At 37.3% G+C, this 142,552-nt stretch overlaps 11 protein-coding genes, 1 long non-coding RNA gene and 5 pseudogenes across 19 annotated transcripts in view; 6 read left to right on the forward strand and 11 right to left on the reverse strand.

The window, feature by feature from the left end:
- Positions 1 to 12,743: 12,743 nt before the first annotated feature.
- Positions 12,744 to 13,381, reverse strand: LOC147483115 (uncharacterized). The gene is made up of 2 exons (XM_086575674.1): positions 13,122 to 13,381; positions 12,744 to 13,030 (listed from the first exon to the last, which is right to left on the reverse strand). Exons 1-2 carry the CDS (start codon positions 13,377 to 13,379, stop codon positions 12,797 to 12,799), a joined length of 492 nt encoding a protein of 163 aa, XP_086431800.1. The 5' UTR covers positions 13,380 to 13,381; the 3' UTR covers positions 12,744 to 12,796.
- Positions 13,382 to 16,204: 2,823 nt separating this feature from the next.
- LOC147483116 (5-formyltetrahydrofolate cyclo-ligase-like protein COG0212 pseudogene) lies at positions 16,205 to 17,530 on the forward strand (annotated as a pseudogene). The gene is made up of 3 exons (XR_015205508.1): positions 16,205 to 16,383; positions 16,470 to 16,560; positions 17,229 to 17,530. The product of XR_015205508.1 is annotated as a 5-formyltetrahydrofolate cyclo-ligase-like protein COG0212 pseudogene (transcript).
- A 4,414-nt stretch (positions 17,531 to 21,944) lies between these two features.
- On the reverse strand, positions 21,945 to 31,566 carry LOC147483117 (methylmalonate-semialdehyde dehydrogenase [acylating], mitochondrial-like). Of its 2 annotated transcripts, none has more exons than XM_086576808.1 (19): positions 31,493 to 31,566; positions 30,913 to 30,995; positions 30,107 to 30,181; positions 29,850 to 30,011; positions 29,691 to 29,769; positions 29,422 to 29,576; positions 29,229 to 29,292; positions 28,854 to 28,933; positions 28,666 to 28,731; positions 28,016 to 28,066; positions 27,753 to 27,904; positions 27,215 to 27,305; positions 26,969 to 27,049; positions 23,136 to 23,213; positions 22,977 to 23,012; positions 22,841 to 22,884; positions 22,666 to 22,744; positions 22,447 to 22,537; positions 21,945 to 22,227 (listed from the first exon to the last, which is right to left on the reverse strand). In XM_086576808.1, the coding sequence occupies exons 4-19, from the start codon at positions 29,883 to 29,885 to the stop codon at positions 22,118 to 22,120; spliced, it is 1,293 nt and encodes a 430-aa protein (XP_086432934.1). In that variant the 5' UTR covers positions 29,886 to 30,011; positions 30,107 to 30,181; positions 30,913 to 30,995; positions 31,493 to 31,566; the 3' UTR covers positions 21,945 to 22,117. The 2 variants fall into 2 exon arrangements, with proteins under 2 accessions (XP_086432934.1, XP_086432933.1); XM_086576807.1 differs by lacking the exon at positions 31,493 to 31,566 and adding an exon at positions 31,062 to 31,466.
- LOC147483118 (uncharacterized) lies at positions 24,672 to 25,743 on the forward strand. Its single transcript, XR_015204230.1, has 2 exons — positions 24,672 to 25,355; positions 25,483 to 25,743. It is a non-coding gene; the product is annotated as an uncharacterized LOC147483118 (long non-coding RNA).
- Positions 31,567 to 42,097: 10,531 nt separating the features above from the next.
- On the forward strand, positions 42,098 to 44,555 carry LOC147483119 (shaggy-related protein kinase gamma-like; annotated as a pseudogene). Its single transcript, XR_015205509.1, has 7 exons — positions 42,098 to 42,151; positions 42,275 to 42,381; positions 42,493 to 42,543; positions 42,668 to 42,763; positions 42,866 to 42,897; positions 43,941 to 43,992; positions 44,124 to 44,555. The product of XR_015205509.1 is annotated as a shaggy-related protein kinase gamma-like (transcript).
- Positions 44,556 to 45,633: 1,078 nt separating this feature from the next.
- On the reverse strand, positions 45,634 to 50,432 carry LOC147483120 (uncharacterized). Its single transcript, XM_086579491.1, has 6 exons — positions 49,952 to 50,432; positions 48,445 to 49,472; positions 47,194 to 47,445; positions 46,802 to 47,150; positions 46,431 to 46,671; positions 45,634 to 45,676 (listed from the first exon to the last, which is right to left on the reverse strand). Exons 1-6 carry the CDS (start codon positions 50,430 to 50,432, stop codon positions 45,634 to 45,636), a joined length of 2,394 nt encoding a protein of 797 aa, XP_086435617.1.
- A 4,146-nt stretch (positions 50,433 to 54,578) lies between these two features.
- Positions 54,579 to 54,893, reverse strand: LOC147483121 (phytochrome E pseudogene; annotated as a pseudogene).
- Positions 54,894 to 55,867: 974 nt separating this feature from the next.
- LOC147483122 (large ribosomal subunit protein eL8y-like) lies at positions 55,868 to 57,388 on the reverse strand (annotated as a pseudogene). The gene is made up of 4 exons (XR_015205510.1): positions 57,353 to 57,388; positions 56,582 to 56,644; positions 56,250 to 56,451; positions 55,868 to 56,145 (listed from the first exon to the last, which is right to left on the reverse strand). The product of XR_015205510.1 is annotated as a large ribosomal subunit protein eL8y-like (transcript).
- A 1,116-nt stretch (positions 57,389 to 58,504) lies between these two features.
- LOC147483123 (WEB family protein At2g38370-like) lies at positions 58,505 to 63,682 on the reverse strand. Its single transcript, XM_086576150.1, has 3 exons — positions 63,307 to 63,682; positions 59,747 to 61,266; positions 58,505 to 58,809 (listed from the first exon to the last, which is right to left on the reverse strand). The coding sequence occupies exons 1-3, from the start codon at positions 63,547 to 63,549 to the stop codon at positions 58,782 to 58,784; spliced, it is 1,791 nt and encodes a 596-aa protein (XP_086432276.1). The 5' UTR covers positions 63,550 to 63,682; the 3' UTR covers positions 58,505 to 58,781.
- A 2,743-nt stretch (positions 63,683 to 66,425) lies between these two features.
- LOC147483124 (peroxidase P7-like) lies at positions 66,426 to 68,785 on the reverse strand. The gene is made up of 4 exons (XM_086576151.1): positions 68,534 to 68,785; positions 67,436 to 67,627; positions 67,130 to 67,295; positions 66,426 to 67,050 (listed from the first exon to the last, which is right to left on the reverse strand). The coding sequence occupies exons 1-4, from the start codon at positions 68,741 to 68,743 to the stop codon at positions 66,659 to 66,661; spliced, it is 960 nt and encodes a 319-aa protein (XP_086432277.1). The 5' UTR covers positions 68,744 to 68,785; the 3' UTR covers positions 66,426 to 66,658.
- A 3,406-nt stretch (positions 68,786 to 72,191) lies between these two features.
- LOC147483125 (non-structural maintenance of chromosomes element 4 homolog A-like) lies at positions 72,192 to 74,695 on the reverse strand. Its single transcript, XM_086577413.1, is given in 8 exon segments — positions 72,192 to 72,743; positions 72,818 to 72,909; positions 73,001 to 73,147; positions 73,150 to 73,213; positions 73,594 to 73,684; positions 73,784 to 74,015; positions 74,291 to 74,371; positions 74,454 to 74,695. Coding segments are annotated over 8 exon segments (1,029 nt in total). The 5' UTR covers positions 74,551 to 74,695; the 3' UTR covers positions 72,192 to 72,518.
- A 2,010-nt stretch (positions 74,696 to 76,705) lies between these two features.
- LOC147483126 (mitochondrial import inner membrane translocase subunit TIM23-1 pseudogene) lies at positions 76,706 to 77,565 on the forward strand (annotated as a pseudogene). Its single transcript, XR_015205743.1, has one exon. The product of XR_015205743.1 is annotated as a mitochondrial import inner membrane translocase subunit TIM23-1 pseudogene (transcript).
- Positions 77,566 to 78,475: 910 nt separating this feature from the next.
- TIC110 (translocon at the inner envelope membrane of chloroplasts 110) lies at positions 78,476 to 89,410 on the reverse strand. 2 transcript variants are annotated; one of them, XM_086576353.1, is made up of 15 exons: positions 88,782 to 89,410; positions 88,366 to 88,425; positions 87,671 to 87,794; positions 86,932 to 87,000; positions 86,724 to 86,822; positions 84,861 to 84,927; positions 84,471 to 84,535; positions 84,281 to 84,375; positions 83,275 to 83,399; positions 83,043 to 83,143; positions 81,206 to 81,422; positions 80,821 to 80,975; positions 80,314 to 80,439; positions 79,025 to 80,008; positions 78,476 to 78,895 (listed from the first exon to the last, which is right to left on the reverse strand). In XM_086576353.1, exons 1-15 carry the CDS (start codon positions 89,297 to 89,299, stop codon positions 78,656 to 78,658), a joined length of 3,045 nt encoding a protein of 1,014 aa, XP_086432479.1. In that variant the 5' UTR covers positions 89,300 to 89,410; the 3' UTR covers positions 78,476 to 78,655. The 2 variants fall into 2 exon arrangements, with proteins under 2 accessions (XP_086432479.1, XP_086432478.1); XM_086576352.1 differs by having other exon boundaries at positions 83,275 to 83,402; positions 88,782 to 89,353.
- A 4,233-nt stretch (positions 89,411 to 93,643) lies between these two features.
- On the forward strand, positions 93,644 to 116,638 carry LOC147483128 (protein transport protein SEC24 C-like). The gene is made up of 25 exons (XM_086581149.1): positions 93,644 to 93,888; positions 94,717 to 95,568; positions 96,507 to 96,740; positions 96,934 to 97,008; positions 97,105 to 97,203; positions 97,659 to 97,770; positions 98,368 to 98,495; positions 100,989 to 101,108; positions 102,856 to 102,936; positions 103,639 to 103,716; positions 103,828 to 103,920; positions 104,084 to 104,138; positions 104,959 to 105,035; positions 106,185 to 106,256; positions 106,401 to 106,484; positions 107,920 to 108,039; positions 108,995 to 109,063; positions 110,539 to 110,616; positions 112,810 to 112,948; positions 113,580 to 113,744; positions 114,388 to 114,533; positions 114,640 to 114,819; positions 115,541 to 115,629; positions 115,732 to 115,763; positions 116,110 to 116,638. Exons 2-25 carry the CDS (start codon positions 94,780 to 94,782, stop codon positions 116,214 to 116,216), a joined length of 3,222 nt encoding a protein of 1,073 aa, XP_086437275.1. The 5' UTR covers positions 93,644 to 93,888; positions 94,717 to 94,779; the 3' UTR covers positions 116,217 to 116,638.
- A 2,378-nt stretch (positions 116,639 to 119,016) lies between these two features.
- Positions 119,017 to 119,913, forward strand: LOC147483129 (uncharacterized). Its single transcript, XM_086579493.1, has one exon. The coding sequence runs from the start codon at positions 119,017 to 119,019 to the stop codon at positions 119,911 to 119,913; it is 897 nt and encodes a 298-aa protein (XP_086435619.1).
- A 10,128-nt stretch (positions 119,914 to 130,041) lies between these two features.
- LOC147483130 (uncharacterized) lies at positions 130,042 to 137,037 on the reverse strand. 2 transcript variants are annotated; one of them, XR_015205705.1, is made up of 9 exons: positions 136,532 to 137,037; positions 136,112 to 136,237; positions 135,867 to 135,992; positions 135,196 to 135,320; positions 134,732 to 134,876; positions 133,041 to 133,253; positions 132,835 to 132,925; positions 132,578 to 132,704; positions 130,042 to 130,434 (listed from the first exon to the last, which is right to left on the reverse strand). XR_015205705.1 is itself a non-coding variant. In XM_086580060.1 (8 exons), the coding sequence occupies exons 5-8, from the start codon at positions 133,229 to 133,231 to the stop codon at positions 130,325 to 130,327; spliced, it is 519 nt and encodes a 172-aa protein (XP_086436186.1). In that variant the 5' UTR covers positions 133,232 to 133,253; positions 134,732 to 135,320; positions 135,867 to 135,992; positions 136,112 to 136,237; positions 136,532 to 137,037; the 3' UTR covers positions 130,042 to 130,324. The 2 variants fall into 2 exon arrangements, 1 of the variants encoding a protein (XP_086436186.1); XM_086580060.1 differs by having other exon boundaries at positions 134,732 to 135,320.
- Positions 137,038 to 141,571: 4,534 nt separating this feature from the next.
- Positions 141,572 to 142,552, reverse strand: part of ER-ANT1 (endoplasmic reticulum-adenine nucleotide transporter 1) — a 3,145-nt gene continuing 2,164 nt past the window's right edge. Inside the window, exon 3 of the mRNA XM_086580618.1 lies at positions 141,572 to 142,355. Coding sequence (XP_086436744.1) covers positions 142,044 to 142,355 — 312 coding nt within the window. The 3' untranslated portion in view covers positions 141,572 to 142,043. The remainder of the gene's footprint in view (positions 142,356 to 142,552) is intronic.

Here is a 142,552-nt window from a genome sequence, read left to right on the forward strand (position 1 = left end):
TTCAGCATGCACACTTGCTAGCTGACTAATGGAAGTCTAATATTGATCTGGGTTGTAATTTGGCTGTTCCAATGACAGTCCAAATCTCTTTCAGTCGAGTCCAGCACTCATTATATGAACTCCTTGCTATAAGCTAATAAATTATGTTTTTGGTCAAAAAAATAAAAAGAAAGAAAATGGGAGAGAGGTCGAGATACCTTTAATACACATTACTTATTTCTTTTATCAATCCTTATTCTTTCGGTTCCAGTAAACATCATTTCCTTCATGAGCTCTGGCAGTCCAATTGACTCCCATAGCCAGTATTACGTTTAGATCACGATGATGACCATGTCTGGAAATAACACTAATAAACACCAGAACAGAGGACGTACCACTACTTTGAAAGTGCTCTATGTTTGGCAATATCTATTAGCCCCACCTTACCATGTTAAAGATCATTTGCACACAAAAAAACAGGTGAGCCCTGAAGTCAGAAGTTTAGGGCCTGTTTGTAATCAAAATTTTAAATGTATGGAAGTTTCGCTCATTTTCGTTCAGGGTCATATTGGATTGAATCGTGGTTTCTAACATATTTCTATGTTTTTAAGAGTTCCAATTCTTGATTTTCCGAAGTTCAACTTGATACAAATAAGCGATATGTTCCAACTCCTTAAATAGACAAATAGGTGAAGCAAAGTTGGAACTGCGAGAAGTTTAAGATTGTTATATGGATGTTGGCAAGCGAGCTTCCAAGGAGTAGAACCTTGGTTTAAAGACCTTTTAAACAATCCTAAATAAAGTCAAAACAGAAAATATCACTGACTGTAATTGGCCGAGTTCATGAGCATGAATACAGACATTCCTTTAGGTATTCTACTAGAAATGTGACTGCTCACTGCACAGTATGTCGGTTAGCTCACTGCGCAGACCTAGACCACATGCATAAACACTATTTTGGAGTGCATAAATAAGGTCCACACATGCACACACCCAACGCAACAGAGAGCTGGTAAAACAAAAGGATTTCAAGCTAGGTGTAGGAGTTGCGTAAAAGTAGAAAATTTAGCTGTAAAGACAATAAGAAACCACAATATTGTGAGCAACCAGTGGCTAGCCTATCAGCTAGTTAGCTTCGAGAACTGTTAAACAAAGTAAATCAAAGTTAGCTATTTAGTTACTATGACTCTATATTACTGTGCTCTGCCTCTCTATCACACATTCACAATTACAATTCAGCTTGTGACAAATACGACAAAATCACAAAGTCATGCAATTTTATCCAATCCAAGTTGAGAATTAAGCAGTAAAACAAATAGCAAATTCATACATATAGACATATAAAGTATGTGTATACTCACAATTTTGATGTCTATCAAAGCTATGTTTAATAAATTTAATAAGACAATATATAAATATAAAATCCATAATTAAAATAAACAGTTGAATGAGAATTTGTTTCTTCAGGTGTGTTGTCACAGCCCGAATTTCTAAACAATTAAAATAAATGAATATTTGAAATATAAATATCTCAAACATCACTTGGTTCAATTGTCTAAAAACCCAGGCTATGACGGGGTGGATACAACACGTGTCAAAACCTAAAACCCACATCATAAAGAATCTTAACAACAAAAGTCTCCAAAATTCCTCAACCATCACTTTATTAAAAGACTTTCTTCCATCCCAATAAAATATCAAACCACTCTAAGAATAACATGTCTTCAACATCGGATTCTCATGTCATATGAAAGGAAAACTACGTTATTACATACTTCCAAAACATCAGACCTAATAAACTAAACTCCCAGACTGCTCCAGACGAGAATCCAAATCACACGCTACGGTTCCACTGCCTTCCACCTGTGTTCCCAAGAACACACCCACGTTGTCAAAACAAAGCGAACATGGGTCAGCAAAATTGAATTTGCTGGTATGAGTAGACTAACCACATATAAACATATCATACTTTAATTATCCAAACAATCACTTTATATTTTCCCATAACTTAATCATTTCTCACTGAAGATGTGTAGTTCCGGTCATTTCAACCGCATAGTTTCTTCCCAAGCAAAACTTCCATTATATTAACTCATTCAAATCACTCGTTTTAATATCTAAATCATTGCATTAAAACTTACCGATATCCACTGCTGTATAAGGGTAGGACCGCGTCCCTGCACAAAAATATTATTAAGTCCTACCCTCCTACAAAAGAAAGTTAGCAATTTTATATAATATGTGTAGATATCCTATAGGTATTCCAATGCAAGCCCAAATATACTCGCATAATCAAATCAATTTCTCTTATCAAATAATCAATTTCTTTTCTTATACACTCACCATTTAGTGCCTATATACCTTAGGTCATTCCCACACATTCAAGGAATACCCAACCCTACATTCCCGTGACACTCAAGGAATACAACTAACTCCAAAGGCTTATACCTTAGTTCCTCTCTAGGGCAGTCAAAGAATCGGGTCATTCATGGCAAATGAATACCCGGGTCATTCATGGCACATTCAATGAATACCCATAGATAACGCTAACGGGCCATTTATGGCACATTCAATAAATGCCCACCTAACCTATGACATCAACAGTCATAAAACTCAATTCCAAATCTTGAGGCGTGGAGAGTTCTAAAAGAGTGCGGTAAATTTGTTTACGCATTGAAATTTATTACATATATTATTTAGAGAACGAAGGAGTATCTTGATTCATGTATTTTTTGGTTACGCGTTATTAATTAGATTGATGTCTAAGTGTCATAACATCGTATATAAAACTGAAATATCACATAGTATTTAATGCACGTACACACGTATATATAAAGGGTCTTAGCCTAAAGCCAAGCATGCTAATAGCCCTAGACCTATCTTAATATCCCAAATCATAATCCGAGTTAAAAGGTCAAATTGAGTCAACTGGTCAAAGTCAACCCTGGTCAACAGTCAACTCTAGTCAAAGTCACACGTCATTGTCAAAGTAAAACTGTCATTTCCATATTCGACAGGTTCAGGGTCATAGCCATGGTTCATGGCTAAGGTCAAAATGCATGGCTCATGGGCTCATGACTAAGGTAGTGGTTCGGACCCAACTGGCCAAGCCCAAACCTTAGAACCCGAAAGTCTGAACATTTAAAGACCCAAAAAGATCTATTTTAAGTCCTAAGGACCGGCCCCAAGCAATATTAGAAACCGCCCAAAAACTAATTGGAGAAGGCCCAAACAAAACTTAATCTAAAAGAGCCCCAAACAAAACACCCCTAAGGCCCAAAGAACCAAACTTTTCGCCCAAGGCCCAATGTAACAATCTAAGTTCCGCCCAAAGACTTAAAAAAAAAAAAATGGACCAAACCAACTAAAATAGAATCCGCCCATCCAAACAAATAAAAGGTTGGCCCAAACAAAACAACCAAGGCTTTGGCCCAAGCCCAAGCCCCAGGCCCAATTCGGTCAACAGTCATCTTCTTCCCTAGCTACTACCACCAACAGCCACCAAATTTTCCGGCCACCACTCTCCTCTCCATCATATCGGTTTTACTCCCCATAAGAAACCCAACAACATTAACAAAGGCAACAACCTTAAATGCTTAAATCTCCACTTCACCAAAACTAGATCTGGGAGAAATTTCGGCCTCCATTAAAGCTTGTTCCAAGCTCCAATCGACAGCCCCCACCCAATCCAACATCAACCCAACTACCACCATTCATCAAACCCCAAACAACAATACCAAATTAAATAGTTCAAACACGAAAATCACAAATCAAAACTAACCCTCAGTATCACAGTAATGGCGTTCGGCGCCATTAAAGCCTTCTCAAGCTCCAACAGCACACTCTAATCTCCATCTCGACGTCCTCACACACTCAAACATAAACCCAATCATCCACAATCAATGCCACAAGAGGAATTTAAAACACCTCAAAAGTATAAACTGTACAGGACGATTTCTGCTTGACGATTTCTGTCTACTGGGCTTGCGCCACTATTAATGCTCCTCGAAGCTTCGTCAGTTTAACTAAAATAGCCACCCCCACAGTATTATAGTTCGACAGTTTAATTACAAATCCGAAATCAACAAAGTTTAATAATACAAATGGCACGAAGTCCAATACAACAGGTGTAGGGGAGTGATATTCTCTATCCAGCACGCGCCTAACATGGTGGAAATAACACATCGACCTATGGATACAGGTCGCATCCATGAGCTAGTAGAACGCTACATACGTAACGCAATATCATGCTTAACTACGTTAGAAGTGACACGCACCCTATCCATAAGCAATCATGACTAAAGAGTACTTGTACATATCTTGACCGTCGGCCCATCGGGTCACGTACCCAGTTACTTGTACGACCGCCACTCCACATCATTACAAAGCAGACCCATGAGAATCGGTTCTCACGCCATCCTAATCTCCACCCCACGCTTAGGACACCCTTTACACGGGGGAGCAAGGATACACTCTCAATCTCTATAAATACCTCTCCTATGAACTACGCCCGGACCAGATTCTACTCTCCCCATACAACCCGGAGTAAGATACGAGAGGCAGCTCGCTTCTCAAGTCGAACTCGTCTCATCCAATAATCTATCCCAGTCCCCGTAGACCGCTTGTAAGGAAAATTATATCACACCTTTACATTGGCGCCGTCTGTGGTCTCGATTACTTGAGTAACCAAACCATTTCCAAACAAATCTGTAGCCAAAACTCTCAAGCCCACGAAGCATGGCAAGCCTCGAAGCTCAACTCCACCTTTTAGCAGGCCAACTAGGGACAGTGAACGAGCAAATAGCCGAGCTCAGGCAAGAAAACATCACACTCCGTGCACAGGTGGACACACAGAACCCACTAGGAGTCACCGCAGAAGATGACGTCATCAACGTCAGTCAACAGATCACCGAGCTAAACCAAAGGCTCGACAAAAACGCGGTCAAGAAAAATTCCACCTTGATAGTGCAAAAGATGTTGAAAACCTACCGCGCATCTCCATTTGCTGCTGAAATACTGCACAAAGTCTCTCCTCCAGACTTTGTCCAACCACGGTTCCCGATGTACGACGGCCGCACATGCCCAGGCCAGCATATAGCACGATATGTTCAGAGTCTTGCCCTCTACAAATACACCGTTTCGACCATCTCCACTACAGACTATTTCCGGCGAGTCTAAAGGATGGCCCACTCGATTGGTTCTTCTCCCTCGAGGCAGACTCCATAAAAGTTTCAAACGGCTTTCACCGACATGTCATAGAAGCCAAGACGTCCCACAACGGCGTAAGAAGGGTGATCTCGCCACTCTTCCATTTCGCTTGGCAAGGAGGAAACCTACTCCTTCCTAAGCCGGTTCAAAACAGAGCTCTTGGACATGGAAAGCGGCCTCAAAGAGTCATTTGCCGCAGTGGCTTTCACAACCGCCACAAGACACGCAATACCGACCTCACCGTGTCGCCCTCGAAAAGACCGTAAACGCCGGGCAGAGTTACGCTTCGAAAGTTAATAAATACATCAAGCTGCAAGAGGGTCTGAAAAAGCAGAACCAAGAAGAAGAAGAAACAGAAAAAGGAGAGGTTTACGAGGTAGCATCATCCTCTAGGAAACGACCCCGACAACAAAGGCAACCCTCCAAACCCAAACCAAGAAATGATCGAGAATTCACCGTGCTCACCAGATCTCCTAGTTACATACTAGAGAAGATCAAGCGAGCTGCCTTTTACCGACCGGAGATAAGGCAGCCGGCAGATCGCCCCGACCAGCCCTACTGCGCGTTCCATCGCGCCAATTGCCATGAAACCGACGTGTGCTGGGGGCTCAAGCATTATTTGCAAGACCTGGTCGAAGCCGGGCACATCAAGCAGTACACCAATATACCTGACGGCGACCTGCGCCACAAACTCATGGCCCGCAGAATACGAAGCAGGTCCCCACCCCGACGGAGCGATCTGAGGTCCCAAAGTCGCCCTCACAGCAGAGGACGTTCCAGAGAACGCGTCCGTCAAGATCGCCGTCAGACATCAAGAGGTCGCGAGCACGACAGAACCATCCACATGATCACACTCCAGGACGATTCCGTCTCGAGTTCGCGGGAAAAAAGAAGGCGCGTCGGTGCCCTCCATGAAGTGTACAACTTTTCTTCACAAGCCGCACCCGCTACCACGTTCAGTATGAGAACAGGGAGACATCACCTTCTCGAGGCCGACCTCAACAAGGTCTGCCTCCCCGCGATAACGACGCTCTCGTGGTCCACGCCAAAATCGACCGGACCGGACCGTCTTTTAGTATTAATCGATCCCGCAACTCTTTGCGATATTTTGTTCTACCACACGATCTAAGAGATGAACTTGCCAAAGTCGGTCTTCATAGACCCCATCGCACCCCTCTTCGGATTCAATGGCTCCAGGGCCGATCCAATAGGAGACATCATACTCCCAGTCTCAGTGGGTTCCCGGGAAGACAAGGCCAGCTTCAACACGCGTTTCAGCGTCCTAGATACCAAGTCGTCCTACAACGCCATTCTAGGATGACGGTGGATACATCGATGCAAAATCGCATCGGCCCACGCCGCACCAAGTGATCCGTTTCCCTGGCCCAAGGGGAATGATGGAGCTTCGAAGCAACCAGCTCGAGGCCCATCATTGTAACCAGATCATCGCAGCAAACAAGATCGCTGAACCTCCCATCACCGTCAACTACGAGCCCACTAGCTATACAATGGCCAAAGATTTAGTGGCTGAGGTGCGAGCCAGCGCACCAAAACAGAACGCCGGGGGCTCCAATAAAAACTTCCTCTCACCAGCCCGGATCCCGACCGCTACCAAGTTAGCTGTCGTACCAGCATCGCAAATCCTTGAGGTCGCCCCAGTGGAAAACGTCGCATGCAAACAAAGTCTCGAGGTCGCACCACCAGCTCTCATCCAACCAAATGAGTCGCAAAAGACACCACCCCAGCCATTGTCACGCGGCAAAGCAGCCACCTCCTCGACCGTTGTCGTAACCACAGAAGACGCCCCAACTCCTACGGCTATTCCAGCCAGTCATCAGACCAGCCCAACATCGGCAAAGCGCAATCCTCCAAATGAGCACTCGAACGCCAAGCAGAAACCAAACACCGACTCGGATAAGCGTTAGTGAATTGAACCAAGACGACCCTAAACTCGTCTATGTCGGGGCTAACCTCGACCCCACACTTAAAGCTCATCTTGTAAATTTTCTGTCCATGAATAAAGACGTGTTCGCTTGGTCGTATATCGACGTGCCTAGCATAGACCCTAACGTGGCATGCCACCGGTTAAACGTCAATCCTGGTGCCAAACCAGTTCGACAACGACCTAGGAGACTGTCATTACGCTTTCAAAAAGCAATCAACGATGAGGTAGATAAGCTCAAACAAGTAGGTTTCATCCGAAGGTCGATACCCCAGAGTGGGTCGCAAAACATAGTAGCAAATTCCAAAAAGAATGGTACAAATTGGCGTAAAAGGCCGACTTCACCAACGTCAACCAAGAAACTCCAAAAGACACTTCCCACTATCAAGAATCGACCAACTAGTCGACCCGGACTTGTGGGCACGAGCTGCTATCATTCATGGATGCATATAGTGGGTACAACCAAATACCACTTGCTCAAGAAGATCGAGAAGACCTCATTCATCACCGAAAGCAAGGAATTTATTGTTACAATGTTCTCCCGTTCGGACTGAAAAATGCAGGGGCGACATATCAACGACTTGTAACCGACATGTTCCAGGACATGTTAGGCGATACCATGGAGGTCTACATCGACGATATGGTTGTCAAAAGCAAGAAAGCAGACGACCACCTCACTCACCTCGAAAGCAAGCGCTTCTCCGCACTACTGACGAACCGGAATGAAGCTGAACCCAGAGAAGTGCCTTTTTGGAGCGTCCTCCGGAAAATTTCTCGGTTATCAGGTCTCGCAACGAGGTATCGAAGCAAATCCATACCAAATTTGGGCGTTCATCGACATGCCCGACCCGCAAACAAAGAAACAGATACAAAAGTTGTCAGGTATGGTCGCTGCACTCAACCGATTCATATCGAGAGCATCAGACAAATGCCGACCGTTCTTACAGATACTAAAGAAAGGCGAGCAGTTTTCATGGAACGATCAATGCCACCAAGCATTCTCCACTCTTAAGGAATACCTGACAACACCCCCCGTCTTAGCTAAACCGATAGACGGAGAAACTCTGAGGCTTTATCTGGTAGTATCGGATTTCGCCATCAGTTCGGTCCTATTCAAAGAGGAACACAACTCAGAAAAGCCGATCTACTTCACAAGTAAGACACTCACTCCAGCAGAGAGGAATTACTCCCACATAGAGAGAGCAGTCCTTGCTTTGTTATACTCGGCAAGAAAATTCAGACCTTACTTTCAAGCCCATCCAATCAAAGTACTTAGCGATCTCCCGTTGAAGAGGATCCTTCACAAAGAAAATAAGACCACTAGGATGGCAATATGGGCAGAAGAATTGGGCGAACACCACATGGACTTCGTTCCACGCACGTCGCAGAAGGGTCAGGTCATCGCAGATTTCCTTACAGATTTTCCAGTCGACGACCCTAATTGGGAAGCAGAAACAGAGGTCGCACCCACAAAAGCGAACATAAAAACAGTCTGGTCCCTCTACGTTGATGGTTCCAACAACCCCGGCGGCAGTGGTATCGGAATCGTTTTAGTATCCCCTGAGGGAACTATGGTAGAGAAAGCAGTCCGCATCGACTTCGCAACTTCCAATAACGGCCGGAGCACGCACTAATAATGGAATGCGCGGCGGCAATCCAAATTTCGGTATAAAGGCGCATCCAAATCTTTAGTGACTCGCAACTAGTCGTTCGCCAGGTCGCAAAAGAGTACACTACCAGCGAAGGTAACCTTTCCAAGTACCTTCAAGTTGTTAATGATATGCTTCCTTCTTTTAGCAGAGCTACGATATTTGATTTTTTTGCGTGACGAGAACCGCCACGCCAGATAGCTTAGCATACCTAGCGACCCAGACACCGAATTGTGCCCCTAGACAACTGACCATTGAAGTGGTCGATCGACCAGCTTACCGAGCGGACCATGTCTTGGCAATCAACGACCTGTGCCCACTCTCTGAAGATCAGGTGAGTCAAACATGGATGCAGCCTATTATACAATACATCCAGCATGGCACACTTCCAGATGAGCCGCATTCAAAGCCGAAAGGTCCCACACCAGGCACGTAGCTATTGTTTGTTGAATGACAGGTTATTCCGCAAGTCCGCAGGAGGACCTCATCTGAGGTGCATCAGTCCAAAGCAAGGTCAGTTAATTTTCGCCGAGATCCATGAAGGCGAGTGTGGCAATCATGCCGGAGGTCGCTCATTGGCCCACAAAGCGATCTCCCAAGGATACTTCTGGCCCCCTATGCAGATCGATGCCAAATCGTATGTCCTCAAGTGTGTCAAATGTCAAACATTTGGTCATTAACATCATACTGACCACCGCCGAATTGATCAACATCGCGAGCCCTTGGCCGTTCCACATGTGGGGCATGGACATTATGGGACCATTCATTAGGGCTGGCAATGGGTTGGATCGGTCAGGATATAGGCAAATCCAAAACCGATCCGCTTTTCAATAATACGCACCTTAACCGAGCCGACCGAATGGATATTTGAGTTAGAGAACCGTAACCGAACCGAAACTTTTTGATTCGATCCGATCCGTTCCGAACCAATAAGCTCAATTTCAACCTGGTGAACCGAGTTTTTAATAATTGGATCCTAATTTTCGTTATATAAATATTAAATAATTTTTTTTTGCTAAACACAAAAACAATATATACAAATAAAAAAGGCATAATGAATGATTTGAAATCCAAATTTGCAATAGAAACCATCTTTTTATTATGTAAAACAATATCGTAATATTACATATGTATTTTGCATATCTTATTTTGGAACTTTAAATATTACAATGTTGTATAAGGTAATAGAAATATATGGTGGAGGAAAATTAGAAAGAATAAGACTAAAAATTTTAATTGGATTAGGCCCATAACAGTTCGGTACATACTTAATCCAGAACCAATCCAATAAAAGTCCGGTTCTGATTTTCAAGACCCAGAACCGGTCCAATATGCTAACTACCTGTCCCAGACCCGCTTTTATTGGTTTGGACCGGATCGGATATCGGTTCTTACCCGACCCATTGCCAGCCCTACCATTCATCCCTCAGAAGAGCACCGGCTTCCGCTTCGTCCTTGTTGCCACAGATTATTTCACTAAGTGGGTCGAAGCAATTCCGTTGGCACACGTCAAAAAATCACATGTCAGGAATTTCATTTGGACTCATATCATCACCCGGTTTGGCTTACCACACACACTGGTGATGGACAATGGCTCCCGCCAAAGGCAAAACACCAAAAAGAGTTTCGCCAAGTGGAAGATCGCTCATGCCTTCTACTCCCCAAGACGCCCAAAAGCAATGGACAAGCGGAGGCCGCCGAACAAAGCCATTCTAGAGAATCTGAAGAAGAAAATTGAAAAGAACAAGAGCCAATGGCCAAATCAGCTCGAGAACATACTATGGGCTCATCGCACTACAGCTCGCTCCAGCACTGGCGAATCACCATTTTCCTTATGCTATGGTACAGAAGCCGTCATCCCCACCGAGCTGACAATCACAACCACCCGATCTGACCTTGTCGAGTCAGGCCTTAATGACTCAGTTTTAGCGAGAGAGGTCGACCTCCTCGAGGAACGGCGCGATCTAGCAGCTATCAGAGTAGCATCCTACCAACAAGTCCTAAGGCGATCCTACAACAAACGCGTGCATCATCAATCTTTTCAACCTGGGGATCTAGTGTTGAAGAAAACTCAAGATGACTCAAAGCTAGCGCCAACGTGGGAAGGCCCTTACATAGTAGAACGCGTCGTTGGCAATGGAGCGTATTGGATTAAAACCCAGGAAGGGAAGTTGCTGCCACGACCTTGGAACACATACTTACTAAAACAGTTTTACCAGTAGCGGCATTATGTATTGTAATTCATGTCCACATGTACTACAAGCTCAAGTGTAAGCTACTGAAGATTGTCAGCATAAACTGCGGTTTTTTTTGTTTACTCAAGTCTCCAAGCTAAGCCAATCGCACCACAAGCATCATACGCACGCTCTCAAGCGAGCAGAACGCTCTCAGGAGCTTACAGGCTTATCGCCTCTCCGAATCTTGCTAAGTTGAGAACCTACACTCCTAGGATCAACTCGCAAAGAATGCTCTCGAGCAAAGACGCCTCGGGGGGCTACGCCAGCTCTCTGTCAAGCGTAACGCCTCGGGAGCTTACAGGCTTATCGCCTCTCCGAATCTTGCTAAGTTGAGAACCTACACTCCTAGGATCAACTCAGTGAGAACTCTCTCGGGGAGCAAAGACGCCTCGGGGATACACGCCAGCTCGGGGAGCTTATAGGCTTATCGCCTCCGAATCTTGCTAAGTTGAGAACCTACACTCCTAGGATCAACTTCAAATGAAACGCCTCAGAGCAAAGACGCCCTCGGGGGCTACACGCACTCTCTGCAAGCGTAACGCCTCGGGGAGCTTACGGGCTTATCGCCTCTCGAATCTTGCTAAGTTGAGAACCTACACTCCTAGGATCAACTTCGGCCGAGAACGCCTCCGAGCGGCAGACGCCCTCGGGGCTACACGCCTCTCAAGCGAAGCGTAACGCCTCGAGGAGCTTACAAGCTTATCGCCTCTCTGAATCTTGCTAAGTTGAGAACCTACACTCCTAGGATCAACTCAAATGAACGCCTTCAAGAGCAAAGACGCCCTCGGGGCTACACGCCAGCTCTCAAGCGAAAGCGTAACGCCTCAGAGCTTACAGGCTTATCGCCTCTCCGAATCTTGCTAAGTTGAGAACCTACACTCCTAGGATCAACTCAGCCGAGAACGCCTCGAGCAAAGACGCCCTCGGGGGCTACACGCTCGTCGGCGTAACGCCTCGGGGAGCTTACAAGCTTATCGCCTCTCAATCTTGCTAAGTTGAGAACCTACACTCCTAGGATCAACTTCAGGCCCGAACGCCTTCTCGAGGGCGACGCGCCTCTCTGAAAGCGTAACGCCTCGGGGAGCTTACAGGCTTATCGCCTCTCCGAATCTTGCTAAGTTGAGAACCTACACTCCTAGGATCAACTTCCAGCCGAGAACGCCAGAGCAAACGCCCTCGGGGGCTACACGCCGCTCGCTCAAGCAGCGTAACGCCTCGGGAGCTTACAGGCTTATCGCCTCTCCGAATCTTGCTAAGTTGAGAACCTACACTCCTAGGATCAACTAAGCGAGAACGCTCTCAGGAGCAGCATGCCCTCAGGGGCTATGCACGCTCTCAAGTGAACAGACGCTCTCAGGGGCTTACAGGCTTATCGCCTCTCTGAGCCTTGCTAGTTGAGGCCCATTACAACCGCATCCACTAAACAAATGTTCTAAACATTTTCACCTAAATCTTCTCCAAGAGTAACATTCAAACCAGAGACGGAGCTGGGATCACCAGAGGACGCTACAACGGCTTTAACACCAACCACAAGGAGATCGCTGGACCCTTGAAGCTGCTCACTCATCAGACTAGCGAGGGAGGGTGACACGACCGGCAGAATGAGCGCCGCCAGTTAGCTTCTGAAGCTCGCCGAAATCATGCGTTCCCGCTCCTCATGCAGGTCGTCCATTTTCCTTTCCAGCTCCTCCACTTTAGCACGGATGGCGAGAATGCGAGATAGGCTTCTTTGGCTTGCAGAGTGGAAGTCTTACATCGCTCAGCATAAGTGTTCGCCGCGGCTAGTGGCCCCTCAACACCTCCATTTCATGCTTCAACTCGATCGACTCGTTCACAGCAGCGGTCTTCTCCAGAGTCAGGGCAGTGAGCTGCGGCCTCAGAGCATCCAGTTCAGCCTTCTCAGCCTCTTGTACCACTCGCAGATTCGACAGCTCGTCCCTTAGTGACTCAACGTCCGCCTTCTCCAATTCAGCAATCTGAGCAGCCGTCTTCAGCTTCTGGTACCCAGCGATCAGCTGTAACAGATCGCACCACATATCACGTTATTATCAAACAACAGCATGGAGCGCAAAAAACACAGTCAAGAAGAGCTCAAAGGTTACTTACCAGGCACATCGCCTTGTCCATCCCTCTCAGGTTCGACTCCAGCTCCTTAGCATCCAAGTCCTTCCTATCACCGTCCAGGGTCATCCCCTCCAACAAGCAAGCAGCTATAGGGGCGGACTTGTAGCTGCAGTCGGACCTTTTCACATAACGTTTCTTCCCAGTTACCTCATCAATGTACATCAGGTTGCACTCCAGCTTGTCCTTCCCAGTACTGGACTGCCCCTTACCAGTCTCTCTTGCGCCAACCTTTCCCTTCATCTTGCCAGAGGGATCTCCAACAACCCCCGGTCGAAATGACCTCCTGGGGCAACCTCGTATGCCCTCACCTAGACGCGAAGTCGGGCATCGGCCTCGCGACTCGGGTTGCGAGCCCCTTCCCCAGTGTCGCACTTCACCACCCGGTCGGGTCTCAAATTTTACCACGAAAGCGACGCCAGTCGATACTGATGTCAAAGAGAGTGTCATCCAGATCGAAAGGAGCGTCCTCTCGCCCCTTCCCCGCTCCAGACCCAGAAGCCCCAGCACTTCCAGAGGGTCGCTTCACCCCAGTACGGCCCCGTTGCCTGTCTTCCCGCGTCACCAGATCGCTCTTACGCTTCTCCATCACAGCTTTCTTCGACGTATTCCCACTCAAGTTACCCCACGCTCGGGCCTTCTGTTCTACTCTTTTTTCCCGGATGGCAGGTCCTCCGCGCTCTTCAAAGAAATGCGCAACTTCTGGTAGCTTAGCCTGTTTTTCGTCTCGCGACAAGCTAGCGAACTTCTCGATCACTTGTCGACTTGACTCCTTTTTCAGGCGGATATCTGCATAGGCAACAAGACAACATTTTCAGTAACAGTTCAACAAAACCAAGTTAACCTAATCAGGCAACGCGCTGCTACCCACCAGTAAAGTTGCATATTTTATGGTTCACACTGAACCCGCTAGCACAGTAGCGTCCTACAAGGAGCAGCGGTCGTTTGTCCCACGACTCATTACTCTTACCATCCGAACGCCGATTAATGTCGCCTTTTTGCTTAAGCTAAAGTTCAGCGACCTAGATCGCTTCACGAGGTAGTGCTCGATCACATCAGCGACCTCGATTCGGTACTCACCACTGGCGTTCAAGAGGTCAAAAACCTTAAATAATCGCCACGTGTTCCCCACAAACTGAACAGGCGCCTTGCCACAACGGTTCAGGAACTCGCAAACCAGCTTGGAGAACGGTATCGTCATGTGCGCCCTCAGCTGTCCCTCACAGATGATTACCCCATGATTTGGTGGGGTGTACCTATCACTAAAAACCAGAGCGTTCCGATCAGGCTCATGGATCTCCAGATCGCTTATGGTTATCCCATATTTCTTTCTCAGATATGGGAACGCCCTCAAAGCATGTTTATCCATTATTTCTAGGGCGGGGCGTCTTGAGACGACGACGAATTTCTCACCGCGATCCGGTGCTAGCTTCAAAGAGCTACGACGCAGATCGAGCCACATCTTCCTCATCGCTAGCCCCTCACCCGCCTTTTTCATTATCACTCTCAACCATCTCACACACAGACTCATCTTTCTCATCACCTTCGTCATCCCAGCCAAGAGAAACTTCGCGAACCTCATTCGATCGAGTATCATCGGAGTCCGACATTTTCTCTTCTAAACCTAACAAATCTAGCTACTAGTATCTAACAGGGTATCCTAACAACTCTAGCACAGAGGTTTAGCACCAAACAAGAAGAAGAGGTTCAAAAATGGCAGAGAACTAATCTGAAGGATGATGCGGTAATGAAGTTCTGTATACCAGATGAAGCAGCCAAATGAAGTATCAGCAGAACAAGTGAAATTTTTGAGCAACCGCCCCTCCAGTTTCCAAGGCATCATGATTACACCCTAGCCCTAGCTGCCCACGACTTCCCACCAACTGTCCTGTCTTTTCACATCCCGAAAAACGGGCGCCACGCTTTTTCTCTGCAGAATCGCCGATCCTCGCCACGCGTCTTTGCACACGCCAAAACGCTCGCGACCCACTAGCTCACATGGTTAACACGAGCCATTCCTCACAGGTCGTTGGAGATTTCCACCTCTCATATACTCCACGCGCGCTACCGATCTCTCTCAAAGAGGTCGTTCTCACAACCCACCGAGAGGGGCGTGGTAGGGAGTGATATTCTCTATCCAAAGACGCCTAACATGGTGGAAATAACACATCGACCTATGGATACGAATTCGCATCCATGAGCCAAGAGAACGCTACATACGATCACAATATCATGCGAACTTCGCTAGGAAGTGACACGCACTCTATCCATAAGCAATCATGACTAAAGAGTATTTGTACATATCTTGACCGTCAGCCACTGGTCACGGCCGCAAGCTACTTGTACAGACTGCCACTCCACATCATTACAGCAGACCTATGAGAACAGTTCTCACGTGCCATCCTAATCTCCACCCCACGTTTAGGACACCCTTTACACGTGGAGAGCAAGGATACACTCTCAATCTCTATAAATACCTCTCCTATGAACTACGCCAGACCTGATTCTACTCTCCCCCATACAACCCAGAGTAAGATACGTAGGCAGTTCGCTCTCAAGTCGAACTCGGTCTCATCCAATAATCTATCCCAATCCCCCAGAGACTGTTTGTAAGGGAAAATCATATCACACCTTTACAACAGGATAATGAGCAGTATATATAAAAACAAAAACCTATACACCGATATACGAAAACTATAACTTTCGGTGAAATAGCAAAAATAGCTACTCACCTTTAGCCATTCCGACTATCACCGACTACCGGAAAAAATCTTCCTTTTCTCGTTGTCGAAGAAAACTTCTCCCTTTTCTCAGAAAACTCTCGGTGTTTTTACCAACCCTATTCTATTTTCTATTCTGTTCAAAACAAAACCCCCGAAATAGGGAAGAAGGTTTATCCCATAAACCCACGTCTCCTATTTCCACTAACACTTATCCTATTTTATTTTATCTATTATCTATTATTATTATCTATTATTATTATTATTATTAGGAAAATAAAAGAATTAAAACACGGGTGTTATATGTGTCCTGCTTTTGCTTTCTCAGCTTGTATTATTGTTTGTTCACTAACTGCTGGTATAGGTTCTTGATCAGGATGAGACACCTAGAAGAAGAAGTTGAGGATAAGGCATGGAAATGGAGAATAAGGAAAAGGGTATGGGATTTAATGGAACGTGAAAAGATAGCACAAAATCCTTGCCCTATTCATCATCGTATTCCTAACTTCGTTGGTGCTGCTCAAAACGTAAGTTCCTCTCCTTGCTGACTCACTTACTGCTGCATTTAGCTTTGTCTGGTGTGCGTTTGTTTGTTGTTGTTGGATGTGGAAAGTTACGTGGATTGGAAGTGTTTAAGGGAGTTAAGTGTGTGAAGGTGAACCCGGATTCACCACAGAAGCAGGTTCGGTTCCTTACACTTTCAGGTTAGTTGTTTTGTTTGCCTTGTTACTTAGTATGATATTGTTCATGGGGAATTCTGTAATAATGTGGGATAGCTATAATATCTCTGTTGATTTTGGTTTTACATTCAATATAATACAAATTTGTTTACATTATAGTTTTACACAATTGTTTATATTTGGGCAGCTCGCAAATGGCTAACCAAACACATAGTGGGCAAACATAGATTATGCCTCATTGCGGCAAAATCTTGTAATTGAGGGTTGTCCAGCATAGCCTTCGCCACCAGCTGGTACCTCTTTTAGGCATTGTATAGTACAACTTAGGCTAATATACTGAATATTTGAATATATAGTTGGAGCTCTGGACATTCCTATGTTTATTTCATTGGAGATGCTTTTGTTCAACTTACAAAATGTCTAACTTAAGTGTGGAGTGTGGTCGTGTCGGGGGTGTTTGGATGGAGAGGGGATGCTTGTTGACATACAAAGGATACTTCATAATCTTTTATGTTAATTATATTGTTTTAGTGGATAGAGTGATCCCAAGAGCTTAAGCTGTAATTCTGATGTATCACTTTTATGTTGCAACATTAGGAATGAGGATTTGTTCATTCGCCAATTGGTCTAATTTCTTATAAGAATACTCTTGAGCATTTTATTACTATATACTTGCGATTATCTGCAATCAGGAGGGAAGCAGTTGTTGACTCCACAACCACGTCTGAGAACGGGGTTTTTCTCGATGTTGGAATCTAATATGTTTACTCCTCCTACCATTAATGAAGCTTGTACATCTGTTGGTGTAGCAAAGTTTGGAAGGCCAATTGGTTTAGATGAGAAAATCAAGGTTGATTTGATAGTAATTGGGTCAGTTGTAGTTGATCCAAAGACTGGTGCGCGACTTGGTAAAGGTGAGGTAATTAAACCTATAATCCATTCTTTACACTATGTTCTGTACTATAACCACATAGACGATATTCTATCTTCTTGACACCAGAAGTAGTGTGTTCTGCATAAAATTAAGTAGACCTTGTCTATAAGTAATCGTAAGTCGTAACAACAATAACAGTAGGTAGCTTTTCTTTTGTATCCTCATTGTTGTGGTTGGCTTCTCCAGGTTCTCATAGTTTACTTTGGGTTTCAGAAGAGAAAGAAATCCATTGAAAGAGCGACGGGGATGAAAGAATGAAACAAAATAAATCCAAATTTTTAGTTACTTTATCCACAACCACGTCTGAGAATGGGGTTTTTCTCGATTCTGGAATCTAATATGTTTACTCCTACCATTAATGAAGCTTGTACATCTGTTGGTGTAGCAAAGTTTGGAAGGCCAATTGGTTTAGATTAGAAAATCAAGGTTGATTTGATAGTGATTGGGTCAGTTGTAGTAAGGTAAGTAAATGTAGGTTGAGGAATAGAATCCACTCTATCATATAGACCAAACAATAAACTACGTTCGACTTGATTCCAGTTCGTCAACGAACTGGATACGTAGTCAGTTCAATCCATCGAACTCAGTCATAATATCATTCTACCCAAATCATCAACACACGTAAGGTTCGTCCAAAAAGAACCTTTACACAAGTCTAGGATGTACTGCACGCTTCGATGTCTTTTCTCCCCACCAGATTACTTGCTGAGGTTCAGAAATTTTAGTATAAGCGTTTGTCACCGAAAATGTAGGGTCCATACTATACGATCAGTTGTCCTCGGATTTAGCTTAGGCATGTCTTGTAACTGTGTAAGGTGATATCAACATGGTTTAATATTGTTTCAACTTCGTTAGGAATCTGCCAAACACCATTGACCGATAACTCTGACAACTTAATTCTGCAATGCTTTAGGTCTTCAAAACTCAATTGCAACCGAAGATAGCTAGCTAAAACACAACAAATTATGTGCGCTATTTTGTAAACCTCGTGGCCAAACACAAGTGTAGTTTAGGGATGCGGGATGCAAACGGATACGTTCGGATTTGGATTTGGATTTGGATTCGGATATCCGAATTGGATATCAAATAATATCCGATCCAAAAATTAATATTAATTAAAATTTATTTGATTTGTGTAATTTATTTTATCACTATAAAATATTGTACACTAGTTAATGCCCGTGCCAGATGGCACTCGCCAGATGGCACTCAAGACACATTGTATTTAAACAACACCCCAAGAGACAATCTTCATGGCAGCAGTGAATCCATGTTATAAGCTTATAAAGATAGAGATATGTAAACTGCACTACTCATTTCCAGCAGTTTTATACTTCATAGCCATGTCATCGAAACACTCAACACTCAAGTGGGTTTATGACAATTTTATGTATTTTATTTCTCACAAACCAACTCATTGCACTTATCCCTTACAACACCTTAATTAAATCAAGGCATATCAGAGTGAGAAACAAATAAGGGGAGAAAGCCTTGAATTAAGAGCATAAACCCAGTAGCCCAAAGCCCCAAACGCTATTGTAGGCAAATATATTGAAGAGAAAATGGAATTCAGCAACTATCAAGAAATATACTCAGGTTTTGAAAGAAGGACCTTTGAAATAAAGTGATACACATATGAATCCAACACATTATCCATGGATGTTTTGTTTATGTTACAGTAAACATTTATTGTAACGCCACCTCAAGATCAAAGAAATATTACACAGCATTAATAAGACTGCTCTCAATTTTATTAATCATAACTATAACTATAAATCATCATCTTTAATTTCTCACTCACCTTTTCTCATTGGTATTATTAATGTCCTGGGCATACGATATTTGTGGTACAATTTTTGCATATATTGTTTTTGAAGAAACACATCTTGACATGGCCACATAGAATTGTCTATGACTAAAATTTGGTGTTCTCAAATCAATGTCTCACTAAATGCCCATTCGATTTACTAATTGTCATGGCATAAGCTAGTCGAATGGGAAATTGTTGCCTTGATATATAGTTTGAAAGACAACTCCAAATGTGAGGGATCCAAATATATTATTTTTGGGATAAATACTGGATTTCTAGCTTTCTCACCAGCAGTCAATAGTTTGGCTTGAAGGACTTTACTCCCACAATGAAACACCATAAGTCGTGTCCATCTTAAAGGTACTCATCGACGCCCCTTTGGCGCGCTTTAGATTGAAAGAAAATGCCATCTTCGAAAATAAAATTGCATGATGGACTAATATATAGATTTTCAACCAATGTAGGGTGAAGACCTTAGTCACCATAACATGAAAAGGGATGGAGAGCGAGAGTGGGAGCGTGAAAGTGTTTACCTTGAAATGCTATGTAATCTAAAGCGCCTTCCAAGCTATGCTATCAATATCGGCCGATTAATCGTATATCGCTTGTAAACCGATAAATTTTTACCGATTGAGTGAGTGATTAATTGGCCGAGATGACCATTTCTCACTAAACCAAAAAATAAATCACTGAAAATATCAGTTCTCCATCCAAAAAATATACGTAAAATTAACAAATTGTTGGATTCTTAAACCGGATTTATAATAAAAAGACATAATTAACAAACAAAGCTAAGAGTTTACTTATTTTATCATCCTTAACGAAAGTTAAATAAACAAATTATTGTATTATCCCAATATATGATCTCTTCTCTCCTCTTATTTATTTAAATATTTAATATAATTGTTGGGTTTGATATCTCTGTAGTACGCTAAGATTGAGTTGGTTAAATGTGATTGGATTGCTAATAACTATTTAGAAATATTTGATATTATTATACTATTATAAATTTTGAAAAGGGCCAAATATATACATTCGGTATATCTGATTAATCGCATATCACCCTCGACCTATTAGCTCCAAAAACCAATTTTAACTGCCTTAGCTTTCAAGCACCTCTTATATAATATATAAAATATATTTAGTTATTTTTGTATTGATGATATAGATTTTTTTCTATTAAATGGCATATTTGCTAAGAAAATTGAAAAAAGGTTCATTAATTCAATAATAACCAAAGTCTAATTTGCCTCATTCAAAATAGTACCACGTGCCAGAAACAAAATAGTTACCAAAAAAAAAAAACCATGAGCCAACTTTTTAACTTTAGTTGGGAACAAAAAGCAAAAGGCTTTACTTGACTTTATTCTCCTCTTTCTTCTATCTTCGTCTCCATCTCAAAAAACCAGTGGCAGAACCAACCGACTGAAAAATCTCAAAGCTTCAAACTTAAAATGAAAACTAAATATACCATAACAGGATTCGAACCCGCGAGCTACCCAGGACGGAACGTCTATTTACCAACCGGTACGCGTATACAAATTTGAATTTCTTTTCAAAAACACGCAAGAAAAATCAGTGCACAATAGCCATTTGAGCCGTCCTTTGTATGTTATTGTCTTTTAGTGGGAAAAAAAAACCCTATCTTATTATATAGATTTATACATTATTTGTTATTTTATTTTATTTTTTTTGTTATTATGATTTTATGTCATTATTTAATGATTTTATATAATAATTTATTCTACAAAAAAAATGAATAAATTAGCAATTTACAATAAATATTAGCTTTTTGGATTAGATCGGATATTATCAAATGCGAATATGGTAGTATCCGAAACCATTTCGGACACAAAAAATTATTTAAATTCGATATCCAAAATTTTCGGATAATTTTCAATTTTTCGTATTTAATTTGGATATCCACTTGCACCCTAGTCCAAACTGCCTTTACTAGCTAGCTATTAGGGCTAGAGGCCCTAGCATCTACGGTCCTAGTGCTATGTAATAACACAAAATTAGGCCCAAACATAGAAATTGACTAGTAATTACGGCTCCAGTACCGGGTGAACAATAATTATGGTTTTAGGATTTTTCCTACTACAGTTTTTTCTTTGAGTGTGTTGTGTGCGGATACAGGCGATTGCTACACAAGAAACAAAACCCACACGTAAACAAAAAGGCGCACCTTTAAGTCATAGAGGCTTTCAGGCCAGATGGTTCCAACATTGACAACCAACCTGTAATTACCAACCAGAAGTGACTTTATATGAGATTGAATTACAACATTATATGTGAGATACAATGATTTTGTTAGTTTTAATGGACTTCTATTGGATTACTTTAAAAAAGATTTGATGCCCTCAAATGCGGTGAGGGGTTGCCGAAAAAGTGGAATTAGCAGGGTGCTATTGCATTCTTGAATCTGTCACTTTTGGTTTCATATATACATTGGCAACATACACAACCAACATCCACTTCGCCTCCTGAGCGTGGACCTGTTCATATATAAGGTTAGTCCATGGCTAAGCAAATGACTAACGACCACTATCTATTGTGTACTGTCGTACTGATGTAGATGTTAAGCATGTCTGTTCATATGGATAATTCAGTCCATCATTTTGAAGTTAATAGACCAAAAAGATGGTGGGTGGAGAATGGAGATTGATTTAAGAAAACACTTCCATTATTCTTTTGAGTAACACCGAGTTCAGACCAATTTACAGGTGAAACAACTAACATAGCGCATAGGATGGAGGTAAGGCAATGGCACTGGACACCAACACTCCTGTGAACCTTTTCGGTTCGTTTATTTGTTAGCCTCCAACAAAGAAACTTTATGTTTTCTGAGATGTGGGCATTGCCAATGATACTCCCTGAACTGGTAGATCCTTCCATTGTTGAGTGACTGTTTTGATTTGGGTGAAAAATTGAACACCTGCTTTGCCTGCAAACCATAGCAAAGAAAAAAAATCAAATAAAGAAAAGAAGGTGATTACAGTTCTATACAAACTATACATGCAAACCCTGTAATAGGTTAAAATGGCTCCTCGGATTTGGATAATCGACCACATCCATATCAATGATTATTAACATTTACCACCTATGAATGATACCTAATCCATCACTCCATGAGCACAAAATATATTTTAAAAGTGCATCTTACCATAGAAATTGAGATCGCCTGCAAATGATGCCTTGGATCCAGTGAACGAGAAAAATGGCAACGGAACTGGAATGGGAACATTAATACCAACCTACGCAACATTAAACCACAAAATAATATGAGCCAAGTTCATATCAGGTATTTATGATCATGGAGGCAATGTCTTGGGTCAAACATTGCCTGGTTTTAATCCCTATTTGATAAAAATGGTTTTCTAACCTGGCCTGCTTCAATTTCATTTTGGAACTTCCTAGCAGCTACACCAGATGAGGTAAATATAGATGCTCCATTACCATACCTACACAAAAAGAAGAAGAAGACAGTTAGAAGAGAAGGCAATCAGGTACAGGGCAATTATTGTAAAGGGAAGGAGAACTGAGAAATAAGGCAATACTCGTTTTTGTTCACAATGTCTATAGCTTCTTCTAGACTGTCAGCCTGTTGTACACGTGAGAGGAAATATGTTAATGGCACTTCATTAACTTATGGAGGACTTGCAAGTGGAATGATATTCACAATGATTAGAATACCTGCATGCAAAGTAGAACAGGGCCAAAGATTTCCTCCTGCAGACCACCATAATGCAGAAAGACAATTTGACTACAATGTGTAAGGCTTAAATCTCGATAGTACAAAAGGAATAATGGCAAAAGGGGAATATGGAAGGATTGGAACAAGATTCAAGGTACCTTGTAACAATCCATGTCACTTGTCACATTGGACAGAATGGTAGGCCCAACAAAGTTTCCATCCTCATAACCCGGAACCTAATATGCGTACAAGAAACTAAGAAATGTGCATATCTTTATAAAGTTAAAATTAGACGGAAGAGTAAATTACTATATATAACCAAAAAAGAATTTGTTTCACTCGGAACAAATTTATATCTGAGTAAGAGTTACTGATCTCATTTAAAAACAGGCTTGCCAATCCAAAAAAAACATCAACTAAGGAATTACACAGATTGAAACAAATTCTTTTTTGGTTGTCTTAAAAGATGAACGGGTCAAAGCCTATGGTGTAATGCACAGATTTTTCTTAGAGACAAGTATGCTAGTAGCAATATATAGCTAATCCAATTAACTAGACCACTGAATGCACAGTTGAACTAAAACGATTCGAATTAGATCAATTCATACAAGACAACCCAATCTAAGACAATAATGGATGCAGCCTGGATACCTAAGCAACCATTTATGGGAAGAAAAACCATACTAAAATTGTCATATCAAAAATGAAAAAGACTAAAGGGGGAAATATATTCAAATAGAGGCAAATAGAACAAAAATATCCATACCAAGTTCAATTGTTCAAGTGAGAAAAGGTTAGGTTAGTTATCTAAAAGAAGAAATGGGTTATAAGTAATTGTTGATCCTACATGAGAATTCGTTTCCACTTGTAATTGGCATGCGGAAATGACAATCAGTCTTCAAAGTTCAACTCCTCATCCTCTAGGACTTATCCCAACATTTAGGTGTAATGGTCCTATTTGTTTTCAAGAGATCTGTATATCATATGTGTTTTCCTACAATATACTTAAAAGACAGGGGAAATGAAACAGGAAGCAAAGTCCCGAGAAATAGTATAGCAATATCTCTCTTATTCAGAACTTAATCTTATACCCAAAAAAAAGCTCTTGAAGCTCTGCAAGATCCAAGGAGTAGTAAGTCCTAATGTCCCTTTGCCAAGGACCCAAGGTCTGAAGATGCTCCTCTAGTAAATAAATTGGGCATCTAACCATTTTACAGAGACTACCTTCTTTTTATTTGCTCGTTCGGTTCATTATCTTGCCTTTCTTGAAAGCTTGTGATTTCCAGTAGGGCTCTACTCCTAATTTACAATAAATACTTTTATATTTATATTATTTGCTAGACGCAGTCTGGAATTTGGATAAAAGAATAATCTCCTGCGTTAAGAAATGATCTAGTTGAGACCCACATGGCACCCCAATGTCTAAATTGACTTGGAGAACACATATTTCAAAGAATAAGAAATCTTTTTTGTCTGTCAAAAGCTTGAGTCACAATTTCAACCTAAAGAACTTTGACAAGTTAAGGAAACTATTCTATGACATACATGTTACGTTGCTTGTCAGTGAAATCTCAAAGATATTAGTGCCAGCCCTATGAATTCTAATTATTCTTTTGTTTTTAAATTTAATCATGATATGACACATAGAATGACCATCAGGATATGCCCGCAAACCCTCACACCCATCAGAACCCACACAAGCAAAAATAGAGGAAATGTTAACAGACAACACCCGGAAAAAAAAAGGAAGAAAAATCCAGGCACACAGAAGTGAAGAAATCAATAAGAGACTATGTACAAGGTTTGGCCAGCACAGCACAATTACACCCCACACCCCCGGTGGATCAGAGACACAGAATGCTCCCTTCTCATCCTCCTGCTCTTCCCATTCATTGTGAAGCTCAGGTCAAGACAATCATCCTCCTCATCTTCATCTATATCCTCAAAGTCTCTACTATTCTTGTTGAACTCCTTTTCCAATTTGACCTTAACATAACCTGGATTTTAGCCTTGATTTTTGCCATCTTAAATCCCCAAAGTTTCCCAAACTTAAGCATCTACTCAGATTCTTTAACGGTATTCAAAGTCTTCATGGCGGCTTTGCCCTTTCTCTTTCTGCGTGTATCACTGCTCTGAACATTCTTTCCTCTCACATCCTATACCAATCTGTCATCTGTTTTCCTCCCCAAGACTCGTCGCACAATCTTTGCTACCACCATATCTTCCCTTCAGGTTCCACCTTGCTCAGTCATCATCTACCACTCTCAAAACCTCTCTCTTTAGGTTGTTATATTCATCTATAGCTTCGAGCATCCAAAAGGAAACACTATGCCATAATCCGTTTCTTGGAGTATAACGTGTGCACAACCCGAAACCAGGTATGCAATATATTTTTAGAGATCCAGGTACTTGGGATCTAGTTATGCTTCCCCAAGGCAAGCAGGTTGTTGGCTGCAAAAGTCTTTTCCTTCTGATCAGCCCATATCTGGGCTTTCTCTGATGCAGGAGCATGATGCCTGCACCTGCTGGAAACAAGAATCTGGAACCTATAATTCTATTATATATTACTTGTTATTATGTTTTAGTAGTTACTAAATTAGGATTAGTAATAGAATCAAGTAGTTTCTTATTAGTTTTAGATCTAGGTTATTTAGTAAGGTTTCTATTTTGGTTTCTAATTAGAATTAAGAATATGGTTTATTATATATAAAGGCAATTTGGCCTTCATTGTTAGATGGTTATTATTGAATATTATTTTTTTCTTCATGTTTGAAGGTTTAAACCCTAGATTTAGGTGTTTCTTTAATTAAACTTAATTGATGTTCATCCATTGTTGAAGCTTCAGCCAACAAGATACATCAATCTCTATCCATCCCTGTCTTGATCCCGTTTGTATTCCACCATGGCATTGCCACTCCCTTTGGCAGCATCCACTAATTCGGAACTTAATTTGAAAGCCATATTTCGACCAAGACGTTTTCAGGATGCCCCTAATAACCAACGAATGGCAAGTGATTTTCCTTGTGTAGATCCTATTTCATATAATTCCACAATTCTTAGACCATGGTCCTTTGAATTAAGAACAAAAAGAATCACATGTAACGTAATCCAGATTACTCTACAAGTTGTACATGTTGGAAATCCAAGCTCTTTGGCTATATCTAATCATTGTAGCATTTCAAGCTGCAATTTATTTTTTATTTTAATTTTTTGATCGGTAAAGTATAGTTATATAAATGGGGAGGGATATACAACACTTTTTATACAACAGTTTATACAATGGCCTATATCTCACTCTACAAATTTACTTACGATTTGATTTTTTGTGGACGTCATCTTTCCATCACGGATGACAACCCTGCAAAAAATGGGCTCATTTGGAAATTTCTAAAGACGCCAAGAGAAGGTTGCAAAATATTAAATCCTGACCATTAAAAATCACATTTTCAAATCAACTTTTGAAAGGGGTAGAGATTTCGAAATGAACTCAAATTTTGTGGATATGATTTTTATGGTGATAATACCATACCCACAAAGTATTAGCTCTTAGTTCAACTTAGAAAAGGGTGTTGTATAAATTGTTGTACAAAAAGTGTTGTATATAGATCCCTCCCCTATATAAATATATGTCTAAACAAGAATACAATATAAGGAAATATTATACATTACAGTAGCAATAAAAGAAAAGGAGAAAACGTAGACAAAAAAAGGCAAGTCCAATCAGCTCAAGTTTTGCATTCATGCTGCAATATATCTATGTTATCTATAAGAAGTCTGTTATCTCATCAGAAAGTCAAAACACTAGTCTTATACATAATTTTTCTTCTTTTTTTATTCTGGTAAACTAAGTGAAAGACATGTCTTTTTTTAAAACTTAGAGAAACCAAAAGAATAATCAAAATGAATAGACCAGTAATGGAAGAAAATCCCCTAATGGAAGAAAATCACACAATCACATTGATAATGGGATATCAGAAGGATAAATCAATACCACTATGTTTCTTCCATCGAGATCAAGGCTAGCACCACTCTCAATACCACTTTGGACCAATCTGCATATTCGATCCTTTGCCTGTCCATAAAGAAGTCATGTGAAACCAACTAAATATTAGGTAGTTTCTAGTTAGAAATATCCACCAATCCGTACATCTAACCTCATGTACAAAATATCAAGTAATTGTAACACTTACGTGACCATAAAGCAATATTCGTGATGTATACTAAGCTATATAAGCACCTGTTTGCTAATAACTGGACCAAGGTCTGCACCAGGCTCACATCCTGCATTTACTTTAAGTGCTTTGGCATGCTCGATCAGTCCATCCACCCTTTCAAAAGGTACAAAGGTAAGCAACAGCTTTAAACATCAAAATAACAATTCCCACCCCAGTTCTTCTTTTTCAAGTCTGAGGGTGTGCTCATGTAATAAGAAAGTTGCAACGTGTCACGTGGCAATAGAGCAGAGACAATTCTTGCTGAAAGCTCTCGAGTCTCCATAGAATTCCAATACCTCATGCATTAACAAGAAATGTACTAGTAACAACCCAAAACAGCAAAAGGTGAGACCAAATTTACACACAAAAAAAGCTCAACATGTAATATATTTGTCCCCACCACACACACACACAAACACAGGGGAGGGGGAGGGGGAGGGGGAGATATGAAACACAATCTAAATGGAAATATCATAAATCAAGGTGAAGACAAAAGAATGAAACCAAAAAAAGAACAGACAAAGAATCTAAAAACCAAACTATGCGCCTAAAACAATATACCATGGTTTCGAGTCTCCAACAAAAACAGCTGTACTGAGTGCCATACACCTTTGCCCAGCAGCACCAAAACCAGCTGCAACTAGGGCATTTAAAGTAGCATCAATGTTTGCATCAGGCACAATAATTGCATGATTTTTTGCTCCCATGTTGGCCTGACGACAAAATTTACAGCTAACTGATTCAAGAGACCTAAATTGATGTGCAGTTTAATAGAAAATGGACTTTCAAAATTAGAAAACTAAAAATTAAACAAACAGTATTACCTGAACACGTTTCCCCTTCGCTGCCGCTCTAGAGTAAATGTGCATACCAGCCTTGAAAACCAGATTAACAAAGTGAAACATAGCATACAAAGGTTTGATGATGTCAGTTATGAAACGAGAAAAAGTCTTACACTTCATATGATGAAAATACAAAACCAGATAAAATTGAAAGAAAGAATTATCATCTTGCACATAAGGAGATTTTCAGGGAGCCATGGAGAATAATCAACTTTCCTACCACACTTGAAGTAGAAGAAAGATTGGCGTATTGCCGTATTGGTTATAACCCTTCTATCATAATCAAAAAATTTGTCAAGTATTGGTCTCTAAGATGAGTAAGGTTTCTGGAAGGTTCCAAGGATGTAGTAATAACCCATATAAGTATACCACCTGAGGTAGATGTCACCAACCACTAGCCTATAACCAAAAAACTATGTCTAACCAATTCTTATTAACGTTGACTGGTTATTTTTTTATTAGGCTCCATACGCATTTCAAGCAATCCTTGTAAAGAAAAAGAAGCACTAGAAAACCATGTTTAATTTTTAAACAAATGTGATATGTGGCATAGACCGTAGTTAAAATGTTAAAAAGCATCAATAGAAACCCTATTTCAAAGAGCAGAAGACACTTGATCAATGCAGACTTACTGTATTGGAACCAACAAAAGATATAGCCCTAATGTCTTTATCGTCACAGATATTATTGACAATTTCCTGCAAGACGTAAAGAGCTATATGAATAAGAAGCCATATTAACCTGAAACCTCTACATCTGCCAAAAGAATACAAAAAGAAATTGCAAATGCAACACCAGAAATAATGAATTCAAAGCTCACATTGATTCCATGAACAATGTTAAGAACACCATTAGGCAAACCAGCCTCCATCGCTAGCTCCGCTAGTATCATAGAAGCCCCTGAGAGAACACCAATATAAGAAATGGCTTTAGTCAAAACACTAATTGACCAAGGAAATAATAAAGAAAAATAAAATACTGATATAGCACAGCTGATGATATAAATGGACCAACGAATTGTAGCTGAGGATGTCACGGTGATGTAGAAACATTTTCTTTAAAAAAAATGTAGCCGACAACCTATAGAATCATCTAATTTCTATGCAACACTACAACAGATAAAGACTTTTATGAAACTGAGCCATAGCTCCTCAGAAAGCAGAAAATCATGTACAACATTGTAGTCTTAAAATACCTGGATCTTTCTCCGAGGGTTTTAAGACAAAAGTATTGCCACATGTGACTGCGATTGGGAACATCTAACCAAAGAAATAAAAAAAAAGACGACGTTAGAATACTATTATATGTATGTTAATGTAAGAAGCAAAAAATAACCTTGAGCACCCTCTGGCGATAAGAAAAAACAATTAGGAAACTAGAAGGTATACCCATAAGGGCATCATTGCAGGAAAGTTGAATGGGCATATTCCAGCACAAACTCCAAGTGGTTCGCGAAGACTATATGTATCAATTCCATGTGACACATTAGAAACAAACTCCCCCATTTGCAAAGTTCCCATCCCACATGCATGCTCCACCACCTCTGCAGTAGAAAATTCAAAACTCCACATATTATAACAATCAAAAACAGACAACTCCAATCAAATCTCAAGCTTTAACGAATTTCCAAATAACACACAACTAGAGACATACTAACCTAAACCGCGAAACACATCACCATGTGCATCCTTCAACGTCTTCCCTTGCTCCGTAATTATATTCAAAGCAAGTTTGTCCTAAAATACACAACACAACTACACAAGTATATAATAAACAACGACAAACACAAATCCAAAAAACAGACACAACTACTTACAATATCTCTCCGAATAAGTTCTTGGAGCTTAAACATAACCCTTTGACGAGTAGTAATGGGCGTGTTTCTCCACGAAGGAAACGCGTGTTTCGCAGAACTCACAGCAGATTTAAATTCCTCCGTAGTAGTTAATGGTATTTGCGAAACCACTTCTTGTGTCGCCTATTATCAAACAAAAACCAATAACTCAAACTAAAATTTTCAAACTCCATAAACTCAAAAACTACTTAAAAGTATAAAAACTTTGATTCTCTTACAGGGTTCAAAACATCGATGGTCTCCTTCGATTCAGATTCCACAAACTCTCCTCCAATTAGATTCCTTAATCTCACCTTTATATACAAACATAATTGAAATTGAATTCAAACACAATAATAACAACAACAGTTTACAAAAAGGGGACAAAACTAAAAAGGACAAAATTCCGAAATAATGAACCAAAAAACCCACCCGCATTTCAAAAACACTCTCAAGAACAATAGTTGACTTTTGTCTGAAAAAGACAATAGTACCCTGGTATGCACAAGTGTCAGTGCATACCACCTTAGTATACTACCTTAGGTATGCATAGACGTCAGTGCATACCAAACATCACAAAGAAAATATTATGCACAAGTGTCAGTGCATACTACCTCTTGGTATGCGAGTGGTATGCGAGGTATGCACAGACATAAATGCATACCAAACATCACAAAGAAAATAGTATGCACAAGTGTCAGTGCATACTACTTCTTTAATTATCGCGAGGGTATGCAATGCACGCCGATGCATACCAAACATCACAAAGAAAATTGACAAGTGTCAGTGCATACCACTTCTTGGTATGCGAAGTATGCACAGACGTCAATGCATACCAAACATAGAAGGGTAAAATTGGAAAGAGTAAAAAATAAAAAAGTCAGGTCTGTCCTTATTAATAATTAAAACGTAAAATCTGGTTTTTCTAGTAGTTATAAGCCAAAAAATGTCCTTATCAATGGTTTCAAAACCCAGCTGTCCTAGACTATGATTAAAATTCAAAATTGGGCCTTTTGACTTATTTCTTGTTACAAAAACTACTTACAGGAGAGGTTGGAGAAGTTGGGGAAACATTAGTAGCAGTTGAGAAATGAGATGTTGTCAGTTTCCATGCATTAAATGATCTACCTGCAATATACCATACACAATCAGATCCTTGATTCAGTGATTAAAACAGAGTAAAAAAATTTATACCTCTTCGAAGAGACAAGTGAAGCATTTTGTTTTTGGACTTGTTGTGGATTTCAGATAGACTCCAACTCAACTGGGAGTTTACTTATATATATATATATATATACTAAATCTACAATTCGCATGGAAGAAAACCTCATATACTAAATCTACAATGCGCATGGAAGAAAACCTCATATATAATATATGTTTATTGAGTTAGTATGTATCAACTTCACACAGTAATTGTTTGCTAACTTAATAAAGATGTCTGTTTATGAAAGAACAACTATATTTATTGTTTGGGTTTTGAATGGGTTCAAAAAGAAAACCTAAAATTAGTTAATGCTATGCGATTCGTTTTTTTTTATTTAGGGCGGCAATGAGTGCCCAATTTACGGGATTGGCACGCCTTTGGTAAAATGGTATGGGAATTAGGAATAAAGGTTATTCACCTATTTCACTTCAACCACCCTTCATCAGTTTTGTGAGTTCCTCCTTTGCACGTCATTGCTACGAGACACTGATTAATTAAGGTTTTTGGCCGATATCTAAATAAGTTTCATTCCGCTCAATATGGTCAGGACGCGGTCAATTAATAAGCCACACACGGGACTCTCGATTAGTGGAGGGGCGCTTTAGCCACAGAATTTATCAAAGGGGGTGCTAAGTGCTAACACCGCCGCCTATTGGCATCTAGTCAGATGCTAATGCTGATCACATTTCCCTCCTTGTTTGCGACCAAATCTTATACGAATTTTCAGTGACAGAATTCTTAAGGCGAAAACGAGTGAGACGTGCTGGCATTTCTCTCGTTTTGGGTTCTGCCTGGCCGTTAAAATTTCCTGTCACCAAAACACAAGAAAACCACCAAAATCATAACCCCTCCTCACCAAACAATGCAAATCCAAAATCCTAACTGACACCAAAATCCATGTGTTGCTTGAACTTGGAACATCCCCACGATATCCTATTCCTCAAAGTATGTTAATGCTCCAACTTTTGTTAAATCCTTAAATCCTACTCTCATTACTCATTTAAGTCAAATGGCAGTGTGACACTGACTTTGAATGTATTTTAGAAGCAATTTCAATTCATACCATCTTGCAACTAATTGGTGTGTGCGTGATTGACGAGAAGAAAATAAATATCACGTTCTTTTTTGGTTTGTTTATGGCTTGCTTGCATTGGCTCGATTATTTTCACGTACATAGACATCAACATTTCGAAAAAATAAAAATAAAAAGGAAAAATATATCACTGTGTTGGGGAATAACGATACCAATCGATCCCCACTACACAGATAGTTTGTAATATTAACACACTACTACTCCAAACAAATTCTAAATATCAACTACAACCAACCTAGCATGCCCAACTCTTTAAACAATTATTAACAACAAATAATAATGTAAAGAAAATATAAAGCATACCACAACACAAAGATGTACCGTGGTTCGGCCAATGATGCTTATTTCTACAAGAGTTAATCCTTTTATAACGTGGGAAGAAAAATTACAATCACTCATCTCAAGTCTCTCCACCTTACCAGATCAATTTTCTCTCTTTACAGGTTTTTCTCTTTGCAAATGTTTTCTCTCAATCTTGATTGCTATCAAAATTGGGTTTCCTTTTCGTGACTTCTTGTGTTGGTGTTTTTTGTGTTAGGTTTTTCAAAACCTTATTTTTTATTTTTATCCCAAAAAACTGATTCGCGGTTACTGTAGATAGAAACTTGCGAAAATAGACATGGCGTGGCGCTTCTTTCAAAGGCCAATTTCGAAAGCCTTTAAGCCCTCTTTCGTTTCCAAGAATACGTTTCCGATAACAAAGCCTTAACTTAGGCTAGACCGATTCACGGCCTTGCAAGGCCAGCTTCAGCGTCTTCGAACCTCTTCACGCCAAACGGCGATTTCTCTCTTCTTCCTCATTCTCATGTGAGAGATAACTCCAACAATCTCCCCCTCCCAAACAGTGGGGGATTACCTTCATGCAATTTCCAAATCAACAGGAGGATGGTGTTACCATTCCGGCGGTACCACAACAAACATCAAACTTACCTTTTGGTAAGACCTTGGTCATCATATCCGACCCGTTCTTGTCAGTATGGATCTTCTCAATGCATAAATACTTGTCTTCGAGTACTTTTCTAATCCAATAATAACGCACATGTATGTGCTTGGATCTAGAATGCTGACTGTCACATAAAACTAAAAACTGTTTCTGCTTTATTTAGCCCTAGTTCATCGAATAACCTCTTCATCCATAGCATCTCTTTGCAACACTCTATGACTGCAATATACTCGGCTTCTATAGTGGAGAGGGCAACACACTTTTGCAACTTAGATTTTCAAGAAACTATTCCCCCTACAAAAGTAAACAGATAACCGGAGGTGGACTTCATCGAGTCAACATCACCTGCCATATCTGCATCAGTGTAGCCTTCAAGTAAGGGCTTACTTCCACTAAAACACAAACACGCTTTGAAAGTGCCCTTGAGATATCTTAATATCTACTTAACACCTTCCCAATGCTCTTTACCTGGATTTGACAGAAATCGGCTTACAACACCAATGACGAAAGCAATATCCGGTCATTGTACACACCATTGCATACATCAAGCTGCCCACTGCGAAAGCATAAGGAATCTTTTCCATCTTACTCTGCTTATGCTAACCCTTTAGACACATCTCTTTGGTCATGCAGAACTGGCCACCAAACGAACAACTGACTGGCTTCGCTTGATCCACGTTGAATCTCTTCAACACCTTCTCAATGTAGCTTTCTTGAGAAAGTCACAACTTCCCACTCTTTCTGTCACGAATGATCCGCATACCAAGTATCTGCTTTGCTTTACCCAAATCTCTCATCTCAAAGGACTTACTCAAGTCTTTCTTCAGTTTGGATCTTGTTGATGTTCGGGCCAACTATCAACATATCATCCATATACAACAATAGCACTATGAAATCCCCGTCTGGAAATTTATGAACAAACACACAATGATCGGAAGCAGACTTCTTGTATTCTTGCTTAACCATAAAAGAATCAAACTTTATGTACCACTGTCTCAGTACGGTGCTTACTTCAACCCATACAAACTCTTTATCAGCTTGCATACTAGGTGCTCCTTATCTTTGACCTCAAACCCCTCTGGCTAGTCCATGTAGACATCTTCTTCAAGGTCTCCATGAAGAAAAGCTGTCTTGACATCTAGTTGCTCAACCTTTAGGTTCATACTTACGGTCAGACCCAATACCACCCTGATAGAAGTCATCTTAACTACAAGAGAAAAAATTTCATCAAAGTCAATACCTTTCCTTTGACCAAAACCCTTCACGTACAACAAGGTGAGCTTTGTGCCTTGGGTGTGGATTATTCTCCTCATGTTTGACTTTGTAGATCCACTTATTCTTGATAACTTTTCTTCCTTTCGGTTTCTCAACTAAGTTATAAGTGTGATTCTTATGCAAAGAATCCATCTCATCATGCATGACCTTCAACCACTTCTCTTTGTATGTACCTTCAAGAGCCTCTTGATAGTACATTGGTTCTTCACCATCAGATAGTAAAATATGCGTATGTGGTGGATACCTGGTTGAAGCTTGTCTCTCTCTGTCAGACCTCCTTACCCCATCTTCTTATGGCTCAGGAGGATGCACTTCTGCTTGCTCAGGTGGTGGTTCATGCACTTCATCTGCAACTTCTATATCAATAGGTTCTATCCCATCATGAGCAATAAGATCATCATCATGAGCTTCAAACTCATGATTCTCTACATTCTCAATGCCTTCTGCATGTTCCACAGTAGGAACTTCTGGTTCTAAATCAACAAGATCATTAGTGAAAGCTTCTAGCTTCTCACCATCCTCAAAGTCTGTTATGGTTTGGTCTTCCAAGAACACAACATCTCGACTTTAGATTACCTTCTTGTTAATTGGATAATAGAGTTTGTAGCCAAACTTCTCATCCCCATAACCCAGAAAAATGCACTGCTTGCCTTTGTCATCAAGCTTGGATCTCTCATCTTTAGGAATATAAACAAATGCCCTGCACCTAAATACCCTCAAGTATCCATAATCAACATCTCTGCCTGACCATACTCTCTCTGGATAATCACTATTCATAGGTTTTGACGGCGATAGGTTGATCACATGTACGGCTGTGCTCATTGCTTCTACCCAGTAACTTAGAGTGAGACAGCATGCATCTCATCCTCTCTACAATGGTACAATTCATCCTCTTGGCTATACCATTTTGTTACGATGTCTTAAGAACGGTCTGCTCATGACGAATCCCATGACTCTTATAATACTCTTTGATAAAAGGGAAAACGATAGTTTTACCTACGAATAAGTAATTAAACTCAAATGTAAGTAAAACTAAAACTATTTTCGTGCTTATGTATCAATGTTATCTACTCTCGTTATCGTTCAATATGTTTGGAGTAGAGAATTCGTTCCACTCCTAGTTCATTTAGATGTGAAGTTTCCTAGTTCGTGTAAGTTAACAAAATCATGAGAGTAATGGAATTGGAATTAACTACGATGGTGAATCAACTAATCAAGATGCGATAAATGAAATGATGGCAATTCAATACTAAATTGACAGTATGAGAATGAATTAGGGGCATTTGATTCCACCTTGATTCGACTTAATAAACTAACGAAAAATTGCCATAATCCGAATTGCAATATTTTTGCATAACAATTGGGTCTTTCTAATCCCTAATTGTTCATGATAATCTCTACCAACTAACAATCAGCATGTGAAACAATCAAACTCATTCTCATGGAGAACTAATTACTTTCTAGAATGGAATAGATTACTACAACCATTTCTACGCTAATACAATCAAGTTTCATCAATGCTTCCTCAAACCTCTCTAATGGAGGTTTTAGCCTTGAATCATTAAACTATCATTTCTAACACAAGAACAACAAGAACAAGTCATTATTGAATAAGTATTAAACTTTATTAATCTAATTGAACAATAGTATAATTATTCAAAATGAATTAAAACTGAATTTAAAACTAAGATTATGAATAACTAATTATCAATTTAAGACAAACTAAATCTATGAATTAAGTATTGAATTAGAAACTAAAACTTGAAATATAAATTAAGTATTTGATTCTAAAAACTAATTCTATGAATATAACTAGATAACTTAAGAGCTAAGCCTTAGTCTCTTTATATAGAAGAGACTAGATCCATAATTTTGTGCATGGGCTTAGGAGCTATGTTTTGGACCGAAAATCGAGCTCAAAACCTCATTACTTCAATCCACAAAGGGGTTTTCAGCTGGAAATAACTTCAACAGCCTTTTTGTCCACTTTCGCTCCTATGATTGGGTCAAGGCTTGGACCATTAGAAAGCTCGTTCCGAGCCGGTCGTTTTGACGTATGGTAGGTCCAATTCCAAGGTCTGAGTCCAAAAATACGGCCTTCGGAAGTTCTGCTGACTTTTGTGCGCTATTTCTGCCTGCGTTGACTTTGACTTTTCAGCTTTAACCGGGCTTTAAAAATGCTTTTTCTTCTTGAATCTTGGCCTTTAATCATAGAACTTCTTAGCAACCAACTTTTGCTTCTTTATCTCGCAAAAGAGATGCATTTATTCACATATTCGACTCCAATGCCTAAAATACATAAGAACACAATAACAGTACTAACTTTTACTTATTAATCACATAATTGGTCAAAAAGCAATATTGTTAAGGGGTTAAAACTACAGTTTTGGGCTGTCACACCCCGAATTTCGACATAATTCGGAAAAACAATATTTGTTCCCGACTCTTCGATTTCCGAGGTGTGACGCACTCTCCACTCCCAAAAACCCATAAACAGTTTAAATATACGGATAATTAAAAACCAATAAAAATTTTAAACTTAAACAAAAGTCCTCTTCCTTACAAAATTTACAAATAAGATTAGGTTACAAATCTCTTTTCAATAACTCTTTATTTAAAATTACAATTGAAAATACAAATGACATTGTCTCAACTGAAAATCTATATCACCTCAAGGGAAAACAAAACCTATCTTGAAATGCGACGATAACACAAATCACAAGCTGCAACCAATCTTCTTCAACACTAAACCTGTCAAGACTTATCAACTATGTTCATTTAATGAACACAGCCGATAAGCAAACATGCAAATCGGGTTAGCATTATAAAAATGCTGGTGTGAGTAGCTCTAAAATACAACATATACTTATGCATCTATATACACAATCCATAAGGCAGTTAGTTCCTCCACCGAGGCGCCTTAACTTCCAACAACTAATACAACATCCTTAAGTACAATAATTAAGGTAGGTAGTTCCTCCACTGAGGCGCCTTAACTTCCCACTAACCACACAACAAACCATACGTATAATAAAAAGGCATTTAGTTTCTCCACGGGGCGCCTTAGGTTCTAACTAAACTATAACCAGCCAAACATATTCTATACTTACCTCATTCCATGCTCAATTACAGAGTGGATCGTCTCTGCACAAGTAAGTAGTTTGACCCACCCTTCTGCAAAACCATATACAATTATCTATCTAAAGATATATCATTAACCAACATATTACCATAATTATATTAATTAAAGCTTTCTTTGCGTGTCCCTAAAATCACGTCATATCTATGTCTTACCTAGTTTCCCTGGCTACCACAATCGCTTCCCAACGCCGAACATGTACATCCACATGCCTCCCCTTACATAATGAACCACTCCGTGCGTAACTACCCTGAGCGGGATGTCGTACACCAGGTAACCCTCATACGAAAGTCATTATGTAAGTACTGCCACTATTTGGCATAAAATATCGCGCGTCTCGTTCTAATATTGCGAACGGAATAATCAAGCCACCATTCGGCTACGCCAGAAGGGCCATTCAGCTTTACTGAAACGCCAGAAGGGTCAATCACATTACTTACGCCAGAAGGGCCATTCAGATTCACTGAAACGCCCGAAGGGCCAAATCACATGAGTTGTGGTAGCTAGGTTCTAGGATTTTCGTTACGTAATTTATTCAAGTGTCATACATTTATGACTCATAATAATTCCACTATATCATGTGCAGGTCAAATACCTTATTTCACTAAGCCACAATATTTAGAAATATCTCAATTATATCTCGTAACCACTTTCATTTTTTCACGTGCCAATGTATTATTGCACTACGCCACACTCCCGTGGGAAATATCCACAAATACTCTACTACCTCCTAGTAGCATATCACAGATAAAATAATGGAGTGTTTATACATTTATTTCTCCAAAACTATTGCATTTAATATATATACCCCAACATATTATATAATGTCACAATTGCTTCAAACGTATCGCATAACATTTTTATAGCGTTTTAGGAATATTATAACTCCTAAAGTTTCTATCTCGTCGCGTGTCAAAATATACACAATATCAACGTCAAATCTTTCTTAGATAATGACAACCAAATTTATACAAGCTTCCACATCATTTTAGCATTTGATTTGTCCATACAATTTACAACATAAAACGTAGCACAATTAAACAGTCCACAATCCACAATCAAATCCCCAAAAATCTAAAATCCATGAATCTAAGTCCGTATATAATAGAATACTCATAAAAACATATATATCTAAGTCTTGTTATCAGAATTCCCCTCTGGTTACGTGTCAATATTTATATGTTTTACGCACTACTTACGTCAAATCGTAATTTGATAATGACAAACAAGGTTATACAATGTTCGACAACATTTTATTATTACAATTGTCCATAAAACCAAATATGTGAAAATGTGGAAAAAGTCAACATTCCACAGTCAACGGTCAAGATCAAGGTCAAAGTCAATACATCATTGTCAAAGTCAAACTGTCGTTTCCATGTTCAACAGGTTCAGGGTCATAGCCATAGTTCATGGCTAAAGTCAAAGGTGCATGGCTCATGGGCTCATGACTAAAGTAATGGTTCGGACCCAACTGACCAAGCCTAAACCTTAGAACCCGGCCCCAAAAGTCTAAAACCAACTTATTTATTCCACCTGACCCAATTGGGGACATAAGGACCAGCCCACATAAATTAGAAACCAGCCCAAAGAAAACAAATAGAACTTGCCCAAAACAAAACAAACTAAAATCGGGCCCAAAAACCAACTAAGGCCCAAGACAAAACCAACTAGTTTTAGCCCAAACAATTTAACCTAAACTGGGCCCAAACTAAACCAAATAAACCGGCCCATCTAATAAAACTAAAGGCTTTGGCCCAAAGCCCAAGCCCAGTCGGTCATCTTCTCCATCAGCCACCACCAGTTCGGCCACCGCCAGTTCCGATCACCCACCCATTTCAACCAACCTATTTTGATCCCCATAACAACCCCTACAACTTTAACAAAGCCAAAAACCTCAAATCCTTAAATCCAAACTTCACCAAACTAGATCTGGAAATAATTCCCGCCGCCATTAACGCTTGTTTCAAGCTTCCAACAGCCCCTATTCGACCGCCCTCACCCACTCAAACACACCCCCCTTCAACCCATCCTAAATCAACCAACACAATCCATCCAAAAACAGTTCGAATTATTTCTTGGGAGGAAGGATCGCCCCGAGGCGTGTGCGCCATTGACGCTCCTCTGCATGAGCTTCAAAGAAGACCACCTCACTACACAACCCAATCAAACATCCAACCAACATAACAACCTAATAAACACAATACAAGTTCAAACGGTGCGAGACGATTTCTCGTTCTCTAGGATGGCCCCCCATTTCCGACCTCTTCCTTGTTCTAACGGTTAAATAAAGACTTTCAATGCTTAACTAAATAACTATACTAACATCTAACCAAATCCAAAAATTCCACGTGACGACGAGAAAAATAACCCGACATAGGAAAAGCAGAAAACTAAGCGCGAACAAAAACTCTGACAGTAAAGCTTTTGTGAAATAGAGTAAAAATATAACTACTCACTTTAACTAACAGCTTGACGAATTCCTCCTAGTCCAAATTAAAGTCAAGGCCCAACGCTTCGAGCAAACAAGCCGCCTCCATTTTTATTATTTTTTTATTCTCTAAAAACCCTATTCTCTATAACAATGTGATTATATACTTGGGTTTGAAACCCAAGCCTAACACAGAATCGGGCCCAGAAACCAGGCCCACATATCCAAATCCAATCCAACGAATTTTTAAATAAATAAATTAATTAATAAATTAATAACTAAATACATATTTTAAATACGGGCGTTACATGGGCTCTTATCAAACCACCCCCAAACAGCATTTTGTTTGTCCTCAAGCAAATATGAGAAATTAGAATAAGTGACCAAAAATGGAGTTCTAACTAATCTCATTTCGCCGAGTGCAATTGCATTGACCATATGCAACAAGGCCTTAAACCACTAGGAATTCCCTAGTAGACGAGTTATAGCCTCGTTAGAGTTTTCCAGTGAAGGTACTCACAAACTTCATCTATACTACAACAACTAAGAAATATAACTACTGTTTCCTTATTTATTCTCAAATATCTATACATCTCACTAGCAATGAATACAGAATAATCAAGTCGAAACCTAAACTAATATATGCATAATAATCAATCATCTACGGATAAACATATATATAATGAACTATGCTATGAAATGCAGTAACAAGTCCATTTCTGAAACTTTGGAATAGTGTCATTAGGTAGGTCTTCACATAAAAGTCAAGACAAAAACACTCTGATTTTTCCGCTCAAATTTCGCTACTCCAATGTGCAGTGGGCACACTTTACCTTACAATCTCAATGACACACAAGGAAGCTGAAGTCGATCAAACACATCTGTCACTTACTATCACACTAACCTATTCCTAATTGAGCTAGAGGTCTTTATTAGGTGTTGCGGGGATTAGGTGATGGTTTAAGAATGAAGGAAATGAATATTCAAAAAGAACCAGTATGAGATAATAGAGTCTTCATATTATGTAACTAGAGAAAACATTGTTCTTTACTTTGCTTCTACACTTTGTTTCCATCCTTAGCCATTTTTTTTCCTTTTTCTTTGGCTTTTGACTCTTTTGATTATGTTTTTAGAGTTCTAACTCTTTATTTATTTATTTATTATTTTTTATTATTTTTTTCTTTGGATGGAACTTAAACAAATAGAATCCTCTAATAGATGTTGTCAAAAGCATTTTCGCAGCACTCGACCCACCAATGATTTATCAAGACTGTGCCAAAGGTACCCAAGGGGACAATTATTTTTTTTTTTTTTTTTTTTATTTTTAAACAGTTGAGTGTTGTTTCTGGAGGGGGTGGCAAGGTTCCCACTTGGGAAACATGGTGCCTCGCCTTCCCCCCTAACAACATAGGCACCAGCTAAGTACTGAAGTCTGAAAAGAACCCCTTCCCATTCAATACGTGAGAATTTAGGCCCTCTTTGGATCGATATAGCTTGAAATTCAAACCTGATGAAATTATTTTCCGCTAGTCCCCCCTCTGAGCCTTTCTTTAGCCTTTCATAAACCGCAAATCCTTTACCCTTTTACAAAACAAAATAAAAATAAAAATCAGTCTACCCATTCTTTGAATGAGTATGAGAATAGAGATGAATAATAGAAAAGAGAAAAACATTTGAAATCAAGAATTTGTTAGTTGCTTCAAAGCCCAATTGAAGAGTGGTATTTAATAGCCAAATTCCAAAATGGGCTTCTTCACATCGAAAAAAATCGATTTGATTTTCTATTACTGACTCGAAGGATAAGGCCACTGCAAGAAATTAGATAGATCCAGAGTGGACTTCTCTTTCTTAACAAAAATCCCATTTTCAATTTTCAAATGGGTGACATTGTGACAATACTTTCTGATATAATCCGCGATAAGAATGAAGGCCCTTGACAACATAGGAAGGATTCTGCGATAAGAATGAATGCCCCTGACAATATAGGAAGGCTTCCTTCAATCTTTGCAGGGACTTGAATGTACATTATTTTGTGTTCAAAACGTGGCCCTGACTTCCCACTCTGAGTCATTTCCTGATCATCTTATTTCAATGTCACTGTTGCTTGTGTTGTATTCTTTTTATATCGGGATGTTAGAAAAGATGCAAGTCTGTAGCACTACATCTGCCTATGCAGTAATGATGTTCAGGGTTGTTGTATGTATTTTTCGCTTCTCATATTTAGTAAGTGCTTTCACTATATATGAATTTCTATATAGATATTTTTTTAGTTCTTTATTTGTAATTGATAAGATGTGTTGCTTTCTCCATCTATGACAGGTCAAAGGTGAACCAAACATATCATACATTTGCTCACGCTATTATCGAGGAACTGAGCTTATTTTTGGTCTGTGGGTTGTGTCCTTGCTGAGCTGCTGCTGGGACAGGTTCTCTCTCACCACTGTCTGATTGCTCTTCTAAATTCTAATTGCTACTTGTAAAATATGGGTCAACACTGATATACCCTTTTTTTTCCCTTCCTTGGTCTCTTAAATTAGCCTCTCTTTCCTAGAGAGAGTGGAGTCGATCAACTTGTGGAAATAATGAAGGTATGATTTGTAGAAGTCACTAAAATGGCGGAAAGAAAGAGAAAACATGTTGTATAGGATTCTTTCTGTTAGTTGTCTTTGAGGTACAAAGTGTGATTAACTACTCATCTTCTTGGTTTTACAGGTACGTGGTACTCCCACACGTGAAGAAATCAAATGTATGATTCCAGATTATACAGAGTTTAAATTTTTACAAATCAAGGCTCACCCCTCGCACAAAGTGAGCACGATTCATTTACATGTGAACTTTATATTATGTCAATCTGATTGTTGGTTTTTAGTGCATATAATTAAACTTTATTTTTTTAAAAATGTTATCCAGATATTCCATAAACGCATGCCACCGTATACGGTGATCCGGGTGTCGAAAGCGATCAAGCGGAGCCGGGGTCCTGGGTACACCACGGCGCACCCTCAAATTTCCTTAACAAAATATATATACTTCACTACAAACTTTTGCTTGGTCGGTGACAAAAAAGAAAGACCAACATCTCTTTTAGTAATGTAAGAGGAAAACATGTTTAAAATAAGAAAAAACTAGAGCTAGTGAATGAGGGAGAGTTGAGTTGGCAGACCTGAACCTGATCGTGCCTCATTTTCTCAATGAGGAAGATGATGACATCATCTTTCTTTTAAATCAAGTCTTAAGTTGGGTAGCCCGCCCATATCTTACGCCCATATATATCAAGTCTTAAGCCTATACAACTGTTAAAAGTTCATGGACCCTACTAGAATGTAATTCCTTTCGGCCCACATAGCATTAAATCATATTCGGGCCTTATTTGATTTTGACCGATCACACTCAAGCATACTAACTATCCAACCCATTTACTAGAATAATAATAAAAAAATAAATAAAAGCCAACAAGGAAAAAAAATAAAAGGAAAAGATCTTCTTTACAATTATTAATTACTCTACTTAAAGATATCTCGTGAACTCATTTTACTATGGAGGAGCATGAAGAGCGTATACGTATTGTATTGAGATATTGCTAGACCAGAAGTTGTACGCTAAGTTCAGCTCACGCTTTAAGATTTGTAGGAATGACGCAGAAATAAAGTAGAATCTATTTGTTGTCGATTTGGATTCTATAAAAAAAAAAAAAATTAGAGCGTGACAGTTACTCCTAGGAAGTACAGTAGATGCGAGTTTTGATATAATACTTCCAAATTTAAAATTTTGTTACCTAAGCTATAATATGATTTTGTAATTGATAACATACACTACAAAAAAATTGTTGTTTGTATAACAGTATTAAAAAAACAAAATAAAACGATAGACTCACAAATGTTAAACTTAAGAGAAAAACAAGAAAAACGCGTATACGTTTTAATTGAATTTGCGCTGAAAAATTTGTAGTGATAATCGGCTCACCCTGGAATAAATTCCTGGCTCCGCCACTGGTGTCGAGACTCCTTCAGTACTCTCCAAAACTTCGGTGTACTCCTGTGCGTCACTATTCTATCTTCATTGTTTCTTTCCAGATATCAAAGTTCATCAAGTTAAATTTTCTACAGTAGGTTGATTCCTTCAATTCATTTCTGATGAAATTAGCTATTTTTAAATATGTTTGATGCAGTTAGATGCCTGTGTCCATCCATTTTTTGATGAACTTCGTGATCCAAACACTCGTCTCCCTAGTGGGCGTCCCTTACCACCTCTGTTCAACTTTAAACCCCAAGGTTCTCTCTGCCTATGATTCCAGAACATGCTAGAAAGCAGTGCCCTTTCCTTACAGCGGTTCTTGATCAGGTTCTTTACAACGGGGTCTTTGGCGAAGGCTTTGGTAATAATGCCACATTAGTAGTGCTTTTCAATGCAATCTAGAATTTAGATCTGACAAACATCAACTACAGCACTATCTTAAAGGTTATTCTGAACTTTTTCTATTTATTTACTGTGAGCACACTGCTGGGAGTATTTGTAAGTCCCTCTCTCTCTCTCTCTCTCTCACCATAGAGAATTAGTGAATTCTACAACTGCAGGAACTTATGATTCTTGCTGTGGTGAACTGAACATGTTTTTCTTAATGCTTTATGCATGTATTTTGAGATAAGATTATGTTTGTTAACGCATGAGTAGCAGTGCCACAGGATCTACATTGTGTAATAAACTACCGCCTTTTGGTTGTTCATGCTAAGGCTTTCATAATAATTGCATATAAAACATATAAAACTGTATGTATGTACTAATAATTTTGTATTTTCTTAATAGACATATTTTACAGTAAGGTAAGTAAATGTAGATTGAGGGAGCCTATCTCATAGGAAGAAAAAAACATAAATACAACAGAGAAAAGTACAAACCACATCCCACACTTAACTTAAACAAATAGAATCCTCTAACATATGTTGTCAAAAACATTTTCGCGGTACTCGAGCCACCAATGATTTATCAAGACTGTGCCAAAGGTACCCAAGGGGACATTTTTTTTTTTTTTTTTTTTATTTTAACAGTTGAATGTTGTTTCCCGAGTGGGTGCCAAGGTTCCCACTTGGGAAGCACAGTGCCTCGCCTTCCCCCTAACAACATAGACACCAGCTAAGTACAGAAGTCTGAAAAGAACCCCTTCCCATTCAATACATAACTTAGCCCAATTGAAGAGTGGTATTTAATTGCCAAATTCCAAAATGGGCTTCTTCACATCGGAAAAAATCGATTTGATTTATATTACTAACTCGAAGGATAAGGCCACTGCAAGAAATTAGATAGATCCAGAGTGGACTTCTCTTTCTTAACAAAAATCCAAGTTTCAATTTTCAAAAATTAAAAACTAATATGTATAGCAATGTAATGACAGTTGGGTTCCTATGACTATGTTTAACTTAGGGTACACTGCGACACAAACCAACATAATTAGACCTGTGTCAGGTCCATTTGACGTGAAATAAACAAATAATGTCTATCAAAGCTATGTTTAATAAATTTAATAAGACAATATATAAATATAAAATCCATAATTAAATTAAACAGTTGAATGAGAATCGGTTTTTTCAGCTATGCATTGTTGTTGCTTTCTCAGCTATGACCTGGTCTGCACAGTCAAATGAGAACCGGTTTTGCTGAGCTATGCTGTGCTATTCCAAAAATCACATACGCAGTCTCTTTGCTTTGTCAGTGCACCATCTTTTCCTATTTAACAATGTTAAAAAAAAAATCAGTGTCTAAAATATCAAAAATATATAAGTCATTAGTTTTAGAAAATACCTTAAGTGTTAAAACCTTCAGAAGGAATTGAACACTTCTTTATAGACAATGTTCTGTGTGTGTCCTTCAGGCTCGTTCTCATTCCTTTTGATCAAAAACTTCAGTCCCTCTCGTGATGTTGTTCTTGAAACTGCAACATATAACTGTCCATGCGTGAAAACTGGTGTTGGTAAATATATTCCAACTTTTTCGAAAGTTTGTCCTTGGCTTTTGTTTATGGTCATAGCAAAACAAACTTTTACAGGGAATTGCTTCCTTCTGAATACAAACGACCATTTCAGACGCTTTTGGTGACAATCTTCGTTCTTGGAATGAAAACTTGATCTCCTACTTTCTTCCCTGTAATAATATTTGCATATATCACTTTCGAAGCCAATTTTGTGACGATCATCCTAGTACCATTGCATAGTCCTTGACTCTGATTAATGTTTCTCATTAACATAATAGGAACACCAACTTTTAAATCCAGTTTGTGGTTTGGTATGCCGGAAAATTCTAGAGTGTTTAAGAATTTTGTCGGGTATAGAACATCTTGTTCAGCATGTTTACCTTCAATTGGACTTAGTGAGTCTGCACTTAAGTATGTCTTCGATTAAATGGGAGTTCTGAAATTATTGTAGAGTTAATTTCATCAACCGTTTCGTTCCTCGGGGCTAGAATGCTTCTTTCTTTGAGATACTGAACATCTTTATATTTGTTGACCAAATCCGAATATATGCATGACACAATATCTTCTACTGGGTCATCACTCTCAGGAATAAGCAAGTCTTCAAGAATTTTGATCCAAGTTGATTCCACTTCATCACTCAATCTAGAAGCAGGCAGATTTCCATCTCCAAGGTCTAAAACCCATTTGCTAAACTCTTCAATAGAGTTTGTTGTAGCCGAGTCTATATTTCCAATCTTGATCCATGTTCTCGCTAAGTGAAAAACTTTGCAATTTTTCCATAATTTTGACTTGTTGATAGAAGCATCAACAACATCGGTTCTTGTGCCCCTGGAATGACCGGCATATCATTGCGAAATCTCCTACCATCGGGAATGTTTTACCACCAAAATCTTTGCCTTGTGGTTTCAAAAGATCCTCAAGTGTACGGTTTACATCCTCAAATCCATGTCTGTGAGTCATTGGTGCTTCATCCCACACTATTAGATCAGCCCGCCTGATAAGGTTGTGTAATAATGTCTCATGAGAGATGTCACAATTGGTGTTTTCACTGGTCGGAATAACAATCTTAAACCTAGAGTGAGATGTCCTTCCACCTGGAAATAGAAGTGCAGCTATCCCAGACGATGCAACAGCAAGAACAATTTTTCCTTCAGACCGAAGTTTAGAAATTATTGTTTTGTAAAGATATGTTTTACCAGTTCCTCCACATCCGTATACAAAAAAAAACACCTCCTGATTGAGACTAAACTGCATCAGTAACAGAGTTGAATACCTCACGCTGCTTAGTATTCATTCCGTTATGAAGAATCTCGTATTCCTTTTGCAACTCATTGCAGTTGTAGTCTAATTCTTCAGCAATCAATCTGTTTTCTGTGGAGATCCTTGAAGACATATCAAATTTTGGGAAATCAGGAATGTTTGTGAGAGATAATTCTTTTTCAGCCATAATTTGTTCAATTTCACAGAGAATCTCATTTCTAATCTGGTCTTCAGTTAGTTGGAGCTTCTCATTATTGTTTTCTTTCTGTATCGAAACAAAATATCATCTCCAAAGTGCTTTTGATGTTTCTCAAAAAGTTTATCAGGATAAGTCACCCCACAAAGCAGTATCAAAGTGACGAACAATTGTCTTAAAGATTTTGGAAGTTGTCAATGGCTTGCTTCCTCCATAGCATCATCCCATTCGCTGTCGTCCTCTAGTAATCCATGCTCCTTGATATAAGAATTTAACAAAATGAAACATTAGAATTTGAATATAAAAAATATAAATTAGTCGGTAATTTCAATTTTTTATTTTGATACAGTGAATATCTTTGATAGTAATTTTTTGGCTAATTATTACCTTGATAAACTTGGTTTTTTATTTTTCAGGTAATCCACCCTATTCATGAGCTGTATTTTTTCTTGGACGAATATGGTAAGTGAATGCCTCTTTATCTTTGCTAGGGCAATCCTATAAAAACTATATATTTGATACTTGATGGTTACTTTTTCCAGTTTTTGCACCTTGAACTTCTCAAACGGCAGGATGTCATCATCAAGTTAGAAATTGTCATGTTTGTATCTATCCCATAAAGTGAACTTTAGCTATCATAAAATCATCTATTTCTAGACTCGATAATAGAAATGAAAGCTTATCTTAGTGTGATATGAATGTAGGCTCTATGCATGACTTTCCTTTAAGTGATTTAACAAATCAAATTTGGATGAACATTGCTAAAAGACTAAAATGACTTCTGTCAGTGCAGTGTAGGAGTAAAAGTCAGTATTAATTTTATTTTAAAAATCTGGAATATCATAAAAGTTTCCCAAGCTGCAGTGAAAGCATGTGGATGAACATTGCTAAAAGACTAAAATTACTACTGTCAGTCCAGTGTAGGAGTAGAAGTCAATATTAGGTCTATTTTAATGCATTTACAACATATTTATCCAGTCCTTATTGTTTTTAACTTATAGATTATGTACAACATATTTATGTTAGAAACCAATATAAACTAAAGATAAAATGTCATTAAAAACATACCTGACATGCACCTTTGAAAGTTGGATAAACTTTTCCATTAACAGTTTGAATATCCTCGTAATTCAAAGGACCTTTGACAATATTCAGCAATAGCCTCAAATAGAATCTCTCTCCTGATGTGGGATGTGCGTAGTACACACGTTCAACTTTCTTCCCTTTTTTCATTGGCTTCCACTTCCTTTCTTTTTTATTCCATACAAATTTAGTAGGAAAATCAACATACGTAAGATTCTTGGCTAATTTTAGATACTCAACATTTGTCGTAAACCACTCCGTGAATTTTGTTTTTGAAGCATTTTCCCGATTTATTACATCTTTTGGATAATCTCTTTCACTATAATAAACCAAATGCTGACCTTCAAGATGGAATGGTAACCTTTCAACGCTTGGATTTCTGTATTGAATATCAAATTTCAATAGTCTCCAAACCGCTTCCGAAGCAGATAAGAAACGATAGTCTAAGAAATTTGCTACTTCATCAACATCCTTTACTATTTGATGATTATTGTCGTTGTCTGTAACCAAGTTTTCAACAATAATTGCAGTAGCTCTGTCTCTTCCCTTGTTAATGTATTTGAAAAGGTACTTGATTGATCTGGCTTTGTTGCAGTGTTCAACATTAATATGAGCTTGGTACTTTACTATCAAATCTACATTGTGTGGAACAACCCATCTGTTATCAACTTCTATTTTCTTTTTCATTGCCTTCCGATTGTTATTTCGCCTCCTGTAAATTGTGAATTCATTGTCATCAATAGTTGTCTCTTCACTAAAAGGTTTTGGATAGAACTTAGTACACTTCTTCTCTTCCATGCAAGGGGAAACTGGGTTTTCATCACCACACGGTCCGTGAATCATGAATTCTACAACTGATTCATATGCAATTTTGTCCTCAATTGGGTCGGGTAACTCAGCAGATATGAGTTTATTGATTTGAGAAGGAGTAGTAGGTTTCGAAGCGTTGTCCAAAAAGAGTAAAATGTGAGCATGTGGCAAACCTCTCTTCTGGAATTCAATAGTGTATAATGCTGCCAAACATTAATAAAATTGTATCCAAGTAAAATGAGTATTATTTTGTTAAGTATAAATTACTTATTAAAAAAAAAATCTAGGATACCTGCCTAAGTTTTTCCAAATCGTTTGCGCTTTTGTAAGTATGTCATCAGTTCATGCAATTTAATCTCAAAAACTCTTGCAACAATATCGGGAAAATCATCGAGTTTATAACCAGGAGCTATCATGTCTATACATCTTTGAATTTCTGGCCATTTGGGGTTGCAAGTAAAAGTAATGAAAAGATCCGTGCACCGGTGGTTCCCATATATTGCAATGGCATCTTGATAGTTTTGTACCATATAACGGGGTCCTCCTGTGAAAGATGAAGGAAGAACTAATCGTTTCCCTACACAACCAGGCTTCACGTCACCAGCAACAACAGCATCTACTAATCCTTGATACAATTATGCACGAATTGTTTGTTGATTATTTCGAACCCATTCCATTCTACTTTGTTCAGTAGCTGTATAAGAATCTACACAAAACTGTTGTCTCAACTTCTTTCCATGAACCACAGTTTGGCCTTCATTGTGTCTCAATTGCAATCTAAAAGCATAAAATTCTCTCATGCTAATATTTTTTCTTTTTCCAACTACTTTATTGTTTCTATATGGAATGTCAATTCTATATCCATCTTCAGCATGGGGGAACAAAAGTGGATATTGCATTGCCATGAAACTTGGAAGTAATTCATTGATTCTCTTCAATCCAAATCCTTTCTTGTCCACAATAACATCTATGTGCTCATTAAATTCATTACCATTACCAACAATTAAACCAGCAACCTTTGTTGATGATGGTAAATTATAAAGTCTTCCATCTTTTTGTCTTCTATTTATCAGTTTTATGCTGATGTCTGCTACATGACATTCTTTAAATCTATCCCTTGCCATTCTGTAAGTCTCAGTGAGTTTGTTGGTAACATTCAACATATCTATCAGTCCTTAAACAATGTTAGGATCTAACTCGTCTCTTGCCCTCTTCTTTACAATTTTCTTACTGAGTGAGTTCAACCTGTGTGAGACTTCATTTTCAGTATCATGTATGTACAACTGTGCAAACCTTGGACGCACTCCTGGTGGAAGCAAAGTTCCTATTTTATGGTGATTTTGTCCTTTTATTTTATAAACAAAGGGCCCCTTTCCATCGTTAATTGAACTATGTACTGCACCACCAGTGGATGTGAACGCAAACATGGAGTTGTAGATGCTGATGTTTTCCATGTAATTTGAAGATTTCTGTCCACCTTTGCAATCCAATAGATTTCTCAAAAATTCAGGAGTTTCTTTTAGAAGAGGCAATTGAACCTTGCCGTTCTGACAACATATTGAGAATTTAGGATTCGTAGGTTTTTTGCTCATATCATTCCTTTCTTCATACCATACAATAGCTCCACAATGAGAACATATTGAAGTTGGACAACCAATATCTAAAGGCTCAAAACAACTTCTTGCAAAACAATTATTAGATTATTTTATTGCATACACTAAAATAGCAATACGGTATAATTTAGTGTCAGAACACTTACTTGTATGTGAAACTTCCAAATCACAAATACGAGGCACTTCTGGATTCAAATCATTGACATCGTCATCTTCAGAATCAGTCCCACTAATCTGTGAGAGGTAATTGTCATCATTTATATCAACATCATCCAGTTGATATGAATGGAACTGATTTGGAGAAATACCAAGTCTCTTATTTCTTAATATTTGACTTCGTTTAAATCGTCGTTCTCTAGCTCTTTCTTTAGTAATAACTATTTAAAAATTTTAATCAGTCACAAATAATAAACTAAAAGGTAAATTATGTGATATTTTGATCATACCTCTGTTTTTTTTGTTTTTTTTTGGATTAATCTTGCCAGATGGATTTATTTTCGTCTTCTTTCCAGCCTTTTCCTTCGTTGCTGTACAAAAATAAATAAATAAAAATAAAAATAAAAATTACTTGATCAAAACAGGAGTCTGCAGTCCAATAAATGCATAAACAATTTGTTTAATCTTCAAAATAGACAGGGATACTAATTTCAGTACATAGACAACATAAGGTAGAGTTTACTTCCAAGTTTTAGAATTCGGTCTATAAAAGCATACATACTTCGCTTGTTTGGTTCTTCTGGGCATGTGACCATATCTTTTTGTTTTCTTTTCAAATTATTTCTCTTGTTTTTTAACCAATTATTTATTTGTTTTTCAGAAATAGGACCATGTTGTATGAGATCATTAGTAATATTTTGTATTCTATCTTTACATGGATTGCAGGTCTCTCCATCAAAGATTTCATTCAAAAATCTTTTTTGAATTGGTTTTGGTGTCCAACACTTCATGATGGACATGGAGGAAGAGAGGGATAAAGATAAATGTGATGAAGATAAACTGCGTGAACTGGAGATGAAGAATATAGAATATGTATTAATTTTTAAGTTTTTAAACTTCTATCGGTGTAAGAGTTTAGGAAAAAGTGGACACTATATAAGTGCAAATTGGGTGTGTTTAAGAAATTGACGTGGCACTCTAGGAAATATTTTTTTCTCGTTTTTTTTATCGCAGTTTGGTTAGGACCAACTCAGTTTTTGTCTTTTGGATTTCGCATCAATCATCCTTTCTTATTTTATAGAATTAAATTGTTTGGCTACAGTTTTAAGAGAGTTTTGCCATTTTTTAGTTGAGACTCCAATTTCTTGTGTACCCCAAGGAATTTGTTTCGATAATCAAATTACCCCAGGGAAGAGTTCTTTACTTGAAGACTTCAATATGATAAATATTTGCAGGAGCTATGAACTGATGGAACAGACGCTCAAAGTATACACCTACTGAGGGAAGGAGCAAGACCCGCTCTTCCACCAAATTTAAAACCAAGGGAATTTATGCTTCTGAGGGATGGTTTATGAAACAAATGGAAGGAAATAGACAATTTTCGGTTAAAGATCCAAGAAAAGCTCACCTCTTCTATATGCCTTTTAGCATAAGAAGGCTAGAGCAATTTTTATATGTACCTAATTGGGTACACTTCTCGTGCCTCCTTCAGACTGACTCCAATTTCATGTATAGTCTCTGATAAATTGTGTATTTCCCAGGCTCCGCATGAAACGGTGCGACATATGAGTAGGTGCATTAGAGCACTCTGTAATGTTGATGTTAATGAAGGCTTTGTAATTGGCAAAGGCGTGTCTCTTCCAGAGACAAATGTGCGTAGAGCAACTAATCCTCTCAGAGATCTTGGTGGAAAACCTCCTTCTAAGAGGTAGATTCTCGGGTTTTTTGCTGGGGGCATGCATGGATATCTCCGTCCTATCCTACTACAGTACTGGGAAAACAAAGACCCTGATATGAAAATATCTAGCCAAATGCATGTGTTCATCCAACTTTGAACAGCCTTTGCGGTTCCATGTATAAAAACGTGAACATAATTTTCAAATTCCTCAAAATTGTATGTTTAACTTACCTTAGCTTGGTAATTAGTGTAGTAGAACTATCTCTATAAAGCAAGAATAGTACTATTAATTGTTTCCAACACTCTTATGTTTATTGTTATTCACATACATTATTGCTGATAATTCTTGTGAACCTTGTTTCTGGACGGATGATATATTTGGTGGATCAAGCTCTTCTAGGTTTGGCTCCTAATTCAACAGATGCTCAAGTTTTCAAGCAATTCGAAACTTGCATAATAAGACCAAAAATCCTGCATGTAGCACAGAGATTAACATCCTAATTCCCAAGTATAAATAATAAACCTCATTCCTGTATCAAATTACAAATCAAACACTTACTCAGAACAACTATCAAGCCATCTCAAGAGTGTTGTGCCGAGTACTTCAAAGCAAAAAAACTCATTTGAAAACGGAGATTTGAACTAAAGGACGCAAAAGAACTTAACCTCAGCATAATTATTGACAAATGAATGAAGAATTGTAATTCCATTTGTGATTCAAATCATACATTGCATATGTTCCAAAAATAATCAGAACAATAGCAATAAAGAACCAAACAAACTATTGACAAATACATGGAGTAGATGTAGTAGATTCCACAGCCCAGAAATGAGAAGGCTCCAACATTCACCTTTCTGTTTTCTCTTTTTATTTTCCTGTACTCTGTTATCCTATTCCTTCTTTACAATATAGAATAAGCTTGGATCACCTCAACGATCGGTGCACGACACAATGGGCATTTCCCTCCACTACGAACCAACTCGTTAGCACATTTTGCACAGGTGCACATATCCACCATCTCCACCAACACCAAATCATCCGCTTTCTGAAAGAGATTGCATCAAAACTGAAAGAGGATTTATAAATTTGACTTGATGTCTTGATCCAGATTCGACTTCGCTGTAATACAATAAGAAAAATAATTCAAGACCAACTTGAAAAGGTTATCAGCAAATCTCAATGGCTTGCAAAAATAAACTTGCTGTCTTAAGAGTCAAGAAAGGGCTAATCATCCTACCGAAAACAATGGAGTATTAATGAAGATCAATTAAATCAAGTCAATATTCAATGAGCAAAAAAGAACACGGAGAGTATTAGACATTAACAATGAACACACATGCTTAATTTCACGACAACTAAGCGGATGCAACAATTGTGGTAAAACCAAACCTGTTGAATCGATTCAACTCTTAAGAAAAAAAACTCATAGACTCCAATATTAATTAGACTGTAGTATGGAAGATCAACCCATGGTACATGGTTATTATTAAAGGCGATAAAATATCTTTATGGTACAAAATTTCCTAAAAACTCATTTATGTAAGTATCTAACTTTGTATCTGTAAGCATTCATGTAGGCAAGAAAATACAAATATTGAAATAAATGAGTCACTAAAAATACTAATATGGAACAAACAAATATTGAAACAGCAAATGCAATCATTGAAGCCACAAAGAGCGCCAGAAGTGTCCAATTTGAAGTTATCTAAGTATGATATAGCTATTCCAATGATGGATTTGACACTTATAAGTAGCAAAAATATACACTTTTTCCACCACCGTATCGCACAACTCACCAATATCTCCCCCAGGGAGTGATTGTAGCCTAGAAATCGCCCTCCACAAATGAAGTTTTTCGCATTTATACAACCCCAACAATTGTAAATGCAGGGTCACCAGAGCGTGCTGGCTCCAAGTCTGCCACAATACCCACGTCAATCCTATGTAATATAGCATAAAATGGTTTTTGGGTATTCCTAGAATGAACCCAAATCGGGTTTACCAGCAAAATCTCCCTTGAAGCAGCCGCCCTCGCTAAGGACGCAGGAGTAAACAGTAACCGGACATTAAGACTAAGTAAAGAGTCACTAAAAACTTGAGTATCAAGATCCAAGAAAGAAATGGTATTCTCACTATAAGCAATAACAGTTAAAGAACGTTCTTGAACAGCAAGCATACAACCAAAAGGTTGAATAGTACCACCCCTTTGTATTCTAGATAGGTAAGCAGTTATTTGTTGTTCAGAAACAAAGTTTTGTGCAGATTTAGTTTTGTGCAGATTTAACTGACTCTGAGTAGTGAAAAGACTTACCTAATTCTCCGATCGTTCAAAAGTTAATTGATAGATAAATAGCGGGGTATCTGCTTTTGGCGCTTTCTTCACCACGCACGATTCTTACGGTTCTCGCCATCCACAAAATTATCGGCTACCATAGACTGCAACCCATAATGTTGAAGCGACACGTGAGCGGCAAACCCAAGATACGACGTGGGAAAATGTTGAAACTTCGAACTGCTTTGATCATGGTTTTGCATAAAGATCCAATATCCAACTCCATTCGCAGAACCGGCATTAACCAAGAAAAAGAAAAATCGGGGACCAGAAAAGACAAAGTAAAGAACATATGCATGGAGTAGGCAGTATTTTTACCTAAAGCAAAGATTTGCCTCCAAAATCTCCATTTCTCCTTGAGCCTTCTCTTTTCTACAACATCAATAAAATTAGAACTTCGGTCTAATTAAACTCCCCAAGTGATGACCTAAACCTCAATATTGAACTTTGAAAAATGCAAAATTGATAGTTGATGGAATGAAAAGGGGAAGAAAGAACTAACCCTCAAATCTATCAAGCAAAAAATCAAGGGAATAGATCAGGTCGTCTGCTGCCTCGAGATCAAATGAGAGACATTATCAACTACCATAGACGCAACCCATAATGTTGTTGAAGCGACCACAGTGAGCAAAGAAGTCAAGATATATATGACGTAGGAAAATGTTGAAACTCAAACTGCCGCTAATCATGGTTTTGCATAAAGCTCAATATCCAACTCCATTCGCGAGAACCGGCATTAACCAGTAAAAAGAAAGTCAGGACCATAAAAGACAAAGTAAATAACATATGCATGGAGTAGGCAGTATTTTAACCTAAAGCAAAGATTTGCCTCCAACTTCTCCATTTCTCCTTGAGCCTTCTCTTTTCTACAACATCAATAAAATTAGAACTCAGTCTAATTAAAATCCCCAAGTGATGACCTAAACCTGTTCAATGAGGTATGTGATGTGGTTAAGACCGTATTTGACAACAATGGGTTTCTTCGATTCAACAGTTTTTCCCTCTGCTTCAGTTTGTGCCCTTTTCAGAAGTCTTTCCTTTTTAGCAGCCTTGTCCTCAGGTTGGTATTTAAGTAGCATCTTAAATAAGTTTGTTGCTGCACCATCAAGACATTTTGAAATTTTAACTTGATAAGTACCCTTACTTTTTTAAGTTCTTTATTTAAGTAAAAGTTGAAAATAATTACTATGACTGCTTTACCAAGATTCTTGTCAAGTGTTTTTGAAAACTGATTCAATACAGGAGGAACCTTCAAACGCTGCTTGAGAATTCTTTGTTGCCTCTAGATACGAACAACCTTTGGCCATTTAACAAACCTGTGCAAATCCTTCTTTGGTGGCAAGGCACCACCAATCCCAAACCGCTTTGCGCGCTTCTCAAACAAAGGATTGGTGACCTTTTCCTGTAACAAATATACATGCTCTTCAATTACAAAATCCTCATTTAATGATTCTTATATGCTGAAGATATACATGACCCAAAACCCATTTGAATGTCTATCAATAATACTCAACAATGAAAGTAAAACTTACAACAGCCTTCTTCTTTGCTGGTGCTGGAGCTTTTGCACCTCTTTTTGGGGCCTGCAAGAAGAGCTGCTCAATTCAAACGAAAAATCAATAATAATAACTTTTCGTTAATAATCAACAATTCCATATGTAATACAACCATATACCATAGTAATCAAAAAATTAGGCTACTCAAAAGTATACCATATCGTGGTCCTTATGTATACTACATCATGACAATCTCGCAATAATCAAAAGTAAGAGATAGTACGTAAAATTTAACCCTGCTAATTGGTACAAATTAATGCAATTATTCCAGTTAATGTGATTACAGATAGCACACATCAAAGCAGTTGAAGTTTTACGTTTCCTCAACTGTAACATACACTTATGCAAAAAAATCACTAAACATGCTTTAAATATATTAACTGTGCACACCAATGCATCGAGGTTTCGATACAAATAAGTTTCATCATATGGCATCATATAAACTTAACTGTATTGGGTACCCAGGTCGACGCACAACCTAAACATAACTTGCTGGTCTTAACGTATCTAAAACTGAGTAGAATTCGAGGACTTTGGTTATCTTCGACTCTTCGCTCCAACAAAATCTCTATAACATTTAAGCTTATAGACCTATTATACATTATACACTCGATTAAACAACAAAATAGATTTCACTAAACTACTATTGCCACCAATCTATCTCTCATACCCAAATTTGAATTGTTGGTAAAAGTAATCAATATTATAAAAAAAAAAAAAAAAAAAAAAAAACAACAACAAACAAACCCAACACCTAGATTTACAGAAAACAGAGAAATCCATTTAAACCAACCAACAAATCGAGTAGTTATACCTATAAAGGGTATTCGTCCTTGTTCCGTTCGCCAAGGGTGGCAATATGGCACAGCGTGCACGGAGTTAACTTTAGAGTTTTAGTTGTGCACCGATGTTTGGGTTTTTTCCGAATTTTTAGTATCTTTTTTTGTTTATTTGGGACGAAGTTGGTTTTTTGGATTAAGGTCTACGTAAACTTATCTTTTGCTCTCCTATTTCTATTTTTTTGTCATACGTTTTCGAAACTTCCGGTTTTTCGCTCCGATTTTTTAGTAATTAGTTGTATGACGTGCACACTCTCTAAAGGCTCAAAAAATAGAGCCTAGAGGGTACAACTATAATACATATCTAAGGATTGAGGGCTGATTTTTGGTGAAAATAGTTTTCTCATAGTGGAGAATTTTCCTACAAAAAATCAGCTCAAACAAAAATATTTAACATTATCAAATTATCAAAAGTTGTTTTGAAATTTGAAAATTTTGAATTCTCGGATAATTTTATAATATTGTAAGCAAATTTTGATACGTCTAGATATCTTCAAATTCGTTGAATTTTTCTAAGTTTGATCTATATTATGGGAAGAACATCTCCACAAAAAATCAGCTTCTAATTCATTATTTTTCATGGTGGAGTTTTTTTGGAGCTTGTATAAGTGTGGAGTTCATATAACGGGCAGGATTTGCAGACGTAAACAAACACACTCAAGTGGGAAAACATGTAGCCGAAATCACAGAAAATCAAAATGCCCACTCCCGACCATAGTACAAAATATCAGGTTTATGGATATATATCGTAGATTGGAAATATTTGATATTGTTTTATATACAAATATCGTGAATATATCTAAAATATGAATAAATATCGTGAATATTATAGACATTTTTTGATATATCATGATATATAATTTATATTTATTTGAAATATAATAATAAATATAAAATAAAATTGTTACTTACACAAAATATTATCGTAATATCACCTCTAAACATATCATAATATCTATGTATCTTTTGTTGAAATCTCAATATTTATCGCAAAATATATATTTTGTACTATGCTCCTGACAAGGTAGATAGATAGCTGAAAGCCTGAGACACGCCAAAATTGAGCACAAGAGACGAATGGAGGAGTTAACAAGTAGTCGAGACTTAATCAGTGTGGTTACATGCTTTCTCTTTCTTTCAAAGCCTATACATGCAAGGAGAACCCAAAAAACATAACTAATAAAAAAATAAAAATCCTAAGGGATCTTGCGGCCGAGGATGAGTTTGTTCAGCAAAGTGAAGATTTTGAAGAAATTGCCACATTGTTTAAATATGCAAAGTTAGGACCACCTTCCCGATGTCAAGCTACCAAGTCAAACTTTTCTCTCTTTAAATTCCTAGACTTCCCCCCTGCACGTACTCCACCTGCACCACAAGGTATCAGTGTATCACAATCATCACACAAGACATGGTTTCAGAGTTATTGATATGGGAAGCATGTTTTTTACATTGATCGGAGCTATTAACATAACACACACCAGTGCACTAGTTTGAGTCTTTGGCTTCAGTTTTCTCGAGGGAATTAGGACACCATAGTGGCATAGCAACATCACATGTATATACAGACAGGAAGCTTAAAGGAAATCAAGATTACTAAATTATCAAAGGCCACCGTAGTATACAAGCCATACTGACCAAGCAAAAAAATATATATACAGACAGGAAGCTTAAAGAAAAAACAAGATTACAGAAACTATACTACTCTCGACTTATCCATTACTTGATAACATAAGAAAGTTCTTGTCTGTTCTCTTTTTTTTTCGTCTTTCATTTTGTTTTCACAAAATTCCCCAACTTCCAAATCCACATCCTGATAAATGGTAAACTTTATTTGCTTACCAGGCACATCAATATAGATGAGTCCATTACTAAATATAATACTAAGATTACCATAACCAAAAATAGGAACAACCATTAATTTGATGATTGTATACTAATCAAATCTGGCGAATTAGAATTAACAAAATCATACCATGATTTAGTGATGCAGCTTCCAAATTCAGCTTCAAATTTCGTTATAACGCCTGATTGTTTTTTCTTTTTTAAGTAAATGGTAAACTCAAAATTGGTGAACACAAAAATAAATGTTTCTTTCACATTTAATTCAGTTATCAATCAATCTACTATAAACTTCTAACCAACTTAAGAATTTGTGTGACGTGTGTGCCGACAAACTTATTAATTTATTATTGATACAGGAAGTTTGGTAGAGACTGAAGCATGGATCTTTTAACCCCAGAAGAAAAAGTAAAAAAGACAAACTAGTGACGATGCAACTAAAGCTTTTGACTAGTTTCATTACCTATTAACAGGGGAAGCTTGCTTCTTCTTCTTCTTACTTTGCTTTGCTAATAGGAGCGAAAAACGGGTAAACCCAAACTTCTTCCTCTTAGCAGAGAACTTCTCGTCACCACTTTCTTCCTTAGAAGGCTTCCAAGGAGGAGACACAACCCCACATTGTTTTCCAAGTATCTGACCCAATGAAACTTTCGATTTTTCGATACTATCTTCTGCTTGCCTTTCCATGTCAAACTCTTCTGGCACAAGAAGCTTCCTGCTCAGTATTTGTCCAATCGATAGGGTAGGCCTAAGTAGAGGCTTTGATCCATCATTAACCAGATTCCACCCATTGACATTAACCAGCCGAGAATCCCTCCGATTCTGCGATGAGCAAACATTCTTAAATTTGGAAGAGTTATAAACTGAGCGTCTCTTCTGGCCATGATCAGATCTCCACTTCCGAAGAGATTCTTCAACAGCGAGCTTCCCCCTGTTTGCAGCCTCCACTCTGTTCAAAGCCGCTTCTAAGGCTTTTTTGCTCATTTTCACTTCTTCTGCTGCGTCTTCTACCTTTCTTAAGATTTGCAATTTAGACGTGTTTGCTTCATCAATTTGAAGCCCCACATCTAGAACCCTCTTCTTTGAGAGCTCCTCAGCTTCACAGGCTTTGCTGGTTAGGGAAGAGTATTCTTCAAAGGAAAGAGTAATCCCCTCAGATTCTTTCAGTAAAACTCCAGAGGAATTTTCACTGTTTGACAGAGCTCTGATCTCTGCCAGAGCAACGGCTTCTGAAGCTCTTGCTGCCTCTGCCATCTTTTTGGCTGCAAACCATCGGATCTCAGCAGTTCTTATGCTTGTTTTGATCTGTTCAATCTCTGATGTTGCTCTCAACACTTCAGACTTTGTAGCTTCTGCCATCTTCTTAAATTGCTCAGCCTCAAAACCCAACTGTTGAAGCTCTCGCGAAATATCCAAGGGATTATCAGAACTACCCTTGATTTCGGCGTCTTTTGCTAGTTGTAGCTTGTGTCGAGTTCGGTTCAACTCCTCCTCCAGAGAAGATATCTTAGCTGAGTTTGAATTTAGCCTCTCACGGGTCTTCTTGAGTGAAATTCTCTCTCTCTCTAACTTTTTATTAAGTGATTCAACAGAAGCTCGGGTACCAGCAAGATCATCTGTCGTCCTGCTTAAATTCACCTTTGCTTGCCTCAATTCCATTAATATCAGACCTGGAGATGCTGTGGGGCACAGGCTCAAACCACTGACTGATTTCTGATCAGTCAATGCAAGATGTCCTGAAGTTTGTTCTGCAATTTGTTCCACAACAGGATTTGGCATTGAGATTGTTGAGGTTAACTCCGAAGGTGCAACGTATTCAGAGGCTTCATTTTGTAATTTCGACTTGAGCTCTTCCACCAACCTTTTTGTTGTTTCCAGTTCTTTCAAGACCTCCAAGGTTTCTCGTTCTTCAGTGAACAGATCTTTTTCTAACAGAGAAGCTTGTTCCTTCACTTTCTCTAGGTCAAGTTCCTCTGGCTTATGCTGTTTACAGAACAAAGCATCATATAAACAAGAAACAGAAAGAATCTGCTCAACTTTTTCAGATTGTAACAAGATAGTGAATGCAGCAAGGAAGTAAAAGACCATGCAAAAAATGGCATTTATCCATGGTGATCCCATATTCTGTGATATTTACGTGCCAGTGCCTCATTATGAGTGCTGAAGACATTTCAGGCTAGTAATTAGGAAAAGGAAGCATAACACCATGCAAAATATGGCATGTAAGCTTGATAACAATGTCCATATTCCATGTATAATGGGTGCTGAATACATTAAGTTTGCTAAACTAAATACATTAAGTTGGTTCATAATAGGATAACTGGTTGTATTATGAGAATAAATTCCCTTTCAAGCAGAACTTTGGTGAAACAAAGAAACAGTTAAAAAAAGATTGCATCAGCAACTTGCGTATGGTTACCAACTTACCATCAACAACTAATAAAACATGCACATGGCAGGCCTTGTGAACCAACTTGTTGTATAGATGTCTAAACCTTCCATTGATAAGTCCTTGAAAATTGGACCATCTAACCAACAGATCAAGTACCAAAACAAGTTCCAAAAATTGAAAATCTAAAGCAGTTGGAATTGCAGCTTTTTCAGATATTTGATCTAATGGCCATGATCACTAAAAGGGAGTTGTAAACATCCGAGGCTAGTGGAAAACGTAATTTCACACACAAACACACATGCTTATATGTGTTTGTATGTGTGTGTATTTTTTAATTGCCTAGAAACTATGTAAATGGACACTGCATATTCTTTAAAAAATCAGTATCAGACACACAGACACATTATGCATAAGATTTTCAAACTAGGGTTTCCTTAAAACCTAAAAGACTAGGAACATAATCTGTTAACATAGTTACAACTCTATGATATGCCACATTCATAGCAAGTTATTTGTAAGGAGGAGCTTTAAGGTCTTCAGCACAAGAATTAGTTGAGTAACTAAGAAAATTAATTGTCTTCTTTTAAACTAGTTGTGTCCCCTTGTCCTACATCATATAGGTCGCTGTGTCGGATTCTGTATCAGTGTCGGTCGTACTAGTGTTAGCGTGACTTGGCGTAGAACAGGTAAGGAATAGGATTAGGCTTATGCAAAATAGTACCGTGTTTATTATGGGTGAAGACACTAGATGATGAAGCCTTAAGCACCGTGTTCCTTTTTCACCATTTCTTCTCTTCTGAATTTTTTCTTTTTCTTTTGCCAAAAAATAAATTAAATAAAATCCCCTATTCTGAAAGTTTTCTGTTTCTTTACTTCCTTTTAGTGGATAGATAAAAGGGTCAAATATCACCTGAGACTCACTATTGTATATGCTCTAAATGATAATGTGTACTAAAATATTATATCAACTTCCACATTTGTAAATATGTAAGGCATATCAAATGCAACTTCTTCATACAAAGTGAACTTAAATGAAATTTGGACTTAGTAACTATCTACCTTTACGTCTTCCTTTAATACAAATCTAGAGTTTTAACTTTTTTGCCAAAAAATAAATATAACAAAAAATCAGCAACGAGGCATTTAATGGCACCCCTAAAACAAAGCGTTAAAAAGATTTGCCTCAACCAAACAGATTATAGTTGCTACAATGCTACCTATTATGCTCTCACATAAATAATGAGAAGAACGAAAACTGGAATAAAAAAAATTCAAAAAAATCGATACACGACCACACGAGACCCAGTTCTGAAGTAAACTAATTTCTGTCACAATTATAAAAGAATCCTCTGAGTCATCTTATTTAATAATTTAAACCTTTTTTTTTTTTTACATATACAATACATTTCACTTTTCACCAACTCTATAATAACTTTCACCAGTTCCACAACACTATTGTACAAGATATGATGGCAGTGCAAACATAGAACAATACAAGCACAACATAAAAAAAAGTAGCAAAGTTTCATATATTTAAAACTTAATGAGCTGTTTAGCTAATAATTTACCCAACAATGACACTAGTCCAAAGTTTAAAACTTTAATTAAAAACAATGAAATAAAAACATTACCTCAGCTTCAAAGCTCTTAATATAAGGTTTCCAAACACCACTTCCACCAAAACGAGTCACAGCTTCTTTAACAGACTCAAAAGGAGCTGAAGTATCAATCTCCACTCTACTAACCATCTTCTTCTCCAAAACTAATAAGGCTTCATCCTCTTCCATGAAGGTCTCGGGTATTTCGATATTTAGTTTCGTATCGGTAAATGGTGTTTGGATATTTCGAGTGGGAGAAGCAAGTTGTTCAGTCATACTGAAACTGGTAGTAGTGAGTGAGAGAGTGACGCTGTTATTAAGTGGTGAAGAGAAAACGGTCGATTTTTTTTCGAAAAATAGTGCACTCGAGTGAAAAAATAGTGGAGGAGTAGAAAAGTATTTGACGGGGTGGGGCACACACTGTGAGAGTCAGAGAGAGAGAGAGGGGAAGTGTTTGAATTTAAGTAGTTGTCTCATTTCCCAACTAAGTCAAACGTTCACAAGTCTTTCACTTTCTACTTTTTCATTTTTATTGAGAGCGTATTTAGGACTAGTGGGCCGGTGGCCCAACTTCTTTGTAAGTAAAGGCCCGTAAAAGCCTTTGGTTGAACTTCCACCTAGCAACCTGCCCGTAAGGCCGTAATAATCAACACCTAGTCAATACATTGAAAGAGCATTCTCAATGGAGATGAATATCAAGGAGATGTGACAATATTCACCTCCAAATAGTCAAAAACTTTTACCCAATACAAAGGTGAATATCAAGGTGACTATTTTCCCAAGTCAAAACCAGAGTGAAACTTTCAACCGAGATAGTAGTTGAGTTGGGAACTCCAGAGGACGGGATGTTTTATTCCGTCTCATGTGTTTTTTTTAAAAAAAATCAGTTTTTTTATCGGACAAAATGTTCTATTCCGTCTCGCGTGTTTTTTCAGTTTTTTTTTTAACTTCAGACGGGATGTTTAATTCTGTCCGACGCGTTTTTTCGATTTTTACATTCAGACGGATTCAAACATCCCGTCCGGGAATAATAGTCACATTTGCATTGGGCAGCCTCACTTTACTTTTCACCAAAACAGTGGAAAAAGGGGAAATAAAGCTGACGTGGAGGTGAATAAGAGTGGTTTGCATTAGGAATGCTCTAAGAGCATAGGTGGAGGTATCACCTACATATTTGTAAGGCTAGTCATCGAGTCGAGCTGTTCGTGAGTAACTCGAGCTCAGCTCGTCGAAGGCTCGACTCAAACTCGTCTACACAAAAGTATGAGTCGAGCTTGAGCTTAATTTAAAGCTCATTCTAGATAGCGAGTAGTTCGAGTTCGAGTAGCTCGCGAGTTACTCGTTTTATAAGCCCATACGTAGTATATGATTTATAATTTATACGTCATTTTATACTTTATACCCAACTATAATTTACAATTTATACTAGTTTTAATGTTTTATATATATTTTTTTTGAGTTCGAGTTCAAACGAGCATAACTGAACTCAAGTTTGAACTTGAGCTCGAGCTCGAAATGTAAAACAAGTCGAGCTCGAGCCATTAGTATAACTAGACGAGTCGAGCTTGAGCTTAAATATTAAGCTCAAATGCAAGTTCGAGTCGAGCTTCTGCATGTGCAAGTCGAGCTCGAGTCCTCGACTCGGGTAACTTCGATGACGATGACCATATTTGCCTCTACATCTCTAATTACTAAAAACTATTTCTAGCGGGGCAAATGTGGAGGAACCACACTTCTCAACCGATCCATCTCTCAATTTTAAGATTTTAGAACCACCTCCTACATTTATTTAAATTATATCTCTCCCTATTTATTAATTATAATTGGCTCCCCGATTTCTATTAAAATTGAACCACCTCCTTTTTGGATTTTTTTAAATAGTTTTTCAATTTAAAAGCTAAAATTTAAATGTATAGGGTTGTTATCTTCCCCATTTTAGAACATTGGGAGTGTTTCTTAGTGAGAGGTCACAAAAATTGTTTCTCTTTAGTTTTTAACAATTTTCATTTTAGTTCTTTACACTTAGAACTGGTCAAAACACATGCTAGTATTTGCTATAGCAAAACTTCCTTTTCAAACATGACCAACCTACATATTTGCCTCCAAATTCAAAACGTGAAAACTATTTCTAGGTGGGTGCAAATGTAAACTTTGCACACAACCGTACTCATGGATGCAAATTTGCGCTTTCGGATCTCTCGAATCAAAGTGTGTGGAGACATTATCGCCATTGTAGATTACTATGTTGATTTTTTTAAACTTTTTCAATTTAGCGCGAAGAAAATGTAAAGTTAAAAATTTAACTCGGCAAAATTGGGAGTGTCGCGGGGTGGTAGGTCCTACTCGAAATTTGGAGCTGTTATTTGCCTCCACTTAGAGTTGGTCAAAATTTGCGGATGCTTCCTCAAATTTCAGCCTCAAGCATGCAGCTGATACTACAAATCAAAACGAAATAGTTTCCAGGCACCAGTGTGATAAACTTTGCACACAAGTTACTACAGTAAAGCTTCAGGAACAAGCGTGTGGAGACATTATCAGAATGGTAGATTACTATGTTGTGACCTCAGAATTTACATAACTGAAGAACAGGTTAAAAATCTTACATCGGCAAAACTCAGCTGGGCTTTCATAAAAGCCACAAACAGAACCTAACACCAAAGCGGCAGCTTCATAACGGAGGCAAATAAATGAAATAATGCTCTTTCTTCACAACCTGATCGAAGTCTTTACAGAAATATTCCTCAGTGGGAATCTCAAAAGATTTTTACTACAAACTAGGCTAGGGGCCTGAAATATCAAATAATGTCGTAGTTTTCAAGGCATTATTGAGATGCAAAAGAAGAAGCTGCACAATTAGACTTTGGCCTCAATCACTTTTTTCAGCATCCATCTCGTTGAAGATTTCTGAAACGTATTGGTTCCAACAACAAGGTGGTTCCTAGAATACGTTTTGATTAGTGCAGGTCTTATCGGGAGGAAGTCACTGGGAATTCGTAAATTTGGTTGTATTGCCTCTGTGAGGAGGCATTAGCTCATGTCCAATTAACTCCCAAATAATCCATCATTAACTGCAAACAGACAATATCAGGCCTTTTGTGAAGTACCAGTGAATCCAAGAATCGAATAGTTTAAGACATTATTGCCATTAGAAATCACCAAAAGTCGGAAAGTTTTATTGATCAAACAAATATCCCAACTGACCGTCGAGTAAGAGAAACATAAGATAAATGATAAGACAATATCATAGTACCTTAGGTAACTCAAAGTGAATTGCAAATAATATCACCTAACACTCATCCCATGCAACACAAATTTTAAGACTGGAAAAAGAACACACATACTGACATACAAACAAATGTTTTGAAAAGGGAAACTAAATTTTCAGTTAATTAGTTCTCCTGCAATTCCTCCTAATCTCTCCATTGGAACCAGTTAGTGGTCTGATGTCTCCCATCTTGATCATGGCTGCAGCAAAATCAGCATTAAATGTGCCAGGATTGTTGCTGTAAAGTCTCACTTGGGAATCAGTCGATCCACCATTGAATAATTGCTGATCAGAGTGAAGTAGACCTCTTTGGCTAATGAGATTCGTGTAGTAGTTGTTATCAAAAGATGTAGGAGTTTGAAGGTCTAGTGGTGCTAGGTTGTTGTCTCCTGTGCCTGAAGTCCTTGGACAATTTCCTTGCCTTGTACTTGCAAAGGTTCCAGCAATGTTGGTTTCATTGTAAATTCTGTTTCTGAAGCTTGTACACCTTGCTTGTCCTATAGTGTGTGAACCTGTTCGGAAAGTGAAACAGCTTTTAGTATTTTTAAGGTGTGTGTCAGTGTGTGTCTGTTTAAGATGTTGCATATATACCTGATAAGGCTACCATTTCCCTAACAGAGAGACCTTGAGCCTGGAAACTCGAGATGAGGTTGGGAAGGTTAAAAGTTGGTCGAGGAATGCTATTGTTAGCGGCACCTTGACTTGCAGTTCTTGCATCCCTTCTCCCAAGCTTTACATTCCAAGTTGGCCCTCCAAGCTGCGTATCATTAAAATTGTCGGGGATTAATTAAACTGTTAGAAGTACAAGTTTAGTAGCAGGGCATGTACGTCACTGAGAAATTAAATGTTGCTTTGATTTATACACATGGTAGACATAAGATTACACTTTGTACTTACAATAACAACAGAATCTCGAGCTGCAATGGCTAAGACATCAGCACAAGACACCATCCCAGGGCAAAACCTCTCGACTGCAGACTTTATATTATCAACCACATCAAATCCCCTAGCCGAGTTACGATTTGGAGCAGCATTCTTCTCTCCAATGAAACTTCCTCTGTCGTCAAGTAGTATCGATCCATCACATCCCTATTAGAGAAGAAAATATGAGCCTTGGAAAGACTAGCTTTTTAGTTATGTATAGATTATTAAAGGCTAACTTGGAGAAAATCATACTTTTGACCATAACAAAATGTCTGCATCAGCAGATCTGTCAAGATGAAAGTGATCGACAAGCTCTAGAAAAGTACGTTGTTAAAACTGACCTATTACTATGGGAACTAAGTCTGATTTAAATGAACACAGAATAAGAATACGTGTGTTACTTGATATATTACTTAATTAGTTTGTGCATACCTTTTTTTTTTTCGATAATCAGTTTGTGCATACCTCATGCTACAATTAAAAGAAAAATTGATCGAGTATTATAATCAGGTGAGGATTTCCATTTTAGAGATAAAGCAAATAGCATGATGCTTTGGAAAGCAAGTTCAGATGACATCGTGTCATGGCAGATCTAAATTAATGGACAGAGTTGAATGCAAGCATCAAGCATGCAGAGCTTTGAGGAGGGCGTACGCCTCAAGGCGAGGCGTACTCAAAACGCCCTAAAGGCGTCGAGTAAGCGTTTAAGCACTGAAAGCGTATGCTTTAGTGTGTGAGGGCGTTCCTGAAGCGTTGAGGCATTCTTGAAGCGTACGCCTCAGTAGTGAGGCCTAAGCCTCCATCCCAAAACCTTTAGACCATAACTTTTTTTTTTTGATTTTTGGTTTTTTTATTAGGAGTGTAAGTAGACATCAACTTTAAACTCCGAATATGTGTATGACTATCGACATCTAGCATTGCATGCTATAACTAGCTTAGCTTCTAACTGAGGATTCATTGCATTGGATGATCTTCATGGCTGATGCCATTGTCGATAATATCATCCAGTGGCATGACCCTCTGCTCACTGTTGCTTATCTGCAATAGTACTGATGTTTTCGTAAACCTTACATTGACGAAGCAGTCATGAAAGTGCAAGCGAAGAAGAGAAGCGCCCATTCGCGGCTCCCTTGCTATAGCAGATTGAACAGCTGACCTCACTGCACTATAAACATGGGGACAAGAGCTAAAGTAAAAATTGGTTGAGAGTTGAGCACAAGATCTTCCAAAAAGAAGTAGAATAAATATTATGAACGTGTTCATGGAGAAAGGAGAAGACATATCTTTCAAGGCAATTGTTATAGTATGGGATTTCTGTGAGAAACAAACACAAGAGGCGGTTCAATTTATATAGAGCCTAGAAAACTGTTTGGCACTGCCACTTCACCTAATCCAAAGACCAGTTGCATGGCTATTAAAAAAAAATCGTTTCACATTTACGTTTAATTTGGAAAATGATGAAATTGATAAAGCCAAATGAAATCATACAATTTAGTTAGCATGTGAGAAAGAGATTGACTCTTAAGACGGTAATAATTAATGTAGTAGGTACAGAAGTTTTCAAATGAAAGGGGCTTTTCAGAACTGAACACTTTGAAACCAAGTGTAGAAGTTGTAATGCGAGAAAAGCCATGACAAAATGGTAGATATTGACTAAAGTTTGTCACTATCTAGCATGGTCAAATAAAATTTTTAGATATCACCTTTAGTATCAATGTGCTTTTCTTGTTATGTATGTTTCTCTTGACAGTAGTCTTCCTCTTTTGTGATTACTTCACTCATGCCAAGAAGGAACATAACTTTCATGTGTACGAAATGTACTTATCAAAGAGAAATTGTTGCTTTAGTAACTAAATCTCTTGCAAATTAATGATTGTGCTTCATAGTTTGAATTTGATTTTTTACCAAAACAAATTATCTAATAATCAATCAAACAGTCTCCTGATTATGATTATGATTATGATTATGGAGCCGTATAAGTCTTCTTCCTATCCAAGTTTTCTAGAATAATACACGATATTAAATAGGGGGTCCATCGTGCTTCATTTTCAATCGTCAATTCAAATTCACAGATATTAAAATGATGTTTAGCTATTCAAAACTTACAAATCAGATTGAACTGTTTTTTCAATGGCTAGCTTGAACTCTTTTACTTTTTCCCATTAGAATATTGCAGCAAGGTCAATGAGGCCTTCAACAGATTGCATTTCACACTGGCAACATATTAAAGCTCCCAGGTTTTACAACAAGATCTACCTACTGGCAATATCATTTTCACTATTCAAATGTGGATGTCTTCTTTGAGAACAAAATGAGAACGGAATCATTCTTGTTGAAATTTTCATTAGAGAACCTTATACCTTTGGACTATTTTAGTATGATGACAAAGTCATATTACATACTGTTTTTGTAGTAACATATCCTTAAATGAAAATGAAGATTCTATATTTTAACATAACAGAAAGAAGTCCAGGGATCATATCTAATGAAACTCGCTTGTAATATAAACTTTATAGTTCGACAAAAGTCTCCCGTTCACATTTACCATTTCCCTGATCGAGGTTTGGGTGAAATGGTGATGGAGTCCACTTGATACAGTAGCTTGGGAAATCTGAGAAAGCTACTTGCCTAAGAGTAGCTTCGCATCCATCTGGTTCTATATTTCTAAAGTTAAAAATGAAATCAACTTAATTGTCTTGCATATATCATTATAGCATCTAAGATTGCATTGTTCTTGTTATTTTTTTAATAATAATGAACTGGTAGAGGTCTGCCTGATCCCCTCCACTGTACTGAAACTGAAAGAGAAAATACAATGCAAAAGATACAGGGACTCCGGCCTGTATTGACAAGCAAGGAATGTAAATATGTAACGTGATTTCCAGCCAAAGAGCAGGATATCACAATCTTCCATGTACAAGCTTGTACTACAAAGTACAAATCTTCGGTCAGCTCAGTCAATGGTAACTACGTAGCGGTTACTATAGACTAACTAACTAAAAGAAATCTAGAACCAATGTCAATTGTGAAAAAGCTATATTCTAATGGTAGTCGTTGTCTCACTGTTTGCCATTGAAAAAGGTGAATCTCTGAGAAAATATCAAGTCTCCTTAACGACTTTAGCTTGAAAAAGAAAGAAACAAATGGTGACATAGAGCGTTGAACATTTCATAGAAATTTCTCCCCCAATGTTTGACATAGAGCACATATCTGCTTAGTAGTTCGCACAAACGTCTCGGTATTGTGGACTTATCTGAGATGACCATATAAAGAATGCTATTAAGCAGTCAATTTCAGATTTATATTGAATTGGTGTCATCCCATGCAAAATTTTAGACCTTCCCAACAGGGCTAATGTCAAATAGTTTGGTGGCAAACTCCAATACTGTTAACTTGTAGTTTCTACTTTCTAGTTATTATAGCCGGGCCTTTCACTGATCAAATTATTATTCCAGAAAATGAAATAGATGCTTGGATTATAGTTTATAGATCCATTGAACGATGGATTGTAGATCAATGATGCAAATTGCTGCAACTGGTAAATGACACCGTCACTTGGGATAATAGTTAACAAAATTTGCAAGTTGACAGCAAACTAAAAGATGCATTAAGTGGGCATAAACATGACCACTTTTTCATCTTTCATGACGACCTTCATTTGTTGCAGAAAAACAGTGAAGGGCGCAAACTGCTTAACAGTTAAACACCAAGATACCGACTACGGCACAACCACTGAACCAAAATACCACTTTTTTTTTTAACCACAGTACAAGACCGCTTATTACCTAGTAGAGATAGTTTTTTCCCTAGTACCTACTATTACAACCCTTCTATGTAGACAAGAAGAGTGAACTGTTGTCCATCTGATCAGGTAGTATTACTAGACTTGTTTGAGACAAAAAATGTTCTCCAGCACTAACCAATTTCTAAATATTTTGAAAAGCGCTAATGAGTATGCTTAAAGAACATAATGGAGGAAAGTGAGCAGTGTACAACTTCTCTCCAACTGTAACACTACAAGAGTCTTCTATACCAGTATGGCCATGTCCACTTCAGCTATTCTCTCCTACAAATCTAACCAATGAATTACTGCTAAGAACCTATCAGGCTGGCCAGCACTGCTAACTCAACGGAATATGTTTCTAATCCTGTGCAAAGAAGAGAAGCAAATAATTGGTTATCAGATCAATGGTTTCCTAGGTTATTTAGCACCATGGGGCTGCTCTTCTCCAGTTCCAAATGACCCAAGAAATCAGCTACTCAGGCATATGGTACAAGGAGACTTCAAAGATGCAAGCACCCTGGACAACCTAAACAAAACAAAATCAGCATTCCGACTTTGACAAACACTTAAAAGTTCAGATGGAACCAAAACAAAGATAGCTAAATTAGTGATACTAGTGAAGAAGCTTGCAGTTAACTCAGCCATACACCATTTAGGTACATGATATAACTATACCAGTGAGATTCAAAGAGTTTACATTGGAAGAATCAAACTTTGGGATCCTATAAACTAAAGTGAAGAAGAAACCACATTTTTTTATCTCTAAAAACAATTAAAATAAATAAAAAATAAAAAAAATAGACATAAAACTTCTTATCCTGATTTCCCAATTTTACTTAGGTTTTGATCTCCATGAAAAATAGTGTGGACAGCACGCTGTATTATCTAACTAAAACAAAACTAGATAAAATCTTTCCAAGCACAAGAGTATAAAGTTCAAGTAGCGAATCAGCAAGGGTAGATCACTATATATGGCCTCCAAATTTACAGAACTGAAGAACATGTTAATAGTCATATACCAAACAAAACTTGGCTAGGCTTTCATTAAGACCCCAAACAGAACCTAACACCAAAACTGCAGCTTGATAACCGCAATGTTCGTTCTTCACAACATGAACTGCTCCTAAATCCTAACTATTACACAGATATATATACATAGTGGGAATCTAAAATTACTTTTACCACAAAATAAGAGGCCTGAACAATCTACCTATATAAATAATACCATAGTTTTCAAAGCAATCATCGGCTGCAAAACAAGAAGCTGCACGCTTAGACTTGGGCCTTACTTTTTTCAGCATCCATCTCATTGACGCTTTTTGAAACCAATTGGTTCCGCACAACAAGGCCACGGTTCCTAGAATATGTTTTAATTGGTCCAGGTCTTATCGAGAGGGAGTCTCGTGGTTCTGAGTCACTGTGAGGATCTGTAGATTTGCTTGCATCTCCCCTATGAGGCATTAGCTCCTCTCCAACTTCAACAGAATCCTTCATTAACTGTAAACAGAAAAATATCAGGTCTTGCATAGTATTAAACAACAATGAAATTATTTACCAGGAAAGAACTGTACCTTCCAATCTTGGAAGTCAAACCTAAAGACAAAATGGTTGTAAGAAACAGTTTTTGAGGTTACTTCATTTGCAGAAGGAGCATTCTTTGGGGCTGAAGAAGGAAAAGAGAAAAAATGAATAATAAGTATACAACCCCAAACAAAAAAACATGCTAAAACCTCAATGTCAATGTTCGAACTTACAAACTAGATGATGCTTCTTGTCATCCACATTTATTTCTACTCGTCCATCTTTTACAAGAAATGAGAGAGCAAAAATGTTCTCAATGGTTTGAGCAAATGAGTTTCGGTTCAGTACTAGGTTTTCCAGCTTCACACTCTTCTTTTTCTCAGTATATCAAACATTGTTGACATATTCTTATCAGTATCACTACTCTTTACATCAGCACTGTCAAGCTGCATCCAAACATGAAAGGAACATATGCAAGACATAGTGAAAAGAGAGGGTCATCCTAGACAAAATTCAGCAAAGTAAGGTTCTACTTGTTGGTATTAAAGTTTCAAGAGAAACAGAGGGTCCTTGTAGCATCACACATTCCTCTCTAATGACTACCCTCCTTTTTTTTTGCAAATAAGCATTCGGTGAATAAAATTTGTCAGTGCATATACCGTATTTATATAAAGCATATGCTAACACAAGCTTCTAGGGAGGAACAACATGTCAACTTCTTATGTATGTCTGCAGCATCACAAATTCCTCATAAATAATGATGCAAACAAGACGATGCAAACAAGACGATGCAACAACAAGGGTGTCTAAAGCAAGGATAGCAAACCTCTTCCGGGCGTGAACTATCACTTAACCTAGTGCGTTTACGCCGAGCCATAACCTTCCTTTCCTTCAATTCTGTATTCATTGGCCCAACCCTTCAAAACCAATAAAACACATACACTTAAAACCACATTGGCCCAAAACAAATGAAAATGCTGCTTAGATTAAAAAAAGAGAATGTCATTGTTATTTACATGGTACAGAATCCCAATGTCTTCTTGAAAACCTTAGGCGCAGAACGACCAATGTCCTTCCACATCATCGAGGAACAAGCATCCCTAGTACTACTAAATTCTCGGAGTAGCAAAGTTACAAAATCCGATGGTTTTATTCCCTCGTTGCATTCCGACTTGACAGAAGTTGCCAACATACTGGTTAAGTCAAGAAATGCCTCAGCATCAGCCACTTGTTCTCTGGGCCTTTGAACTATAAACCAACAACAACAAAAAATCAACATAATAACGGGAAAAAAAAATGACATATGGACGCGATTCAAAGTTATAACTAGCATCCCTATTCTTCCCAAAAAGTTCTGTCTAACTTCTAGTACATCACCATGTTTAGGGTCAAGAACAAATATGATTCAAACATAGAAAAGATAACTTTTTTATACATTAGAACAAAACGGGTATCTAAAAAACAAGTGTTTAACATCTAAATTCTAATTAAAAGTAAAAAAGATTGAATTTTTTTCACATTACCAGTTTGATGAAGGCTTTCAACTTTGTCAAGAATAGATTTAAACTTTTCTGAATCAACACTAGCAATCTCATCTCTTTCATCTGCAAAATAAATAAAAAAACCATGTGTCATAACTCAACAAAAAAAAAAAAAAAAAAAGAAAATTGAAGAAGGAATACAAACCGTTTATGAAGTTTTTGACTTGGAGATACGATGACCTTATTAATCTACGGTCTACTATGGTCTGATTAAGTGAACCCTTCTTATCTACTTCAGCCATTTTTTTAAGTAAGAAATCTAATGACTCTAAAAATTGGATTTTGAGACCTTCTCTCTCTGTCTTTCGTTTTTGAATATAAAGAGGTGGTGTTTGTTTTCGGTTTTACTTTCTTCCCGCGGTTTTCTTTTCCCTCTCTTGAAAATTATTAAGGAGGAGTAACGGCTCAAACTTCAAAAAAGATAATTGTTGAGATTTTGAAATTTCAAAAAGACTGAGGTGGTATGTCTCGTTTCGGTATTTTGTTAAATGTATTTCAGAAATTGAGAAGAGAAAGGGTCATTAATATTGACTAGCCAACATTTTGCTCTCCTTTTGTTTTTGTTGGTGGACTTATTAAAAAGGATGATAAAATTCCACATAATTCAGTGGACTTACTTCTAGCGTTGTGTATACTAGTGATGAATGTTTTTGCAAAATCCTAAAAAGATTATCAAACAAGTGCTTCTATTAGTAAACTAAGAACCATAGTTCCGAATCTCATTCTTTATTGTTGAAATTCTGATAAAGGCTTCAAACACTTCGTATAAAGCTTATTCCGAATTTCCGACCAAATTTTGAAATCAGTGATATTCTAAATTAATTTTAACTTTCCATTTCGTTTTCTTAAAAACCAGCTGAAATATGCAAATGAATCATGTCCATTCACATATACCGGACTGATAATTCACTATAGCTATTTTTCTTCCAAATATAAACACTCACACTAACACTGTGTTTGGTTCACAGATTTTTCTTTCACATGGAAATCACAATATCAGAATCTAAATACCTTAAATCGTTTTTCCTGAATTTTACTTTCTAATTGTTTGATTTGAGACACCTGCAAATCCTGTATCGTTCTAAAACAACATTGAAACCCTTCGACATCTCTTTTTTGCGAAATTGAACGTTAATGGCTGGAAGATTACTTATACATACATCGATTAAAATGGGTTTGAAAATTTGAGATTATCTCGAGGTGAAATTAATCGATTTGTAGATTGTGTCGGTAGTTCTCCATTTTTTTTGGTAAAGTTTATAAACCTTGGTCGAGACAACAGAGGAAGAAAACGAGTTCGTCTTTTTTCAAAATGATATCTAAGATTTTAAATTCCATGAAAACCTTTTCTTTTCTCACATTTTCCATAAACCAAAAGCCTAAGTCACGGATGGAAAGCTTCTAAAGAAACACATAACCACTTTGCATTTGTCTTCAGAATCGGTATTGGTCTTTGATCACCGCCACACTATTCAGCTGATGTTCATAGGTTTTAGATTTCTTTTTTCAAGTAATTAACATGAGCTAAAAAATGTAACTCGAGTATAATCAACCAAAGAAACGAAGCCAATGAACTTTCCTTATCTAAACAACAATAAAAAGATCAATAACCCAAATTAAAAATGAAACTAAACTTTACGGAAATACTACAAATCAACACGCCCAGATTGTGTAAGAGCCCACATGACAAGATGTAGATCATGTGTTATGCATAGGCGAGCTTCACATGCTAAAGTTGTTTTATTTATATACGTTAGAATATGATATTATAGATGTTTTTATCGTCCACTTTCACCAAAATATAATGGAATATAATGGCATATTCTATATAATTAGCTTAGATTGTTCCGATATTTATTTATTTTCTTTTATTATTATTTTTTTTTTTGCTTTACGACTTGGTGAGTTTTATTAATTTGTTTTATTTATAGCCCTTGAATGCTAAAAGTTGACGACTCTGAGATTCTTGAAATATGGCTTTATCCTGGTCTAGATGTATTTCCGCAAATTGTTCCCCGTAGGATTGGTTAGTCAACAGTTCATACTCAGAGGCCTGCAAAATCATAGCAAAACTACAGTTCTCCAGAGACTCATGATGATTGAAGTCATTAAACTTTCAACTGTTTCCTTGTTAAGGGAAAGACAAGTTAACCTGTTGAATCCTTTAAAGTTTAAACTAGTGTGGTGACTGCAATATACAACCTTGCAACTCTAAATTTGTCAAATATTGACAAGAAAAGAGACTTGAATGCACCTTATAAAGTTAGAAGGAGTGTGCTTTTTGAATGGCATGGACTAGATGGTTTATCTGCAATTGACAATTGACATCACCCAGGCAGAATCCGAAAGATTATATTAACCAAAAATCTTCTAATTGTTCCATGAAGTAACATAACCATAGTAATAAACTTAACAAATTTGAACACGAACACCGTTCACGTGTAGGAGGACCAATAGTATATTAAGACCAACCCAGCCAATCATCCAAAAAGGCCCGACATTGTAAGCTAGCGTGACTTGCCTATAAAGCTTTCTTGCCGAATACTACGCTTTAGGAATAAAACCTCTTCACCAAGAAACAATAAGCCCTCTCAAACGCCCCTCGTTCCAAATTTTCTTCTTTAACAAGATTCAATGGAAAACACATATGATCAGAACGACAACTCACACAACCAGTATCATCAACAACAAAAGCAGACCTATTATGATAACATCACCAAAATACTACCGGGAAACCTTCGGTCGTCATCTGAGAAGTTTGATATCCTCTTTGAAGAAGAACGTTTGAAGAATAATAGAAGTTTGACTGAAGACATTACTTATTATGCAGGTACTGGTTACTTAACTGGTGCTATACTTGGTGGTCTAAAAGGAACAATTGAAGGACTAAAATCTGCTGAACTCGGCGATGCTAAAAAGATAAGGATAAATAGGGCGTTGAATGCTGGTGGTTTGAGGGGTAGAAAGTTTGCGAATGTATTAGGTTGTTTGGGTTTGATTTATGCTGGTATGGAAAATGGTGTAGGTGCTTATAGAGGGAGTGATGATTTGGTCACTAGTGTTATTGCTGGTTTAGGGACCGGAGCGATATATAGAATGGCGTCTGGATTGCGGGGTGCTGCTGTTGCTGGTGCTATTGGTGCTGTCCTTGTTGGTGCTGGTCTTTCTGGGAAGCAAGTGCTTAAAAGATATGTTCGCATATAGTGTGTGTTAATGAACTTTAATTGGTTTTGTGTTAAGTCTGATCTATAGGTCAACTTGGCTTTGGTGCTCCTATGCAGCTAATGTGATTTTAGTGATTTCTGTTTACAATTGCTTTATTTGAGTTTGTACTATAGAAATTAATTGTCAAGTCTAGTCTGATTATAGAAATTAATTGTCAAGTCTAGAAGTAATCGTCGAATATTGCCTGTAGATCAATGATGGAGTTGCCTCCCATTAATTGAGGTTGCTTTCAATGGAAAACAGGAAATTTAGAATCTAATTAACATTGCGATCCAGATTTAATCATTTGTCTAGTTAGGTATAGAAGGGAAAAGAATGGTGTAGAATCATTTGTAGTTATTTTGTATAGAATGTCAAGATACCGAGTATCTTGACAGATCTTTTGTAGTTATCTTCTCTTTTTATTGTTGTTTTGTAAAAGCATGATGCGGGTTGCACCCGTTTGGCTATCAGCTTCTGGGTAAATCTAAGGCGGCGGCAAAATTGAATCTAAAGTTCTGAACTGAACTGAATTTCTAAGACATTGTGCCCACAATCCTTGAATACACATTGCTCCTTAAATACACATTGCACCATCGATCTCTCAATACTTCTTCTTGGCAATTCTGTTGGACTTCAGTAGAAAACTTAGCCTGGTGCTGCCTCCAAAACTTCTGTTGTTTACATTACTTTATTGATACAGTTTCTGTAAACACCCTTTTAAACCTCAGGTTAGATTGAAATCATAGCAAAACTCAAAAGAGTTCACCATGAGACTGTCAATCTGTATAAATCCTTAAATAAAAACATATTATGTTCATTTGAGCACCAAAATTACAATTTCAATAATACCTGTCACTACATGATATATGAAACACATTGTCTAATCAAGTTAACCAAGTTGAAATCAGTATTAGCAATGCGGTACAAGCAATCTATTCTACAGGAACAATAATTGCACACTTGTATGGTAAATGATATTCAACTTTCCCTATATGGTTTTTACTCATCCAACAAAAAGAACCTATATCCCCCATCATTACAACTAAGCCAATCTTGGTGGCGGTGTACGCATGAACAAGGGAAAGAGTGATTTGCAATACCTACAAAAGCCAAATATAGCTACTCAAAATTTGGGATCGTTTAAAATACAAACTCTTCCTCTTCAGCTCCAAGTGGTATTCTATCACCCGTCTCTCTTAGAGAACTTGCTGAATCGTCATCAATACCAAGCAAGTACTGAAGACGGGATAGCTTCTCCGGTGCTGGATCGCTCTTCAGGTAGATAACATAAAGATCTGAAAGCTCCTCTGGTACCTCCCACGACAATGGTTCAGCAGGCACAGCCTTGTCACATGTTAACATGTTATTAAGAGAAGAAACCTGCATTAAAGAGTTTTAAATTCTTGGTCAGACAATCAAACTTCCCTTCCTTTCATCTACTAACATATAGGTTGTGTACTCAAAGTTATGACCAATTAAAATCAGATAACTAGCATGCTTTGTCCATACCACTCCTGAGTGGTTCCTTTGGCGTAGGAGTGCCACAGCCTGAATCAGTGAATTAGAAAGCCTGGCCTTGGCAAGCTCGTGAACAACAGTTTTTGCCTTCTCAACATTGATGCTAAGATCTAAAGGAATCTTTGTGTAGACTTCTTCTTCATCAAACTCTCCAGTACCAGAAGAAAATATCTCATCTACAGTTTTTTTAAAAAGATTTTCCCGTAAGCTTTCAGAGATCATCGTATCCAAGTCAACACTCGCTTCTTTAAGTTCTCGGATCTGCTTCATATTAAGTCTTCCTTGACTGACAGCTGTTTCTATTGCAGATGCCATTTTCGATCTTGTTATGGTTTTAATAACCTTTTGGGCATGCTCTGCTGGCAGACCAACCTGCTTTTGCACTTCATTAAGCTGATCAATTCTGGCCTTTGTTAGCTGCCCATCTGCCAGAATAACCTCAGCTTGCTGCCTGAAAGCCTTCTCAGCCAAGCTTCTATGGACTTCAACAATTTCTTTACCAGTCAAACCCAGAAGCACACCAAGCTGATTTAACAGCAAATACTCTGAATTGTCCCTCTTGGTGGCAATTTGTGCCCCAAATGGAATTTTCGTGACCTCCCCTGTAATGCAGTACATCAAGTAGGTCTGGTAAAGTTCAGTCCTATCCCTTAGCGACAGGTCATCCTTGAGATTTATCTCAGTCTGAGATGGTTTCCCTAGCTTGGCTTCAAGCTCCTGGCTAGGTCTTGTTTTTCTTAGTGTCTGGATGGATTCCCACTCCTCTTCTTCCTCAAGTTCCTTTGTTTGTTCCACCGGCTCTTCTTCGGATTTAGTGTCAACGTCAGAGTCAGTAGTCTCCCCTTTAATGTCGGCTACCAATTCAGTTACAACTAGTGTGTTGAATGCAATCATCTTCTTCAGCTCTCTCGCAGACTCAGTGCGACTACCAGCGGCTCGAGATAGTTTGATGTAGTTTACGAACATCTTACGCACCTAATATGAAGGGATACAGTTAACAAATAATTATGTTAGAAGGTACATCAGGCACTGAAAATAGCGCACTTGTGAACAATCACTTTGCTTTTCTTGGCAAGTCTAAGGAACTTGCACAACCCACTTGAACGTATATTGCTTGTATGGTGATGGTGGTGGTGGAGGTGTTCTGTGTATATAAGAACATATTTTTCATCCAAAAAGCAGTCATAGAGAAGATCCACATAATTCATTCCCAACCAAATGAAGAGATTTAGAAACAGCATTTACTTCACATTGCACATGTAGCCCAAACAAATACTTACTGCTTTGCTGGCAATATCCATTGCAGCATCCTTTGTGAGGCGGAGGCCGTGAGCAGCTTTTCTCACAGAGGCTCTGACATCAGCATCATATCCATCAACACCTGATGCAATCGCATCCCGCACAACCTGAAAACAAACTTCAATATGTATTAGTGTCGAACTGAACAGAAATCTGGTTCATGTAAGTATACGATAAGTGAATTCTACATCAATAATCTACAGATTAAGGCACACCGTATGCCTATTTTAACGTAGAAATGCTTTTGAAGGCCACGGAGTGAAACCAACAAGTCCTGATGCTTTATTTACAAAATGATCACGAGCATCACCAGACAACGAAAACCAATGTACGATAGCTATATTACGCATTGTACCATCATTTCTCATACCAAGAATACTGGTGTTGTTGGTCTTTATTTAATGGACTAACAATTTGGGAATATGACTACAAAAGAAAAGGCTTCCGACCCCGCCACATGAAACAATAGAGTGTAATGAATGGATCACCTTTTCGAACAAACTGCCACAAATATCTGAGTGTGCTGTTTCGACGGTTTTCTGAGGAATACAGAGCATAACCCTAAGCCGCAGTAGAGCAGAAACATCCTCCTCACTCAATTCCCCTTTGGCTACCAACTGCTTGAGCTTCTGCTGATAGATATCTGAAAGGAATTATCGTGTCCTGTTTTAATAAGTAAGCAGAAACTATAGAAAAACCTGAACACATTTACTCCAACAAAGGTAATATTCCAAAAACAACTTATTTTAATACCTTGACTAACAGTTATACAAGAGATCATGCATAATACATGGATCACTAATCTAGAAATAAAGAGCAAGATGATGATTAGAGCATATTAGTGACCAAATGATAAGAATAGATGTAAAATACCTTTGTGAATATCACTGGCCATCTGGGGATCAAAGTGCAATTCATCACAAAGGTTTTGAAGGAATGTTGCTTTGCTGTCTGCAGCTTCTAGGTCACCACTGGACACAGCTTGTGAAAGCCGTCTGCGATAAACTTTTGAGGCAACTTCCGACATTATAGCTTCAGCCTCTCTATTGCCTAACCCAAAGATATTTTTCAAATGGTTCAGAGCAACAAGCTACATAAAAGAAAACACAAAGACAAAAAAAGTATTAGTGGTTAAAGTAGTAAAATCTGGAACCAATTATGAACTATGCATCCTTTAACAATTTCAAAAGTATATGCAAACACGACCACGACTGGAACATGAGAAGTGTAATGATATATACCTCCACAGATAATCGGTTAAAATATTTGTGCAATGTGCAAGTGGATTGGGGAAAGAACAACTACCATAATATAAATAGATAAAGAAACAACAAACTGTCTTTCTTTGGGGACAATGAATACCTACTGTGCTACTACAGGTTAAATATATTTAGTTATTTAATTAAACAAATAAATAAAAAGATATACAAAAGTACCACACACACACACACAAAAAAAGAATTGAATTCCATCACCATATTTGGCACCGGTTACACCTCAAATCTAATAAACTTCAGCTTATCAACTTTGCACTTTTTTTCAAATAGATATTGAGGAAGGTGGCAGTCCTACCAGACGTTGGCAAAGTACGGAAGTCCACTCACATCATTCTCTTACAGAAAAAACCTAAGTAACATGGAAAGTTCATTTTCTTTATAAAAAATAACCGCGAGTCGGACACACGGACACCTTGTGCATACGATTTCAAATGGGGTTTCTTCTATACCCTAAAACTCTAAAAGACTAAGAAAATAATCTATTAACATAGTTACACGATATGCCACTTTCATAGTAATTTATTTATATGGAGGCGCTTTGTAAGGTCTTGAGCCCAAAAATTAGTTGTGTAACTAAGGAATAGTACTAGGTTTCTTTTTAATTAGTTGTGCTCATGTGTACTTCATATAAGTCACTCTGTTGGCAGTCCGACACGACACGCATATCTGTGTCAATGTGACTTAGGAAAAAAATCAAAAACCAATGGAGAAATTTGCAACAATATAGGAAAGTTCATCAAAGAAGTCAACTATTAGTACTAAAATTTCTCTTGTCTAAATAAGTAAAACACCTCTCAAGGACTCAATGTGCAACTATTCTTGTTAATGCATGGGGTCAAGAAAGCTCTAATAGAAATCTCTAATAGGTATTCACTAGGACAGTTATGTGGAGTCCACAGTATGAAATTATCCAGAAGAAGCTAGATTAGGAAATATATGACAACTACCTTCTTTATATACCACCTAGTAAACTGGAAGCCTCCTGATCAATTTAGCTTTACAAGCAAAACATTGGCAAATTTGGAAACCATAAAATGCTCTATTATTTTTTCTTCTTTTAAAAAGGAAAGAAGAAAATAAAAAACAGAAGGGTTAAACTTCATCATAGCTATGAATGAAGCACTTTCTAAATGTGAACTAGTGTGCATGGTTCTAAAGGCACAAGTCCAAAGAGTGTACTCAGCTGGGACAAACTTCGTGTTGTGTGAGTTTTGCTGTTGGCTTTCTTTTTACTTCTTTGTTGTTGTTTTTATCTTAGCTTCTTGCTAAGATTGGTTGCTTAGTTGTAGTTTTGTTCTGTTTGAGAAGTGGTTTCCTTTTATAGGAAAATAAAATGATAGAACTTAAGAACGAAGAACCCAAGCAAAATTCCTAAAGAAAACACCAACAACTTCTTAACAAACAAAAAGAATGCAGAGAAAGCTTCCAAACACCTTGTTTTCTTCTATACGACCACTTGAAAAAGATTCGGCCACATACGCTCTATAGAGAAGCTTCAAATCATCCATCTTCCTGTCCCCATCATATTCACCACCTGACAAGCCAAAGAGACAGACAACATTTAACTTAACCATTATGAAAAAGCAAATCATACCATTGTAAATGACTGTGCTACAATGTGTCTGTGTTTGTTGGGGGGGAGTGGTTTCAAGTCAGCTTCTGTACCAAGTAAATTAATAGGCCCTAATCCATGAGCAAACCGGCTCGCTTCAGGATGGTTGCGTAAGTACATCAGCTGATTACTGAATGCAAGAATTTTATCAAGTTCTTCAATAACTTGTGCTGGTCCCCTGCTGGAAGAACTGATTTCGTCAGGAAAGGAAATATGATAATTGAAAGAAGAGCAAATAAAATTCCCTTTTCGTTCCAAAAATGGTTCATAAAATAATGTTTTTGTTCCCCAGCTTGAAAAAAACCAATGGCTAAGAAGATAAGGACAAGGTAAACCTCTGACCCTCGAATATCAACTATTCTAGTAAAGAGCTAAAAGCTCAAAGTTAATTGATAATGTCAAGAAATACTATGTTTTTCCTAACTTGTAGGTCTGCGCTGCAGCTCATCCATAACAAAGGACACATGTTCCTAATGTGAGAGCATTTTCAAACATGTGAAACAGTTTTGTGGTAAACATGTGTCCAATGTGTTGGTCCTTAAGTGGAGCATTCTTTAGGTTCATTGGCCCCATAAACAGCAGATGGACCTTTACATATAAGATACAGGGTAACTTTTGGATCTAGGTGGCCAAGATATTTCTTCAAACAAATGCCTCGTTTCTTTAGTTACAGAAATTGGTATATCGTTTTATACTTGTATGACATTTATCAGTCGTATAAATCATCAGCTAGATTACTCCCGCAGAACCATTTTCTTACAAATTTAGAAGTAGCACAAACAAGTGCATGTCTTGACAATAAGGATAAACTTCTTTAGGAAGTATCCAAAGTTTGTTTAATTGTGTTTCATATAGTACTATAACACCACTACTAATACCAAAAAAGGGCTTTCTGGAGGGGAAAAAGAGGCTTAACTATGAGGGCATTTAGAGAAGATTGAAACTTCTTAGGTGCATAACGTATGTGTCTAGCATTAACTACACAATAAACTCAGTCTCTTTAATATTAGTATTTAAATAATTACCAAGTACCTTAAACAATCAAATAACAGGTCTTACCTTGCTCTAATTCTAGATTTCAAGATATCCAATGCAGTTGAAATATTTTGCTCAACCAGTGTCCGTGTATGCTCCCTAAACATATCTGCAGCAAGCTGGAAAAAATAATAATAATAACACGTCACCTCAGCAAAGCCTTTCTTATAAACCTTACACAGTAGTCAAGAAAATAAAACACATTAAATTCTACCTCATCAGAAAGCTGATATTGAAGTTGTGCCTCTCGCAGGCTAATAAGCTCTCTCTCATCAACATCTAAAAACAAAATCCGTAATATCAGAAGCCAGAAACATTACACTAAAATGGACATGTTACACAGATTGGTACTCCATCTTTGTTCAGGTACGAATAATATTCATTACATATGGTACCGATTAACCAGGAACAGAATCCTTGTGAACCCAGTTGCCAGATAGACCCAATGTCCATCTTAAGAACCCACATAATCAGGTTTAAGTACACTTGAATGCAAGCTTTTAAATTTGCTAATCAAACCAGTTCCAACATACGCTACAACATTTAGCCCCACGTTAATTACCAAAGAAGCGGGTATGGCATATATGCGTAATGTTTATGTTACCTCTTCCAAGTGATTTCAGCCTGGATGAATATAACCTTTGGGCACAGTCTCGAATTGCAACTTCAACCTGGCAGACAGGGGAGTAGTATCATGTGATCCAAACAATAACGACAATATCATAAAACAGCAAAGGAATTCGCATTTGATAAATAAACACCTGAAAATTTTAAACTTGACATAAAAGCATAATTTAGCTATGCAAAATTGAAAATAAGGCTTAGAAGAACACACCTAGGTTTATGCCTCAAGGTGCGCCTCACAGACAAAAAACTCACCGTGGTTTAAGCCTTTTTATTAGTTGAAGAGGGTTATGCCTCATTAGTTCGAGGTGTATGCCTCAACACCTACGCTTCGAGGCTTTCGGCTCTTTTTCTTTAAAAATTTTTTTAAAAAAGGAATAGAAAAGAATAATAGAATAAACCTATCTTATTGATTATTAACTACGAAAATTACATAGGTTATGAAAGTCCTACAATATAAATGGGCGATGTTGCACTAAACCCTTAGTTGCAACTCCATGGATGACCCGAATAGTAACGATGGAGACGTTGAGGATGGATAGTAATATGGGAGATTGACTTTTCTCCATTACTTTGCTTTGGACTTTGCATAGACTAGTAGAGCACTTCTCTTTGTTGTATTCTGGTTACATGGACACGCCATATTTTGAAAAAAAATCCGTGTAAGATACGTATCCATGTGTTCGTGTCGGACATATCAGACACATATTGTATGTAACTAGTATTTGCCCGTGCCGTACAGCACAAATACGCGGGCGCCGAACCCCCGACGCGCCCCCTATTTTTTTTTAAATTAGCCCATACTCATGTTTCCAAAGCCCAATAATCTATAAAAGTTCAACCCAAAAACAGTCCAGGCTTTTTTTGTGTGGGGTGGGTGAGGTGAGAAAAACTTTTAAACTCACCCAAAAAAAACTTGTTAACTCACCCCAAAAAACATTTTAGTGGCTATAGTTAGGGGGTGGCACGACCACGTATCACCTTATGAGGTGGAATTTGTCAACCCACACCACCCTTCTTTGTTATATAGATTTACCTCAAATTTTGATATCTTGTCGGGTCCGACAATTCGTATCCGTGTCCAATCGGACACACCTACCCGAGTAAATGTAACCTAGGTTGTATTTGTTTCCTTTTGAAATTTTGATATTATGGATTTATGCCGTGTTTTGCCAAGTCTTACTTAGATTTTAGAATGGGAAACTTTTGCTGTCTACAATATAGCAATTACTATTGCCTAGTCATTAGTATCTTGATGTTGACATATTATTTAATGGGTCTTGTTCTTTATAATGATATATCTCTTGCTTTTATCAAAAAAAATTCTTATGCAGCTCGTCAATGTCACTAACAAGGTAAAACTTATTGCTGAAGTAAATTTGTTGATATAAAATCAAGTTTTGTCTTTTTCTGATTTTTTTTTAGAATTTTTCGAGAACTTTTGCAAATGAGAATTTGAGGTGACGCCTCGAGGCTTAAAGGCATTTTTTAAACATTGAATGAAATTAAATCTACAGGATTTTGGAATGACAGGTCAAGGGTGAGGACATCCAAAATTTAGAAAATATTCATTACAGCTAAATATTGTTCCTTTGCAATTTTAGAGGCTCTAAACTTTTCATTCTGCGTAAAAACAGACTGCAAATGAGAATAAAACGTCATTACGACCTCAAAAGGTATCAGGTTTGGTAGCCTATGATTTCAACAGGTTTTCAAAGTGTTGATCCATCAAAATGCCAGTATATACACTTGAACTTCTTTTGCCTTGATAACATAAACAAGGGTTTAAACACCAATGAAAGTTAAAGCAGCAAACAGAATCCTGATAGGAGAGTCTACATACCTGAGAATTAGTAATTTTAAAGACACGCTTCCAAGGCAAAAGGAAAGCTGATGCTTCACCAAAGACGAGTGTCGAAACATAAATCAGCTTCTGAAATGCCTGCACTGGAAACTCACTAATAATGCGTTTGTTTCACATCTCTTAACATTTCTTTAGATATTCATCAAATGTAAAGTTATTAAGAAGCAAAGATCAATAAATGACTTACCCGACGTTGCTCTATGTCATCTTCGCGGTCACCAGTTTCTAGCCTTTGCCTGAAGATTCGCCTCCCAATCTAAACAAATTATATCAAAATATTCATTTCATGATCTGATATTCTGATAAACATCATTCAATTGATTATCATGTACTGCAGAAGGACATAGCATGCATCAGCATTTATAAACTATGAAGTTTCTATGAGAATCCAAGTTACATTGACACGGATCGGTCCGTTTCCAACACGGATACAAAGTTGCTGACACGGCAAAATATCAAAAATTGAGTATGCCCGACACTGCCACATGGATACGTATCCAACACAAATTATTTTCAAAATATGGTGTGTCCATGTAACATATCATAAAATGCAAACATGTAGGCATACCAAGACGTCAGAAAGCTCAAACTTAAATGTGAAGTGTTTTTCCTCTTCTTTTTTTTAATAATTAATCTCCACCAATTAAGAAAGCATTAAACAAGAAAAAAAAAATGAAAAACAATATAAGATCCTTTTTACTGGTAAGTCTTCAGTTGTTAGAGGTGAAATTAGGACTTACGACTTTGTCTTGGGTCATGGTGCAATGCTTCTACAAACTCTAATTATGATACATATACAGCAGTGGGAAGATAGTATCTTACCGAACACACATATTCAACTGATGTTGTGTCTGAAAAACATATCTGGCATAACATTTGTCAAAAAAAAAACTTGAAATGCAACCTTCACCCCATTGGATACCTACCTCCATATGTACAGCAGCTGCATCTGGATCATCTATCCCCAGGGCACTTTTGAACTTGATAATTGTTTCAACTTCATTGCCTTTGAGGTTTTCCCCTCCAGGGGGAAGAATAGATGAGACAAACCTAAAGGAAGAGAAGAATACAAAGTAAATGGAAGTATTCACATACCAATACAACATGAATGAATGTATGCAAACAGTAAATCAAATCAGCTAACTGAATATGTAATTCCAATATCTGTGCAAATCATAGAATATGTATGAATGAACCAAGAAGAGCACCATTTCCATCAAGAGCCAAAATACGGAGATCAACACACTCCAGCCAGAATCATAGACCAAGCGGGGCCATTGTATGGTACGATTTGTAATAAAATCATAACATCAACCAGGCGATCAAGGTAATCGATATCTAACTAGCTCCAAGTCAATGTCAGAATAGCCTCATTGCTATAAGTATTCCTTTAGTAGTAAATAGCTACTATTTTACATCTGATAGTCCTGAAATATATATAGCGATAGTTTCCGACAACACAAAATCTCTATACTAACCAAATTATGCGTGGATTTTGTGCAGTGTAAGAAAACAACAGGGAGAACAATTCCTGACAGATTGGTATCTGTGTTCCTAATTAATTTCAAATTACCGGTATTCGTATAAGAAATTGAATTTCCAAGAAGGCCTATAGGCTCACCCGCTATACAACTCACAAAGCTCAGCATTGAAGGCCTCGTCTTGTTTGCTGACACCATATCTGAAAAGAAACATGTAAATAAAATTTTAAGACCCAGCAAAGAAATTGGAATCAATGAAGTGAAGAGGGAATCATATCACTAAAGCAAAAGCAATTAACAATGAAAAGGAAACAAAACCCGTGTTAACATAAAACAGAGCTAATCCTGAATCCTCACTAGTCAAGAAGTCAAGAAACCACTCCCTCGTGTTAACAATCTATACATCAAAGTTAATCAAAATGTATGTACTAAGTGTGCATGTTAAGACATAATCATATAAAGTACCACGACACCAGTCAAAAACCGGATTAAACAGGCTTAACATTATTATACAAAACACTAATACTTCAAAAAAACAAAATTTTAAAACCAGAACCTTTCCGCAATTTTCACAACATCCTGATTATCCAATTCCGTCGGGTCATCAAAACCCGCCACGTAATTATGCAAGTTCACAGCCGCCACATCCGGTACACAACTATTCATACCATAAACAGCTGCACTACTAGCAGCACCAAGAGCAAGAGCACCACCTAACCCAGTATTCCTATTCCCACCAAATTTAAACCCTAGTCCATAACCAGCTGCAATAGCACCAGCTACAATTACAACTGAACTAGCTAATCTTATTGATGGTGATAAACTATCTACTAATATTTGTATTCCAGATAACTCTTTTTTCCCACCAAATACATTTTGATTATTATTATTAGTTGAAATTTGTTGTTGTTGTTGTTGTGGTGTGGAATTTCGGGTAATTGATAAACGATATCGAAAGTTTCGGTTTTTGGGGTTTGAGATTTTGATACGATGGAGAGATGGGTTTATGAAGTGAGGGAAGAGAAGGGGGTGTGGAGTTGAAGTTGGTGATGTGATTTGAAGTGAGAGATTCATGACTAGGGTTTAGGGTTTTCAGGATGGTGAACAAGTGAGGAAGATAAAATGCGGGTTATCTAGAAGAATAAATTATTTTATAAGACTGATATACCCCTTGTGAATAGCTTTGGGATGAACTGAGGAGTAAGGTTGTTTTGGGTGTTTCAAGTGTTTAAGGACGTGCATGGCGAGTGTTTCAAGTGTTAATCGATTTTTTACTTTAGTGTGTAGGCCAGTTCTAATTTGTTTTCAAGGCTCGAGTAATCAAGTAAGAGGGCTTCTAGAGTATCCATGCCGCACTATAGATGTGGTGTTGCCAAATAGGTTAGCGAAAAATTCAAAAAATAAAATAGAAATAAAAAATATGAAAATGTCCACTTTAGCGCTAGTTTCATTTAGTGTTCTTACATTCTCAAATCTCTAATTCTAACCATCGAGTGTTATTGCCACATCAACCCACCGTCTACTCGCAAAAGGTACTCTCTCTCTCTATCTCTTTTTAACCCAAATTTTTCATGAATCAGTTGGTTTTTTTTGTTTTGTGACAATTAGTTAAACTTACTATTTCAGTCGATTTCTTTTATAAACCATGACTTTGATTGGTGATTGTTTGGTTTAAAATTTTATTTTGGTTTAAGCATTAGTTGGTTGTTGGGATTGGGTGGTTTGTTTCTATTGTGTATGCATAATCTATAATCATAGGTCTAATGTCTATCGTCCTCTTTAGTCAGTTGATTCATTTTATGCATTATCTCGTAAGTAGGTCAGTGGTTAGCTATTAAGTAGCTAGTGTTATAAATTGTAGTGTATCTCATCTATTGGGATGAGAGAATAATATTATTGCAGTTTGCACTTGTGTGTGGATTAGGAGGTCAAAGGCTCCTCAATAAACCTTAATGTTATGTGTTTTTTATACAATCACTTATAGATTATATCAGTTTCCAATTGATATTTTGTAGTAAATGTTGGTTTGCGCATTGATATAGAAACCATATATATTTTATTGATTGTTGTCATTTGGTTTTAATAATGACGATTATAGAGTGCGTTGGATGCACCGGTACGCTGGATTCAAGGCTCTTGATTCAAGACTTTGTGAGCAGTACACACGCACCTTTTGCTGATAAGAGCTAGGCTTCCAACATAACTAAATATATCGCGAAACATAAAATCATATTTTAGTTTGCATTATGTAACTGAGTTTTGTTTCGGGTCATACAACAGTAGTTGACCATAATATTTCCTAATTATAATCTCTCCTCTCTTTGTTAGACCTATTGGATGCAAGAATTTAAACGGCACACACATCTCGTTTTGTCCAACTTTAAATAGTTTTGTCTATGAATCGACAACACCATATTCTCCCATAATCCAAATATCAACCTCATTTCCCTGTAATATAAAAAACAAATAAAGTAATCCACCCAAATCTCCAAGACTCACTCTGACCTTACCCTCGATGAGACACATAATTAACATCCAAATTCGGCATTTCCATCTCATAAAAATGCTCGTCCTTGAGATCAAAATAAACAGTAACACCCTTCAATTCAGAACCTAATTTAACAAATATGTCACTCCATTAACAAGTACATAATATGTTAATTCAAAACCCAACACCAAACGTTTTTCTACGTTTCTCCATGTCCCTTCTATTCCTTTGATGTTAACATTTTTTTACGCCCAAATACAAACTTTAAAAGTGAACACGCTTACAACACAAGCTTCAGGACGGATCAATCTTATAATCTTGTACTCATTACTACTTTCACAATGACCAAATGCGAAATTAACGTCCTCAAAAGAATATAGTGTTTTTCAAATAAACTTATTTTTAATAGTAATGTAATATTTTGTAAGAGGATTTAACACATATAAGTTGAACGGATGGTTACCTAAGCAACGACTTAAACATATTAAATTATTGCAAACGCCAACAACCGTTAAAGCGGAAACCGGAATTCTCCCTCGTCTCTATCAACCTTCTCTACTACTATTCCTGGTTTCAACATCTTCAACCACCTAACCGTCTCATTTCCTTTTTATAATCTATGATGTTTTACATTTTTTATTTTTTATTTTTCTAATAACATATTTTATTAGATATCCAAAATAACTCTTACAAATGATTTAAAGATCAAGCCCGATATAATTTTGCGCCACTGAGCCATTTTGAATGATAGAGAGAGAGAGATTTGTTTCAAGTGCTATATATGAGAGAGAGAGAGTTATATTAAAATATATTGTAGTAAATTTATACTTTTTCATTTTTGAATCTAATGATGCCAAACTTGCCCTTTTACTTTTGGTGAGTTTTGAAGTTAATGTTACAAACATACTTTTGACTTTTTGACTAAAAAGTAAGTAGGTATTAACAAATATACTTCTACCTCCCCACATACAATTTAACATGCATTCAAATATTATTGAAATGATTCTTTGACTGAATTGATGTATCATTTATCTCCCTTTAAGATTTAAAATCCCTAACCTGTGGTAAATTACTGGACGTATACAATTGACTATACAATTTACACGAGTACATTTACGGATTTACCAAGGTACCATAGCAACAACATAAATTTGGGGTTTTCATATTGAATGGTCGATTAGAAGGAAGATCTTTATATTTTAAGAATGTATATCGTTTTGATCCAAAATATATATCGCTGATGCATAGTGATCCTTATAAAAAACTTGTTCAATTCACAGTAGGAAATTAATCCATTGTTTCCATATTTGTTATCATCAAATCTCTTTTGTTACTTTTCATTTTCGTTTTCTTAATTGAAATGCTAATTTATCGGGTGCGAATATTTATATGGATGACTTTCACTTTTATCTCGATCATTCTCCAATTATTCTCTTTCATGTTTTCTCTCTCATTTCCCCATTTGTTGTCTCCTTTATTAAGGTAGTTTTTATGGTAGATTTAATGTAAAATACGCTACATTAAATTCATAAAACTATATAAATAGGTCATTATGTTTTTGTATCTTAAGTGTCAGAAAATTATAGCACAATATTACAAATTAAAATAAAATAAAAATTCAAATAGTTCAAACATGGCAAAAGTTTACATTGTCCTTGTTCTCTTAATCTTGGCTTCAAGTTCCGATCTATAAGAGATTTGAGATATGGAACTAAAATACTAACTCTTTTTTAAACTCATTATGTTATTGTTATGAATAATGAGTCCAAAATCTATGTGAACAATTGCACCATATTCTCAATGATTCAACAAATTTCGTTTTGGGTGATATTATTGTCAATACTGTGAGTGAGATACTAAACGAGTATTTGATGTTGATTTTAATGGAAGTGTTAGCCTCATTTTAAATAACAGATGTGATACACCATTTTAGGGATATAAATTTATAAATAGATATTTTTTGAAGTGTGGGTTTGAGTTTATTTTTTGTACAATCTATTTTATTGGATGCGGAGTTTGGTGTTTGTAATTGTGAAGAACAAATATAACTAAAAAAAAAATGTATAATACGGCTACAAGGGTAATTGAAACAAATACCAAAGAGTGGTTGGTCATTAGAATATGATAGTTTTAACCAACGAAATCCCTCCTAAAATTTAGCAAATGTTTTTAACAGAATTTTTAAGTGTTATAAATTGAGTATAGGAGATCACTATAAGATAATAGTTTGTATATACCATGTTTATTACTGTGAGGTTGGGAGAGTAGGGTCCATGTTTTTGGTTTCGACGATTCATTCTTCGGAGGGGGTTGGGTGTTTGGAATCTCATGAATGACAATAAATGAACTTTAATACAAATTCCAATATACAATATGCACTTACGATAAAAAAAATTTAAGACAAGATTATAACGACAATATCATTAGATGGATTTATAGTAAATATGGACTATCTTTGATGATAATAAACAACTAGTTGCTAAAAGAGAATGACTCGGGGAACAAGATGTGCCAATACAAACTTCGGTATAAACAATATCAACACCATTCTCGGGGCGTACACTGTTAGAAGATTATATTTGAGTAATTTGACTGATTTAATCCCACTTAAATTTTTTGAATAGATTATAATCGGGATCTTCAAATGAATTACCAGTATTACTTATCATCATCTTTCCATAATCTCTCATATTCAAAATTTCAATAACTTTGTAAATAACACAGAGACAAACACTATACAATTCGTAGTTGCCATTACAATTGTTATGGTAAGTAACAGTAAAATACAATTAAATCATGGAAACACTAAGAGTCATCTAAAAACCTATTCAAGGAGAAATGAACTACATATGGACTCGTATCCATGGGCCAGAAAATGATCCATTATTCTCTCCTCACATTTTCAATATATACAAAGATACGTTTTAATAAGATTGTACAAGAAAAATCTTTCCTAAAAAACCCCCGTTTAAAAATGGAAAATAATTAGTTAATTACCCCTCAATTTTTGCCTTTCTGACATCAACGAGCCAATAAAACGTGACGAGAGACGAAAACATAAAAACTATAAAAACCAACAAACGTAAAAATATTACTCTCTCTCGCTCCGTTTTTTTTATTTTTCCTTCATCTCAAAATCCCGATTCCCAATTCTCGTCTCAGATCTCACACAAAGGTATAATTTATCCTTCCATTTATCATTTTAATTATCTATATGCAGATCTGCAATTGTAAGTTTCAAATAGATTTCTGATTCAGTTTAGATAAAGTTTCGATATATCAGCTCCAATTCAGTTTAAAATGAATTATTTTCATATTGGATTCATAATTCTAGTGAATTTGATGATCAGAGTATTGATTTTAGTGTGTGAAAATTTAACACACTATGTTTGATCACAGTGTGTAAAGTTACAGTCATTTTGATTAATTTTAACTATTGTAGAGTTTAAAGATTAATTTTTTATGTTGAATTTCCAGTTTGATTGCTGCAAATTTTCGTAATGTTTGTTGTGAGTGCCTCAATTGGTGGGAAATTGGGAGTAAAATAAGACTTAAAAGCGGTTTTTGGTGTTGAGGTTTTGTGATGATGTATAGGATTTGTTTATAGAGGACGAAAACTAGAGTAGCGTGTTTATTGACAATCTTAAAAGAAAGGGCCAATGTTTTGAAGGGTTTGCAACATTTTTCATTTTGAAATTACTACAGTTCTATATGGCAGTGTTCTGGAACAATGAAGTTACTATGAAATGTCGCATGGCCTTTATTTTGTTTGAAGTTATTTTTTTGCACACATTAGTGTTCACTGACTTCACTCTATATGTTTTCACCCTGTTTTTTTTTAACGTTTATTGTGAACGATTGCAAACTCGTTTTTTTTCCGGTTTATGACTATATGTTTAGCGAAAGTAAGGATTTAGTGTTCGTTTGGATCGTTTCCTGTTTCTTTATTCAAACTTCAAAATTTTCATTTACAGCATTTGTTATTACCCTTTTGATTTTGCAGATTAAGTGAAGTCGTGCTGTAACATAAAAATTCACGAGTTGTTTTTTTCTTTCTGGGTCTTCCATGGAACCCCCTATACAACCTGGAGCACCAAGACCGGGTTATTCAAACCCCAATTACAATCCTAATTATCAAAGGCCTCCCAATACTCTTGCTGATAACATGCAGAACTTACACATCAATCGTCCTCCTGGACCCCCATCCTTGGCACCTGGTTCATTGGTTTCCAGGCCTCCTCCATTTGCACCTCCACCATTCATGTCCTCTGCCCCCTCAGCAAACCCTTTGGCTCCAACTTCAGTTCCCCCTCCAGCCCCACCGTCAGTGTCATATCCTGGTTCTTCATCAATTTCTCCCCCGGGTCCACCACCCTCTGGCTTTTCAAATACTCCCCCACCATCATTTGCCCCTCCGCAATTTATCCAGCAACCTAATATGGTATCTGGAAGGCCGTCAGGACCTCCATTTTCTCAACCTCCACCAGTTGGCGCAAGACCATTTCCAGGCGCGTTTTCTTCTCCTCCTTTGACATCGGGGCCCACATCCCCACCATCAAGTGCACAGGGTCCTCTGGCAAATGGACCACCTTCTCTCGCTCGTGGAAACATGCCAGGCGCTCCCCCCTTCTCCATCAGCAATAATCAGCAACCACCTGTTGGACCTCCTGGGCTAGGACCTCGGGGTCCTTATGGCCAACCGATGCGCCCTTTTCCAGGAAGTGCACAATCTGGTGCTCCATTGGGCCCTAACTCGCACCCAGGACCTCCATTTTCAGCTGCAAATCAAGCCATGCTACAATCACCAGTTCCTCCATATGGTTCTCAGATGGGACAGATGCAGCCACTGCCACAGGTAAAATGTTCTGCCCTTCTGATGTACACTTACCTGGTTTTGGTACTTGATTTGTTGACGCCCACTCGAGTACATTCATTCAAGGTCTTGGATTCGTTTCCCACCTTCATCGGGGAAATGGGGATTTTTGTTGGGAATAAAGTTATAACTATTGTTAGGAAAAAAAAAAAATTTTTTAGAGGTGCATAACAATTCCTTCCATAAGCCTTGGACACCACCATCTAACGTAAGAGAAGCTTTGACTAACAAGATAGTGGTGGGTATACTCTCTAGTATGGCAACATGGCTAGCAGATCATATACCGAGGCCTATTATATGTATCATTTGAAAGGAAAGAAACATGAGGGTGTTTGAACATCGAGAAAAGGAGTTCCTGAAAATTGTGGTCGAGTTTAAAGAAGAATTATTTGGTTGGACAATGGCTTGTCCAAGTGTGTTTTTCTCTATTTTTTTGGGGGGGGGGGGGGTGGTGGTGGTGTGTGTGTGTGCTGTTTGATACATTCAATGTAATTGGGATGCACTTATACCACAAGCTAAGTGTATTGTAATAGGAGGGTTGGGTATTGTTATAGGGGTAATAGTTCTCCACTTCTCCCAAGTAGCATCTTACTACACCGGGTGTATGAACTTACTTCCATATTGTAATATTTGTTTGGTTCTAAGTTACATTGACAATGATAGGTGTGTCGAAGTGTTTGACATGGCGAAATCAAAAACTGAGGTATATCACATCCATTATGTGTCCGACATGGAATATTTTTAAAATATGTCGTGTCCATGTAACATAGTCACTTCAGAGTTTTTTGGTAAAATAAAAGTAATTATAAAAACTAAGTTTCGTAAAGGTTGAGTGTTTTAGGTCTTGAAAGCAATCCTGAATTGCATTTACTATTATATCATGTTGAATTAGACTTATTTTCTTTGGTGATTATTTTTAGGGACCTTCACCAATTCAAGGTATGATGCCGCCACCAAATATGTATGGGATGCTGCCACCTCCGCCAGGTCAATCTATGCCTATGGTAACTTCTGGGATGGGCCACATGCCTATATCTGGAGGGCTCCAAGCTGGGCCGTCCAAAATTGATCCCAATCAAATCCCGCGGCCATTTCCTGCTCCTTCTGGCATCATATATGAAACTCGGCAGGGTGGTCAAGCCAGTATTCCACCAGTATGTTTTTTTTATTTTGCTTTAATCACTGTAACTTGAATCTGTTTGTCATTTTTAGATAGTACTCCTTTCAATGAGTTCATCTTAGTTTTCTGTTTTTTTTTATTGAGAAGGTCATTGTTATTGTTATTTTAACTTTCTGTCAAGTAAGTCTTCCTTTTTTTCCTCTTTCCCCCTTCCCAAAATATGAAAGCCTGCTGGTAGTGAGTACATTGTCAAGGACGTCGGGAACTGCAGTCCACGTTACATGCGTTGCACAGTTAATCAGGTGCTTTGAAAATTTGAAGATTGTTACTCTCCTTTGGTGATATGTATAATTATGGCATAACCATCTTTTTCTTACTTATTTATTTTGGTTTGTAAGATTCCATGCACAGGTGACCTTTTATCAACGTCTAGCATGCCGTTCGCCTTACTGGTGCAACCATTTGCCCTTCAGCATCCATCGGAGGAACCAATTCAAGTAATATTTTCTGTTTATACTTCATAAATATTTTTTTTTGTTCTGTTTTGTTCTGTTTTAACTTTTTCTTATTTGAACAGTTAAATTGAATTCAGAAAATTGGTTTTGGAGATTAGTTACTAATGTCACATGGTTTTATCTTTCTCCTTTCTTTCTTGATCTTGTTGTTAGTGAAGAGGGTAAAAACTAATGTATTTTATACAGAAAATAACTATTATCAAATTATTATTAACATAATTAGAGCAGTCAAATAGTGTTTATAGGTCTTTTGATGCCCTTGCTATTAACCCAAACAAATTGACATTCTTGAACTATTATAACGTGAATAAAATTATCTCTGTAGTTTGCAATTAAATATTATCTGTACCATCGACCAATTCTAATATTATTGTTTGCCATATTAACCATTTCTCTTCTTCCTATGTAACCACATTATTTGATTTTGCTTCTGAAAGGTCGTTGATTTTGGAGAAGGTGGCCCTGTTCGCTGCTCTCGTTGTAAAGGCTACATAAATCCATTCATGAAATTCGTAGACCAAGGAAGGCGTTTTGTGTGTAATTTATGTGGTAGGTGTTAGTATAGTTGCTCTCTCTGTCTTACTTTTTAAAAGTTGAACTGCTGAAGTTCAACCATGTTGGTAGTTGCTGTAAGTTTAAAGCTTTCGTCACCCAACAAATTCTCTTCCATGATATTGTTCTTGTGTGCGAGCACTGTTTGGTTATTTTGAAGGTATCCTAGCCATTGGGACTTTGTCTTGAAAGTATCAAAGCATGTTTCATTCAAATGAACCAGAATCAGTCTTTGTTCAAATATTATGTGTATTGGGGTCTATGCTTAAGTCTCTCTCTCTCTCTCTCTCACACACCCACACCCACACACACCCACCCACACCCACACACAAACACACCCACACACACAAATTAATTTTGTTTGAAGACCTAAGTTACATTGACATGGATACGTGTGATACGTGTCTGCATCCGACACGGATACGAAGTGTCTGACTTGGTGAAATATCAATAATTGAGGTATATCACGTACAATGTGTGTCCGTGTGTATCCGGACACGTGGATACGTATCCGACATGAATTATTTTTGAAATATGGTGTGTTTATGTAACATAGTCGAAGACAATTACGTGATATACATTATTTTCTTATAGGTTTTGTCGACGAAACACCTCGTGAATATCACTGCAATCTTGGACCTGATGGTAGGCGTAGAGATGCTGATGAAAGGCCTGAGCTATGTAGAGGAACAGTTGAATTTCTTGCTACAAAAGAGTATATGGTAAGATATATTTTGCATGCATTTGGTTATTTGAATATATATACACACTTAGCATCTGATATAAGAGTTGCTGATAAACATGATCTATATCTCCTCTCTTTTAAACTTTCGTTATAATTTTGACACTCTTATGAATATTGTTGAAGAAAATGTTCAAGTAAAGCCCTTACATGTACATTTTCTCACCATTGAGCTGCCAAACTTGTGTGGGCCACTAACATTTAACAGTCAAGAAATCTCAGAGAGAAGAATAAGTTCATCCTTTCCCTACAAGCCTTAGAAATTGAGGAGAGAAAGTGGGTGATGAATAGGTAGCTTCTCTGCGATTAAGAATCCACCTTTGTTCCATATCTCCAAGTGGAGCTGTATGCAATTAGTTGCAGGACTTTTCCTGCTGCAAATGCTGCTGCTGCTTCTAAGAAGCAGACTTTCCATTGCATTTTTCATGTTTTCTAGTTTCCCTTGCTGTATTATTGCGGGATATCTAATCCTACATTGTTGATAGTATAGTTATATATAAACATACACGTTATCGATAAGGAACTTTTTCTGCTGCAAGTGGATGACAAATAAGTGAAATAACCTATTTATATGTGCACATTAGTGCAAAGTGTTGCAATAACTGCCAATTTGCATCTTACTACTACGAAGCATGATTCTGGGGTAGTTTTCGCAATTAGATGCGATTGGGTCTAAATACCACCAACCACACAAGATGGTCGATGGTGTATTACTTATTGAGGCCTTGGAGCTAACTTTATGTGTAATTGTACTCCTCCCCCTCTCCCCCTCTCCCCCTCTCCCCCTTTCCTCCTTCAGTCTTTTGTTTTCCTTGTTTGGTTCTGACTTTGTAATTGCGTAGCTTGTGTGTACATATAGCACTACTAACTTTTGATTCGTACTTAAATCACTTTGTAATAAATTGTCAGCTATTATGGATAAAAAATAAATAAGGTAGTTAACAAAAATGAAAAATGGTAAAACCATGCAGAACATGTGTGAACATGCACTAGTGTTCCTCAAAATATGAAGGAAAGGAGTTGTGCAAGTTAAAATAAGATACCTATGAAAAGATTCCTAGGAGAAGATGAGGGAAGTACTACCCAGTGTTGATTCTAGTTCCACGTTGAAGAAAAACAGAAGTGAAGATAAGAAAGGTTCTCAGGTTGAAAAGTTGATTCCCATAAAAATCACGACTCCTTAATAAGAAGAAACAGTCTGAAGCTATGTGAGATTTTCCTAAAATCCAAGTCATAACACACAGTGTTTCGCAAGACAGTTTTGAGATGTTTTCATGAGTATAGGGATAGAAATTTACGAGGATAATGTAATGGTAGTACCCTGAGAGTATGATACAAAAGTGTCTCCCCCAAAGGGGTGAAGGTTGTACCAAGGCCTTAGTCTAGCATCGATTAGTTTGTTTAAAACCTTTGATTCTTAAGCAATGCCTATAGTCACAAAATCCATATTTCTTAGGGAGGGTGTTAAGTGTGGACAATATTGCAGGTAGAGTGGAACTGGTCTTCACAAGATGGTAGCACTGCCGAGGGCGGCTCCACTTGAAGGTTGTGTATTTTTTATTTTCTTATTTATTTTCTTTTGGTGGTCGGGTGGGTGTGACCTGTTCCTAACTAAAGTGGTGGAGGTTTCACTAAGTGTGTAGTTCCACGATGTTTAATTTATGTCCAACACCTCGGTTCTTAAATAAAGAGATCTAAATCTACTTGACACTTTTTGGAGGAAAATTCCACCTCTTATTGGGGATTGATAACTTGATAAGTGAGCACTGTGCAATTGTCATAATTTTTAGGTGCACTTAAACCAGTAGCTTATGCTAGTGTCGCCTAGAGGGGTTTTACTTGTGTAACTATTTGGGCCTATAGTGGGGCCTATAGCCTCCACGGCTTGGCTATCTTAGAACTGGTTATGATTCGTTCAATTACCTTTGGTGGTGGTGACTATAGCCTTCGGGCTTTATTGTTAGGCTTTCGGCCAGGGGGGACAGTGACGTGGCTTCTGTGCTGGATAGAGCTGAACCGAGAATTTGTATAGGTGGTTGTTCTTTTCATGATTGGAAGGTGATGGGTCAGGTTTCACTGAACCTCAGTATGTTGAAAGGTTTATAAAAAGACATAATTATCAAGTGTTAAGGCTTTTAACAAAAGTGAAAATCCAAGAAATCAAGTAAAAGATGTGATGTTGAGCCTTATATAAAAGAGAGAGTTTCAATCTAACTATCTCAAAGGTCTTCTATATGAAAAAGTTCTCCGGTTGTTATTTGAATGTTTGATATCCCCAAGGTCTTCATTGGAGTAATTTAGGTGGTCCAGACTCGCTTCTACTTCTTGCTTGTTCCAAATTTTGTATGTCTATTTTCTCTTTGAGCTTTTGACAGTCATGATATCGCACCAATTATTCTTGTTTGTTATAAATTATGGTGTTTGTTTTCTTTTTGAACTTATGAGATATACTGAATCTATCCTTGATTTCCAGGTCCGTGATCCAATGCCTGCTGTATTCTTCTTCCTTGTTGATGTATCTATGAACGCAATACAAACCGGTGCAACTGCAGCCGCATGTAGTGCAATCAACCAAGCTATTGCAGATCTCCCTGTAAGCTTCTTATTTATTCTGTTTCAAGAAGTGTACCACATTGAAATTTCATATGATGTAAATAGTAATCTTACTGATTCTGTTGTAAACTTGGGTTTTCTGAAATTAGCATCTTATTTAAGTAAATGGACATGTTACAAGATTCATTACTGCTCAGTATTAAAACCAACAAGTCTTTTTTTTTTTTTAAAAAAAAAAATTATGTATGGGAGGAAAAGAGCCACATTGTGCATACATCTCTCTCTCTCTCTCTCTCTCTCTCTCTATATATATATATATATATATATATATATATATATATATATATATATATATATATATATATATATATATATATATATATATATATATATATATACACGTTTTCATTTAATTAAACCTCCCTGGTAGTCATTCTTAACTGGTTTCTAGCCACATTTGACACTTCATGGCATTCTTTTAAACTTACACTAGATAAAAAGTGTGAAGAGTTGTTAATCTATCATCTTCTTTTATGGAAAGGTTTGGTTGAGTAAATTGTCATCTAAAAACTGAGTTATTTGTTTTTTCCCCTTTTATTATAAATTCATGGTTTCTTTAGGTACATGCATAAGTGCACTGTCATTGTTTGAATGGACAAAAACATCACAATGTCAAATAATGGCAGCAGTTTTTTTTTTTTTTTTTTTTTTTTTTTTTTTATAAATTGCTTAAATTATCCATAGTATTGGTGAGCAAAAAACTAAGTAAAGAAATCATGAATCGTATACTACTTGTTTCATCCTTGCTAGTGTTGCCCCTTTCCTTACTTGTGCATCTGTATACATGTTTATTTCCTTGCCAATGATACTGATGTTGGTTCTATGACAGTGGTTCCTAGTGTTTTGCATTCTGTTCTGTTTCTGTTTTCAGGCTTTCTTTGGCTACTGTTATATTTCTTTTCTTGCTGCCTTGTTTCAGCCTGGGGTTTTTGGGTGTAATTGGGTACTTTGGGTTTTGGTCTTTGATCATTAGTTGTTGCCAAGGTGGCTCAAGAAACTTTAAGGCCCTAGGCAAAAAACCAAAGGAGGCCTTCTAATTAGTTATGCTTGTATAATATAGTAAAGATGTTTTAAGTCCTTTTTCTCTGTTATTCAAACCATTGTCCATAATTCTGGGTTGGACCAACAGCATATCATTCAATATTTAAGAGTAATACATTTTAACACTTCATTTAAGAGTAATACATTGGAGGACTTAACCACATTTATGAACAATTAGTGAGTAATTTGTAATTGGATAACTAAACATTGAAAACAGATTGAAATCAAGGTTTTTCTGGAATACTGGGCTTAAGTTTGAAAACAAAATAAGAATGAGTATTAGGATTTTAAGTGTGAGCCCCTCTATAGGATGAGACCCACACCAGTTGCCTCACCTGCCTATAGGGTGAGCCGGTTCTGGTTGTTTCTATTGGTCTTTCTTTTTGATCGGTAAAGTGTCAGATTTCATAGAAGTAGGTCGAGAAACATACGATTACAATGAATTGTTGTTGCTAGTGGTCTTTGGGTGTTAATGCATTGTTAACAACTATATCAATGTTCGATGTATATATTCTTTTCTTATCTAAAATGAAAATAAAGTGTTTATGCCTTAATTAAAATGTTTCCTTGATGTTGATATGTCATATGTATTTCCTAACATGTTATGGGTATTTCCTGCTATTTTAATGTTAAAACAGACCACAAGGTTTGAAGTAATTTTTTTCTTGGATGATCTTTTGTTGCAGGAAGGTCCCCGTACGATGGTTGGTATTGCAACATTTGACTCCACCATTCATTTCTATAATTTGAAGAGAGTTTTACAACAGGTAATGTCGAGTTTAAAATATCTAACTAATTTTTGCTGACGCCAATTTGATGACAAATTACTGCGTTGTGATTTAACTTTAAGTCATCAATTTAGGTATGAACATCTGTGTACATGGGGACGAATAGAGCCACATTAGAGCAACATTTTGCACACATCCAAGAAAAATATGGACTTATAAGTTGAATTAAGGGTTGATTTTTTGTGGATATGATCTCCCACCATGGAGAACGTGCCCACAAAAGCTCAGCTCATTCAAAGAAGTCTAGCCTTGTCAAAAGTTGTTATGAAATCGGAAGATTCTGGACCGTTTGATTAAAGTTCAAAATCGAACACTTTTTTTTACAATGTTAGACATCCACATATGATGATTTTTGTGAGAACGATCTTCATTGTGGGCATATCATATTAACAAAAAATCAGGCCTTAATTCATGTGTGTGTTGAAAATGTGGGCACAATGTGAGCATAATGAATGTGTCTCTATTCCTCCCATGTACCCCTTAATGCTTTAGGATCTAATGATCTGAGCCTGGGTCAATGAATGTTCCATTATCATAGTTATTCTAAATTTTTGTAATACGAAAAGGTGATTATGGTTTTGTCGACTTTGTTCGCCTTTTAAAAAAAGTCCCATGTAAACCTACCAAAAAGATCATTGGTTTAATCGATGTTAAATTTGACCACTGTCGTTGATTTTTCAGCCTTTGATGCTCATTGTTCCTGATGTTCAAGATGTGTACACTCCTCTTCAAACTGATGTTATTGTTCAACTTTCTGAGGTTAGCAGCTTAAGCATTACTATTCCCATTCTTATTTTCCAAAGGTTTACTCAGAAGATCTTCTATTTGTTCATGCTTTTTAATTTGTTTCTCATTTTTTGAGGGTTTTAGTGCCGTCAACATCTGGAGCAATTGCTTGAGAGCATTCCAACCATGTTCCAAAGCAATAAAGTTGCTGAATCGGCTTTTTGTGCGGCTGCCAAGGCATGTTTTTTTACTGTCTTCTTAGAGAGCTGATTGTTTCTGGGGCTTGTCCTTGTTTTCCTAAAATTTTCATGAATGAATAAGTGTTGGCCTCTTCTACTGTTGCGCTAGTCATCACTGCAAGTAATTACAGTTTGTAATGTTTATAATATACTTTGATCAGGCTTCGTTTTTGGCGATGAAAAGCACGGGAGGAAAACTTCTTGTATTTCAGTCAGGCAAGTTTCACTTCTTTAGTTTCTCTAGTACACCACAGTCAGTTGAGCCCCCCCCATTCCAATTTTTTGATATTTTGTTTTTAATGTTTTGCTTCATATACATTCTCGTAGATGCACATCCAGGTTGTGAATGTATTTTGTGCTACTGGAGGAAAGTTTTTTTTTCCTTACGTACTTCAAATAAACTGTTCTTGATCAGGGATGGAGCTACTATCTAAGCAATTACATATCATAACTAATGGAATGGAAAAACAATGAATATAGGACAGTTGGTACGATATAAGCAATTGACCTATGTACTTCACAGTTAAAACTGTGAGACCATATATTAGTAGTCCAAATGTTTCTGGATATACTTGGCCAGTTCATATATAGTATTTACTTCTGCATTGCTTTCTAATAGAGCTTTGTTATATCATGCTTTTATTCAATACTGTGATAGAATATTTTGTAGCGTAGTTGTTGTTGAATACTTGAATGTGAATATCTGGTCTCAGTTAGTCAATGACTAGTGAGAGCTCAGCATTCTCATCTAAGCTTTGAACTCTGGAAGGGGTAATGTGGATTATTGGTTGTTATAATGTTATTTGGTGTGAATGGATCATTTGTTTAATCCCTTTTTGGTGAGTGTGTTATCATAGGATCATTTACTTCTGAAAGAGGTTTTATGATTTTATTGATTCATATAGAAATAGTTACCCCCATAGACCTGTCACTCTAGTTAGTTTGCGTAAGCTCATGTGGGTGTTTTTGCTCCTTAATTTACAGTGGATAAGAGTAAATATAATTTTTTTTCCAATTGTCTTGTGTATTTTTACAGTGCTACCTTCAATTGGATTTGGAGCTCTTTCTGCTAGAGAAACTGAGGGGAAAACAAATGTCTCTGCTGGAGAAAAGGTGTGGATTTGTTTATTTCTTAACTGTTGGTTGCTTGTATTCCTAAACATCCAATATTTATGGCCACCCCATTATATGTTTTTTCAATATAAAGGCAGAATTCTTTAGTTAAGCATAGTGCAATCTCCATGTGTCTATATGTAACTAAGATCTCTCAACTAGGTTGGCGCCCTTTAGCCCCTTTCTTAATTTACATCTCACCTCAGAAATACAATCCTCCCTTGGCATTGCGATTTTAAATGGTGAACTTGAACTTTTCGATTTTGATTGCAAGGCAAGGCAGGTGACGCTAATTGTGTTTAATGATCTGAATGCTATGTTCTTTTTGGGTTGCTGCAAACCGCAATGGGGTTTTGCTGAACTGACAAAGATGCTTTTGCTGATAGCGGTTGAGAAATCAGCCTAGTAGTGAGGGTTTCCTTTATTGACCTCTTGTTTTGAACATGGTTTGTCGAAAGAGCTTATGTAGATTAAAAGGTTACTAGCCATCTGGCATTGAAAATAGAAATGGTCAACATCTTTAAGAATGAAATTGGTGCTGACCTCAAGATTTAAGCACCAAATTTGAAAGTTGTATGTCTTGTTTCTCTCGTTCTGTTCAGATTCTGGTTTGCCTACATTATTACTTGTGTTTCGATCGTTGACAACATCCACATTTTTTTTATCAGTAAAACTCTAAAAGTAGAGATGTATTTTATAAAATCAAAGAGAGAATAAGACAGTACCAAGTAGGATGATATATCCTACAATACCAGTGCAAAAATGGATCCCAAGCGTGAAGCCCATAGTAGAAGGATCGAGTAGACAAGACAAGATAGAGGGTAGCTTTCTCACTCATATCAGGCCATGTTTACTCGGTGGTGCCTAGTTTGCCCTTAGGGAAGTAATGTATTAATCTGCCAATCATCAAAACGCCTATAGATGCAGAAGTTCTAAGATGGTCTGCTAACAGCTTACCAAACTTGTTTGTCTGCCAAATTATGTGAAAGCTTACCCAACTTGTCCTGTTTGTTGGTGGTGCCTCGTTGGTCCTTAAGGAAATAATGCATTAATCTGCCGATCATTGAAACGCCTGTAAATGCAGGAGTTCGAAGGTTGCTTGCTAATAGCTTACGCTTACCCAACTTGTGCTGCATCTTTTGGTTTCAGGAGGTCCAGAAATTGCTCCAACCAGCAGATAAGACCCTCAAGACTATGGCTATAGAATTTGCTGAGTACCAGGTTTATTGTCATTTTCCATTCTCATAAATATGTGAATTTGTTATGAAAAGTGCTCATATGTTTTTGTAAGCTAGCAGTTTTGACGTGTACGAAAACATAGGATGGTAATTCTGTGATCTCTCAGTAACTCCAAATGGTTTACAGGTGTGTGTGGACATTTTCCTTACGACCCAGACTTATGGGGACATTGCTTCCATCTCCGTTATCCCAAGCACTACTGGCGGACAGGTACTCTTTTACTCTGCACCATTTGTTAATATTCACGAATTGAAATGAATATGCAAATATGTGTATGGTTGGAGACCTGTGGTTCAAATATGATTCTCGTTAGATGTGAGTCTACTGTAAGTCCACTTAAGGTATAAATATTCTGTTCTACACTTCTATTACATTCAGGACTTGCTCATATTTCTATTTAGGGCTCTTATTTCCTAGTAAAAATTTGAACTAATCCAACAAGGGTTCCGTGTCTAAAGTCTTTATTGTATAGACATTTCGTTAAGAAAGACATGGATATGAAGTGGATTAGGTACCATTGTCCAAGCTGGATCCTAATCCGAATGCGTTTAAGTATGTTTGGTTTGAATGTGTATCTTCTCTGGTACAAGGTGTGACTAATACAAGTCAATTTCCCTGAAGTGGGTTATAGTCTTCTTTTCACGTTAGTCTCCTTGAGTGCTTGTGTCTGAAAGTTGTTTTGAGAGTAATCACCTATTTGAAAGTGAAAAATCACTTATTTGCCGAGATGATCAGGAGGAAAACATGTTGTATCTTAACCCTCTCTCTCCTTTTTATTTACATGAGTTTAATTGGCTTTTTGTTTCTATTCCCCCTCACACACACACACACACACACACACACACAAAACCCCACTCCCCTGGTGGGTGAATAGAAAATCTGAAAATGTACCCATAAAGAAAAAGAAATAGTAGTAACCTCGGTTAGAAGAAGAAAACAGGGATAAACGTAGAGCAAGTCTATACTTTTTCTCTCTGTAATACTCATCCTTCTGAACAACAAATGTTGTAAAGGAATTTCTTGAATATTTTCTGCGCATTGTTATATCTAACTACTTTAAAGAGAAAGGCTCGGTGAACAGTGTATCTTTCCGGTTATACCCCTATATGGGTTCAATTATTACGATTAAGGTCAAAAGGGTATTATGTAATAGTATAGGTGAGGGAGGGATAAAACCGTCAATTTCTACAGTGAAATTAAGACGTTTCTCTCATTTTAGCACATTGCCATCAGTTTTTCAAAAAACTACAAGATTGCCATTGACCGAAAATTGGATTTTTGTGGTTGCCCAGCCCAAACCAGCTGACCGCACATGTGATTTAGCACCTTGCCATCAGTTTTGTAAACAACTACGATAATGCCACTGACCGAAAAAGCTGACCGCACACGTGGCGTAGACACGTGCCAGTGTACTAGTGAATGATTACCTATCATTTTCTGTGTGGCTGTGACTATACTGTCTTGTTTTAGTATTACTAGACTACTAGTAGCTAATTTTGGAATGGATATTGGGAAGGAAGGATACTTCCTCATGAACATTTTTAATACTTGCGATGTGGGTGAAGCTTCTAGTCGTTCATTTCCAGGGTTTGGTTTTCTACTACATACTACAATATTTAACACGCTTGTTTGCTTCCTTTTGAAGGTATATTACTACTACCCATTTTCAGCTCGCTCTGATTCGGCAAAGCTTCACAATGATCTTAAATGGAATGTATCAAGACCTCAAGGGTTTGAGGCAGTAATGCGCGTTAGATGCAGTCAGGTTAGTTCATCAAGTCATACTTTTCTACTGTTGTTACTGTTCTCTTTATCTTTGTGTGTGTGCGTGTGGCTTTGTGCATGTATGCGTCTAATATATGGGGAGGGATAATATGGCACGCCAAAAATGACACTATATATGTACATATAGGGACGGATATTATGATACAACAAAAACAATACACTAAACGACTCCCTTTTCTTGGGACAGACATGGAGAAGAGTTAGGGGCAGATTTTTTGTGAGGATGTTCTCCTTATTATGAAGGTCATCATCACAAAATTTCAGCTGATTTGAAGATGTTTACTCCTGTCAAAAGAATGTTACAGAAGTGAATAATTGTGAACCATTAGATAACTCCTAAACTTGAACACAATCTTTTCGTAAGGTTAGAAATGTCCAAATAGCCTAATATTTTGTGAGGATGATCTTCATGATGCGACGAACGTATCTACAAAAAATCAGCCCTAACTCATCTCCATTTGTACTAAAAAATGTGTCATTTCCAGGTGTCATTTAGTGTGGAGAGTATCCTTCCCCGACACACACTCGTGCACACACACAAAAGGCTAGTACAAGGAATTATCGAGAGGACACATACAAAGGTTGATTTTTGGTGTTGATGATCTCTCCACGTGGAGATAATGGCAGCAATATTTGCTTTCTTGGACATTTCTAATCTTGTTAAAAATTATTCTTTATTTTTGTATTTGATTCACAATCCACCTTGACACGGTTAGAAATTTCCAAATGAATTAATTTTTTTTGAAAACGATCTCTACTTGGAGAGATCATAAACACCAAAAACCAGTGTTAGATTAAACTTGTAAGTTTAGGAATGAGCCTGCTATATAAGTTTTTGTACAAAACCATCTGTATATAGATGTCGTTTCACATACACACAAGCACAAGCACAAGCACACGTAGTTTGCATCTGATGTGGTTGTTTTTCACTGTAGGGTATTCAAGTTCAAGAGTACTCTGGAAGCTTTTGCAAACGCATTCCAACCGATGTTGACCTTCCGGCGGTAACCATTCTTCTTACAGCAGTAGTCTTAGTTTTAATATTAGATGGTTACTTCGGCTCCCGTTTCCTTGATATGGACAAGGCACTGTGAATAATAGAATACAAGCATCTTAGCATTCAACAAGTTGATAGACACACAGCAACCTTTATAGTAAGAAAAATGATAAAGTGACTAGATCTCTTAAATGGATCGAGATGCTGATGAAATGCTTGGAATTTGAACTTAATAAAAGGAATGCAATGCGCACTGGAACAATTTGTAAATATGAAAAACTGACCTAACCAAGAATGAATATGCTAGAACTGAAGCTCATCATTCTTTTTGTTTTTGTAGAATGTGAGTGATGAGATATTGTTTTCTTCATTTGAATGCATGTGCTGCTTACAAATCTTTGTTGAGATTAATCCCACTTTGGGAGTCTAAAACCTAGCCAATCAATATATAAAACCTTGGCCCACTCCACTCATCACCAATTGGTTTTGAGTTGGATGCCCATCTTTAATATGGCATCGGAGCGGGCTATTTGTGTCTGGCCCAAAGGGCTTGTTAATGCTCCACATAACTCCACATTGAAAGTCCACATGTTAGGCTTGTCATGCCACGTGAGGGGTCGTGTTGAGATTAATCCCACATTGGGAGTCTAAAGCCTAGCTCCTGGGGCCACTCCACTCATCACCAATTGGTTTTGAGTCGGATGCCCATCTTTAATAATGCCAAGTACCAATACCACTGCTTAATAATTTTTCATTCTTTTGAGAAGTAGAAGAAGATACTAATATTAAGTGTATTCCAGTGGGAAAAAAAAAATGTATTCTTATTTTTGGTATGGCGTCTTATGCTGTCATCAGGAATGAGGCTATGGGAGGCACAAGGCATATGCTTGGGCCGCCTCCTTAGGAACACCTTTGACAATCACCTCCTATTATCACTGAAAGATAACGCCTCTGCCTGGGCGTGCCTTGGCGCTACCTTAGATCGCATTGGTTCCCCCTTTTACGGGGCTTCATATGGATAGTGGTCGCACATACATGATTTTGGACCATTTAATATTTTATATATGTTTTTTTGAATATAGAAAAGTTACTTTATTGATAGAACCAAAAAGATTACATCAACTCTTAACTTAAAACCCTATACTCCCTTTAAGCACACCCACTTTAATCTAAACAGAAAAAAACCACATCAGAACCCACAGAGCCAATTTTTAAGCCAGCTCCACCAGAGAGAAATCAACCCGACCTCCCTGTGTACACATCCCACCACAACTATTTAAACCTTGACTTTACAAGTATCCTTTTTATTTTTGGCATTTTGTTAGTTAATATATAGTGGTGTATATAGAACTTCTATATCTCTCGTTGTCTTTAAAGAAAGTTTTAGGTTTTGATGTCCACTTGCCTAAGAAGATTATGTCTCATAACAAGTCCTAATTTCTGCATCATATTGATGACCATGGGTTTGTGTTTTTAATGCAGATCGACTGTGACAAAAGTATAATGGTTACCTTTAAACATGATGATAAGTTGGTTGAGGAGTCCGAATGTTCTTTTCAGGTAAATTTAGTTGATATCTAATACTTTCTGTGTGTTGACAATCAGAAAAAGTGACCATCATGCATTTCTTTCCCTGTTTGAGATTTTCTCGAGTTCTTGACCGAGTCCCAGGCCACACAGAAGTCTAAAAAACTAAAAAAGGAATTGTTGGCGGTTATATACCCTCAGGACAAGATAACCCCCCCCGCTAAATAGTAGTATTAGAATTAGTATTAACTGTAATTTTTTTTTTTTTTTTTAGTTAACTGTGTGTGTGGGGGGTCACAGTATTCTGAGGGGATTGTTGATTAAATGATGGTTGCTTTGTAACCAAGTAAATGATGGTTGCTTTGTAACCAAGTAAATGATGGTTGTTCAAGAAGAAAGTCAGTACTGACATATGAACGGCTAGGAATAGAAGCTGGACTTTGACGGGGTTGGACACGAAAATTTAAACATACTTTTCTGGACCTATCGGGGTATGCCACAGATCTACTGGCTCTGCTACTATTCAGCCCATTCTACTTCATACAGTACAGATCGAGAGTGTTCGTGTTGGGCCTCACAATATTCAGGGTCTCCCTAGGTAGACCTGGTGGTGCGGAGTCAGATTTGGGACTGTTACAAACATGAAGAGTCGTCCGAATACATAGTGGGACATGGGAAGCTGACCAGCTGATTGTAGGGATTTTTTCTGTAGTGAGGGTTTTCTTTGGGTGAGGGTTGTTATTGTACCACGACGTAGATGTAATTTCTTTGCATTTGGGTGGGCTTAGGGCTGTTCAACAAAAAACCAGAACTGTGAAACCAAACCGAACCAAACCAAACCAAACCGGACAATTTTTACAGTTCCTGATAACTCCGGTTCGGTTTATGGTTCTAAAAGTTAGGAACCGGTGGGTTAGGTTCGGTCTTTGGTTTCTGGGCTTTGGTTCATAGTGAAAACCGAAGCCGAACCGTATAATAACTTTGAGTATATTAGTCTATAGTTAATATCTGTAAAGTTAAATAGTATGGATGGTTATATTAAGCTCAATGAATATTATCTTATCAATTGGGACATATTAAGATATTTAATGGATTATACACAGATCTCTTTATGTGGAACTGTGAATTTGTGTAATCAAATCCGTTATTAGTGTTTGCTTCAATTTTAAATTAGTCCATGGGTTTCAATATGTTGTGTTTGGTTTCAAATTGGCCTAAAATATTTAATATTTTGGATATGGAACTTGACGGCAAGTCCAATGGCTGACCCGCACCAAATATTGGAACCGCAACCGAACCGTTAAGTTGGTTTGGTTTGGTTTTATATCGGGTTCTACTTAACAACGGTTCGGTTTTGGTTTTGAAAATTGGAAAACCGATAAGATGGTTTGGGTTGCAGTTTCTATAGGAACCGGACCATGAACACCCCTAGGCGGGCTGGTGTCTATGGAAAATTAGCAACTTGCTGATCATCCTTATGAATTGTTCTTGATGTAATTTCTTAATTAAATAAAAAAGGAAAAGAAACAGCTTCCGAATCCACGAGATATGTCAATATGAATATATGATACTAGGGAAGGAAGAATCTCCATGGTACTGCCCGAACGGAATAGCTTGTATTAGACTATTAACCTATTATGTATTGAGTATGTATAATCGCCATTAAGCCAGTTGCTTACTGGTCAAGACATAGGAAGTTGGGCCCAATGGAATTTAAGAGATTTAGGGAATAAAGTTCTAACTATCAAAATAAAAATAAAAAATGCATGTCTAGAGGGAAGAGAATTGAACAACTAATTATATAAATTATTCTTGTGATGTGAATGCAGAATGGTGTATAGCACACCTCCATTAGGGAAAAAACTAGATTTTTATTGTGGAAGAAGCTGCTAAAGGAAAAATCTATTAGAGAATTTACTCAATACAGGTTGGGTTCTGCCTAACACCTAAGAGGTTAAGAAAAATAAAGGGTAAAATTTTCACATCCGTCTCAAATGTCTAGATACTAAGATAAACTGGTCGTACAATTGTCTAGCGTTTGAGGTCTAAATAGTGAAAGCATAAATAGCAAAATAAATATGGAGTTCTACATTGAACATGATTTAATGAAGGAAATTAAACCACTAATCGTGGACAGCCATGTGATAACATCAGTATGATGCACATGTGTCTTCATTGTTATGAAAATAATTTTTTAAAAACTGATTGTTATATCTTATTTTGCAGTGTGCTCTCCTTTATACAACAATATATGGTGAACGAAGGATCCGCGTTACTACGTTATCACTTCCATGTACTTCTGTGCTCGGTAATCTATTCCGTGCAGCTGATTTGGATGCCCAGTTTACGTATTTTATGAAGCAAGGTAATTAATACCATACCAGGTCATATCGTCAGTAATTATAGATACGAATGTTCTTTACAAGCCATTTTTTCTTTTTAAGTCTTTCATGTGCCGTCTTTCTATCCCCACTTCTCCATCCTTCAATAAGAGGTGTAGGTTTTCCTGAAAAGGCCTGGGTGCTAAGTAGAGACATAAGTAAACTAAACTCAGGTCTTGGATTGAACCTAATTTTTGTTGGGACAAACTTCTAGCACAACCTCCACACATGATTTCTTTTGGTTGTATTTTATAAAGCATAGCTGGTCTCACTTTGTCTTGTAAAAAACTTTTCTCAATTGCTCCACTACTTATGTTTTCTCATTGAGATTCTGTAGTGTTGGACCCTGATACCTCCACTCTTTTCAAGGCTTTTTGATGGTTCGCCGAGTTTGAAAATGACAAACTAAGATGGTTTCACATCTGGTCTCATTTTTGAAAAAATTGTGATAGTTTCCTTCCACTGCCATTTCTTTGTTATGTGGCTGTGCCTGTTGGTTATGACTGCCACTATTTTTTAAACTGCTTGTTTGTGTTCTTTTATTTATGTTGTTCTTGTGTTATAATTTGCATTTTGATGAATTAAGTTTTCTTACGACTTTACTCTCTTGTGCAGTGGCAAATGAGGTTCCTACAAAGCCTCTTGTTCAAGTTCGGGAGAAACTAATTAACCAATGCGTTAATATTCTCACAGCCTATCGTAAATTTTGTGCCACAGTGTCATCGTCTGGACAGCTAATACTTCCAGAGGCACTTAAACTTTTGCCTTTATATACACTTGGTATGTTTCCACGTTGATTCAGATTCAGGCAGGGAACTCTACTTTATGATTTTGAGGAAGTCTCTTTATGTGATAGGGCGACCAGTTGTATAACTTGGTGATTTGATTTATTTATTTGATTTGATTTGATTTTTTGATTGGTAAGCCTGTTTTAAATGAGATCAGTAACTCTTTGATACTGGCAGGGTTTGAGCCCTAGACCTCTGGTATCATCACCCAAAGGTTTTACCGACTTTGCTAGTCAGCACCTTTGGCGATTTGATTTATTATTTGTTATTTGGGTTTCTTTGCTATGGTAGACACGTTGACAAGTGTATCATATGAAAAGTACAAAAAGTGGTTCTTTTTGCAACTTGATAATAGTTCTTGCTCTGCTTACCTAACTTATCAAGGGCAAGGCTTCATCAAATTTATCTAAAAGCTTGAAAACATTGCATCCAGTACTCTAGTGTTTTTCAGTTAGATTTTCCTGTGGCTAGTTGGTATTGGAGGACTAGAACTTTTCATGTTGAGAGGTTGGGATTACTTGTGAGTTATAAAATGATTAGCGTGAGCTGCTATTAACCCAAGTGATGTGTCTCTAGTCTCTACTAGGTTATTTGGTCCAGTGTTCTTTTTCTCATTTTTCTGTCTTGCGTTTCAGCACTAATTAAAAGTATTGGGCTGCGATCTGATGTACGGGTTGATGATCAAGCTTATTGGATCAACCGTGTCACCTTCCTTCCTGTTCCTTCCACCGTGCCTCTTGTTTATCCAAGGATGTTGGCAATCCATAATCTTCTTTCCGAGGTTTGACTGCTAGTTTTGTTTGTAATTAATTGAACACATCCAATTATATGTTTCAATAACAAAGCTTGAGGATGAAACATGAGATTTATTTCTCTGGACTGTACAGGAGGGAGATGGGTCTCTTATTCCCCCTACTGTTCCACTTTCTAGTGAACATATAGCGGAAAATGGAATCTATTTCCTAGAAACTGGTGAGGATGGTTTAGTATATGTTGGAAAGGAAGCAGCCTCCGATGTTGTACAACAAATCTTTGGTGTTGCTGCTATTGACAAAATTCCTAACCTGGTATTACTTTGTCCTGATTAATTTTTTAACGTTTTCTTGACATGTAGAACTTTTCTATCTTATCTCAATGGTGAAAGTCGTTGTCCCATGTATCCATACCAATTACAACTCGGAATCTGATTCCATCTAGGTGCAAGTAGTTGCAGTGTCTATTTCCCTGCGAATGATCATAGTACTAGATAAGTTGTTTTCATGATCACCGACTTACTCATTGGAGATGATACTCATGATTTGATTAACGACTTTTAAATGGGATCAGTTGAATGCATCTGTCGTTCTATTCAATCATCTCTTAACTATGCTTCTAATAATGCGGTTGTGGTCAAATCTACTATGACCTTCTCAACCTTAGTTTTCCTTTGTCTTCTTGTCATGCCTTTAGAACCCTCAACCTGTACACTTTCATTTCGTTAGGGATACTGGCAGTCTATTATAGCTAAAACTGTTGGGAGTCTGGGTTGAGTGGATGCGTGTCAAACTAGCTGGCTCTGGTTATATTGGTTGCAGATCAGACAGGTTTGACATATGCTCGGCTGCCAGTGCTCATCAGGTTTCTGGGGAAAATCTTGAAAATGCATTGTCTGTGTCAATGACAAATTGATTTTGGTGATATTGCTTGTAGTTATAATTCTCTGGACAATTTTTGAAATGGATTTACTTAGCAAGGATGCAGTATTTGACTATTTGTCATGCTTATCGGCCTACCATTTGGTGTGTTCAGTTTGTGTTGCAGCAGTTCGATAATGAGCTATCCAGGAAATTGAATGATGTGGTCAATGAGATTAGGCTTCAAAGATGTTCATACCTTCGGTATGTCCGTCATTCTATCCTATATGGTTCTTATAGAAGAGATGTATATATCATAATACTGATTGCACAGTTACTAATTAAAATCTGTCTCTCTTTCTTCAGTTTGAGGTTGTGCAGGAAAGGAGATCCATCAGGTTAGTTTATTATTATAACTTCGTATCCACAAGTCCATGGGTGAACTCTTTATAAATTGGTGAAAGATAGACCATAACCTTTTTTTGTGTAAATTTTACCTTGGGTGAAATGTCAGGTGTCCACAAATGATATATCATTGATTCTTATCGTTGTTAATCTAAGGAAAGTCTTTGAATAAGTCGTCAGAATCAGTGATTCATGGTCATTATCGTGATATATCTCTATTAGGTTACCCAAAACCGATGTGTGTTGTGTCTTACCGGCAATGTTAATGGATTTTCTAAATTGATGACCTTTTATAGGACTCACTACCTGCAAAATTGTTAATGAGTTTTCTTGATGCAGAGATGTTATTCCTCTCATATATGGTTGAAGACAAGAGTCCTGGAAGCGTTTCTTATGTTGAGTTCCTTGTACATATTCACCGACAGATCCAAACCAAAATGGCTTAACACCTTGAAGACCAATCAGTGAGTTTTGTTAGCAGTCTTTTGATTGTCAAAATATGGTCCACAAAGGGGAAAGATGACAGTGAAACAAATGTTCGTGAAATTGTTCTACCTGGGCCATTGTGCATGTTGAGACAGATTTGGTTTTGGAAGCAGTTATACCCGAGGATTGTAATCTGTCGTCATTAAATCAAGAGTACGAAAAACAGTATATATCACCAACGTTTCAGGGATATATTTTGAGATTTGGTTGATGAAGCCAAATCACTTGGTGTAGGCTGTGTCGCCTTGCCTCATGAAGCAATATATATCACTACTATATTGGCAAATCTTTATGATATTTTGATCTGTCATTCTGATATAAAGTAGTTGCGGCCAACATTCTTCTATCTAAGTAAATAATATTAGGTGTGGTTTTTGGTTCATTGCTGTTAGCGTTCTTTCCAATTAATGTGAGATGAAATTTGATCAAATAAGGGACGTTTATATTTTCGTTACGAGTCAGTTATGTACTTAGCCTTAAAATTGTAGGCTGGGCTGGGGACCTGGGGTGCAAGTTGAAGCACTATTGCAAATGGGCTTAATGGGCCTATTCTGAAAAGTCGAGACAAACATGTAGACTTTGGTTACGACTTACTAGTCGTAGTAAACTGTTCTAAAAAATACTAGGCGGTGGTTGGGTGGTAGGTGAGGGCTAGGGGTGCAAATGGATAGGTTTGGATTTGGTATGAATCTGAAAATTTATACCGATATTCAAATTCGAATCTGATGAAATTTGAATCCGATTTTAGATATTTGATAATATCTGATCCGAAATTTAATATTAATTAAATTTTTTTTGGCTTTGAATAATTCATTTTATCACTATAAAAACTATTATAAATGTATATATTTGTCATTTATTATATTATTTTGTTATTCTAGTTTTATATTATTAGTTTATGATTTTATATAATATTTTATACAATAATAAATAAATAAATAATATATAATAACTATTAATTTTTTAAATCAGATCGGATATGACAGTATCTGAATCCGTATCCGAAATTAGTTTGGACATAAAAAATTATCCGAATCCGATATCTCAAATTTTTGGATAATATCCGATTTTTCGAATACGAATTCGAATCGGATTCGGATATTTGGATATCCACTTGCACCTAGCGTTCAGTTAATTCCCCTAATAAATATGTTAGAATATATAGTACATACCGTACTACGTGGAGAAACAAATATTTATCATAATTCAAAAAATAAATACAAACAAAAATACTTATTATAAAAGGAGAAAAATATGATAAGTGATCTGCTCGAGTTGAATAGGGAGACCAAAGAGCAACTTCATATAAAAACACTTTCTCTTTATTATAGTAGCATATAATTTATATTGGGTTATATTCTTTTAACTTGTTCAAATTTTAAGTTTTTACGGGCTTTTTATTTTCGACATTTAATATTTTTTGAAAAAAAGATAAAAAAGAAAAATTGAGCCGATTAGTCTGCCTTGCCTGATTGATCGGGATGCTGATTGGTCTGCATAGTCTGCCTAGACCGCTTTTTGAACCGACCTAGACGAGTTGGTTGGGCACCGCCTAGCGCCTAGAGACTCTGCCTAGATCGATTTTTAGAACACTGCTCTCAACCAACACATCCCTGGTGACTTAAGTTTAAGCTCAAGTCAAATGGGCTAAAAGAGGAGTTTACTGTTGGAAGGGGATTTCAATTGATTCGTTTAGGTCGGATTCTGGAAAATCCAAACCAGAATCGATAAGAAAATTGGGAACTCGAAACCGAACCAAACCGAGATAATATTATATTTCATACGAAATCCGAACCAAACCGATAAAATATATTGCAAATCGAAACTGACCCGCTTGAACCGAAAACTATAAAATCAATTAAATTCTAAATCAAATCGATTAATTTAAACCACACTGATAAACATATACAAAAATAATTATAAATATTACTAAAATGTCATCTTATCGATTTGGGTTCATATCGGTTTGGTGGAGGGCAAACCCAAAACCAAACCAATATCTTATCAGTTCGGTTCAGTTTCGGGTTGGTGAAGAGCAAACTAAATTACTAAAACCCAAACTGTTTTTTATCAGTTTGGTTTGGGTTGGTTATCGGGTTATCGAAACCCAAACCCATTGACAGCCCCTAGTTGGAACTTGGAAGAAGTGGCTTGAAATCGGAACTTTTATTTTATTTGTTTGCAGCGTTGCATGCCTCATGCCTGAACAAACAGGTGGACCACCTTAAAATTGCAGTACATCCCGTCCCTGAAATCATTAATCGCTTTATACTGACCACTATTTAGAGAAGGCATTCATCCGGTTGATTAGTAGTAGGCAACTACTTTCGTGAGGTACAAATGCGACGCTCTACAACTCAGTGAAAACATTTTTATGTAATAATCGGAGTCTGGAATTGTAGAGTTGAAATTTGAAACTCTACAAGTCGCTAGCGTCTATCTGTTAAGTTGTTAGGATTTGTTACTGCTTTGTTAATACTCCTTATTGTTAAGGAGTGTTTGCTTCTTTGACCTATTCTTTAGCTTCATACCACGTAGTGAAGTAGTGTTAAACGTGGGTTGCATCTTCCTCTGTTTTCAGTTATTTTGTAAGGCTATTTAAGCCAACTTGTTTTGTTCAATTCAATAAGATAATTCTCCCAACTCTTACATACTTTACATCAGTTATTTGGTTCTTAACATATGGTATCAGAGCCACGTCAAGGGGGTATGATTGAAACTTAAGAAGCGGCAGTCTTCTTAGTGTGTAGCAGTAAGAATATGGCGTCAAAAAAAAACTTTGTGCAACCAGCTATTCCAAAGTTTGATAGGCACTATGATCACTGGTCTATGCTTATGGAAAACTTCGTGCGTTCAAAGGAATATTGGAGCCTGGTGGAGAGTGGGATCCCTGCAGCAGCAGAAGGAGTTGATCTCACTGAAGCACAAAGGAAGGCGATTGATGAACATAAGCTGAAAGACTTGAAAGTTAAGAATTATCTCTTTCAAACAATCGATCGATCAATTCTGGAAACTATCCTGAACAAAGACACTGGCAAAAACATCTGGGATTCTTTGAAGCAGAAATACCAAGGCACGACAAGAGTCAAGCGTGCACAATTACAAGCTCTTCGGAAGGAGTTCGAAGTTCTTAACATGAAGGCAGGAGAATCTGTTGATGAGTACTTTGCTCGGACTCTTACTATAGCCAACAAGATGAAAGTACATGGTGAGAAAATGGGGGATATTGTTATCATTGAAAATATTCTGAGATCTATGACCCCCAAGTTTGATTATGTTGTGTGTTCCATTGAGGAGTCTAATGATCTAGACACCTTATCCATTGATGAGTTGCAAAGTAGCCTTCTTGTGCATGAGCAACGCATGAATGGCCACGGTGTAGAGGAGCAAGCGTTGAAGGTCAGTTATGGAGATCAATCTGGAGGAAGGGGTCGAGGTCGTGGAGGTTTTAGAGGAAGAGGAAGAGGCAGAAGAATATTCGACAAGTCCACTGTGGAGTGCTACAACTGTCATAACCTAGGACATTTTCAATATGAATGTCCAAGCTTGGGGAATGAGGCTAACTATGCAGAGATTGAAGAGGAAATGTTGTTGATGTCTGATGTGGAGATTAATAATGCTAGGAGAGAAGATGTGTGGTTTCTCGACTCTGGTTGAAGCAATCATATGTGTGGTAACAAATAATTTTTTTTCTAATCTTAATGTGAACTTCAAGGAAACTGGGAAACAACTCAAACATGACTGTGTTTGGAAAAGGCAACATAATGCTACAAGTAAATGTAATTACTCAGATTATCACTGAAGTGTTCTATGTACCTGAGCTACAGAACAACTTACTAAGCATTGGGCAGCTACAAGAGAAAGGGATTGCAATTCTGATTCAACGTGGAAAGTGCAAGATCTATCATCCTCAGAGGGGCTTGATTATGGAAACTGAAATGTCCTTAAATAGGATGTTCATCTTGCTAGCTACATCTTGGCCAAAAGCATCCACCTGTTTCAACACAATCACAGAAGGCTTAACTCATCTTTGGTACTGTAGATATGGGTCATTTGAGCTTCAAAGGTCTGAGAACTCTTCAGCAAAAGAGGATGGTGAGTGGCTTGTCACAACTCAAGGCTCCTTCAAAGTTATGTAAAGACTGCATGGTGGGGAAGCAACAGAGAGATCCATTCCCAAAGAAGAGCACATGGAAGGCTTCTCAGAGACTTCAACTAGTACATGCTAATATCTGTGGATCGATCAAACCCATCTCAAACAATAAGAAGAGGTACCTGATTAGTTTCATTGATGATTTTAGTCATAAAACTTGGATTTATTTCTTGGTTGAGAAGTCAGAATCCTTTGTTACTTTCAAAACTTTTAAGAATCGTGTCGAGAAAGAAACAGACTCATATATAAAGTGTCTACGTATTGATCGCAGAGGTGAATTTACATCACAAGAGTTCATCGATTTTTGTAATGTAAATGGTATAAGTAGACAGTTGACAACTGCGTACACTCCACATCATAACGGGGTTGCGGAAAGAAAGGATATAACCATTATGAATATGGTTCGTAGCATGCTCTCAGAGAAGCAGATTCCAAGAACCTTCTGGCCTGAAGCAGTCAATTGGACTGTACATGTGCTGAATCGGAGTCCAACGTTTGCAGTAAGAAATAAGCTTGGAGTGGAGTTAAACCATCTGTTGATTACTTTCGGGTTTTTGGATGTGTTTCTCATGTTCATGTGCCTGATAGTAAAAGAACAAAGCTCGATGACAAAAGCTTCAGTTGTGTTTTGCTTGGCGTTAGTGAGGAGTCAAAGGCATATAGATTATATGATCCAGCTTCTCGAAAGATTATAGTGAGCAGAAATGTTGTGTTTGAAGAAGATAAGAGTTGGGATTGGGACAAGAGCCATGAAGAAGCAGTTATAGCTGATTTGGAATTGGGTGACAGTGAAGAAGAAACAGCCGTAGTCAATAATAGTGAAGAAGAAACAGCCGTAGTTGATGACAATGATGCTGATTTCAATGGTGATATAAAAGGAGTGGAGAACTCGTCTTCAGATGAGCCAACTGAAGACAGTTCACCTAGCTCAAATGAAGGAAGAAACAAAAAACCACCATTCTGGATGATAGATTATGAAAGTGGAGAAGGCCTTTTTGAAGAAGATGTGGAAAATCCGCCATGTTTGCATTTTCTTGATCCAATTTCTTATGAAGATGCTGTGAAAAATGCAAAATGGAGAAAAGCTATGGATTTGGAAATAGAGGCAATAGAAAAGAATGGTACATGGGAATTGACTGATTTACCTGCTGGAGGAAAGAAAATTGGAATAAAATGGATTTATAAAACAAAACTCAAGGAGAATGGGGAAGTCGATAAATACAAGGCACGACTGGTAGCAAAGGGATATGCTCAACAACATGGGATTGATTATATTGAAGTGTTTGCACCTGTGGCACGATTAGATACAATTCGTTTGGTGATTGCTCTTGCAACTCAGGAAGAATGGACTATCTTCCAACTAGACGTGAAGTCTGCTTTCTTACATGGTGAACTGCGCGAAGAAGTCTTTGTTGAACAACCTTGTGGTTATGAACAAAAGGGTAATAAGCAGCAGAAGGTGTACAAGCTGAAAAAGGCCCTATATGGACTGAAGCAAGCTCCACGAGCTTGGTATAGTCATATAGAGTCTTATTTTGTGAAGGAAGGGTTTGAAATGTGCCATTGTGAACATACCTTGTTCATCAAAACAGAAGAAAAAGGTAAAATTTTGATTGTAAGTCTTTACGTTGATGATCTTATATTCACTGGCAATGATGAGTCTATGTTTGCTGAGTTTAAACGATCCATGATGGGTGAGTTTGACATGACTGATCTTGGGAAGATGAGATATTTTCTTGGTATTGAAGTAATGCAAAGATCTGATGGTATCTACATTAGTCAGAGGAAATATGCGTTGGAAGTGTTGGAGAGGTTTGGGATGGATAAAAGCAATCCAGTTCACAACCCAATTGTTCCGGGTACTAAGCTCTTGAAAGATGAAGATGGAGTCAAAGTAGACAACACTTTCTACAAGCAGGTCGTGGGAAGCCTTATGTATTTAACTGCTACTCGACCAGATGTGATGTTTGTAGTAAGTCTTATCAGTAGATACATGGGAAATCCTACTGAACTTCACTTGCAAGCAGCAAAAAAGAGTCTTAAGGTACTTGAGAGGTACAACCGACTTTGGTGTTTTTTACAAAAAGGGAGGAAGTGAGGAATTAATTGCCTACACGGATAGTGATTATCTTTGGGGACTCGAAGATAGGAAGAGCACGCCCGGTATGTATTTTAATGAGTTCGTGCGGTGTCTTGGTCTTCAAGAAAGCAGCCCGGTAGTCACTTTATCTACCATCGAGGCAGAATTCATCGCTGCAGCTTCATGTGCTTGTCAAGCGGTGTGGTTTGAGGAGGGTTTTGGAGAAGCTTAGTCACACTCAAAGTAAGTCTACCACTGTATATTGTGATAATAGTTCAACAATCAAGCTTTCCAAAAATCCATCCAACGACGATGGACACAAACAAACACATCGATGTTCGCTTTCATTTTCTTCGAGAACTCACAAAGGCTGAGACTGTGACGATGGTTCACTCAATACTAAGGAGCAAGTAGCAGATGTGATGACTAAACCTCTACAGTTGGATGCATTCTTGAAGCTTCGGACCATGTTGGGCGTGTGTCCAGTACCTGGTGTAAACTGATTGCTAGTAGCATTCAGTTTAAGGGAGGATGTTAAGTTGTTAGGATTTGTTATTGCTTTGTTAATAATCCCTATTGTTAAGGGAGTGTTTGCTTCTTTGACTTATTCTTTAGCTTCATACCACGTAGTGAAGTAGTGTTAAACGTGGGTTGCATATTCCTCTGTTTTCAGTTACTTTGTAAGGCTATTTAAGCCAACTTGTTTTGTTCAATTCAATAAGATAATTCTCCCAACTCTTGCATACTTTACATCAGTTATTTGGTTCTTAACATATCTAGCATACCTCTGATTTTAGTTAGTTTGAGTCCTGATTCTGTATACATCTGAAATAGATATTTAATTTATCTTTTGATTTTTGACAACTGATTAGATATTCTGTATATAAAACAAGAGAGTGTGACTCTCAAGGACAAATCGAGTGAAATAATCACTTCCAAACCCAAGTTTTTTTCATAATCATTCTCAAGGACCGGGTAGATCCCGATAAATGAAAGTTCAAGTATACTCTTGATGCGAAATAAAAAACAGGCCGGGTAGATGAAAGGTCAAGTATACCCCTGACCAGTGTATATAGTATGAACAATTATTGTTCATATACAAAACATGCGAGTTCATTGTTCATACTTATTGTAAAGTATGAACAATGATTGTTCATACCTACTAGAGTATGAACAAAGCGTGTTCATCCCTATTGGAGCTTGAATGTTCATAGCTCATGACTATGAACATTGATTGTTCATAGTCCAATTGTGGTATGAACAAAGAATATTCATAGCTCATGACTATGAACATTGATTATTCATAATACAGTATGGACTATGAACACTTATTGTTCATAGCTCATAATTATGAACAATGATTGTTCATAACTACCATACTATGAACAATGAGTGTTCATAGTCTAATTGTGATATGAAGAAAGAATGTTCGTAGCTCATGACTATGAACAATCACTGTTCATAGTCCAATTATGGTATGAACAAATAATATTCATAGGTCATGACTATGAACATTGATTGTTCATAGTACGTACAATATGGACTATGAACATTGAGTGTTCTTAGCTACCGAACTATGAATAATCACTGTTCATAGTCCAATTGTGATATGAACAAATAATGTTCATAGCTCATGACTATGAACAATCATTGTTCATAGTCCAATTGTGGTATGAACAAAGAATATTCATAGCTCATAATTATGAACATTGATTGTTCATAGTACATACATTATAGACTATGGACACTCATTGTTCATAGCTCATAGCTATGAACAATGAGTGTTCATAGTCCAATTATGATATGAACAAAGAATGTTTATAGCTCATGACTATGAACAATCATTGTTCATAGTCCAATTGTGGTATGAACAAAGAATATTCATAGCTCATGACTATAAACATTGATTGTTCATAGTACGTACATTATTGACTATGGACACTTATTGTTCATAGCTCATAGCTCATAGCTATGAACAATGAGTGTTCATAGCTACCGAACTATGAACAATCACTATTCATAGTCCAATTGTGATATGAACAAAGAATGTTTATAGCTCATGACTATGAACAATCATTGTTCATAGTCCAATTGTGGTATGAACAAAGAATATTCATAGCTCATGACTATGAACATTGATTGTTCATAATACATATAGTATGGACTATGAACACTCATTGTTCATAGCTCATAACTATGACCAATGAGTGTTCATAGCTACCGAACTATGAACAATCACAGTTCATAGTCCAATTGTGATATGAACAAAGAATGTTCATAGCTCATGACTATGAACAATCATTGTTCATAGTCCAATTGTGGTATGAACAAAGAATATTCATAGCTCATGACTATGAACAAAGAATGTTCATAGCTCATGACTATGAACAATCATTGTTTATAATCCAATTGTGGTATGAACAAAGAATATTCATAGTACATACAGTATGGACTATGAACACTCATTGTTCATAGCTAGTTCATAAATGTTTATAGTTACCGAACTATGAACTTTGGGGATGGCTCGAAACAAGTCTACTGAAATAATCAAACTCAAGCATTTCAAATTTGACAAAGTTTTGAACATTTATTTGGTACTATGCTCACAAATCTAACATTCATAAACCAAACTCTCTATTTTCTTAACATTCTCACATTTAGTATACATAAGAGTAGCATTACAATCAAGAATTCATTTCTTAATCTCATTACTGTCATTAGTACTAATCAGTCAAGTCTTCATTCTACGAGGAGGAACTAGCATGTATTTCACAATAATTTTAGATCTTCTGAACTCCTAGGATTAAATCAAAAAATTCTAGGTAAATTTTCTTCCATTAACCAACGCAGATTTCCCCACCAATTAATGTCGTGCAAAGCTGAAAGCCCAAAGGCTTTATAGCTTTAGTTGATAGACGTTAGAAACACAATCTCTTCGCCCATCGTCCCATCTCTTCTTCTTTGCCAAAAATAAAAAAGGAACCTTATAATTTCATATCTTTGTTTCTTTTCGTATCTTTAAAAAAAATCCTAAACTTCTTGTTCTCAACAGACTCAGAGAAGGTTTATCGTTTTCTTTCTTTATTTTGATTTAAAAAGCTGGTCGGTTGGAGAAGAAGGGGTTTTGGTTTTCAGAAGGGTAAAATTGGGAATAAGATGAAAAATAAATGACTAGGCCAACTTCCTTAGTCCTTGGGGGTTATTTTAATTCAAATGCTTGGTTCGTGAGCCATTAAAACTAGGATTTTGGTGTTGTGAGTGATTTCAAAAAAACACTGTCCTACAGAGTGATTTTGGTGTTGTGAGTGATTTCAAAAAAACACTGTCCTTCAGCCCAATTTCTTGATAAAACAAAGCCATGTTCCCACGCACATTGTGTTGTTTCGTGTCTTACTAGATTATGGAAGTTATGGTAAGTAGGGTTTATTTTGTTTGAACCTATTGCCCTATATGTCTCGTGCATTAGTTGGATGTCTCTGAGACCACAAGTTAGATCATGTTTTTTTGCCTATCTATGCATTAGATCACCTAACACCATACTAGAGGAACGCTTAGGTTTTAATTTGGTGGCTGTTTCTTGGGAGATATGAAATAACAACAAACACTAAAATATCGGCACCTAGATGGCTACAAATACTTTTTAAGCTAAGACTCGTTGGTGATTTCTGAATGCCGATTAATATATGTTATTTGCCTAATTCTGTTCCGATTGAAGTAAGTCATGCTGATAAAGACACAGATACCAGATAGGCAGATGAATATTTTGACTTTAAGATATTTTTTCACTTAGTTATAGTTCATTAGCTTGAGAGGAATTTTTTTCCAGATACAGTCATACATTGAACCAAATAATTAGTCCCTGTAATGCGAGCTATAAACTTTGAAAAATGATGGTGAATTCACATTTCACTTTGGTCTTTATATCCATAATCCATACACAACAATGTAAACTTATGTTGATGCTTTGCTAGTTTGTTTCATCATGCATTCTTAAGGAACAAGATCTTTTATTTTAGACACTGTTTATTTAAACTCATATCATGCTCTGCGAAATACTAATTTCATCCTCTGTCAGATTTGAAACAACATACGAAGTTATAGTAAAGACTGTTGTATATGTTTATGTCGAATTCAATATGTAGTTCTGCAGTTCACCATCTTTGTTTGGAGCCTCTTCCTGGGTATTTTGTACTTAACGAAGGCTGTGAATCTGTGATGAACTGGATACTATTCGTTACCACTGTGAATATCCATCTTCGATAGAACTTCTACCTAATATTAGAAAAGTTAGTCCAATAACTAATTAATCCGGAATATTTTAGATTTTGACGGCATAGAAAAAAGAGTCGTACACAAGAATAAATAACACATCCATAGAACTGGAAGTTCTTGGCTTCTCGCACACTGGCCTCCGATTGATACTAAAAGAGTTGCATGGCCATCAATTATGCCAGAGGTTCAAGAATTTCCATTTAGTTTAATTACGACCTATATCTAAGAAACAGCAAATCTTCTTAAACGAATAGGTTAGTTTGTGTTTTTTTTAGCTGAATGCATAGGTTAGTTTGTTATCCATAGCTTTGTCCGCGTCAGCTTAGAAAAAAAAGAGTACACATCCAATAGAATTGGCGCAGTATGCTCCTCAGTTACAGACATAATTGTGCCATTGACCAAAGAGCTTTTAAGCACTTGCTACTTCAAAATAATCATTATCAATCTACGTGGAACTGTGGAAGAATACATTTCCAAAGTTCTTGCACTCTGGCCTCGGATTGACACTATTAGAGTTGCATGGCCATCAATTATGCCACATATGACTATATGAGGGGGTTCAAGAATTTCCGCTTTTTGACGACCTATATCTAAATAGGTACTCAAAATGATTGGTAAGAAAAAGCAAATCTTCTTAATTAGTTTCATACGACTCTCATCCACCTATTTGCTAGTTCAAAAGGTTTGTTTGTTCAGATGTATCAGTTTTACTGTGCAGGCAATGATTAAGTGATAGTAACTCAAAACAAACTCATGCCACTTTATCTTTTGTTAAAATAACCTTGCTGAGTTTCTTTGACTCCAATCAGTCGAATTGACTCATGCAGTAGTAAAAATGTTGAGCAAGCTAAGCGATACGGTTAGTTTTAGAAAGTTGCTCCACACAGTTAAGTGCATATCAAAGGTAGAGTAGCTAGGGACAGCTCACAAGTCACAACAGCCACATGAAAAAGTGAAGCACACGAAAGATTTCGATATAAATACTAGTCAATTAGAATACTTTCTATTGTGCAGATTAATAAACAAAACAAAGATGAACAATCCATCAAGTGCCATGAGAACCTTTCGGCCATGGCTAAGTTTGGTTGCTATTATTTTACTTCAATCAACTACTAACACTATCGCAAATTTTCCAGCTTACTCCACACAACTTATACAACTTCTTTCAATCTCAAGTTTGCAACTCAACAGTTTAATGGTTGCGTCGGAACTAGGAAAACTTTTGGATTGTGTTTGTATTCTAGCTGCAAAACATCTCCCATTATGGCTAATGCTCACTATTGGTATAGTCCTTGGGTCAGTGGCTTATGTGGTGCAATATTTGTTCCTAGTGAACGAAATTATTACACTATCATATTGGCATCTCATTGTGCTACATATTCTAGCTGGTAATAGCATTTGTTGGTTCAATGCTGTATGTTGTCGTACAGCTGAGATAAACTTTTTGAATGATCACCAGACAGTGATTGCTTTGGTCTCTACTTATTCAGGATTAAGTGGAAAACTATACACTTTACTAGTAGAAGCTGTTCATGGGCCAGGTGCAAGCAGCGCAAGCACTTGTCTCCTTCTTAATTGTCTCGTACCAATTGGAGTTGGTTCAGTTTTCTTGATTATAGTAAGAGATAATCCACCTATTAACCAAATTAAGAGTGTTCCAAGTGGTAGTTTCACATTCATATTCATGATTGCGGCTGCAATAGGAGCATACAGTGTTTTCGACAGCATTGCTCCGGCAATTCAACGTGTGTCACCCTCGTGGAGAGTGCTGATTTTGTTAATATTGATGATACTACCAATTGTGGTTCCTATAGGAATGGACTTGGAAAAACTTAAACTTGAGAAATGGCATTTTAAGTTCACGTCTCAAAGCTCAAGTGGTGATCATGAAGGTCAACTAAATTCTACAAAGATGAGTGAAGAAACAATTATTAACATAGGTGAAGTGGAAAACAAGGATGAAAAAGAAGAAAAAAAATGTGGTGAGATAGAATGGGAGAAAGAGGAGGGCGAGAAAGAAGAGGTGCACGGGAATGAGCTAGCCCCCAAGGATTTAATATTCAGTGTGAATTTTTGGTTGGATTTTTGGGTGTACGCATTTGGGGCTACTTTGATCATAGCATACTTCAACGACTTAGGGCGCATATCTAAGACCCGTGTACAAGCTGATGCACCCTTTCTATTAGCAATATCTTCTTCTTTTGGCTTCTTTGGAAGACTCTTCACAGTTATGTTCGATTGGTTCACAAGGTATGCTATATCACTTTTCTATATATATTCTCCAAGTACATAGACATTCCATATAGTTTGTGCATTCATACGAAAACAGAGCATATTGAATTTCATGCAGTTTCATAATAAACATGTTAACTGCATTGGATCCCTAAAAAAAATCTCTAGGAAATATTCGTCCATCAATCTATCCATCTCTATGCATGCATTACACACTTACGTACTTATTATGCATAAATGCCGCACTTCTCTAATCAAGTCTGTAACATATCTCTATTTAAATTATGAAGTACTGCCGCAACTCATATGCCTACACGAAGGAGCAGGGATCCAAGCCTGCCTGAGCCTTCCCTGGCTTGAGTTATCGATGATCATATGAATTAATAGTATTTTAACGAAAATTTTACTATGAAAAAGCATTCACCAACATTCCTAAAAATGATGTATATAATATGTGCTGATTAACCAAATTTGTTTTTATGATGTTCTTTGTTTCAGGGGGAAGAGCTTTTTATCAAGACCAGTATCAGTGGTGGTATTAATGGTATCCATGACAGCATCTTTCTTCATGCTCCTGGCCAGCGGCGACCACTACTATATATACTTCAGCACAGCCATTCTGGGTGTCTGTTCAGGAGTCATAGCTACCATAATAGGGTCGATCACTTCCGATCTTTTTGGCCCCAAAAATGCAGCCATGAACAACACAATTCTACATGCAAATATTCCGATAGGGATTCTAATATATGGGTCGTTGGCTGCGCTTGATTACGACAGTGTAGGTGATGGAAGTCAATGCAGTGGTTTTAAATGTTTCCGTAAAACATTCATGGTATGGGGGTCCATATGTTCTGTAGGAACAATCCTAAGCTTCATCCTGTATCTCAGAACGAGAAAGCTTTATAGGCAAAGACTATAATCAATTGGCTGTTATATAGTTTCATTTTTTTGATAGAATGTAGATTAAAATATACATGAATTCAAGTCCACTTTCTAAACCATTACTGGTTCATTTAGAATGGCATTATATAGATAGTAGTAAATGGAATTCTTTTTATTAACTAATCAGACGATAAACGCATATAGATCCAGTTCAATAATAAAATTAATATCCTATCCAAGGCAATTAAGATGCTGAAAGCATCAAGCATATGACCATATGGAAGCATAGAAGGTTCATTCCAACCAGCAGAAATGAATAACATAAATCGCATGAAAACCAATGTAATGTCAAATAACTAATCAGACTGTGAAATCTGAAGAATTAATGTTTGCAAAGTCGAAAGTAAGGTGATGATCATGTTGCAGTTCAGATGGAAAAAAATTCCAACTCACTCAGCTTTTGCTGTTCTTCTTTGGATATTGTTCTGTTGCTGTTGCTGTGCATTGTATACCTGCAGCGACAGAGACTCCTTTTCTTTGCTCAAGAAGCTGATACAAGCTGTGTTCAATCCAGTAATTGTGTTAGTTGCAATACAGATCAATTAGATCACATGGCATAGAAAGTTATCTATATTGAGTACAGAGTGATTTTAAGTGGATATTCCATTCAAATGGCATCAGTTTCCTCAATTCAAATAACAGCATTCCACAAAAATTTTTAAGTCGAATGAATGAAATCTTCTTCCAAATTTTTTGTCTGAATCTAGTCACCTTTTCTTTTATGTTTGTCTCCATCAAGCCATCGAGGTGTAGGATTTCTTTCTTGTTCTCATATATAGCAGGGTTTATTTTTTTGAAAAAGTTATGGGGTTAGAGGCAGACCCCTACCTGTTGATTAAACTTCAAAGAGTTACATACCTCCCTAAAAGTATGATCATTAGAGGAAGAATCTTCACTACAATAATACCAGGCTCTAAACCTAACAATCATGAGAAGCTCATGAACATAACCCACTTGGGTATACACACAAAGAGTTTACAACATAAAAACATTTAATGTCTGCCACCAAACAAAAGTTTATCCCTTAAGACTGGATGATCATTCCTTAGATGTTTCTGTGCATACTCGAAATTGTAGAAAAAAGTCCCACATTCACCGCAAACGTATGTTAATCCAAGAGTATCATCTGAAATCTCCTTGATGTATCCATCAAGATTTTTACCTTTATATTTTGTCTTGGAAGCCTGCTTAATCATAGCTAAGGTAGGACTAATTTCTCCAGCTAAGCGCCCCCTAACCACACTTGGAGAGGGTTCTTTGCTACTTCTTTTTGACCTAACCGTGGTCCATTCCTCATCAGCTTAAGTTTCTCTTTGAACTCTCGACCTTGTACCATGTGGAGAGATAGGTTGTACTTTATATCTCGTTTGCTGTTTCATCATGGGAGCAGAAGCCTGCTCACCAATCATGACGTTCTGGGAATCATTTGCAACTATAGCAACATCCACTAGTACTGGAACAGTACCAACATTCAAATCAACATTACTAATTTCAGCATTCATGTGTGCAAAAGCAACATCTTGATGAGTATCTTTAGTTGGTGCGACATCTCTATGTGTACCAACTACAACCTTAGTAGCTAAAGCTCTAGCAGCATCAACATTTGTGTTAGCAGTCACATCAACTTGAGTTGGAATAACGACCATAAGAGAACTAACATCAACCTCAGCAACTTGAGAAGTAGGAGAAGCCACATTAGTGATTTCATGCTGAACAATTTGACCATAGAGCTCTTGTTATAAAGGGTTTTCAATCCTCATTTGTTCATTTTCATGCTGCTCAATTTGTACATCAGCAGATTGTTGGCTTTCTACTACGACAATTGAAGTCACCTCACAATCCCCAAGGATGGGAGCACCTCCATCATCTCTTAAGGAGCTTGTTTGACGTCCTTGTGTACTTTTCTTGGGTGTCCATCTTTGTGGTTGTTTCTTTGTTGGTTTTACCCTCACATGTTTCGGGTTTTGGGTGGCTTGTACTTCCTTGCTTTTGTGGCATTTTGCATCAGTATGCCCAAAAATGTTACAAATCTTGCAAAGTGATGGAATCCAGTCATACTCCAAGCTTATATCTGCCTCTTTTCCATCGCCCAAGTTGACTCTAATGGAAGAAGGGAACTTGAAATCTGTATTAACAACCGCACAAATTGGTACATAGCTAAGTCGTGTCCTGTTTGCCGTGGCATTGTCCATACAAATGGGTTCCCCAATAATACTTGAGACAAAATCAATCCCATTACCAGTCCACAACTGCTTTGGTAAGTCAAGTTTCACCCATATGGGGAGAGATTTCATCTTGTTCCGAGAAATGGTTTACTTATAAGGAGAGTAGAGGAACTTTTGCTGTATCTAGAAATGGTTTACTTATAACACAAGTTTCATGTTGTATACTTGATGCCTATTATCATCTACTCTCCTTATGTTTATGCATGATTTGTTTTTTCTCCTGAAAAATGCTAGGGATTAATTAGCAGGCAGACCTCAAACTGTATTGATAGTAGAAACCATTACAACCTCCTTTCTACGTACTTCCTCTTCCTAAAACAAACTCTAAGTACACATCGCTGAATCTAATGTCATGCTTTTTTCAATCAATCAACTGAGATCAGGATATTTTAAAAATCAGAAAAAATGTTTTTTTACCTTCTGTGTACGCCATATCTCTTTCACGAAAATAGATTTCTCTCCTCAAGAAATGGTTCTCCATTTGCAACATTTCCATCTGGTGTTCTTCCGCAGAAATGTCTTCTTTGAGAGAAGCTATGCTAGCCTGTATATGGCATCCAAAAAGTAACTAAGTAAAAATGAAAGCAAAAAACAAAGTTGAAGACGCACAAGTATGCTATAAACTCTTCCAAAATACAATTGATCAACATAAAGAATTGAAATTTGTGTTTTACCTCTTCTTGGTTTACTCTGCGTTCCATCTCTTGTATGTGAGCGACCTTCTTAAGCGAGCATTTTTTTGCGGCCCTTCGGTTGCTAAACAAGCTTCAAACCAAAATCACATACAACAATTATTCAACAAACATGTACATACATTATTACTACTAATAATGTTATTCTATTTTTATCCACAAATCAAAAGAGTTATATATATACATACCGTTTAAGCTTAGCGTCCACTTTTCGATCGTTTCTGCTGTTAGTGGCAGCAGTATTTGATGTTAAGGAAGCAGCAACTGATGCCTTTGATTCTAAATAGTTGACTAATCCTTGGGGGGTAAGCTTTGTATTTGGGACCTTGGGAGGTAGGTCCAACTTTGCAAGTCTCTGGCTATACATATCTCCCTCCATTCTCACTAGCTACCACAGACACCTGCATCCGGAGAACAACTTGATCAACAACAAAACAGTTCAAAGAAAAATGGAATAAAAAAAATGATCTAAAAAGTAAAAACACTATGTTAGTCACGAGTTCTACTCACCAAACAACACCAAATGATAAATTTGCTCTGCCTACATGAGCATTTATACAGGGGAAAAGAAAAAGGAAGGAAACAAAATAATTAAATGTAAAACACACACTTTCCACAACTAGCTGGTTTTTATGTTCCATATTAATTGATTTCCCTCATATTTGGAAAGGACATGATTTAGTCCACCAGAAGAAATTATGAAACGCCTAGGCTGTGCTTCTCCTGATCCGGTCCCTTATCCGCGGCAACCTAATATATAATAAAATCAGTTTAACCAGTATCTTGAGGATGTGAGATTAATGGATATGATGCTAAATCTACATTATTGCTGCAATCTCGAGATACATTTCACAAAATGTGTGAAGTGAGGTTAGAGTAACTCTGAAAAAAAATGGACAAAACAGAGTTTTTTCACAAATTAGTCCTGGATATATTGTAACCCTGAAGGATCTACAAGACTACAAGTCTGTGACAGATTCATGTCAGGTCTTTTAGGAATAACCATGCCCATGATGCTTTGAGCCATGGGCCATAAAAACTAATCAAGGGCTAAGGAATCAACTATAGTTCAGGTCAAAATAGCTAATTAATATATGTTGATCTTTAATCTAATGTCCTCTTGTAATTCAAATTTATTTATTTATTCGACTAAATAAAGTTCCCTTTCCCGAAGAAAATAATATAACCAGCCATCTATCAGGCGAATCTAGGCACGCACCTAGCTTGAGCTATCAGAATCAAAACATATTTGTAGGGAGCTGACCCACTTGGAATTTTAGGTGGGAGTCTCTGGCCTGATGCTACTTACCTTAGATTTGATTAGTAATAGCGTGGGATTTTGGAGACCTTCTTGTTAGTTCACCATGGACAATGTTTCCCTATATTGTCGAGAACCTTGACTAAAGCCTATTATTTATCTTCAGGGATGACATTTGGAAGAATGTGGTGTTTTTCTTGCTCAATACTACATTGCAGTGTTGAGACAAATTAGGAAAACTGAGAAGAAAAAAGATGTGATCAGTAGGATGAGTGTGGCGAAGCATAGGAAAATTTGTTTGTACTGAGGTTAAGGACAGTTGTTGCTATGAACGCTTAATGGCTCGCTTTACATTCATTTACAATAAAATTTTGGTTGGAGTCCGCCTAATCGGCCAGCTTGCTGTTTGCAAAACAGAAGCTCCTGAACAGGGTTTTGGATTTGTTTTAAAAACAAGTTGAGCTTGCGTGGCTCTACTAGTAACCAAGCAACTCAAGCTGCAGTGATGGCTTCACTCTCTTTCTAGATCACCTTAGAGGCTTAGACAGCTCGAAATTCCTTATAAAAGGGGTAGCTCCCTAACATTCCTAATGGAGAATGAAACGACAATATAACTCTTACCTGCTCCGAACTCCAATAGTCATGTAGGTGAAGAGTGTTTCAGTAAGCATGATCCCTGTGATGCTTGACTCAACCAATTCTTTCGTACTGGCAATACAAATCCTATCTGGTGTGGCATGCAGATTGCTCGATCAGTCCCTATATTCTTCCGACCAAAAGGCCGAGATGAGATCAATCAGTAGTTTTACTGTGTTGCAGTAAATATCTATGACTATGATTCACTAGCCAGTAGGTAATAAATTATGTGAATAGAGAAGTGTATAGCAGAATAAAATTAACTTGAATAAAATAGGTGCACGATGGCCCAGTTTGAACTGCAGAAAAGGGAGAAGGAAAACAAACATAGTGACTAACAAAGATGACAACAAAAACAACGAACAACAGCATAAAGATCGAACAGGTTCAAGTTTTGCCATTTTGCTTCATGCAAAATGATTTTAGAGTATGAAGTTTGGAGGATCTACGTTTGCAAAGTTGAAAAAAGGATCATCTTCTTCTGGGTCAGTTATGAAAAACAGCTCCAACTCCTTCAGGGTTTCCTCATGCTCCTTTTCCTCCAGTCTTTTCTTTTCTTTGTTGGATTCGATACCTGCTGCAACAAACAATGCAAATGTGTAATTAGTAAGATTATTACATTGTATATATAACTTAAAAACTGATGAGATATCATATCAGGATAAGTCGATTAGGTTTTAGTTCGTTTTACATGACAGAAACTCGTCTTGATTACACCAATTATTGTCCAAGAACAGAACCACGTTTTCAGCGTAAACTAGTCTAGTAACAAACCAACAATCTGTGTATCACTATATACCTAAAGCATCTACGAGAACAACTCAAAATGAAGTACAATACAAGATAAAAGGGAAGCTAAGAATGGAATTATGTCATAATATCTTGACTACAAAAGTTGATTGATTATACAAGAAGCAGAATTTAAAAAGAAAAAAAAAGTGAAATTAAGCTGCCTATTCATCAAAGTGCACGCTAGTACAATATGAATAGAAATTCTCATTTGAGGAGATACCATTGAAATCCATATGAAAAAAAATAAAGAAAACGGCTAAGGTGGTAAGTTAATCAACTTTAGGAGAAAAAAAAATGCAATGTTAAAGAAAGGATAGTCATATATCACCTTCTGCTAATTCAGGTATGAATAGCTGATCCAACTCCTCGAAGTGCCTTTGCTCTCCTTCAATATTCTTTTCTTGTTCCTCTTCTGCCAAGAGTTTCTCCTCTCTGCTTTTGTTTTCGACACTTGCTGTGATGAAAAAACAGAATTCATTATTTGCTTCCTACCAAACAATTAGAGAATAGAAATTTTGGAGGATCTGATCTATATACATTAGCAATGTTGAATAGAGGATCTAGGATCATCACCTTCTGGTTCAAGTAGGAACAAATGCTCCAGCTCCAAGTTTAGCTCCTGCTCTTTTTCTTGAATCTGTCGTTGATACAATAATGCCAAGAGTCTCTCCTTTTCTTGTATTAAGGATAGGATATTTACTGTGATGATACCAGTATTACTTCGTTATATGCAAAGGTACAAGTAAGTTTGCATTGATATTTGATATAAAGACTAAAAGTAAATTCAATATTAGTTCATGTCTATGATGAGGAAAATTATGCGATCAATAATGTATGAAATTCGATCTGATAACTGCATACATTAGGAAAGATCAAAATAATGTCTATAACGATTGAAATCCAAATACAAGAGGACGTTCTAGAGGTATAAGTGGTGCACTGGTGCCCCCCTTTCTCAAAGAGGAACTTCAAGTAACATTCAATTGATCTCACCTGGTGTACTGGGATGTACACATGTGGAAACAGTTACTGCACGGTGCAAGGTGGTGTTCTTAGTGACCAAAGAGATGGAAGTAATATGGTTGCACCAATCCATAGTCACCAGCAAAGGGATACTCCTCTTAATAAACAACTGCCCGAATAGCAAAGGAAAAAACATGTATGAAGGGTTAGTTGTTGGAAATGAGGATGTAGATTATGTTCTCTCCCAGAATGAACTTGAGTTGTTTGGGGATACTTTTATAGAGGCCCTAACACTTGCATTGCCTAAGAGCACATCAAGGTATGCATCGTCATTAGTGGATCAAAACCAATAATGGACTACTGTGAAGCCAAAAAGAAGCAAGAAGATCCAAGAGCATTCTTCAGGAGAAATAGAGTCTACCCTTGCAATGATGAAGAAGGTGAAGTCGTTAACCAAGAACAAAAAAATGAGATATCTTGAGGACTACACCAAAGAACTTTGGGATGAAACTCTTGGACACACTTATGTGTGTTGTGCTTGCAAAAGTTTCTTTTGTAATTATGAGAAAGCTCGTACTCATCTTAGGAAGGATCATCCTAAGATAGTGAAGGAAATCATGAGTACGTAGAAAGTAGGATTCTTAATTATCACTACTTTATTAGGTTAGATTGTGAATGACTAGTGTACGTGTCACCTCATGTATGTAAGGCTGAAGAACCTTTTTACTAGGTTAGATTGTGAATGTCTAGTGTACGTGTCACCTCATGTATGTAAGGCTGAAGAGCCTTTTGATCTTGTGTCTTGTGTGCGTCCTTTTAACGATCAAACTCTTAAGGAGGCTTGTAAGGTTTAACTTTTCGCAGTAAATACAGGTGGGGTCTGCCTTAACCCCATAACCATTTCTTTAAAAAAAAAAAAAAAATCCAAATACATTGTATCCGATAGTTGAATATGATATGGGCAAGTAAAAAACTACCAAGGCCATATTTGAAAAACTCAGAGAATCGCCATAATACAAAGATAAACGGATAGCAATCGGGAACTTATTTGAGAATGGACTATGAGAAGTTGCAAAACAATTCGAACTAGAAGTTATATGAAAATAGAGCGCGCAGAGTGAAATAACAAATAAGAACATTTTTCTTCTTTTTCTAAGTAAGTTGTCTTATATTAGAAATAGTTAAAGAGTACAAAGTGTATAGAGGAAGGGTAGTAGCATATAGGGTTAGTTGGGCAAATTTTAAAAAATATGACTACTCCTCTTCCTGTTCTAGCCATTTACTAGTGGCAAATACAAACAGATCGACTTTGGTTGACAGTACAACCAGAAAGATATACTTAATGGCACAGGTATTTGAGAAATGCACTATAAGACCGGCCAGGATTCCCTTGATACATGAGAAATTTATGGTACCACATATGAGAAAGATGTTTGATGCTGATCAATTTTTTAGAAGCCAAGTCTCCGTCAAACATGGTAGGTATCAACTACAACATAGTGGTGCTAGTTAGAACCTAATTATATTGTCAACCCAGAATATAAGCTGATAAAAAATAGGGTTAACTAGTATTACCACCCCCCCTAGTTGAGCCAATTAGGATTTCCCCCCACTAGATGAGAAATTAGGGTCTCCCCCCTAAATACAAAAAAAAAAAAAAAGTCAAAATGAGTTGACCGAATTTTTTTTGTGTGTATTTAGGGGGAGACCCTAATTTCCCATCTAGTGGGGGGAAATCCTAATTGGCTCATCTAGTGGGGGGTAATACTAGTTCACCCTAAAAAATATTATGATAGATGTGTTCTTGAACCAATTCAATCTAATACATTTGTACTTATGAAGTTATTATTCCATTATGTACAAGTACATCCCTAGCTTATTATTGTTTAATTTCCATGCCATCGGGATCAACGAGTCAATAATAATTAAGCTTGCTGAAAATGTTTGAAGTTATACCTTCTCCTATGATACGATGTTGTTCTACAAGCGACATTTTTGAAATAATGGAATCCTTCTCGTTCTTAAGTATCACAAGTTTTTCCGTTTCCTTGCCAAGATAATGTTTCAGCACAAATACTTTTAGCTGCAGATAGAATTATAAGTTTGAAACATAGTTAAAGAAAGAAAAAAAGAATATTAATATATGTTATATATAAGAGTTTGTTTTCTTAATATTATAGCGTACACCATTGACATATGATTGCTTTTTACCTCTGAATCTTCGACATATTTTTCCAGTGCTCTTTGATAGTCCACCTTCCGGTGCCATGACCTTTTTGCAGAGTCTCGGTTGAGAAAGATACTAAGCAAAAATAAACAAAAGAAAAAGATAATAAATGTATGAACTGCAATACTAGAGCATATTTGTGTATACTTATTCGTAATTAATAAGTCAAAATTAAAGATCAAGAAAAATTATTCTACCGTCTAAGCTTCTGAGGAGGAAGATTTGGATCTACTTTTCTGTCCCAGTGGCTTTTAGGGTTAAGAGCTGGTACTATAAAAGGAACTTGGGATGACGATGATGAGGCGCCATAAGATTCTTTCTTTGGTCTGGCTGATGAAGTCAATTTACCACTGTTATTTTTAGCAAGCTCATCAGGGTTAGAGCTCTTTGGGATACATGAAAACAAATCTTCAGCATTATTGGATGCAGTGTTGTTGTCAAACTCCAAGTTAGAGCTCTTGGGGAATGATGGAAACAACTCTCCAACATCATTGGATGCACTGTTGTTGGCAAACTGAAACCGAGAGCTTTCTGGGAATAAAGGTAGCACCTCTCTAGCATAATTGGATCCATTGTTATTGCCAGCAAGCTTAAGGTTAGAGTTATATATATTTGGGAATGATGGAAACAGCCCTCTAGCATTATTGGATCCAGTGCTGGCGGTGCTGCTGTTGCCAAACTCAAAATTAGAACTCCCTGGGAATGTTGGAAACAATCTAGTATTATTGGATGCACGCATATTATGTGCATAGTAAGGAATCTTGGGTGGTAATAACCCTAACTTTGAACGTCTTTGTTTTTGATCTTTGGTCATTATCACCACACCTGCATACATACATACAGAACAACATTATAACAAAAAAAAATGTTCAAAAAATTGACAGCAATATAATTAACAACAAAACATCTAAAGAAAGGGTATTTGCAATCACTCTATCAATGTTAGTCACTATCTCAGTACTCACAAGTTCTACTATGATGAGAGGCCAAAGTACCAAATGAAAGCAAGAGATTGAGAGGTGTGAGAGAGAAACTGGCCTGGCTGTCCCTCTGAGAACTATATAGAAAAAATAAGGTATCAAAATTAATGTCATACTATTTTTCCCACTGCCACTAGTGTTGAGCGGGAACTTTGAAAATGAAGGTTATGATTTAGTAAACACGAGGTTATATTAGTATGTTTTAAACACCTGATTATGCTGAAATTACCTAATATAATAAGATTTTAAATGTGTGAATTCAACATGCTTACGCCCATGTATTGCTGAGCTGTTTTCCGGTATCCTAACATTTATGATTAAGGGATTTTGTAATAATGTTTAGAATCTTGATAATACAGGTACATTCTGTAATAGGCATCTAATATTAAGTTATTAACATGAAATGCCTAAAATATCATCACATTTCTGTGTTGAAGTATCTATAATGGAGGGTAATCTCGTAAAAATGTCTATTATCATTATGTTGTCATAATCATCTTATTTAAATTGAAACGGAGCTTTTTGTGGTAAGAAATATGTGGCTAATTATGGTCGATTGAGTATTTAAATTAGGTAAGAAACTGGCTGGTAAATAAGTTTGTTGGTTCCTGGAAACCACCTTAAATGTATAAAAGGAATAAATCAATTTTTCGAGAGAGTGAGAGAGAAAATACAGTAACAATTTAATAGTTACTGAATTTTAGGAACAAATCCTACAACAATTCCATGATCTACCTAAAATAAGACTTCTCGACGCTGGCAATGTTTGTGGATAAAACTACCGAAAAATGTATGGAGACAAAGGCCAAGGGAAAATGAATTATTTTGAATTTGAAACATTGTTGAATTGCTCAAGTAGGAAACCATTGCATGATTTCTCTTTTTAATTAGGTAATTAATGACAGCAATTATAAGTATTAAAGGAGTTTTGGAAGCATTATTTGGTTACTTAGAGTAGGCATTAACGGTCAAATATTCAGAAAAGGAGCCATTTCGGGTAAATTGCAGAAGCCTATGTACACAGTGCTCACTCCAAAGCTACACACGCTCATGACAAAACTATTACATACTCATGACTTCATGAGTCATGACATGCATCTCAAAACCAACAATAACACATTGTTAGTGCCATACTTCCATTATACAACTCACTACCACAGAAAACAAAAACCATCAACCAAAAAACGAAACCGAAGTTAGACATGCCAACCCTTTAGCCCCAACATTAGGGTTGTCAATGGACTGGGCCAGGCTCGAAGCCCAATTGAATCCGGTCTGATAACAGATCGAGGACATCGAATCATAGACCCTGGCCTCAATGGTCCAATTAGAATTTAGCCTGATGCCATATAGGTGGTGTCTTTTTTGTTTGGTAACCTATAGGTGGTGTCTGGGTCTCACGAGTTACAGCAGGGAAGGAATCAATATGGGTAGACATAACTTGATAACGAAGGCACACCACTGGAGTATACCCATTTCGCAAGGTGGTTCTGTGAAGCAGGCAAGTAGCATACGCCCAAGTGGGGAAATAGTCGATCAACGGGATCACCATAAACCAAATTGCAAATTACCAGGATACTGTGGCTTGCAAAATTGTGGCATGAGTATCGGTAGAAGGAAGAATGCTTGGAGATACATTTGGACAGTATAAACATAGGATTGGCGTAAAAGACAAAATATACGAAGACACAACCAATGGCGTTATAACAAGGATGCCTCACCCAAGGGGCGAATGGAACATCAGCACAACCTACAAATTCAAAATGAGCAGGAGTAGATGCCAGAAACTCAAATGGATCATCAAAGTTATACTTTCCTCGGTTGTCTGTTCAATAATTGTTACTCACTCCAGAGAAGATACTGCATGCTTTGCAATCCGGTATATAAACCTAAGAGAATAGAAAGGTACAAATGCAGAGGAACAGGCAAACTTCCCTCCTATATACTCTACTATTATTTTGACCCAGCACAACCAGGATGAAACAAAAGTCCTATCACGAGCAGAAGGGATACTTGAGAACTCCAAATATCTGTGTTTCAACTGAAGCTACTATAAAAAGGTGGGGAAAGTAGTCCTACAGTGTGGCTACAGCAGGTATATTCTTACTATCCATGTTAGATTGTACATAAAGCAACAATTTCAAAGGTAATGAAAATATGAAATCAGACAACCCCACCTTTTTTTTTTTTTTTTTTACAGATTATACAATTGTAAGCTTCAGTATCCTATTTGAAGAAGTTTCAATCTTTACAAATCAACATATTCCAATTCCAGCCATCCATGTTTCATTTCCTTCTGTTGATGTGTAACCTTGCTGTCTTCTTGGTGGGATCATCATTTCAAGATTCTCTGTTGGGAATCGAAACCATACTCACGTCTGTATGTGATACGGTGCAACTGATCGTATCCCGCTAGAACTCCTGCCCCTGCCATACCAACAAGCATGTTTGCAGTCACTCCTCGGAATAGCGCAACAAAACCCTCCTGGCGAATGATCTGGCGAAAGGCATGCAATGCGCTATCATACTTGATTGGCTGTCCAGAAGTCAACATCATTCTTCTTCGCAAAGTGTCAAATGGGTAAGCACAGACACCAGAAAATGTTGTGATGCTCCAACCCAAAAGAAAACTGGCAAAGAAGTTCCCCTGCAATAAGAAAAGCAGCTAGTGTTGATACTACCACACTAGTAACGATCTCGTGATACAACGAATGCCACAAATTCAGATGGTAGAGATCCAGCAATAAATTTTGGACTGAGAGTTACAATAAGGTGGAGCCAACAGAATTGGCTCTTCTACCTGCATAGGAACATGTCCTGAAGATATAAAGTTTGCTCACAGAC

The sequence above is a fragment of the Coptis chinensis genome, chromosome 8 (genome assembly GCF_015680905.1).
Source record: "Coptis chinensis isolate HL-2020 chromosome 8, ASM1568090v1, whole genome shotgun sequence".
In the NCBI taxonomy this organism is placed as follows: Eukaryota; Viridiplantae; Streptophyta; class Magnoliopsida; order Ranunculales; family Ranunculaceae; genus Coptis; species Coptis chinensis.

Excerpts from the sequence above, each read along its gene's own strand:
- LOC147483115 (XM_086575674.1), bottom strand. The coding sequence starts at position 13,379 with ATGAAGGGAAAGGTTGGCGCAAGAGAGACTGGTAAGGGGCAGTCCAGT. Across the intron at positions 13,031-13,121 it reads TGGACAAGGCGATGTGCCTG|CTGATCGCTGGGTACCAGAA; the intron begins GTAAGTAACCTT and ends GATCTGTTACAG.
- LOC147483117 (XM_086576807.1), bottom strand. The coding sequence starts at position 31,086 with ATGCTTCACTTGTCTCTTCGAAGAG. Across the intron at positions 23,013-23,135 it reads GTGACATGGATTGTTACAAG|GAGGAAATCTTTGGCCCTGT; the intron begins GTACCTTGAATC and ends GGTGGTCTGCAG. Across the intron at positions 22,538-22,665 it reads ATGAAATTGAAGCAGGCCAG|GTTGGTATTAATGTTCCCAT; the intron begins GTTAGAAAACCA and ends AATGTTGCGTAG.
- LOC147483120 (XM_086579491.1), bottom strand. The coding sequence starts at position 50,432 with ATGTTGAATGTTACCAACAAACTCACTGAGACTTACAGAATGGCAAGG. Across the intron at positions 47,446-48,444 it reads CTTTCAAAGGTGCATGTCAG|AAAGAAAACAATAATGAGAA; the intron begins GTATGTTTTTAA and ends GTTTCGATACAG. Across the intron at positions 46,672-46,801 it reads ACAAGGCAAAGATTTTGGTG|CGAGAACATGGATCAAGATT; the intron begins GTAAAACATTCC and ends TTTTTCACTTAG.
- LOC147483123 (XM_086576150.1), bottom strand. The coding sequence starts at position 63,549 with ATGACTGAACAACTTGCTTCTCCCACTCGAAATATCCAAACACCATTT. Across the intron at positions 61,267-63,306 it reads TTAAGAGCTTTGAAGCTGAG|CATAAGCCAGAGGAACTTGA; the intron begins GTAATGTTTTTA and ends TTCTGTAAACAG. Across the intron at positions 58,810-59,746 it reads CAAGCTTCCCCTGTTAATAG|GTGGAGTACGTGCAGGGGGG; the intron begins GTAATGAAACTA and ends CTTGTGGTGCAG.
- LOC147483124 (XM_086576151.1), bottom strand. The coding sequence starts at position 68,743 with ATGTCTTCTCCTTTCTCCATGAACACGTTCATAATATTTATTCTACTT. Across the intron at positions 67,628-68,533 it reads TTCATGACTGCTTCGTCAAT|GGATGTGATGGATCGATACT; the intron begins GTAAGGTTTACG and ends CTTCTCTAATAG. Across the intron at positions 67,051-67,129 it reads GGAAATGGTAGCCTTATCAG|GTTCACACACTATAGGACAA; the intron begins GTATATATGCAA and ends CTTTCCGAACAG.
- TIC110 (XM_086576352.1), bottom strand. The coding sequence starts at position 89,299 with ATGAATCTCTCACTTCAAATCACATCACCAACTTCAACTCCACACCCC. Across the intron at positions 86,823-86,931 it reads ATGACATAGAGCAACGTCGG|GCATTTCAGAAGCTGATTTA; the intron begins GTAAGTCATTTA and ends TTTCCAGTGCAG. Across the intron at positions 84,928-86,723 it reads TTAAAATTACTAATTCTCAG|GTTGAAGTTGCAATTCGAGA; the intron begins GTATGTAGACTC and ends CCTGTCTGCCAG.
- LOC147483128 (XM_086581149.1), top strand. The coding sequence starts at position 94,780 with ATGGAACCCCCTATACAACCTGGAGCACCAAGACCGGGTTATTCAAAC. Across the intron at positions 95,569-96,506 it reads AGATGCAGCCACTGCCACAG|GGACCTTCACCAATTCAAGG; the intron begins GTAAAATGTTCT and ends GATTATTTTTAG. Across the intron at positions 105,036-106,184 it reads ATGTCTCTGCTGGAGAAAAG|GAGGTCCAGAAATTGCTCCA; the intron begins GTGTGGATTTGT and ends TTTTGGTTTCAG.
- LOC147483129 (XM_086579493.1), top strand. The coding sequence starts at position 119,017 with ATGGCGTCAAAAAAAAACTTTGTGCAACCAGCTATTCCAAAGTTTGAT.
- LOC147483130 (XM_086580060.1), bottom strand. The coding sequence starts at position 133,231 with ATGGAGGGAGATATGTATAGCCAGAGACTTGCAAAGTTGGACCTACCT. Across the intron at positions 132,705-132,834 it reads GCAGAGTAAACCAAGAAGAG|GCTAGCATAGCTTCTCTCAA; the intron begins GTAAAACACAAA and ends TGCCATATACAG. Across the intron at positions 130,435-132,577 it reads AGATATGGCGTACACAGAAG|CTTGTATCAGCTTCTTGAGC; the intron begins GTAAAAAAACAT and ends GATTGAACACAG.